This window comes from Siphateles boraxobius, unplaced genomic scaffold (assembly GCF_051911475.1).
Source record: "Siphateles boraxobius isolate OS27281-9 unplaced genomic scaffold, OSU_SipBor_1 19, whole genome shotgun sequence".
Taxonomy (NCBI): domain Eukaryota; kingdom Metazoa; phylum Chordata; class Actinopteri; order Cypriniformes; family Leuciscidae; genus Siphateles; species Siphateles boraxobius.
In genome coordinates, this window is record NW_027508799.1 from 2,095,689 (window position 1) to 2,217,584 (window position 121,896).

The following is a 121,896-nucleotide window of genomic DNA, read 5'->3' on the forward strand; positions in this document are numbered from 1 at the left end:
AATGCAGGCATCGATCCCGCTACCTCTCGCATGCTAAGCGAGCGCTCTACCATTTGAGCTAATTCCCCTCGATGATGGAGAGGAGGTGTCCATCGCTCTCAAAGACAAAGACGAGGCGCGATCACTGGCTACCTTTTAATTGTAGATCCGAGTTCAAATCTCGGTGGGACCTGCATTTGCCAGGAATGTGTGCAGTACCTCGTTCGAAAAAACATTTTCGGCAGCACTGAGCCGCAAGAGCTCATCTAGGTAGTGCCCCTTGAAGGGGGGCGTAAAAAGGATGGACAGCACTGGAGAATGCAGGCATCGATCCCACTACCTCTCGCTTGCGCCTACTGCTTCCTACCGATTGAGCCAAAGTAAGCCCAAAGTAAGCCCACGTGAGCCAATCGTGTTTCTCTGCTGTGGGTTACTTTTGACCAATCGCGTTCTCTCCTGTGGCTTACTTTTGACCAATCGTGTTTCTCTCCTGTGGCTTACTTTTGACCAATCGCCTTTCTCTCCTGTGGCTTACTTTTGACCAATCGCGTTTCTCTCCTGGCTCTGCTCCTGTGGCTTACTTTTGACCAATCGGCGACCGCTATTATTATCGTCATCTTTGCAATCTTTGCAACAGGTAAGTCTATTCTTCACGACTGTATAATCGATCATTATTCATTCATAAACAGTGTTTGTTTTTGGACAATTAAACATGTCAATAAAGGTAGCTAGCGTGTAATAGCACACGTTTTCTTCTGTACATGTGAACCTGCAACTTTACCATGTGTAAGGAGGAGGTCCTGGCTGAGGCCACTGCCTTTGTGAGGCAGAATGGAGGGAATCCTGGAGACCAGTTCCTGGTTCTGGCTCACTGCAAGATCCAGTTTGGGAAACACCAGGGTCAGAGGTTCCTGTGGCTGCTGGAGAACTCACTGGGGTATGCCTGCTATCTGGTCAGCAGCATTTTGGGGGAGGAGGAGAGGGACAACCCGCTGTCTGACAACAAACACCCGTTCCTCAGATACACCTTGAAGATCAGGGAGGTAGGCGAGGCTGTGGAGGTGTGTCATATAAAACAGGCCATGCTGCAGGAGGCCCAGAGGACAGGAGACTCTGGATGTCTGATGGTGGAGTTTGGGGATTGTAAGGGTAGGTCAATGAAGGAGGTGTATGAGGACCCAAGCAAGGAGGCCCAGGCTATTATCATCACCTACCTGAAGAAGGCAAAGGCCGGGCCTAACACCAATATGGCCCTTTTCAAAGCATACGTGCTGAAGAGGCAGGCTCCAGCCCACGTGCCCACCACCACTGTGGCCACTGCATCTGTCCTCACTGCTGCTGTGCCCACTGCCACTCTGTCTGTTCCTCCTCCACCTACTGCCACTAAGAACAGGCCACTGCTGGCGACCAATGTGAAGGCCCTGTTGGTGTGGGGGAAGCATTTATCTGCTTCACAGCTGGCACAAAAGATTTTGTCTCCAGCCAAACCCTGTAAGTGATTTGCAAGCTTTAAAATCATTACAGTATATATTATGCAGTATATATGTCTAACGAAAATACGTGTTCAACAGCTGCAGGACCACGTGTACCACCTGCGTCTGAGTCCGCAGCCCGGAGACAGCTCTTTACATGTGGTGAGTATCACTTAACGCATACAAGTGTGTTGGTGACATGTGCTTAGTGTTTTATGTTATTTTACAGACTCTGCTGCTACGGATTTTTTTGAGGAGGAAGATGACCTGGAGATGGCAACTGTAGCCTCACAAGCTGAGGAACAACTTCCTCAAGGTATGTAAATCTTAAACAATATTTTACAAACAATTTCAAATAAAACAAAACAGTATTTTTTAAATGACATATTATTTTATTTCACAACACAGAGGAATGGCACTTCTCAGGTGTCAATCTACATTCACTCTTTAAGTGAACATCCTCAAAGGAAAAAAGATAATTTAAAGGTGTATGTAAAAGTTTTTATTTTTTTTTATCGTAATCACTGACTAAAGCTCATTCTTGTCATCTCACACTTCCCCCACTCCCCTTGGAATAAGTGGCTGTTGTAGTGTTTGGTCTGCTTCGCTTCACACTTGGCTGATCCCATCTTTTTTTCTTCTTGTATTTCTTCTAATGGTGCTTGGATGAAAAACAGGATGATTTTCACTGCTTCCTTCCATCTTTTAATCATCATGTCATCTCTCTACTAATCATACATGCTTTGCAGTAAACCTTGTAATCGCAGTAGCTGTCCAGCAGAGCTGAGAAAGTCATGCAGTGAAAGTCTAAAACAATAAGATAATTTTGTTGTGTTTTTGTACGCTCCAGCCACTGCAGGCTCGAGAGGCCCTGCTCCTGCCCCGGCTCGTGCTACTGCCCCTGCTCCTGCCCCTTGTCCTGCTCCTCCAGCAATGTGGACCCCTGGCCAGGTGTCCCAGTCGCCTGCAGAGCTTCCTGTCCACTGGAAAGAGCAACTCCCATCTTTCCAGCAAGGCCTTCAACCCCTGTCCCTCTGCACCAGGACCACCCTCACTACAGCCACCCACAGGACTGCAGCGCCCTGCCCAGCCTCCTCTGCAGTCTCCTCCTCTGCGCCCTGCCCAGCCTCCTCTGCAGTCTCCTCCTCTGCGCCCTGCCCAGCCTCCTCTGCAGTCTCCTCCTCTGCGCCCTGCCCAGCCTCCTCTGCAGTCTCCTCCTCTGCGCCCTGTTCAGCCTCCTCTGCAGTCTCCTCCACAGCCTTCTGTCCAGCCAAGTGCTGCCTCTGCTCCTGCAACATCAACTGGGTCCAGTGTTGCAGACCAGGCTCCTGTAAGTAAGCTTCTCATTATTCGTATGCAGGTGCTGCAGCGTGATTTCCAATGACCACAACAAAAGAGGCCGCATTTCCTCTGTGCTGGAAACTTTGCACTGGCTACCTTTTAATTGTAGATTTAATAAAAAAATTGCGCTTTAAGCCATGCAAGCTGGAATGTTTGCGGCTCGGCAGCAGCAGGGAGGATGTATGTTTCGGCTCATTGGTATAGGGGTATGATTCTCGCTTAGGGTGCGAGAGGTCCCGGGTTCAAATCCTGGACGAGCCCATTATTAGGCTTTGCTTTTAATCTCTTCAGCCTGATTAGGGCAACCAGGATATTTATATCCCGGGTTTCGGCAGAGGAACCACGTCCGCCTCTTTTAGTCTACCTGATTCCACCTAGCCTCATCGCTATCTGCCTCTCAGGCAGCCAGCTATCAGGAAGTGTTGGTTCCATGGTGTAATGGTTAGCACTTTGGGCTTTGAATCCAGCGATCCAAGTTCCAATCTCGGTAGAACCTTTTTAGGTTCTTTGCGGAAGGGTGGGAAAAAGCAGAGGTGATGCGCAACTGCTGACGTGGCAGTGACATTGGCAATCTCAAACAGAGTCGGAATTGGGGAAACATGGGCTTAAAAAGCAAAGGCTTCATTTGCTCCTTGCTATCGTGCTTTTGGACTCAATGACTTAAATCTCTGCTGCTCATGGGAAAAGTTGACAAACGCCAAGGTTCCATGGTGTAATGGTTTGCACTCTTGGCTCTGAATCCAGCGATCCGAGTTCAAATCTCGGTGGGACCTGCTTTTGCCAGGAATGTGTGCAGTACCTCGTTCGAAAAACTTTTTCGGCAGCACTGAGCCGCAAGAGCTCATCTAGGTAGTGCCTCTTGAAGGGGGGCGTAAAAAGGATGGACAGCACTGGAGAATGCAGGCATCGATCCCGCTACCTCTCGCATGCTAAGCGAGCGCTCTACCATTTGAGCTAATTCCCCTCGATGATGGAGAGGAGGTGTCCATCGCTCTCAAAGACAAAGACGAGGCGCGATCACTGGCTACCTTTTAATTGTAGATCCGAGTTCAAATCTCGGTGGGACCTGCATTTGCCAGGAATGTGTGCAGTACCTCGTTCGAAAAAACATTTTCGGCAGCACTGAGCTGCAAGAGCTCATCTAGGTAGTGCCCCTTGAAGGGGGGCGTAAAAAGGATGGACAGCATTGGAGAATGCAGGCATCGATCCCACTACCTCTCGCTTGCGCCTACTGCTTCCTACCGATTGAGCCAAAGTAAGCCCAAAGTAAGCCCACGTGAGCCAATCGTGTTTCTCTGCTGTGGCTTACTTTTGACCAATCGCGTTCTCTCCTGTGGCTTACTTTTGACCAATCGTGTTTCTCTCCTGTGGCTTACTTTTGACCAATCGCCTTTCTCTCCTGTGGCTTACTTTTGACCAATCGCGTTTCTCTCCTGGCTCTGCTCCTGTGGCTTACTTTTGACCAATCGGCGACCGCTATTATTATCGTCATCTTTGCAATCTTTGCAACAGGTAAGTTTATTCTTCACGACTGTATAATCGATCATTATTCATTCATAAACAGTGTTTGTTTTTGGACAATTAAACATGCCAATAAAGCTAGCTAGCGTGTAATAGCACACGTTTTCTTCTGTACATGTGAACCTGCAACTTTACCATGATATACAGTAAAAAACATGCCACTACTGTCAAGATAATTAGCCGACCGCTAATTAAGCTATATCCTCCTTAAACCATTTTTTTGTTGTTGTTAATTTAGTATTTTTTTGTGTCATTCATTACATTATTATATACATTACTCCAGCCCACGTGCCCACCACCACTGTGCCCACTGCATCTGTCCTCACTGATGCTGTGCCCACTGCCACTGTGTCTGTTCCTCCTCCACCTACTGCCACTAAGAACAGGCCACTGCTGGCGACCAATGTGAAGGCCCTGTTGGCGCGGGGGAAGCATTTATTTGCTTCACAGCTGGCACAAAAGATTTTGTCTCCAGCCAAACCCTGTAAGTGGGTAAGTTTTTTTCTTTTTTCTCAAGCCACTGCAGGCTCGAGAGGCCCTGCCCCTGCCCCGGCTCGTGCTAATGCCCCTGCTCCTGCCCCTTATCCTGCTCCTCCAGCATTGTGGACCCCTGGCCAGGTGTACCAGTCGCCTGCAGAGCTTCCTGTCCACTGGAAAGAGCAACTCCCATCTTTCCAGCAAGGCCTTCAACCCCTGTCCCTCTGCACCAGGACCATCCTCACTACAGCCACCCACAGGACTGCAGCGCACTGCCCAGCCTCCTCTGCAGTCTCCTCCTCTGCGCCCTGGCCAGCCTCCTCTGCAGTCTCCTCCTCTGCGCCCTGCCCAGCCTCCTCTGCAGTCTCCTCCTCTGCGCCCTGCCCAGCCTCCTCTGCAGTCTCCTCCTCTGCGCCCTGCTCAGCCTCCTCTGCAGTCTCCTCCACAGCCTTCTGTCCAGCCAAGTGCTGCCTCTGCTCCTGCAACATCAACTGGGTCCAGTGTTGCAGACCAGGCTCCTGTAAGTAAGCTTCTCATTATTCGTGTGCAGGTCCTGCAGCGTGATTTCCAATGACCACAAAAAAAGAGGCCGCATTTCCTCTGTGCTGGAAACTTTGCACCGGCTACCTTTTAATTTTAGATTTAATCAAAAAATTGCGCTTTAAGCCATGGAAGCTGAAATGTTTCCGGCCCGGCAGCAGCAAGGAGGATGTATGTTTCGGCTCGTTGGTCTAGGGGTATGATTCTCGCTTAGGGTGCGAGAGGTCCCGGGTTCAAATCCCGGACGAGCCCATTATTAGGCTTTGCTTTTAATTTCTTCAGCCTGATTAGGGAAACCAGGATATTTATATCCCGGGTTTCGGCAGAGGAACCACGTCCACCTCTTTTAGTCTACCTGATTCCACCTAGCCTCATCACTATCTGCCTCTCAGACAGCCAGCTATCAGGAAGTGTTAGTTCCATGGTGTAATGGTTAGCACTTTGGGCTTTGATTCCAGCGATCCAAGTTCCAATCTCGGTAGAACCTTTTCAGGTTCTTTGCGGAAGGGTGGGAAAAAACAGAGGTGATGCGCAACTGCTGACGTGGCAGTGAAATTGGCACTCTCAAACAGAGTCGGAATTGGGGAAACATGGGCTTAAAGAGCAAAGGCTTCATTTGCTCCTTCCTATCGTGCTTTTGGACTCAATGACTTAAATCTCTTCTGCTCATGGGAAAAGTTGACACACGCCAAGGTTCCACGGTGTAATGGTTAGCACTCTGGGCTCTGAATCCAGCGATCCGAGTTCAAATCTCGGTGGGACCTGCTTTTGCCAGGAATGTGTGCAGTACCTCGTTCGAAAAAACTTTTTCGGCAGCACTGAGCCGCAAGAGCTCATCTAGGTAGTGCCCCTTGAAGGGGGGCGTAAAAAGGATGGAAAGCACTGGAGAATGTAGGCATCGATCCCACTACCTCTCGCTTGCGCCTACTGCTTCCTACCGATTGAGCCAAAGTAAGCCCAAAGTAAGCCCACGTGAGCCAATCGTGTTTCTCTGCTGTGGGTTACTTTTGACCAATCGCGTTCTCTCCTGTGGCTTACTTTTGACCAATCGTGTTTCTCTCCTGTGGCTTACTTTTGACCAATCGCCTTTCTCTCCTGTGGCTTACTTTTGACCAATCGCGTTTCTCTCCTGTGGCTTACTTTTGACCAATCGGCGACCGCTATTATTAGGCAAGGCAAGGCAAGGCAAGTTTATTTATATAGCACATTTCATACACAATGGTAATTCAAAGTGCTTTACATAGAAGAAATTAAAATAATCAAAAGAAATCAGAATAATTAAAACAGTTTGGAATAAAAGATAAAGTACAGAAATAATCAAATGAAATCAGAATAATTAAAACATAAAATAAAATACAGTGCAAACAGTCGGACGAACAGTGGCACAGTGCTCATTCAGTAAATGCACAGTTAAACAGATGTGTTTTGAGTCTGGATTTGAATGTGACTACTGTAGGAGCACATCTGATCTCTTCTGGAAGCTGGTTCCAGCTGCGGCTGGCATAGTAGCTAAAAGCAGACTCGCCATGCTTAGAGTGAACCCTTGGTATTTCTAGCCGATGTGATCCTAATGATCTGAGTGATCTGTTGGGTTTATATTCACTGAGCATATCTGGAATGTATTGAGGTCCTAGGCCATTGAATGATTTATATACCAGTAATAATACTTTAAAATCAATCCTAAATGTAACTGGCAGCCAGTGTAAAGACCTGAGGACTGGTGTGATGTGTTCATATTTTCTGGTTCTGCTCAGAATCCTAGCAGCAGCGTTCTGTATGAGCTGCAACTGTCTTATGGTCTTTTTGGGAAGGCCAGTGAGAAGTCCATTACAATAATCCACCCTACTGGTGATGAAAGCATGCACAAGTTTTTCTAAGTCTTGACTGGAAACAAAGCATCTAATTCTTGCAATATTTTTCAGGTGATAATATGCTGATTTAGTTATTGCTTTGACATGACTACTGAAACTAAGGTCTGACTCTAGAGACACACCCAGATTCCTGACTTGATTTTTAGTTGTTTGACCCCTAGACTGAAGGTATGCTTTCACCTTGAGAACTTCATCTTTGTTTCCAAACGCAATGACTTCAGTTTTGTATTTGTTTAACTGAAGAAAGTTTTGGCACATCCAATTGTTTACTTCATCAATGCATTGGCAAAGGGAGTCAATGGGGCTGTAATCGTTAGGCGATAGGGATAAGTAGAGCTGTGTGTCGTCTGCATAGCTATGGTAAGCGATTTGGTTCTTTCTCATTATTTGGCTCATTGGGAGCATGTACAGGTTGAATAGGAGTGGCGCAAGAATTGAGCCTTGAGGGACTCCGCATGTCATGGATGTCCACTCAGACTTATGGTCTCCAATACTCACATAATAACCTCTGCCTCGTAAGTATGACCTGAACCATTTTAGGACTATCCCAGAAAGCCCGACCCAGTTTTCCAGCCTGTCAAGAAGTATTTTGTGATCGACAGTGTCAAATGCAGTACTGAGGTCGAGTAGTACCAGCACTGATAATTAGCCTGTATCAGTATTTAAGCGAATATCATTTATTATCTTTATGAGCGCGGTCTCTGTACTGTGGTGCGGTCGGAAACCAGAGTGAAAATGGTCAAAGTATCCATTCGAGCGTAAGAATTTGATCAGCTGATTGAAGACAACTTTTTCAATGATCTTGCCTATGAAAGGAAGATTTGATATCGGTCTATAGTTGTTTAATATGGTCTTATCCAGATTGCTCTTTTTCAGGAGGGGCTTGACGACAGCAGTTTTCAGGGAGGTCGGAAAACTCCCAGAGAGAAGTGAGGCATTTACCACTTCCAGGAGATCTGCTTCTAAGCTGTGTAACACATTTTTGAAAAAAGATGTGGGAAGTGCGTCAAGGGCGCAGGTTGATGTTTTTAGTTGCTGTACGGTTTCTTCCAAAATTTTGCCATCAATTTCTTCGAAATCAGACATAGTGGCTACTTTCTCGTGCTGTTGTCTGATCTGCCTGACCCCAGCGCAACTCAAGGATGAGCTAATCACCTTTCTGATATTATTGATTTTCTCAGAGAAGAAAGAAGTAAACTCACTGCACTTTCTCACTGAGAGCATTTCACTGGGAATCTGGCTTGGGGGGGTTGTCAGTCTCTCTACAGTAGCAAAAAGAGTGCGCGTGTTGTTTATATTGCTGTTTATAATATTCGAGAAAAAAGTCTGTCTAGCTTTGCTTAGTTCCTTATTGAAAGCATGGATGCTGTCTTTGTAGATGTTATAATGGACTACAAGTTTTGTCTTCCGCCACATGCGCTCTGCTTTTCTCCATTGTCTTTTCATATTTTGCACTGCTGTTGAGTTTCTCCAAGGTGCTTTTTGTCTGCCACTCTTCTTCCTGACTTTCACAGGAGCAATATCATCAATTACACTCTTAACTTTTGAGTTAAAAGAATCAAGGAGAAAATCAACAGAGTCAGCAGATATGCTTGGTGTTAAAGATATAGCCTTCATAAATAGTACACTAGTGTTCTCATTTAAGCATCTCTTCTTGACAGACACAGATCTAGCTTCAATGGCAGGAGAGATCAATATATCAAAGAAAATACAAAAATGATCAGACAGTGCTACATCCTTAATAACAATTGATGAAATGTTTAGACCCTTACTGATAAGTAAATCTAGAGTGTGTCCACGATTATGTGTGGGTCCATGTACATGCTGAGTCAGATCAAAAGTTTTTAAAACAGTTTTGATTTCTTTTGCCATATTGTTTTCCTCATTATCTATGTGAATGTTAAAATCTCCAGTAATGGCAAAGCAGTCAAACTCTGAGGAAATTGTTGATAAAAGTTCTGTTAAGTTCTCAGCAAAAGCTGGAGAGTATTTTGGAGGCCTGTAAACAATGATAAGTAAAATGCGTGGAGCACCTTTTAACACAATACCCAGATACTCGAAAGACGGGTAATTCCCAAATGATATTTGCTTACATTGATAGACATCTTTATAAAGAGCAGCTAAACCTCCGCCTCTTCTGACAGCTCTGCAGACACTCATACAAGTAAAGTTAGGAGGGGCTGTTTCATTGAGGACTGTTGCACTGCAACTTTCTTCTAGCCAAGTTTCATTTAGCAACATAAAATCCAGGTTGTATGTGGTTATTAAGTCGTTGACTAAAAGTGATTTATTTCTAAGTGAGCGGATGTTTAAAAGTGCTAACTTAACAGTCTTATTTTTTGTCCCCACAGCAATCTTGGTATGTCGTGTAATAGGCACCAGATTAGATGGGTTTGCTGTACGGCTTTTGAAGGCCTTAGACTTTCTATCATGTAATCGGACAGCAATAGAAAAAGATACAGGCACACTGGGTTCCCGCTTGTTCTGTAAACATTTGAGAAAGTTATTGTTATCATAGCGGGGACCCGACACATATCACTGAGAGCTGGTATCAGTTGTTTTTGGTTCACCTCGAGCCGCTGGAGGAGGGTGTGGGCCCTGGCGCTGTGGCAGAGGCCGAAGAGCTCTCACAGGAGGAGGGGGAGGGCGAGCTGGGCCCGCAGGCTTTGGTGGTTGTGGGGCCTGGCGTTTTTTGGTTGGTATCTGGGGGCTCGCAGCAAAAGAGTGGGATAGTCTAGTTCCAGCATGCACCAGTTGTTCCATTTTCTCTGAGAAGCACAGAAGTGGAGATGCTGGAGAGAGTGATAATGTTTCCGGTGAGAGGGATTTTTGCTCTGGTGTTATTGGAGGCTGTAATATGCTGTCCTGGTTTCCCTGGCTGTTTTCCAGAAAGTCGTCTATGGGTGCTGTATCTTGGAGCAGTGCTGGTATGTCACAGTCTGTCCGTGGTGAGCTCTGTGGGCAGGGCTCAGCTGAGATTGTGTCCGTGAGAGGTTGTTGTGGCTGAGTGGTGTTATCACTGTCCTTGTGTGATGTGTCAACCGCATGTCCATTCAGGTGCTGAAGTGAAATCCTGTGGTCATTCATACTGTATCCAGGTGTGTGTGTGCCATTCAGGTTGAGTGGATTGGCACACATTGCAGAAGGATGACGGAGGGAGAAGTAGATATTGTCCTTTAGCACTCTTGAACCAAGTTTGTTTGGGTGGTGGCCATCCTGTTGAAACAGTTGCCTCTGACTCCAGAAAAGATTGAAGTTATCAATAAAGTTCACTCCTTTTATATTGCAGGTTTTTTGCAGCCATGTATTAAGCCCAAGCAACCGTGAAAACCTGTTTGTTCCTCTTGCTGGGAGTGGTCCACTGATGAATGTTTGAACTTTCAGTCTTTTAAGTGTTTCAAAAAGTTCATTGAAATCCTTTTTAAGAAGTTCCGACTGCTCTTTATGAATATCATTCTTCCCCACATGAATGATGAGTCGATTTGCAGTCTTATGTTTCATCAGAATGTTCTGAAGTTCCCTGTTTACATCAGAAGTTGTTGCTTGTGGAAGGCAGCACGTTGCTGTATCCCTGCTATTAATGTTTCTGATTACGGAGTCGCCCACTATCAGAGTCCTGGGCTCGGCTGCAGTGTGAGCTGAGTGCCGCTGTCTGCTCGACCTTGAGCCCCAGTTAGCATCAGTGTTAGCTACTGGCTGATTCTGTCTGTGTGCGATCACATTCATCAAATTTGGGGATTCCTCATTCATTAATACTTCAAATCTGTTCTCAAGATGTATAGGCGGTGGTAGGAGACCAGTGTTTGCAGTCCCTGTCAGAGCCGTATCTGGGGTAGAGGATGCTACTGCAGTAATATGTGATGCTCATGACAATCTGATGTCTCGAGTGCCTTTGGGTCTCGCACCCTGTTTGTGCCATCGATTAGTAAAATGATCGGCTTGTTTCTCTACACTCAGTATGGCCTGTCGAGAAGCACTAGATTCATGGGACTCACCGGCTGAATGCTGAGGACGTCCATGACGAAGCTCTGTTGTGTGTTCCGTCTGGTTTGGTGGTCCCGCAATTAACTTTGTTTCAAGAATTGCAATCCTTTGTAAAAGTCTGTGGCAGTTGGAGCAGCAGGTAGATTCCAGAGGAGGCATTTTCTTATCCTTATGAATGTAGGCAGTTGTGTTTTCTCTTCCCCGGAATGTAAGCTTTCAGTGGGAGGCTGGTCGAATAAAATAATTCTGCTTTTTTTTGTAGTAATCCAAGCGTTTGAGCACTGTGCTGATTTGCTGAAGTTAAAATTAGGTGATAAAGGAGATAAATTATAGAAATATAAAAGCGATAGAGCAAAGCACGGAGCAGTAAGCGAGAGCGTCCGAACAGTAGCTGAGCAGGAAGTAGTCGTCATCAGTAGTAATTATCGTCATCTTTGCAACAGGTAAGTCTATTCTTCACGACTGTATAATCGATCATTATTTATTCATAAACAGTGTTTGTTTTTAGACAATTAAACATGCCAATAAAGCTAGCTAGCGTGTAATAGCACACGTTTTCTTCTGTACATGTGAACCTGCAACTTTACCATGATATACAGTAAAAAACATGCCACTACTGTCAAGATAATTAGCCGACCGCTAATTAAGCTATATCCTCCTTAAACCATTTTTTTTGTTGTTGTTAATTTAGTATTTTTTTGTGTCATTCATTACATTATTTTGAGCACAAGAAGATTTTTACTAAAACCTTTAAAAAAAAAGTTTAATTCATATATGTTATACTATACTATGTTATACACCAGTATACATATTTATGTTATCTTTTTAAATACTATGTTATACATATTTAAAAAGACATGAATAGGCAAAAACTGTCAGGATACAGGCACAGAGGCGGAGGTAAGTGAAAGCAAACGTGAGTTTATTTACAGTGATATATGTGCAGAGACAAAGTTCATGTGCAGGTGCGTTGACGATCACGTCGTGCAGAGGATCCCAGGTGAGCAGACCCTTCTTCAGAGAGTTGGACGTGGGTAGACAATGTCCAGTGATACGAATACTTTTCTGTTTCAGATCCAGGGAGGAACAGGGAGATCTCGGTGGACACGTGGAGCACTTGGATTCAAATGGCAGGACTCGGGAAACAGGGAACCAGACTGGAATACTGGAGACAGCAAGACAGGGAGACAAAGGTGAGTATATTCAGGGGTGAGTATAGTTACGTGATGGATCTTCGTTGGCAGACTTGGAAACTTCGGGAAATCGTGGGTAACGGTCTTCTCCTGTTGGAGGCTTGACAATGACTGGGGTGTGCGTGAGTGTTTTATAGGGCTGGGTAACGAGGTGACTGATTGTGAACAGGTGTGACTGGTTAATATTCCGGGGAGAGTGACCTTTGAGTGGTGGATGGGAATGAATCTGATTGATTCCTGAAACTACCCCCTCCTCCAGCGTCCGCGCCAGCGGACCTAGGACCCAGACGTCGTGGGGGTCTACCTCGAGGTCGAGGAGCAGGTTTGTCAGGGTGTTGTTCGTGGAAGGCAGTGAGTAGCATGGGATCAAGGATGTCCTTACGAGGTATCCAACACCTCTCTTCCGGTCCATAATTTTCCCAGTCAACCAGATACTCGAGTAGACCACCCCGACGTCGGGAGTCCAGGATCTCTCTTACAGCGAAGATGGATTCTGTTTCAATGGGGGGTACCGGAGGATTTTCATCTTGTGCTAGATCTGTAGAGGGGACTGGAACAGGTGAGTGATGGGGCTTCAGGAGGGAAACATGGAATGAGGGGTGGATGCGGTAGTGACTTGGCAGACGGAGCTGGTAGGTAACTGGATTGATTTGTCTTGTTATGGGAAACGGACCGATGTATCTTGGACTTAACTTGCGACAGGGTAGTCTCAACCGGATATCTTTTGTTGAGAGCCAAACCAATTGTCCAGGTTGGTATTCGGGGGTGTTGCTTCGGTGAGTGTCTGCAAAGTGACTGTGACGGTTTATGGCTTGTTGGAGGTGATGGTGAGCTTGGTTCCATATTCTCTCACTGTCCCGGAACCAGGCGTTAACTGCTGGGACTTCTGAGGGTTCCCCGGACCACGGGAACAGTGGAGGTTGGTAACCCAGAATGCATTGGAACGGAGTCAGGTTGGTGGAGGTTTGTCTAAGGGAATTTTGGGCATACTCTGCCCACACGAGGTAACGACTCCAGAGGTGCTGATTGGCATGGCAGAAAGTTCGGAGGAAACGGCTGACATCCTGGATTTTTCGTTCTGCCTGACCATTAGCCTGTGGGTGATACCCTGAAGTGAGACTTACGGTGACATTCATCAGTGCAAAGAAGGCTCGCCAAACTTTTGAAATGAATTGAGGCCCCCTATCTGATACAATGTCCTCTGGGAGGCCGAAATTCTGGAAGACATGTTCCATTAAAAGTTCTGCGGTTGCAAATGCTGTGGGTAAGTTTCTCAGGGGAATCAGCTTACACGCTTTCGAAAAGCGGTCGACGGCCACCAGGATGCAGGTGTTCTCTTCGGAGGGTGGAAGATCAGTCACAAAATCCACCCCAATGTGCGACCAGGGTCTTTGGGGAACGGGTAGAGGCATGAGTTTTCCTGCGGGCAAATGACGAGGGTTTTTGTTCATTGCACATAGGATGCACCCCTGGATGAATGATTTGACGTCTCGGAGCATGTTGGGCCACCAGTAGCAGTTTTGGAGAGTGGAGCAGGTTTTGGTGACTCCTGGGTGACCCGTACCAACGGAGGAGTGCGCTGAGGAGATAAGTGATATACGGAATTCATCGGGTACGTAGATTTTCCCAGCTGGGCATTCCGTAGGACTGGGTTGGTTTCGAGACAATTCCATCAGTTGTTCGTTTAAGTCCCACTGAATGGGATTGACAAAGATTTTCTCTGGCAAGATGTTCTCGGGTTCTTCATGGTGAGTTTCAGGAGCATGGAGACGAGACAGAGCATCCGCTCGGACGTTCTTGGAGCCTGGACGATAGGAGATCTGGAAGTGAAATCGAGTGAAGAAAAGCGCCCATCTAGCCTGGCGTGGATTGAGTCGTTTTGCTTCTTTCAGATACTGGAGGTTCTTATGGTCGGTGAGAACCAGGAACGGGTGTTTGGCGCCCTCCAACCAGTGTCGCCATTCTTCAAGCGCAAGTTTTACCGCCAGGAGTTCCCGATTGCCGATATCATAGTTTACTTCGGCGGGTGACAACTTGTGGGAGAAGAACGCACATGGCATAGGTTTGGGTGACAAATTGGAATACTGAGACAACACTGCTCCTACTCCAGTGGTGGAGGCATCGACTTCTACGATGAACATCTCTTCGGGATTAGGATGTCGGAGTAGAGGGGCAGTGGTGAAGGCGGTTTTCAAAGACTGGAATGCGTGGTCGGCTTCCTCAGTCCAGAGCAGCGTTTTTGGCTTTCCCTTTAGGAGTGACGTTAGAGGAGCTGTTAGCAGGCTGTACTGGTGAACGAACCTCCGATAAAAGTTGGCAAAGGCAAGGAATCTTTGCAATTCTTTTACCGTCTGTGGGGTTGGCCAGGAAGTGATCGCCTTGGTCTTGCGATCGTCCATCTGTACTCCTCTTTCACTGAGTTGATAGCCTAGGAATTCGACTGAAGTTTGGTGAAATGAGCATTTTTCTGCTTTTAGGAACAAAGAGAACTCACGTAGCCGTTGGAGGACTAAGGAGACGTGTCGTTGGTGTTCCACTGGATCCTTGGAATAGATTAAAATGTCATCGATGTAGATTATTACGAATCGGTTCAGATAATCTCGGAGTACCTCGTCCATAAAGCTTTGAAAGATGGAAGGAGCGTTGACCAGTCCATACGGCATAACCAAATATTCGTAGTGGCCAGCAGGGGTGATGAACGCGGTTTTCCATTCTTCGCCTTCTCGAATTCGGATGAGGTTATATGCGCTCCTCAAGTCCAGTTTAGTGAACATCTTGGCCTCACGCAGCTGCTCCAGTGAGGAAGGAACCAACGGTAGTGGATAGCTGAACTTCAAGGTTATTCTGTTCAGGGTTCGATAGTCGATACAAGGACGTAGTCCGCCATCCTTCTTAGGAACAAAGAAAAAGCTGGCAGCAGCAGGTGACGTGGAGGAACGGATATACCCCTGTTTCAGAGCCTCTTCAATGTACTGTTGCATGGCTTTCTGTTCGGGAATAGACAGGGAGTAGATTCGTCCCTTAGGAATGGGTTCTCCTGGAACAAGGTCGATCGCACAATCCCAAGCTCGATGAGGGGGTAATTTAGCAGCCTCGACAGGATTGAACACATCTGCAAACGAGGAATAACAGGTAGGTATGGAAACGGACAGACTCTCAGTGGGGCTTTCGATGGAGGTTGAGTTTACTGGGACAATGTTAGGTGCATCAACGATGGATGTGGTCGCCAACTCGGCAGTTCTGGATGCACACCTACACCCCCAGTTCAGGATCTTACCAGATGACCAGTTGATATTGGGTTGATGTCGAATAAGCCATGGGCGACCCAGAATTAGATCAGTCTGACTGTTCTCTAATATGAAAGGTTCAAAAAGTTCGTGATGTGTATTTTCGACACCCAGGATGATGGGTTTAATCTGAGCTGTGACATACCCCTTATTTATGGTTTCACCTGTCACTGCATGGATGGAGTATGGTCTGGCGGTGGCTGATTTCTCGAGCTGGAGTTTTTGGCAGAGCCGTCCGGAAATGAAGTTTCCTGCCGACCCGGAGTCCACTATGGCTGTGGCAGAAACATGGAAAGTCGTGGATTTTAAGATCACTGAAATAGTTAGTGGGGCTGATACCGAATCGGCCGTAAAGACAGAACTCACAAGCATTCTGGGGGGTCGAGTCGGACATGACTGACGAAAGTGTCCTCCCATTCCACAATACAGACATAACCTGAGTTCACGGCGCCGGGCACGTTCCGCTGGGGACCGTCGGTAAGTATCCAATTGCATCTTTTCTCCATCTGCTTCGGGCGGAGCTTCCGTGGGATACTGAGAATTACTAGTGGGTCGGCGATTTTCTAGATAACAGCCCTGAGATCGTTGATGCACACGGAGAGCTTGTTGGATAAATTTTTCAACACCCAGACTGTCATCATATATCGCCATTTGCAGACGGAGAGCAGGATTCAGACCACGTCGGTAAACAGAAATGAGCGCCTTCTCGTTCCACCCACTTGCAGAGGCTAAAGTGCGAAATTCCAACGAATACTCAGAAACCGATCTTCGACCTTGGTATAGTTGCAGTAGTTTGTCACTGGTGGAAGAATCATCAACTGGTCGTCCGAAAACTTCTTTAAAATGGTCTACAAACCCTTGTACCGATGAGGTTGTAGTGGACTCCTGTAACCACATGGTTTCAGCCCATCTCAAAGCAGCCCCGGATAACTGTTGGATGATAAAAGCGATTTTCGATCTTTCTGTGGGATATAACTGATTTTGCTGTTCCAGAGCGAGCGAACACTGAAGCAGAAACCCGTTGCAATACTCCGCCCGTCCGGAGAATGGCGCTGGACGTGATGCTTGGTTAGCGAAGCATATCATCGAAGAAGTGGAGTCTGCGGAAGTGCTGAGCGTAGACTGACCGGAATTTTGAACAGCGGCTGTAGACTGTACAGGGTTATCACCATGGCGGGTAGCTTCCATCGCGCTGTTTCACTTTTCTGTTCTGGTCAAGCCTTCTGTCAGGATACAGGCACAGAGGCGGAGGTAAGTGAAAGCAAACGTGAGTTTATTTACAGTGATATATGTGCAGAGACAAAGTTCATGTGCAGGTGCGTTGACGATCACGTCGTGCAGAGGATCCCAGGTGAGCAGACCCTTCTTCAGAGAGTTGGACGTGGGTAGACAATGTCCAGTGATACGAATACTTTTCTGTTTCAGATCCAGGGAGGAACAGGGAGATCTCGGTGGACACGTGGAGCACTTGGATTCAAATGGCAGGACTCGGGAAACAGGGAACCAGACTGGAATACTGGAGACAGCAAGACAGGGAGACAAAGGTGAGTATATTCAGGGGTGAGTATAGTTACGTGATGGATCTTCGTTGGCAGACTTGGAAACTTCGGGAAATCGTGGGTAACGGTCTTCTCCTGTTGGAGGCTTGACAATGACTGGGGTGTGCGTGAGTGTTTTATAGTGCTGGGTAACGAGGTGACTGATTGTGAACAGGTGTGACTGGTTAATATTCCGGGGAGAGTGACCTTTGAGTGGTGGATGGGAATGAATCTGATTGATTCCTGACAAAAACAAGTGTTTTTTTGTTTCAACAAATGATTCTCAACTATGTTATAAAAGATATACCAAAACGATTTGATATACCATTTTAAGTTTTAGATCTGTTTGATGATCATATTATTATGAATTGTCATAAACGCCTTTTTGTTATATTTGGTGTACCTTAGTAATCTCTGCCACAAAAGCTAAACAAAACAAAACGATTTAAGCATGGCATGATACCAGCAAGATTGTACCAAGAAGTGTTATTGATTTTCTTATTAAAAAGTTCATCACACTATTTACAATTTGTACACAAGGCAATTCAAAGTGATTCACAGTTGTATAAAAACAATAATGCTTATGCGCATAATAATAATAATCATTAATTATTATAATATTATAATAATTAATTACATAAAAAAGAAATGCTGTAGTAAAATACTTTCAGTTGGAATATGACAGCTATGTAACGTTCTGTTTATGCCTGTGTCCTTTCAGATTATGTATGCATACCCGGTTTTACGAAGAACCTCTGAGGGTCGACTCCTTATGGGGCCAACTGAGGAGGCCAATAGGAGGAAGATCGTGTTGGCAGGGAGGGCCAGGTGTAAGGAGGAGGTCCTGGCTGAGGCCACTGCCTTTGTGAGGCAGAATGGAGGGAATCCTGGAGACCAGTTCCTGGTTCTGGCTCACTGCAAGATCCAGTTTGGGAAACACCAGGGTCAGAGGTTCCTGTGGCTGCTGGAGAACTCACTGGGGTGTGCCTGCTATCTGGTCAGCAGCATTTTGGGGGAGGAGGAGAGGGACAACCCGCTGTCTGACAACAAACACCTGTTCCTCAGATACACCTCGAAGATCAGGGAGGTAGGCGAGGCTGTGGAGGTGTGTCATATAAAACAGGCCATGCTGCAGGAGGCCCAGAGGACAGGAGACTCTGGATGTCTGATGGTGGAGTTTGGGGATTTTAAGGGTAGGTCAATGAAGGAGGTGTATGAGGACCCAAGCAAGGAGGCCCAGGCTATTATCATCACCTACCTGAAGAAGGCAAAGGCCGGGCCTAACACCAATATGGCCCTTTTCAAAGCATACGTGCTGAAGAGGCAGGCTCCAGCCCACGTGCCCACCACCACTGTGCCCACTGCATCTGTCCTCACTGCTGCTGTGCCCACTGCCACTGTGTCTGTTCCTCCTCCACCTACTGCCACTAAGAACAGGCCACTGCTGGTGACCAATGTAAAGGCCCTGTTGGCGTGGGGGAAGCATTTATCTGCTTCACAGCTGGCACAAAAGATTTTGTCTCCAGCCAAACCCTGTAAGTGATTTGCAAGCTTTAAAATCATTACAGTATATATTATGCAGTATATATGTCTAACGAAAATACGTGTTCAACAGCTGCAGGACCACGTGTACCACCTGCGTCTGAGTCCGCAGCCCGGAGACAGCTCTTTACATGTGGTGAGTATCACTTAACGCATACAAGTGTGTTGGTGACATGTGCTTAGTGTTTTATGTTATTTTACAGACTCTGCTGCTACGGATTTTTTTGAGGAGGAAGATGACCTGGAGATGGCAACTGTAGCCTCGCAAGCTGAGGAACAACTTCCTCAAGGTATGTAAATCTTAAACAATATTTTACAAACAATTACAAATAAAACAAAACAGTATTTTTTAAATGACATATTATTTTATTTCACAACACAGAGGAATGGCACTTCTCAGGTGTCAATCTACATTCACTCTTTGAGTGAACATCCTCAAAGGAAAAAAGATAATTTAAAGGTGTATGTAAAAGGTTTTATTTCATTTTTTATCGTAATCACTGACTAAAGCTCATTCTTGTCATCTCACACTTCCCCCACTCCCCTTGGAATAAGTGGCTGTTGTAGTGTTTGGTCTGCTTCGCTTCACACTTGGCTGATCCCATCTTTTTTTCTTCTTGTATTTCTTCTAATGGTGCTTGGATGAAAAACAGGATGATTTTCACTGCTTCCTTCCATCTTTTAATCATCATGCCATCTCTCTACTAATCATACATGCTTTGCAGTAAACCTTGTAATCGCAGTAGCTGTCCAGCAGAGCTGAGAAAGTCATGCAGTGAAAGTCTAAAACAATAAGATAATTTTGTTGTGTTTTTTTACGCTCCAGCCACTGCAGGCTCGAGAGGCCCTGCTCCTGCCCCGGCTCGTGCTACTGCCCCTGCTCCTGCCCCTTGTCCTGCTCCTCCAGCAATGTGGACCCCTGGCCAGGTGTCCCAGTCGCCTGCAGAGCTTCCTGTCCACTGGAAAGAGCAACTCCCATCTTTCCAGCAAGGCCTTCAACCCCTGTCCCTCTGCACCAGGACCATCCTCACTACAGCCACCCACAGGACTGCAGCGCCCTGCCCAGCCTCCTCTGCAGTCTCCTCCTCTGCGACCTGCCCAGCCTCCTCTGCAGTCTCCTCCTCTGCGCCCTGCCCAGCCTCCTCTGCAGTCTCCTCCTCTGCGCCCTGCCCAGCCTCCTCTGCAGTCTCCTCTTCTGCGCCCTGCTCAGCCTCCTCTGCAGTCTCCTCCACAGCCTTCTGTCCAGCCAAGTGCTGCCTCTGCTCCTGCAACATCAACTGGGTCCAGTGTTACAGACCAGGCTCCTGTAAGTAAGCTTCTCATTATTCGTATGCAGGTGCTGCAGCGTGATTTCCAATGACCACAAAAAAAGAGGCCGCATTTCCTCTGTGCTGGAAACTTTGCACTGGCTACCTTTTAATTGTAGATTTAATAAAAAAATTGTGCTTTAAGCCATGCAAGCTGAAATGTTTGCGGCTCGGCAGCAGCAGGGAGGATGTATGTTTCGGCTCATTGGTAAAGGGGTATGATTCTCGCTTAGGTTGCGAGAGGTCCCGGGTTCAAATCCCGGACGAGCCCATTATTAGGCTTTGCTTTTAATCTCTTCAGCCTGATTAGGGCAACCAGGATATTTATATCCCGGGTTTCGGCAGAGGAACCATGTCCGCCTCTTTTAGTCTACCTGATTCCACCTAGCCTCATCGCTATCTGCCTCTCAGACAGCCAGCTATCAGGAAGTGTTGGTTCCATGGTGTAATGGTTAGCACTTTGGGCTTTGAATCCAGCGATCCAAGTTCCAATCTCGGTAGAACCTTTTTAGGTTCTTTGCGGAAGGGTGGGAAAAAGCAGAGGTGATGCGCAACTGCTGACGTGGCAGTGAAATTGGCAATCTCAAACAGAGTCGGAATTGGGGAAACATGGGCTTAAAAAGCAAAGGCTTCATTTGCTCCTTGCTATCGTGCTTTTGGACTCAATGACTTAAATCTCTGCTGCTCATGGGAAAAGTTGACACACGCCAAGGTTCCATGGTGTAATGGTTTGCACTCTTGGCTCTGAATCCAGCGATCCGAGTTCAAATCTCGGTGGGACCTGCTTTTGCCAGGAATGTGTGCAGTACCTCGTTCGAAAAAATTTTTTCGGCAGCACTGAGCCGCAAGAGCTCATCTAGGTAGTGCCTCTTGAAGGGGGGCGTAAAAAGGATGGACAGCACTGGAGAATGCAGGCATCGATCCCGCTACCTCTCGCATGCTAAGCGAGCGCTCTACCATTTGAGCTAATTCCCCTCGATGATGGAGAGGAGGTGTCCATCGCTCTCAAAGACAAAGACGAGGCGCGATCACTGGCTACCTTTTAATTGTAGATCCGAGTTCAAATCTCGGTGGGACCTGCATTTGCCAGGAATGTGTGCAGTACCTCGTTCGAAAAAACATTTTCGGCAGCACTGAGCCGCAAGAGCTCATCTAGGTAGTGCCCCTTGAAGGGGGGCGTAAAAAGGATGGACAGCACTGGAGAATGCAGGCATCGATCCCACTACCTCTCGCTTGCGCCTACTGCTTCCTACCGATTGAGCCAAAGTAAGCCCAAAGTAAGCCCACGTGAGCCAATCGTGTTTCTCTGCTGTGGGTTACTTTTGACCAATCGCGTTCTCTCCTGTGGCTTACTTTTGACCAATCGTGTTTCTCTCCTGTGGCTTACTTTTGACCAATCGCCTTTCTCTCCTGTGGCTTACTTTTGACCAATCGCGTTTCTCTCCTGGCTCTGCTCCTGTGGCTTACTTTTGACCAATCGGCGACCGCTATTATTATCGTCATCTTTGCAATCTTTGCAACAGGTAAGTCTATTCTTCACGACTGTATAATCGATCATTATTCATTCATAAACAGTGTTTGTTTTTGGACAATTAAACATGTCAATAAAGGTAGCTAGCGTGTAATAGCACACGTTTTCTTCTGTACATGTGAACCTGCAACTTTACCATGTGTAAGGAGGAGGTCCTGGCTGAGGCCACTGCCTTTGTGAGGCAGAATGGAGGGAATCCTGGAGACCAGTTCCTGGTTCTGGCTCACTGCAAGATCCAGTTTGGGAAACACCAGGGTCAGAGGTTCCTGTGGCTGCTGGAGAACTCACTGGGGTATGCCTGCTATCTGGTCAGCAGCATTTTGGGGGAGGAGGAGAGGGACAACCCGCTGTCTGACAACAAACACCCGTTCCTCAGATACACCTTGAAGATCAGGGAGGTAGGCGAGGCTGTGGAGGTGTGTCATATAAAACAGGCCATGCTGCAGGAGGCCCAGAGGACAGGAGACTCTGGATGTCTGATGGTGGAGTTTGGGGATTGTAAGGGTAGGTCAATGAAGGAGGTGTATGAGGACCCAAGCAAGGAGGCCCAGGCTATTATCATCACCTACCTGAAGAAGGCAAAGGCCGGGCCTAACACCAATATGGCCCTTTTCAAAGCATACGTGCTGAAGAGGCAGGCTCCAGCCCACGTGCCCACCACCACTGTGGCCACTGCATCTGTCCTCACTGCTGCTGTGCCCACTGCCACTCTGTCTGTTCCTCCTCCACCTACTGCCACTAAGAACAGGCCACTGCTGGCGACCAATGTGAAGGCCCTGTTGGTGTGGGGGAAGCATTTATCTGCTTCACAGCTGGCACAAAAGATTTTGTCTCCAGCCAAACCCTGTAAGTGATTTGCAAGCTTTAAAATCATTACAGTATATATTATGCAGTATATATGTCTAACGAAAATACGTGTTCAACAGCTGCAGGACCACGTGTACCACCTGCGTCTGAGTCCGCAGCCCGGAGACAGCTCTTTACATGTGGTGAGTATCACTTAACGCATACAAGTGTGTTGGTGACATGTGCTTAGTGTTTTATGTTATTTTACAGACTCTGCTGCTACGGATTTTTTTGAGGAGGAAGATGACCTGGAGATGGCAACTGTAGCCTCACAAGCTGAGGAACAACTTCCTCAAGGTATGTAAATCTTAAACAATATTTTACAAACAATTTCAAATAAAACAAAACAGTATTTTTTAAATGACATATTATTTTATTTCACAACACAGAGGAATGGCACTTCTCAGGTGTCAATCTACATTCACTCTTTAAGTGAACATCCTCAAAGGAAAAAAGATAATTTAAAGGTGTATGTAAAAGTTTTTATTTTTTTTTATCGTAATCACTGACTAAAGCTCATTCTTGTCATCTCACACTTCCCCCACTCCCCTTGGAATAAGTGGCTGTTGTAGTGTTTGGTCTGCTTCGCTTCACACTTGGCTGATCCCATCTTTTTTTCTTCTTGTATTTCTTCTAATGGTGCTTGGATGAAAAACAGGATGATTTTCACTGCTTCCTTCCATCTTTTAATCATCATGTCATCTCTCTACTAATCATACATGCTTTGCAGTAAACCTTGTAATCGCAGTAGCTGTCCAGCAGAGCTGAGAAAGTCATGCAGTGAAAGTCTAAAACAATAAGATAATTTTGTTGTGTTTTTGTACGCTCCAGCCACTGCAGGCTCGAGAGGCCCTGCTCCTGCCCCGGCTCGTGCTACTGCCCCTGCTCCTGCCCCTTGTCCTGCTCCTCCAGCAATGTGGACCCCTGGCCAGGTGTCCCAGTCGCCTGCAGAGCTTCCTGTCCACTGGAAAGAGCAACTCCCATCTTTCCAGCAAGGCCTTCAACCCCTGTCCCTCTGCACCAGGACCACCCTCACTACAGCCACCCACAGGACTGCAGCGCCCTGCCCAGCCTCCTCTGCAGTCTCCTCCTCTGCGCCCTGCCCAGCCTCCTCTGCAGTCTCCTCCTCTGCGCCCTGCCCAGCCTCCTCTGCAGTCTCCTCCTCTGCGCCCTGCCCAGCCTCCTCTGCAGTCTCCTCCTCTGCGCCCTGTTCAGCCTCCTCTGCAGTCTCCTCCACAGCCTTCTGTCCAGCCAAGTGCTGCCTCTGCTCCTGCAACATCAACTGGGTCCAGTGTTGCAGACCAGGCTCCTGTAAGTAAGCTTCTCATTATTCGTATGCAGGTGCTGCAGCGTGATTTCCAATGACCACAACAAAAGAGGCCGCATTTCCTCTGTGCTGGAAACTTTGCACTGGCTACCTTTTAATTGTAGATTTAATAAAAAAATTGCGCTTTAAGCCATGCAAGCTGGAATGTTTGCGGCTCGGCAGCAGCAGGGAGGATGTATGTTTCGGCTCATTGGTATAGGGGTATGATTCTCGCTTAGGGTGCGAGAGGTCCCGGGTTCAAATCCTGGACGAGCCCATTATTAGGCTTTGCTTTTAATCTCTTCAGCCTGATTAGGGCAACCAGGATATTTATATCCCGGGTTTCGGCAGAGGAACCACGTCCGCCTCTTTTAGTCTACCTGATTCCACCTAGCCTCATCGCTATCTGCCTCTCAGACAGCCAGCTATCAGGAAGTGTTGGTTCCATGGTGTAATGGTTAGCACTTTGGGCTTTGAATCCAGCGATCCAAGTTCCAATCTCGGTAGAACCTTTTTAGGTTCTTTGCGGAAGGGTGGGAAAAAGCAGAGGTGATGCGCAACTGCTGACGTGGCAGTGACATTGGCAATCTCAAACAGAGTCGGAATTGGGGAAACATGGGCTTAAAAAGCAAAGGCTTCATTTGCTCCTTGCTATCGTGCTTTTGGACTCAATGACTTAAATCTCTGCTGCTCATGGGAAAAGTTGACAAACGCCAAGGTTCCATGGTGTAATGGTTTGCACTCTTGGCTCTGAATCCAGCGATCCGAGTTCAAATCTCGGTGGGACCTGCTTTTGCCAGGAATGTGTGCAGTACCTCGTTCGAAAAACTTTTTCGGCAGCACTGAGCCGCAAGAGCTCATCTAGGTAGTGCCTCTTGAAGGGGGGCGTAAAAAGGATGGACAGCACTGGAGAATGCAGGCATCGATCCCGCTACCTCTCGCATGCTAAGCGAGCGCTCTACCATTTGAGCTAATTCCCCTCGATGATGGAGAGGAGGTGTCCATCGCTCTCAAAGACAAAGACGAGGCGCGATCACTGGCTACCTTTTAATTGTAGATCCGAGTTCAAATCTCGGTGGGACCTGCATTTGCCAGGAATGTGTGCAGTACCTCGTTCGAAAAAACATTTTCGGCAGCACTGAGCTGCAAGAGCTCATCTAGGTAGTGCCCCTTGAAGGGGGGCGTAAAAAGGATGGACAGCATTGGAGAATGCAGGCATCGATCCCACTACCTCTCGCTTGCGCCTACTGCTTCCTACCGATTGAGCCAAAGTAAGCCCAAAGTAAGCCCACGTGAGCCAATCGTGTTTCTCTGCTGTGGCTTACTTTTGACCAATCGCGTTCTCTCCTGTGGCTTACTTTTGACCAATCGTGTTTCTCTCCTGTGGCTTACTTTTGACCAATCGCCTTTCTCTCCTGTGGCTTACTTTTGACCAATCGCGTTTCTCTCCTGGCTCTGCTCCTGTGGCTTACTTTTGACCAATCGGCGACCGCTATTATTATCGTCATCTTTGCAATCTTTGCAACAGGTAAGTTTATTCTTCACGACTGTATAATCGATCATTATTCATTCATAAACAGTGTTTGTTTTTGGACAATTAAACATGCCAATAAAGCTAGCTAGCGTGTAATAGCACACGTTTTCTTCTGTACATGTGAACCTGCAACTTTACCATGATATACAGTAAAAAACATGCCACTACTGTCAAGATAATTAGCCGACCGCTAATTAAGCTATATCCTCCTTAAACCATTTTTTTGTTGTTGTTAATTTAGTATTTTTTTGTGTCATTCATTACATTATTATATACATTACTCCAGCCCACGTGCCCACCACCACTGTGCCCACTGCATCTGTCCTCACTGATGCTGTGCCCACTGCCACTGTGTCTGTTCCTCCTCCACCTACTGCCACTAAGAACAGGCCACTGCTGGCGACCAATGTGAAGGCCCTGTTGGCGCGGGGGAAGCATTTATTTGCTTCACAGCTGGCACAAAAGATTTTGTCTCCAGCCAAACCCTGTAAGTGGGTAAGTTTTTTTCTTTTTTCTCAAGCCACTGCAGGCTCGAGAGGCCCTGCCCCTGCCCCGGCTCGTGCTAATGCCCCTGCTCCTGCCCCTTATCCTGCTCCTCCAGCATTGTGGACCCCTGGCCAGGTGTACCAGTCGCCTGCAGAGCTTCCTGTCCACTGGAAAGAGCAACTCCCATCTTTCCAGCAAGGCCTTCAACCCCTGTCCCTCTGCACCAGGACCATCCTCACTACAGCCACCCACAGGACTGCAGCGCACTGCCCAGCCTCCTCTGCAGTCTCCTCCTCTGCGCCCTGCCCAGCCTCCTCTGCAGTCTCCTCCTCTGCGCCCTGCCCAGCCTCCTCTGCAGTCTCCTCCTCTGCGCCCTGCCCAGCCTCCTCTGCAGTCTCCTCCTCTGCGCCCTGCTCAGCCTCCTCTGCAGTCTCCTCCACAGCCTTCTGTCCAGCCAAGTGCTGCCTCTGCTCCTGCAACATCAACTGGGTCCAGTGTTGCAGACCAGGCTCCTGTAAGTAAGCTTCTCATTATTCGTGTGCAGGTCCTGCAGCGTGATTTCCAATGACCACAAAAAAAGAGGCCGCATTTCCTCTGTGCTGGAAACTTTGCACCGGCTACCTTTTAATTTTAGATTTAATCAAAAAATTGCGCTTTAAGCCATGGAAGCTGAAATGTTTCCGGCCCGGCAGCAGCAAGGAGGATGTATGTTTCGGCTCGTTGGTCTAGGGGTATGATTCTCGCTTAGGGTGCGAGAGGTCCCGGGTTCAAATCCCGGACGAGCCCATTATTAGGCTTTGCTTTTAATTTCTTCAGCCTGATTAGGGAAACCAGGATATTTATATCCCGGGTTTCGGCAGAGGAACCACGTCCACCTCTTTTAGTCTACCTGATTCCACCTAGCCTCATCACTATCTGCCTCTCAGACAGCCAGCTATCAGGAAGTGTTAGTTCCATGGTGTAATGGTTAGCACTTTGGGCTTTGATTCCAGCGATCCAAGTTCCAATCTCGGTAGATCCTTTTCAGGTTCTTTGCGGAAGGGTGGGAAAAAACAGAGGTGATGCGCAACTGCTGACGTGGCAGTGAAATTGGCACTCTCAAACAGAGTCGGAATTGGGGAAACATGGGCTTAAAGAGCAAAGGCTTCATTTGCTCCTTCCTATCGTGCTTTTGGACTCAATGACTTAAATCTCTTCTGCTCATGGGAAAAGTTGACACACGCCAAGGTTCCACGGTGTAATGGTTAGCACTCTGGGCTCTGAATCCAGCGATCCGAGTTCAAATCTCGGTGGGACCTGCTTTTGCCAGGAATGTGTGCAGTACCTCGTTCGAAAAAACTTTTTCGGCAGCACTGAGCCGCAAGAGCTCATCTAGGTAGTGCCCCTTGAAGGGGGGCGTAAAAAGGATGGAAAGCACTGGAGAATGTAGGCATCGATCCCACTACCTCTCGCTTGCGCCTACTGCTTCCTACCGATTGAGCCAAAGTAAGCCCAAAGTAAGCCCACGTGAGCCAATCGTGTTTCTCTGCTGTGGGTTACTTTTGACCAATCGCGTTCTCTCCTGTGGCTTACTTTTGACCAATCGTGTTTCTCTCCTGTGGCTTACTTTTGACCAATCGCCTTTCTCTCCTGTGGCTTACTTTTGACCAATCGCGTTTCTCTCCTGTGGCTTACTTTTGACCAATCGGCGACCGCTATTATTAGGCAAGGCAAGGCAAGGCAAGTTTATTTATATAGCACATTTCATACACAATGGTAATTCAAAGTGCTTTACATAGAAGAAATTAAAATAATCAAAAGAAATCAGAATAATTAAAACAGTTTGGAATAAAAGATAAAGTACAGAAATAATCAAATGAAATCAGAATAATTAAAACATAAAATAAAATACAGTGCAAACAGTCGGACGAACAGTGGCACAGTGCTCATTCAGTAAATGCACAGTTAAACAGATGTGTTTTGAGTCTGGATTTGAATGTGACTACTGTAGGAGCACATCTGATCTCTTCTGGAAGCTGGTTCCAGCTGCGGCTGGCATAGTAGCTAAAAGCAGACTCGCCATGCTTAGAGTGAACCCTTGGTATTTCTAGCCGATGTGATCCTAATGATCTGAGTGATCTGTTGGGTTTATATTCACTGAGCATATCTGGAATGTATTGAGGTCCTAGGCCATTGAATGATTTATATACCAGTAATAATACTTTAAAATCAATCCTAAATGTAACTGGCAGCCAGTGTAAAGACCTGAGGACTGGTGTGATGTGTTCATATTTTCTGGTTCTGCTCAGAATCCTAGCAGCAGCGTTCTGTATGAGCTGCAACTGTCTTATGGTCTTTTTGGGAAGGCCAGTGAGAAGTCCATTACAATAATCCACCCTACTGGTGATGAAAGCATGCACAAGTTTTTCTAAGTCTTGACTGGAAACAAAGCATCTAATTCTTGCAATATTTTTCAGGTGATAATATGCTGATTTAGTTATTGCTTTGACATGACTACTGAAACTAAGGTCTGACTCTAGAGACACACCCAGATTCCTGACTTGATTTTTAGTTGTTTGACCCCTAGACTGAAGGTATGCTTTCACCTTGAGAACTTCATCTTTGTTTCCAAACGCAATGACTTCAGTTTTGTATTTGTTTAACTGAAGAAAGTTTTGGCACATCCAATTGTTTACTTCATCAATGCATTGGCAAAGGGAGTCAATGGGGCTGTAATCGTTAGGCGATAGGGATAAGTAGAGCTGTGTGTCGTCTGCATAGCTATGGTAAGCGATTTGGTTCTTTCTCATTATTTGGCTCATTGGGAGCATGTACAGGTTGAATAGGAGTGGCGCAAGAATTGAGCCTTGAGGGACTCCGCATGTCATGGATGTCCACTCAGACTTATGGTCTCCAATACTCACATAATAACCTCTGCCTCGTAAGTATGACCTGAACCATTTTAGGACTATCCCAGAAAGCCCGACCCAGTTTTCCAGCCTGTCAAGAAGTATTTTGTGATCGACAGTGTCAAATGCAGTACTGAGGTCGAGTAGTACCAGCACTGATAATTAGCCTGTATCAGTATTTAAGCGAATATCATTTATTATCTTTATGAGCGCGGTCTCTGTACTGTGGTGCGGTCGGAAACCAGAGTGAAAATGGTCAAAGTATCCATTCGAGCGTAAGAATTTGATCAGCTGATTGAAGACAACTTTTTCAATGATCTTGCCTATGAAAGGAAGATTTGATATCGGTCTATAGTTGTTTAATATGGTCTTATCCAGATTGCTCTTTTTCAGGAGGGGCTTGACGACAGCAGTTTTCAGGGAGGTCGGAAAACTCCCAGAGAGAAGTGAGGCATTTACCACTTCCAGGAGATCTGCTTCTAAGCTGTGTAACACATTTTTGAAAAAAGATGTGGGAAGTGCGTCAAGGGCGCAGGTTGATGTTTTTAGTTGCTGTACGGTTTCTTCCAAAATTTTGCCATCAATTTCTTCGAAATCAGACATAGTGGCTACTTTCTCGTGCTGTTGTCTGATCTGCCTGACCCCAGCGCAACTCAAGGATGAGCTAATCACCTTTCTGATATTATTGATTTTCTCAGAGAAGAAAGAAGTAAACTCACTGCACTTTCTCACTGAGAGCATTTCACTGGGAATCTGGCTTGGGGGGGTTGTCAGTCTCTCTACAGTAGCAAAAAGAGTGCGCGTGTTGTTTATATTGCTGTTTATAATATTCGAGAAAAAAGTCTGTCTAGCTTTGCTTAGTTCCTTATTGAAAGCATGGATGCTGTCTTTGTAGATGTTATAATGGACTACAAGTTTTGTCTTCCGCCACATGCGCTCTGCTTTTCTCCATTGTCTTTTCATATTTTGCACTGCTGTTGAGTTTCTCCAAGGTGCTTTTTGTCTGCCACTCTTCTTCCTGACTTTCACAGGAGCAATATCATCAATTACACTCTTAACTTTTGAGTTAAAAGAATCAAGGAGAAAATCAACAGAGTCAGCAGATATGCTTGGTGTTAAAGATATAGCCTTCATAAATAGTACACTAGTGTTCTCATTTAAGCATCTCTTCTTGACAGACACAGATCTAGCTTCAATGGCAGGAGAGATCAATATATCAAAGAAAATACAAAAATGATCAGACAGTGCTACATCCTTAATAACAATTGATGAAATGTTTAGACCCTTACTGATAAGTAAATCTAGAGTGTGTCCACGATTATGTGTGGGTCCATATACATGCTGAGTCAGATCAAAAGTTTTTAAAACAGTTTTGATTTCTTTTGCCATATTGTTTTCTGCATTATCTATGTGAATGTTAAAATCTCCAGCAATGGCAAAGCAGTCAAACTCTGAGGAAATTGTTGATAACAGTTCTGTTAAGTTCTCAGCAAAAGCTGGAGAGTATTTTGGAGGCCTGTAAACAATGATAAGTAAATTGCGTGGAGCACCTTTTAACACAATACCCAGATACTCGAAAGACGGGTAATTCCCAAATGATATTTGCTTACATTGATAGACATCTTTATAAAGAGCAGCTAAACCTCCGCCTCTTCTGACAGCTCTGCAGACACTCATAAAAGTAAAGTTTGGAGGGGCTGTTTCATTGAGGACTGTTGCACTGCAACTTTCTTCTAGCCAAGTTTCATTTAGCAACATAAAATCCAGGTTGTATGTGGTTATTAAGTCGTTGACTAAAAGTGATTTATTTTTATGTGAGCGGATTTTTAAAAGTGCTAACTTAACAGTCTTACTTTTTGTCCCCACAGCAATCTTGGTATGTCGTGTAATAGGCACCAGATTAGATGGGTTTGCTGTACGGCTTTTGAAGGCCTTAGACTTTCTATCATGTAATCGAACAGCAATAGAAAAAGATACAGGCACACTGGGTTCCCGCTTGTTCTGTAAACATTTGAGAAAGTTATTGTTATCATAGCGGGGACCCGACACATATCACTGAGAGCTGGTATCAGTTGTTTTTGGTTCACCTCGAGCCGCTGGAGGAGGGTGTGGGCCCTGGCGCTGTGGCAGAGGCCGAAGAGCTCTCACAGGAGGAGGGGGAGGGCGGCTTTGGTGGCTTTGGTGGTTGTGGGGCCTGGCGTTTTTTGGTTGGTATCTGGGGGCTCGCAGCAAAAGAGTGGGATAGTATAGTTCCAGCATGCACCAGTTGTTCCATTTTCTCTGAGAAGCACAGAAGTGGAGATGCTGGAGAGAGTGGTAATGTTTCCGGTGAGAGGGATTTTTGCTCTGGTGTTATTGGAGGCTGTAATATGCTGTCCTGGTTTCCCTGGCTGTTTTCCAGAAAGTCGTCTATGGGTGCTGTATCTTGGAGCAGTGCTGGTATGTCACAGTCTGTCTGTGGTGAGCTCTGTGGGCAGGGCTCAGCTGAGATTGTGTCCGTGAGCAGAGGTTGTTGTGGCTGAGTGGTGTTATCACTGTCCTTGTGTGATGTGTCAACCGCATGTCCATTCAGGTGCTGAAATGAAATCCTGTGGTCATTCATACTGTATCCAGGTGTGTGTGTGCCATTCAGGTTGAGTGGATTGGCACACATTGCAGAAGGATGACGGAGGGAGAAGTAGATATTGTCCTTTAGCACTCTTGAACCAAGTTTGTTTGGGTGGTGGCCATCCTGTTGAAACAGTTGCCTCTGACTCCAGAAAAGATTGAATGAATATCATTCTTCCCCACATGAATGATGAGTCGATTTGCAGTCTTATGTTTCATCAGAATGTTCTGAAGTTCCCTGTTTACATCAGAAGTTGTTGCTTGTGGAAGGCAACACGTCGTTGTATCCCTGTTATTAATGCTTCTGATTACGGAGTCGCCCACTATCAGAGTCCTGGGCTCGGCTGCACTGTGAGCTGAGTGCCGCTGTCTGCTCGACCTTGAGCCCCAGTTAGCATCAGTGTTAGCTACTGGCTGATTCTGTCTGTGTGCGATCACATTCATCAAATTTGGGGATTCCTCATTCATTAATACTTCAAATCTGTTCTCAAGATGTATAGGCGGTGGTAGGAGACCAGTGTTTGCAGTCCTTGTCAGAGCCGTATCTGGGGTAGAGGATGCTACTGCAGTAATATGTGATGCTCGTGACAATCTGATGTCTCGAGTGCCTTTGGGTCTCGCACCCTGTTTGTGCCATCGATTAGTAAAACGATCGGCTTGTTTCTCTACACTCAGTATGGCCTGTCGAGAAGCACTAGATTCATGGGACTCACCGGCTGTATGCTGAGGACGTCCATGACGAAGCTCTGTTGTGTGTTCCGTCTGGTTTGGTGGTCCCGCAATTAACTTTGTTTCAAGAATTGCAATCCTTTGTAAAAGTCTGTGGCAGTTGGAGCAGCAAGTAGATTCCAGAGGAGGCATTTTCTTATCCTTATGAATGTAGGCAGTTGTGTTTTCTCTTCCCCGGAATGTAAGCTTTCAGTGGGAGGCTGGTCGAATAAAATAATTCTGCTTTTTTTTGTAGTAATCCAAGCGTTTGAGCACTGTGCTGATTTGCTGAAGTTAAAATTAGATGATAAAAGGAGATAAATTATAGAAATATAAAAGCGATAGAGCAAAGCGCGGAGCAGTAAGCGAGAGCGTCCGAACAGTAGCTGAGCAGGAAGTAGTCGTCATCAGTAGTAATTATCGTCATCTTTGCAACAGGTAAGTCTATTCTTCACGACTGTATAATCGATCATTATTTATTCATAAACAGTGTTTGTTTTTAGACAATTAAACATGCCAATAAAGCTAGCTAGCGTGTAATAGCACACGTTTTCTTCTGTACATGTGAACCTGCAACTTTACCATGATATACAGTAAAAAACATGCCACTACTGTCAAGATAATTAGCCGACCGCTAATTAAGCTATATCCTCCTTAAACCATTTTTTTGTTGTTGTTAATTTAGTATTTTTTTGTGTCATTCATTACATTATTTTGAGCACAAGAAGATTTTTACTAAAACCTTTAAAAAAAAAGTTTAATTCATATATGTTATACTATACTATGTTATACACCAGTATACATATTTATGTTATCTTTTTAAATACTATGTTATACATATTTAAAAAGACATGAATAGGCAAAAACAAGTGTTTTTTTGTTTCAACAAATGATTCTCAACTATGTTATAAAAGATATACCAAAACGATTTGATATACCATTTTAAGTTTTAGATCTGTTTGATGATCATATTATTATGAATTGTCATAAACGCCTTTATGTTATATTTGGTGTTTCTTAGTAATCTCTGCCACAAAAGCTAAACAAAACAAAACGATTTAAGCATGGCATGATACCAGCAAGATTGTACCAAGAAGTGTTATTGATTTTCTTATTAATAAGTTCATCACACTATTTACAATTTGTACACAAGGCAATTCAAAGTGATTCACAGTTGTATAAAAAACAATAATGCTTATGCTCATAATAATAATTATAATATTCATTAATTATTATAATATTATAATAATTAATTACATAAAAAAGAAATGCTGTAGTAAAATACTTTCAGTTGGAATATGACAGCTATGTAACGTTCTGTTTATGCCTGTGTCCTTTCAGATTATGTATGCATACCCGGTTTTACGAAGAACCTCTGAGGGTCGACTCCTTATGGGGCCAACTGACGAAGCCAATAGGAGGGAGATCGTGTTGGCAGGGAGGGCCAGGTGTAAGGAGGAGGTCCTGGCTGAGGCCACTGCCTTTGTGAGGCAGAATGGAGGGAATCCTGGAGACCAGTTCCTGGTTCTGGCTCAATGCAAGATCCAGTTTGGGAAACACCAGGGTCAGAGGTTCCTGTGGCTGCTGGAGAACTCACTGGGGTATGCCTGCTATCTGGTCAGCAGCATTTTGGGGGAGAAGGAGAGGGACAACCCGCTGTCGGACAACAAACACCTGTTCCTCAGATACACCTCGCAGATCAGGGAGGTAGGCGAGGCTGTGGAGGTGTATAATATAAAACAGGCCATGCTGCAGGAGGCCCAGAGGACAGGAGACTCTGGATGTCTGATGGTGGAGTTTGGGGATTTTAAGGGTAGGTCAATGAAGGAGGTGTATGAGGACCCAAGCAAGGAGGCCCAGGCTCTCATCACCTACCTGAAGAAGGCAAAGGCCAGGCCTAACACCAATATGGCCCTTTTCAAAGCATACGTGCTGAAGAGGCAGGCTCCAGCCCACGTGCCCACCACCACTGTGCCCACTGCATCTGTCCTCACTGCTGCTGTGCCCACTGCCACTGTGTCTGTTCCTCCTCCACCTAATGCCACTAAGAACAGGCCACTGCTGGCGACCAATGTGAAGGCCCTGTTGGCGCGGGGGAAGCATTTATTTGCTTCACAGCTGGCACAAAAGATTTTGGCTCCAGCCAAACCCTGTAAGTGATTTGCAAGCTTTAAAATCAATACAGTATTTATATTATGCAGTATATATGTCTAACGAAAATACGTGTTCAACAGCTGCAGGACCACGTGTACATCCTGCGTCTGAGTCCGCAGCCCGGAGACAGCTCTTTACATGTGGTGAGTATCACTTAACGCATACAAGTGTGTTGGTGACATGTGCTTAGTGTTTTATGTTATTTTACAGACTCTGCTGCTACGGATTTTTTTGAGGAGGAAGATGACCTGGAGATGGCAACTGTAGCCTCGCAAGCTGAGGAACAACTTCCTCAAGGTATGTAAATCTTAAACAATATTTTACAAACAATTACAAATAAAACAAAACAGTATTTTTTAAATGACATATTATTTTATTTCACAACACAGAGGAATGGCACTTCTCAGGTGTCAATCTACATTCACTCTTTGAGTGAACATCCTCAAAGGAAAAAAGATAATTTAAAGGTGTATGTAAAAGGTTTTATTTCATTTTTTATCGTAATCACTGACTAAAGCTCATTCTTGTCATCTCACACTTCCCCCCCTCCCCTTGGAATAAGTGGCTGTTGTAGTGTTTGGTCTGCTTCGCTTCACACTTGGCTGATCCCATCTTTTTTTCTTCTTGTATTTCTTCTAATGGTGCTTGGATGAAAAACAGGATGATTTTCACTGCTTCCTTCCATCTTTTCATCATCATGTCATCTCTCTACTAATCATACATGCTTTGCAGTAAACCTTGTAATCGCAGTAGCTGTCCAGCAGAGCTGAGAAAGTCATGCAGTGAAAGTCTAAAACAATAAGATAATTTTGTTGTGTTTTTTTACGCTCCAGCCACTGCAGGCTCGAGAGGCCCTGCTCCTGCCCCGGCTCGTGCTACTGCCCCTGCTCCTGCCCCTTATCCTGCTCCTCCAGCATTGTGGACCCCTGGCCAGGTGTCCCAGTCACCTGCAGAGCTTCCTGTCCACTGGAAAGAGCAACTCCCATCTTTCCAGCAAGGCCTTCAACCCCTGTCCCTCTGCACCAGGACCATCCTCACTACAGCCACCCACAGGACTGCAGCGCCCTGCCCAGCCTCCTCTGCAGTCTCCTCCTCTGCGCCCTGCCCAGCCTCCTCTGCAGTCTCCTCCTCTGCGCCCTGCCCAGCCTCCTCTGCAGTCTCCTCCTCTGCGCCCTGCCCAGCCTCCTCTGCAGTCTCCTCCTCTGCGCCCTGTTCAGCCTCCTCTGGAGTCTCCTCCACAGCCTTCTGTCCAGCCAAGTGCTGCCTCTGCTCCTGCAACATCAACTGGGTCCAGTGTTGCAGACCAGGCTCCTGTAAGTAAGCTTCTCATTATTCGTGTGCAGGTGCTGCAGCGTGATTTCCAATGACCACAAAAAAGAGGCCGCATTTCCTCTGTGCTGGAAACTTTGCACTGGCTACCTTTTAATTGTAGATTTAATCAAAAAATTGCGCTTTAAGCCATGCAAGCTGAAATGTTTGCGGCTCGGCAGCAGCAGGGAGGATGTATGTTTCGGCTCATTGGTATAGGGGTATGATTCTCGCTTAGGGTGCGAGAGGTCCCTGGTTCAAATCCCGGATGAGCCCATTATTAGGCTTTGCTTTTAATCTCTTCAGCCTGATTAGGGCAACCAGGATATTTATATCCCGGGTTTCGGCAGAGGAACCACGTCCGCCTCTTTTAGTCTACCTGATTCCACCTAGCCTCATCGCTATCTGCCTCTCAGACAGCCAGCTATCAGGAAGTGTTGGTTCCATGGTGTAATGGTAAGCACTTTGGGCTTTGAATCCAGCGATCCAAGTTCCAATCTCGGTAGAACCTTTTTAGGTTCTTTGCGGAAGGGTGGGAAAAAGCAGAGGTGATGCGCAACTGCTGACGTGGCAGTGAAATTGGCAATCTCAAACAGAGTCGGAATTGGGGAAACATGGGCTTAAAAAGCAAAGGCTTCATTTGCTCCTTGCTATCGTGCTTTTGGACTCAATGACTTAAATCTCTGCTGCTCATGGGAAAAGTTGACACACGCCAAGGTTCCATGGTGTAATGGTTTGCACTCTTGGCTCTGAATCCAGCGATCCGAGTTCAAATCTCGGTGGGACCTGCTTTTGCCAGGAATGTGTGCAGTACCTCGTTCGAAAAAACATTTTCGGCAGCACTGAGCCGGAAGAGCTCATCTAGGTAGTGCCTCTTGAAAGGGGGCGTAAAAAGGATGGACAGCACTGGAGAATGCAGGCATCGATCCCGCTACCTCTCGCATGCTAAGCGAGCGCTCTACCATTTGAGCTAATTCCCCTCGATGATGGAGAGGAGGTGTCCATCGCTCTCAAAGACAAAGACAAGGTGCGATCACTGGCTACCTTTTAATTGTAGATCCGAGTTCAAATCTCGGTGGGACCTGCATTTGCCAGGAATGTGTGCAGTACCTCGTTCGAAAAAACATTTTCAGCAGCACTGAGCCGTAAGAGCTCATCTAGGTAGTGCCCCTTGAAGGGGGGCGTAAAAAGGATGGACAGCACTGGAGAATGCAGGCATCGACCCAACTACCTCTCGCTTGCGCCTACTGCTTCCTACTGATTGAGCCAAAGTAAGCCCAAAGTAAGCCCACGTGAGCCAATCGTGTTTCTCTGCTGTGGCTTACTTTTGACCAATCGTGTTCTCTCCTGTGGCTTACTTTTGACCAATCGTTTTTCTCTCCTGTGGCTTACTTTTGACCAATCGCCTTTCTCTCCTGTGGCTTACTTTTGACCAATCGCGTTTCTCTCCTGGCTCTGCTCCTGTGGCTTACTTTTGACCAATCAGTGACCGCTATTATTATCGTCATCTTTGCAATCTTTGCAACAGGTAAGTCTATTCTTCACGACTGTATAATCGATCATTATTCATTCATAAACAGTGTTTGTTTTTGGACAATTAAACATGCCAATAAAGCTAGCTAGCGTGTAATAGCACACGTTTTATTCTGTACATGTGAACCTGCAACTTTACCATGATATACAGTAAAAAACATGCCACTACTGTCAAGATAATTAGCCGACCGCTAATTAAGCTATATCCTCCTTAAACCATTTTTTTGTTGTTGTTAATTTAGTATTTTTTGTGTCATTCATTACATTATTATATACATTACTCCAGCCCACGTGCCCACCACCACTGTGCCCACTGCATCTGTCCTCACTGATGCTGTGCCCACTGCCACTGTGTCTGTTCCTCCTCCACCTACTCCCACTAAGAACAGGCCACTGCTGGCGACCAATGTGTAGGCCCTGTTGGCGCGGGGGAAGCATTTATTTGCTTCACAGCTGGCACAAAAGATTTTGTCTCCAGCCAAACCCTGTAAGTGGGTAAGTTTTTTCTTTTTTCTCCAGCCACTGCAGGCTCGAGAGGCCCTGCTCCTGCCCCGGCTCGTGCTACTGCCCCTGCTCCTGCCCCTTATCCTGCTCCTCCAGCATTGTGGACCCCTGGCCAGGTGTCCCAGTCGCCTGCAGAGCTTCCTGTCCACTGGAAAGAGCAACTCCAATCTTTCCAGCAAGGCCTTCAACCCCTGTCCCTCTGCACCAGGACCATCCTCACTACAGCCACCCACAGGACTGCAGCGCCCTGCCCAGCCTCCTCTGCAGTCTCCTCCTCTGCGGCCTGCCCAGCCTCCTCTGCAGTCTCCTCCTCTGCGCCCTGCCCAGCCCCTCTGCAGTCTCCTCCTCTGCGCCCTGCTCAGCCTCCTCTGCAGTCTCCTCCACAGCCTTCTGTCCAGCCAAGTGCTGCCTCTGCTCCTGCAACATCAACTGGGTCCAGTGTTGCAGACCAGGCTCCTGTAAGTAAGCTTCTCATTATTCGTGTGCAGGTCCTGCAGCGTGATTTCCAATGATCACAAAAAAAGAGGCCGCATTTCCTCTGTGCTGGAAACTTTGCACTGGCTACCTTTTAATAGTAGATTTAATCAAAAAATTGCGCTTTAAGCCATGGAAGCTGAAATGTTTGCGGCCCGGCAGCAGCAGGGAGGATGTATGTTTCGGCTCGTTGGTCTAGGGGTATGATTCTCGCTTAGGGTGCGAGAGGTCCCGGGCTCAAATCCCAGACGAGCCCATTATTAGGCTTTGCTTTTAATCTCTTCAGCCTGATTAGGGCAACCAGGATATTTGTGAGAAATTGGGGATAAAATGTGCCAGAGAGAGGCCGGTTAGCTCAGTTGCTTAGAGCGTGGTGCTAATAACGCCAAGGTGGCGGGTTTTCATCCCCGTACGGGCCACTCATTTTCTCTCGGGGACCTTCGCTCTGCTCTTCTCGAAAATGACGGGCGGTCTCCCAGACATCCCTGCTGGCTAAACCATACAAGTATCTGGCCGAAATAGCTCAGTTGGGAGAGCGTTAGACTGAAGATCTAAAGGTCCCTGGTTCAATACCGGGTTTCGGCAGAGGAACCACGTCCGCCTCTTTTAGTCTACCTGATTCCACCTAGCCTCATCGCTATCTGCCTCTCAGACAGCCAGCTAGCAGAGTGTGTTGGTTCCATGGTGTAATGATTAGCACTCTGGGCTTTGAATCCAGAAATCTGAGTTCAAATCTCGGTGGAAACTTTTTAGGTTATTTGCGGAAGGGAGGGAAAAAACAGAGGTGATGCGCAACTGCTGACGTGGCGGTGAAATTGGCACTCTCAAACCGAGTCGGAATTGGGGAAACATGGGCTTAAAAAGCAAAGGCTTCATTTGCTCCTTGCTATCGTGCTTCTGGACTCAATGACTTAAATCCTTGCTATCGTGCTTCTGGACTCAATGACTTAAATCTCTGCTGCTCATGGGAAAAGTTGACACACGCCAAGGTTCCATCGTGTAATGGTTAGCACTCTGGGCTCTGAATCCAGCGATCCGAGTTCAAATCTCGGTGGGACCTGCTTTTGCCAGGAATGTGTGCAGTACCTCGTTCGAAAAAACTTTTTCGGCAGCACTGAGCCGCAAGAGCTCATCTAGGTAGTGCCCCTTGAAGTGGGGCGTAAAAAGGATGGACAGCACTGGAGAATGCAGGCATCGATCCCACTACCTCTCGCTTGCGCCTACTGCTTCCTACCGATTGAGCCAAAGTAAGCCCAAAGTAAGCCCACGTGAGCCAATTGTGTTTCTCTGCTGTGGCTTACTTTTGACCAATCGTGTTCTCTCCTGTGGCTTACTTTTGACCAATCGCCTTTCTCTCCTGTGGCTTACTTTTGACCAATCGCGTTTCTCTCCTGGCTCTGCTCCTGTGGCTTACTTTTGACCAATCGGCGACCGCTGTTATTATCGTCATCTTTGCAATCTTTGCAACAGGTAAGTCTATTCTTCACGACTCTATAATCGATCATTATTTATTCATAAACAGTGTTTGTTTTTAGACAATTAAACATGGCAATAAAGCCAGCTAGCGTGTAATAGCACACGTTTTCCTCTGTACATGTGAACCTGCAACTTTACCATGATATACAGTAAAAAAAATTGTCACTACTGTCAAGATAATTAGCCGACCGCTAATTAAGCTATATCCTCCTTTAACCATTTTTTGTTGTTGTTAATTTAGTATTTTTTGTGTCATTCATTACATTATTTTGAGCACAAGAAGATTTTTACTAAAACCTTTAAAAAAAAAGTTTAATTCATATATGTTATACTATACTATGTTATACACCAGTATACATATTTATGTTATCTTTTTAAATACTATGTTATACATATTTAAAAAGACATGAATAGGCAAAAACAAGTGTTTTTTTGTTTCAACAAATGATTCTCAACTATGTTATAAAAGATATACCAAAACGATTTGATATACCATTATAAGTTTTAGATCTGTTTGATGATCATATTATTATGAATTGTCATAAACGCCTTTATGTTATATTTGGTGTTTCTTAGTAATCTCTGCCACAAAAGCTAAACAAAACAAAACGATTTAAGCATGGCATGATACCAGCAAGATTGTACCAAGAAGTGTTATTTATTTTCTTATTAATTAGTTCATCACACTATTTACAATTTGTACACAAGGCAATTCAAAGTGATTCACAGTTGTATAAAAAACAATAATGCTTATGCTCATAATAATAATAATCATTAATTATTATAATATTATAATAATTAATTACATAAAAAAATGCTGTAGTAAAATACTTTCAGTTGGAATATGACAGCTATGTAACGTTCTGTTTATGCCTGTGTCCTTTCAGATTATGTATGCATACCCGGTTTTACGAAGAACCTCTGAGGGTCGACTCCTTATGGGGCCAACTGAGGAGGCCAATAGGAGGAAGATCGTGTTGGCAGGGAGGGCCAGGTGTAAAGAGGAGGTCTTGGCTGAGGCCACTGCCTTTGTGAGGCAGAATGGAGGGAATCCTGGAGACCAGTTCCTGGTTCTGGCTCACTGCAAGATCCAGTTTGGGAAACACCAGGGTCAGAGGTTCCTGTGGCTGCTGAAGAACTCACTGTGGTATGCCTGCTATCTGGTCAGCAGCATTTTGGGGGAGGAGGAGAGGGACAACCCGCTGTCGGACAACAAAAACAGAGGTGATGCGCAACTGCTGACGTGGCGGTAAAATTGGCACTCTCAAACCGAGTCGGAATTGGGGAAACATAGGGTGCTTCTCAATATCCCTCCTCGTCTCCTCGTTCCTCTGTCCTCCATCCTATGACCCGGAAACCGATCGAGCTCAGCCATCTTGAAGGACATCTCAATTATCTAATTGCACCGCGAGGAGGCGAGGATCGAGGAGTGAGGAGGCTTTCAGAGGAGTTCTGAGCGAGGATACACAGGTGTATCCTATGCGGAAGTGTTTTATTGACTAAACGTGACGCACGTATACATTCTCCTCCCCCTTCACATCGGTCACAATCTGTTTTAAAGTATACTTTACCTTTGCAGTTTATATAAACCACACATTACACATATTTCAACAGGGTATCTTGCTTTATTATTATTTATTATGAATTTCTTAAATAAACAAACTGCAACAACATGAGGGCAGATCCTTTGAGCGCTGCTTATGACGTTATGAAGTGACGCTCGAGTGATCAAGTATTCCAATGTATAAAAAAGCTTTCATTCGATTCCTCCATCCTCATTTTTGTCATTCATTACATTATTTTGAGCACAAGAAGATTTTGACTAAAACCTTTAAAAAAAAAAGTTTAATTCATATATGTTATACTATACTATGTTATACACCAGTATACATATTTATGTTATCTTTTTAAATACTATGTTATACATATTTAAAAAGACATGAATAGGCAAAAACAAGTGTTTTTTTGTTTCAACAAATGATTCTCAACTATGTTATAAAAGATATACCAAAACGATTTGATATACCATTTTAAGTTTTAGATCTGTTTGATGATCATATTATTATGAATTGTCATAAACGCCTTTATGTTATATTTGGTGTTTCTTAGTAATCTCTGCCACAAAAGCTAAACAAAACAAAACGATTTAAGCATGGCATGATACCAGCAAGATTGTACCAAGAAGTGTTATTTATTTTCTTATTAATTAGTTCATCACACTATTTACAATTTGTACACAAGGCAATTCAAAGTGATTCACAGTTGTATAAAAAACAATAATGCTTATGCTCATAATAATAATAATCATTAATTATTATAATATTATAATAATTAATTACATAAAAAAAATGCTGTAGTAAAATACTTTCAGTTGGAATATGACAGCTATGTAACGTTCTGTTTATGCCTGTGTCCTTTCAGATTATGTATGCATACCCGGTTTTACGAAGAACCTCTGAGGGTCGACTCCTTATGGGGCCAACTGAGGAGGCAAATAGGAGGAAGATCGTGTTGGCAGGGAGGGCCAGGTGTAAAGAGGAGGTCTTGGCTGAGGCCACTGCCTTTGTGAGGCAGAATGGAGGGAATCCTGGAGACCAGTTCCTGGTTCTGTCTCACTGCAAGATCCAGTTTGGAAAACACCAGGGTCAGAGGTTCCTCAGGCTGCTGAAGAACTCACTGTGGTATGCCTGCTATCTGGTCAGCAGCATTTTGGGGGAGGAGGAGAGGGACAACCCGCTGTCGGACAACAAACACCTGTTCCTCAGATACACCTCGCAGATCAGGGAGGTAGGCGAGGCTGTAGAGGTGTATCAGAAAAAAACAGGCCATGCTGCAGGATGCCCACAGGACAGGAGACTCTTGGTGTCTGATGGTGGAGTTTGGGGATTTTAAGGGTAGGTCAATAAAGGAGGTGTATGAGGACCCAAGCAAGGAGGCCCAGGCTCTCATCACCATCTTTCCAGCAAGGCTTTCAACCCCTGTCCCTCTGCACCAAGACCATCCTCACTACAGCCACCCACAGGACTGCAGCGCCCTGCCCAGCCTCCTCTGCAGTCTCCTCCTCTGCGGCCTGCCCAGCCTCCTCTGCAGTCTCCTCCTCTGCGCCCTGCCCAGCCCCTCTGCAGTCTCCTCCTCTGCGCCCTGCTCAGCCTCCTCTGCAGTCTCCTCCACAGCCTTCTGTCCAGCCAAGTGCTGCCTCTGCTCCTGCAACATCAACTGGGTCCAGTGTTGCAGACCAGGCTCCTGTAAGTAAGCTTCTCATTAATGCGTGTGCAGGTCCTGCAGCGTGATTTCCAATGACCACAAAAAAAGAGGCCGCATTTCCTCTGTGCTGGAAACTTTGCACTGGCTACCTTTTAATAGTAGATTTAAACAAAAAATTGCGCTTTAAGCCATGGAAGCTGAAATGTTTGCGGCCCGGCAGCAGCAGGGAGGATATATGTTTCGGATCGTTGGTCTAGGGGTATGATTCTCGCTTAGGGTGCGAGAGGTCCGGGGTTCAAATCCCAGACGAGCCCATTATTAGGCTTTGCTTTTAATCTCTTTAGCCTGATTAGGGCAACCAGGATATTTGTGAGAAATTGGGGATAAAATGTGCCAGAGAGAGGCCGGTTAGCTCAGTTGCTTAGAGCGTGGTGCTAATAACGCCAAGGTGGCGGGTTTTCATCCCCGTACGGGCCACTCATTTTCTCTCTGGGACCTTCGCTCTGCTCTTCTCGAAAATGACGGGCGGTCTCCCAGACATCCCTGCTGGCTAAACCATACAAGTATCTGGCCGAAATAGCTCAGTTGTGAGAGCGTTAGACTGAAGATCTAAAGGTCCCTGGTTCAATACCGGGTTTCGGCAGAGGAACCAGGTCCGCCTCTTTTAGTCTACCTGATTCCACCTAGCCTCATCGCTATCTGCCTCTCAGACAGCCAGCTAGCAGAGTGTGTTGGTTCCATGGTGTAATGATTAGCACTCTGGGCTTTGAATCCAGAAATCTGAGTTCAAATCTCGGTGGAACCTTTTTAGGTTCTTTGCGGAAGGGAGGGAAAAAACAGAAGTGATGCGCAACTGCTGACGTGGCGGTGAAATTGGCACTCTCAAACCGAGTCGGAATTGGGGAAACATGGGCTTAAAAAGCAAAGTCTTCATTTGCTCCTTGCTATCGTGCTTCTGGACTCAATGACTTAAATCTGTGGCTTACTTTTGACCAATCGGCGACCGCTATTATTATCGTCATCTTTGCAATCTTTCCAACAGGTAAGTCTATTCTTCACGACTGTATAATCGATCATTATTCATTCATAAACAGTGTTTGTTTTTGGACAATTAAACATGCCAATAAAGCTAGCTAGCGTGTAATAGCACACGTTTTATTCTGTACATGTGAACCTGCAACTTTACCATGATATACAGTAAAAAACATGCCACTACTGTCAAGATAATTAGCCGACCGCTAATTAAGCTATATCCTCCTTAAACCATTTTTTGTTGTTGTTAATTTAGTATTTTTTTGTGTCATTCATTACATTATTATATACATTACTCCAGCCCACGTGCCCACCACCACTGTGCCCACTGCATCTGTCCTCACTGATGCTGTGCCCACTGCCACTGTGTCTGTTCCTCCTCCACCTACTGCCACTAAGAACAGGCCACTGCTGGCGACCAATGTGTAGGCCCTGTTGGCGCGGGGGAAGCATTTATTTGCTTCACAGCTGGCACAAAAGATTTTGTCTCCAGCCAAACCCTGTAAGTGGGTAAGTTTTTTCTTTTTTCTCCAGCCACTGCAGGCTCCAGAGGCCCTGCTCCTGCCCCGGCTCGTGCTACTGCCCTTGCTCCTGCCCCTTATCCTGCTCCTCCAGCATTGTGGACCCCTGGCCAGGTGTCCCAGTCGCCTGCAGAGCTTCCTGTCCACTGGAAAGAGCAACTCCAATCTTTCCAGCAAGGCCTTCAACCCCTGTCCCTCTGCACCAGGACCATCCTCACTACAGCCACCCACAGGACTGCAGCGCCCTGCCCAGCCTCCTCTGCAGTCTCCTCCTCTGCGGCCTGCCCAGCCTCCTCTGCAGTCTCCTCCTCTGCGCCCTGCCCAGCCCCTCTGCAGTCTCCTCCTCTGCGCCCTGCTCAGCCTCCTCTGCAGTCTCCTCCACAGCCTTCTGTCCAGCCAAGTGCTGCCTCTGCTCCTGCAACATCAACTGGGTCCAGTGTTGCAGACCAGGCTCCTGTAAGTAAGCTTCTCATTATTCGTGTGCAGGTCCTGCAGCGTGATTTCCAATGACCACAAAAAAAGAGGCCGCTTTTCCTCTGTGCTGGAAACTTTGCACTGGGTACCTTTTAATAGTAGATTTAATCAAAAAATTGCGCTTTAAGCCATGGAAGCTGAAATGTTTGCGGCCCGGCAGCAGCAGGGAGGATGTATGTTTCGGCTCGTTGGTCTAGGGGTATGATTCTCGCTTAGGGTGCGAGAGGTCCCGGGTTCAAATCCCAGACGAGCCCATTATTAGGCTTTGCTTTTAATCTCTTCAGCCTGATTAGGGCAACCAGGATATTTGTGAGAAATTGGGGATAAAATGTGCCAGAGAGAGGCCGGTTAGCTCAGTTGCTTAGAGCGTGGTGCTAATAACGCCAAGGTGGCGGGTTTTCATCCCCGTACGGGCCACTCATTTTCTCTCTGGGACCTTCGCTCTGCTCTTCTCGAAAATGACAGGCGGTCTCCCAGACATCCCTGCTGGCTAAACCATACAAGTATCTGGCCGAAATAGCTCAGTTGGGAGAGCGTTAGACTGAAGATCTAAAGGTCCCTGGTTCAATACCGGGTTTCTGCAGAGGAACCACGTCCGCCTCTTTTAGTCTACCTGATTCCACCTAGCCTCATCGCTATCTCCCTCTCAGACAGCCAGCTAGCAGAGTGTGTTGGTTCCATGGTGTAATGATTAGCACTCTGGGCTTTGAATCCAGAAATCCGAGTTCAAATCTCGGTGGAACCTTTTTAGGTTCTTTGCGGAAGGGAGGGAAGAAACAGAGGTGATGCGCAACTGCTGACGTGGCGGTGAAATTGGCACTCTCAAACTGAGTCGGAATTGGGGAAACATGGGCTTAAAAAGCAAAGGCTTCATTTGCTCCTTGCTATCGTGCTTCTGGACTCAATGACTTAAATCCTTGCTATCGTGCTTCTGGACTCAATGACTTAAATCTCTGCTGCTCATGGGAAAAGTTGACACACGCCAAGGTTCCATGGTGTAATGGTTAGCACTCTGGGCTCTGAATCCAGCGATCCGAGTTCAAATCTCGGTGGGACCTGCTTTTGCCAGGAATGTGTGCAGTACCTCGTTCGAAAAAACTTTTTCGGCAGCACTGAGCCGCAAGAGCTCATCTAGGTAGTGCCCCTTGAAGTGGGGCGTAAAAAGGATGGACAGCACTGGAGAATGCAGGCATCGATCCCACTACCTCTCGCTTGCGCCTACTGCTTCCTACCGATTGAGCCAAAGTAAGCCCAAAGTAAGCCCACGTGAGCCAATTGTGTTTCTCTGCTGTGGCTTACTTTTGACCAATCGCGTTCTCTCCTGTGGCTTACTTTTGACCAATCGTGTTTCTCTCCTGTGGCTTACTTTTGACCAATCGCCTTTCTCTCCTGTGGCTTACTTTTGACCAATCGCGTTTCTCTCCTGGCTCTGCTCCTGTGGCTTACTTTTGACCAATCGGCGACCACTGTTATTATCGTCATCTTTGCAATCTTTGCAACAGGTAAGTCTATTCTTCACGACTCTATAATCGATCATTATTTATTCATAAACAGTGTTTGTTTTTAGACAATTAAACATGGCAATAAAGCCAGCTAGCGTGTAATAGCACACGTTTTCTTCTGTACATGTGAACCTGCAACTTTACCATGATATACAGTAAAAAACATGTCACTACTGTCAAGATAATTAGCCGACCGCTAATTAAGCTATATCCTCCTTAAACCATTTTTTTGTTGTTGTTAATTTAGTATTTTTTGTGTCATTCATTACATTATTTTGAGCACAAGATTTTTACTAAAACCTTTTAAAAAAAAAGTTTAATTCATATATGTTATACTATACTATGTTATACACCAGTATACATATTTATGTTATCTTTTTAAATACTATGTTATACATATTTAAAAAGACATGAATAGACAAAAACAAGTGTTTTTTTGTTTCAACAAATGATTCTCAACTATGTTATAAAAGATATACCAAAACGATTTGATATACCATTTTAAGTTTTAGATCTGTTTGATGATCATAGTATTATGAATTGTCATAAACGCCTTTATGTTATATTTGGTGTTTCTTAGTAATCTCTGCCACAAAAGCTAAACAAAACAAAACGATTTAAGCATGGCATGATACCAGCAAGATTGTACCAAGAAGTGTTATTTATTTTCTTATTAATAAGTTCATCACACTATTTACAATTTGTACACAAGGCAATTCAAAGTGATTCACAGTTGTATAAAAAACAATAATGCTTATGCTCATAATAATAATAATCATTAATTATTATAATATTATAATAATTAATTACATAAAAAAAATGCTGTAGTAAAATACTTTCAGTTGGAATATGACAGCTATGTAACGTTCTGTTTATGCCTGTGTCCTTTCAGATTATGTATGCATACCCGGTTTTACGAAGAACCTCTGAGGGTCGACTCCTTATGGGGCCAACTGAGGAGGCCAATAGGAGGAAGATCGTGTTGGCAGGGAGGGCCAGGTGTAAAGAGGAGGTCCTGGCTGAGGCCACTGCCTTTGTGAGGCAGAATGGAGGGAATCCTGGAGACCAGTTCCTGGTTCTGGCTCACTGTAAGATCCAGTTTGGGAAACACCAGGGTCAGAGGTTCCTGTGGCTGCTGGAGAACTCACTGGGGTATGCCTGCTATCTGGTCAGCAGCGTTTTGGGGGAGGAGGAGAGGGACAACCCGCTGTCGGACAACAAACACCTGTTCCTCAGATACACCTCGCAGATCAGGGAGGTAGGCGAGGCTGTAGAGGTGTATCAGAAAAAAACAGGTCATGCTCCAGGAGGCCCAGAGGACAGGAGACTCTGGATGTCTGATGGTGGAGTTTGGGGATTTTAAGGGTAGGTCAATGAAGGAGGTGTATGAGGACCCAAGCAAGGAGGCCCAGGCTCTCATCACCTACCTGAAGAAGGCAAAGGCCAGGCCTAACACCAATATGGCCCTTTTCAAAGCATACGTGCTGAAGAGGCAGGCTCTAGCCCACGTGCCCACCACCACTGTGCCCACTGCATCTGTCCTCACTGCTGCTGTGCCCACTGCCACTGTGACTGTTCCTCCTCCACCTACTGCCACTAAGAACAGGCCACTGCTGGCGACCAATGTGAAGGCCCTGTTGGCGCGGGGGAAGCATTTATTTGCTTCACAGCTGGCACAAAAGATTTTGTCTCCAGCCAAACCCTGTAAGTGGGTAAGTTTTTTCTTTTTTCTCCAGCCACTGCAGGCTCGAGAGGCCCTGCTCCTGCCCCGGCTCGTGCTACTGCCCCTGCTCCTGCCCCTTATCCTGCTCCTCCAGCATTGTGGACCCCTGGCCAGGTGTACCAGTCGCCTGCAGAGCTTCCTGTCCACTGGAAAGAGCAACTCCCATCTTTCCAGCAAGGCCTTCAACCCCTGTCCCTCTGCACCAGGACCATCCTCACTACAGCCACCCACAGGCCTGCAGCGCCCTGCCCAGCCTCCTCTGCAGTCTCCTCCTCTGCGCCCTTCCCAGCCTCCTCTGCAGTCTCCTCCTCTGCGCCCTGCCCAGCCTCCTCTGCAGTCTCCTCCTCTGCGCCCTGCCCAGTCTCCTCTGCAGTCTCCTCCTCTGCGCCCTGTTCAGCCTCCTCTGCAGTATCCTCCACAGCCTTCTGTCCAGCCAAGTGCTGCCTCTGCTCCTGCAACATCAACTGGGTCCAGTGTTGCAGACCAGGCTCCTGTAAGTAAGCTTCTCATTATTCGTGTGCAGGTGCTGCAGCGTGATTTCCAATGACCACAAAAAAAGAGGCCGCATTTCCTCTGTGTTGGAAACTTTGCACTGGCTACCTTTTAATTGTAGATTTAATCAAAAAATTGCGCTTTAAGCCATGCAAGCTGAAATGGCTCGGCAGCAGCAGGGAGGATGTATGTTTCGGCTCATTGGTATAGGGGTATGATTCTCGCTTAGGGTGCGAGAGGTCCCGGGTTCAAATCCCAGACGAGCCCATTATTAGGCTTTGCTTTTAATCTCTTCAGCCTGATTAGGGCAACCAGGATATTTATATCCCGGGTTTCGGCAGAGGAACCACGTCCGCCTCTTTTAGTCTACCTGATTCCACCTAGCCTCATCGCTATCTGCCTCTCAGACAGCCAGCTATCAGGAAGTGTTGGTTCCATGGTGTAATGGTTAGCACTTTGGGCTTTGAATCCAGCGATCCAAGTTCCAATCTCGGTAGAACCATTTCAGGTTATTTGCGGAAGGGTGGGAAAAAACAGAGGTGATGCGCAACTCCTGACGTGAAAGTGAAATTGGCACTCTCAAACAGAGTCGGAATTGGGGAAACATGGGCTTAAAAAGCAAAGGCTTCATTTGCTCCTTGCTATCGTGCTTTTGGACTCAATGACTTAAATCTCTGCTGCTCATGGGAAAAGTTGACACACGCCAAGGTTCCACGGTGTAATGGTTTGCACTCTGGGCTCTGAATCCAGCGATCCGAGTTCAAATCTCGGTGGGACCTGCTTTTGCCAGGAATGTGTGCAGTACCTCGTTCGAAAAAACTTTTTCGGCAGCACTGAGCCGCAAGAGCTCATCTAGGTAGTGCCCCTTGAAGGGGGGCGTAAAAAGGATGGACAGCACTGGAGAATGCAGGCATCGATCCCGCTACCTCTCGCTTGCGCTTGCTGCTTCCTACCGATTGAGCTAAAGTAAGCCCAAAGTAAGCCCACGTGAGCCAATCGCGTTTCTCTGCTGTGGCTTACTTTTGACTGTGGCTTACTTTTGACCAATCGCGTTTCTCTGCTGTGGCTTACTTTTGACCAATCGCGTTTATCTCCTGTGGCTTACTTTTGACCAATCGCGTTTCTCTCCTGTGGCTTACTTTTGACCAATCGTGTTTCTCTTCTGTGACGTACTTTTGACCAATCAGCGGCTCCTATTATTGTCATCTTTGCAACAGGTAAGGCTATTCTTCATTACTGTATAATCGTTTAATATTTATTCATATACATTGTGTATTTTTGGAAAATTAGACATGCCAATATAGCTAGCTAGCGTGTATATTACAGGTTTACTTCAGTACCTGTGAACCTGTAACTTTTCCCATGATAAAATACAGAAAAGAAAACATGTAGCTACTGTTAAGTTAATTAGCCGGCCGCTAATTAAGCTATATCCTCCTGAGACCAAAAAAATTTTAGTTAATAATTTAGTATTTTGTGTGTCATTACATTGTTTAGAGCATAAGAAAGTTTTTTGCAAAAACGTTTATTTTTATTTTTATAATGTTCATATAGGTTATACTATGTCTTCTGTATAGGACACTACTAGGACTCATTTTTTTATTATTATTTTATTTAAAAAGACGTGATCTAAAAAAAACCATTGTTTTTGCCTATTCATGTCTTTAAATAAAATAATAATAAAAAATGAGTCCTAGTGTCCTCTACAGAAGACATAGTATAATCTATATGAACATTATAAAAAAAAAAACACGTTTTTGCAAAAAACTTTCTTATGCTCTAAACAATGTAATGACACACATAATACTAAATTAACTAAACTTTTTTTGGTCTCAGGAGGATATAGCTTAATTATATCAGTGTTTTATATCCTGAAATTGTTTAGGTTTCAGGATTTTATATACCAAACTTTGTATGAAGATGATTCCCAACTATGTTATAAAAGATAACAGAATGATTTGATATAGACTTCCATTTTGCTTTATGCAATATGTGTGTAAAATGGCCATAAGCGGGTTTTCCCATTTTATACAATGTATCTATGTATCTAATTTGCATATTAATGTATTATTGGGGCAACATGTAATGAAAAAAGAAGTGTAATAATGGGAGTTAGTAGTAATTGCCAAGATTTTCATAATAATATCTAATATTTCATATAATTTCTTTCCATATTGTCACCCAAAATGCCTGAAAAACATGATTTAAGTCCTGCTGTGTAGTTTGCTAAATTATTGTAACACACTTAACATACAGGTATCTTTTAGATTGACAGAGGTAATAGTCTCTTTCTGATTTTCATTTCAGAAAATGTACGCATACCCCGTTTTTCGTCGCCAGTCAGCAACATCAAACCGTCTCCTCATGGCGCCATCGGCGGAGGCGAAGCAACTTCAAAATGTGGTGTCTGGAAGGGCCAAATCGAAGGAGGAGGTGCTGGCAGAGGCAAGTACTTTTGTCTGCACAAACGGTGGAGATCCCAGTGACCAGTTTTTAGTACTGGCTCACTGCAAACTTCAGTTTCGGATGTACCAGGGTCAGAGATTTAGATGGCTCCTGGAAAACTCTCTGGGGTACGCAGTGTATTTGGTGCTCAGCATTTCCAGTGAGAAAGCGCAGACAACCCCCCTGTCAGAAAATAAACAACTGTTCCTACAGTACACTTCTCATATTAGAGAGATGGCAGAAGAAGTAGAGAAGTATAAGAGGAAGCAGGAAATGCAAGCAGAAGCCCGGGCAACTGGAGACCAGGGCTGCTTGATGGTGGAGTTTGGTGACTTTCAGGGCCGGTCCATGAAGGATGTTTATGATGACCAGAGCAATGAGGCCGAATCCCTCATCAGGTACTTGGTTAAGGCAGATGCCAGGCCCAACACTAACATGGCCATTTTCAAGGCGTATGTCCTGAAAAGACGGGCTTCTGATATGGGCACCAGTGTACATCAGCCTGCACGTCCACCTGCAGCCTCCAGTACCTCTGCACGTCCACCTGCAACCTCTAGTGCCTCTGCACGTCCACCTACAGCCATCCAAACTGGTTTACAGCAGACCGCCACTGTGAAAGCACTGTTGGCGCGTGGCAAACATTTGTCACCTTCACAGCTGGCAAAAAAACTAATGTCACCAGTTAAACCCTGTTAGTAGGAGTGTAAATATAGAATTTTCCCTACAGCAGTTCTACATGTATTCATTTATCGTCATGGCAAACTTGTCCACTTGTTGTTTCCAGATCCATTACTGCAGTCCACTTTACCTCCTCCGGCAGCAGAACCCCAAGCCAAACATTTGGTCCAAAAGCAGCTTTTCGCTACTGGTAAGTAAGCAACATCTTACATATGTTTGTCTCCATGTATTGATCACAGTAATAGTTTTAACATTTGTGCTCCAGGCACTTCCATTCCCACTGCTGAAGATGATGATGAGGAGCTGGTATTTGCTGCATCACAATGTGAAGCACAGCTAAATACAGGTGTGGCATATGACACAAATGCAAATATTATAAGAATGTTTTGTGGAAACCCACTGAGAATCATTATTTTTGAAAATAAATAAACATTTTAAAATATTTTTTGTTTACAATACAGAATTATGTGACATCATGCCTCAAGCGGGAGGCATTCTTTGAGTGCACTTCTTCCAAACCTTAAGGATGTCCAAAGGTGTCAGTGTATTTATTTGCGTTTCCGAACTTACCTTTTGCTAAACAATCACTGGATAATTTTTTCACACCGCTTGCTCTTCTCACTCACTCAACCTGAGCAGACAGGATGGTGGAGATTCATTGTTCTAATAATTAGAGGAACAGTTTTTCCTTATTGTGTCTGTGCGCATGCTTCATGTCTGTGAATACTTTTTACTCATACTTTTTTTTACTGAATTCATCACGACTCATTTTCCTTCTTTCATTCCATCTAATCCTCATTCTCAAAGAGCTATATTGATCCCATATTCCTTACATCAATAAAGTGTACACTGTGTTCTTTGCTTCTTGACACTAATACCATTTTCTTCACTGTTATTCCTAAATATAATCATAATTATTATTAATACTTGTTTAAAATTACTGCTTCGCCGGCTGTTTGTGGACTGCATTTATGGCATATTACTATCAAATAACAGTCATCCTTATATTGTTTATGTTACTGTTCACTCAGAGGCCTGTGCCGGTCCGTCTCCATCAGCGGAAACAGCACAGACACCAGCTCTTCCTCATCATCAGCCACCAGCTGAGCTTCCTAGTCACTGGAGAGATCATCTTCCACCTTTCCAGCATGAGTGGATCCGGAACACACTGTTTAAGGCCAACATGCGAACCGAAAAGCCAGAAATAGTGTCCCAGCTGAAGCTTTGGTGGTATCCTCCTCAGCCCCCTTTAATAAACACCCAGCCACCCGCCTCACCTGACCTCTTCTTCTGTCGGCCCATTTTCTTATGGATGCCGCTAAAGATGTGGTTGTTTCCTCTTGTCTGCGTTCGCCCAGACTGTGGTAAGCACAGACTTACAGCGGCAGGACTTTACCGTACCGTGCGCAAGGTCTTGGACATTGATGGGTGGTATGACCTTGCCACTGAGTATCTGGAGTGCAAACGCTGCAAAAAGAAGTATCCAGCTTGGAATGAGGACATCTTAGGACAGCTGGATATGGGCCACCGCAGTCAGTTTCCAGCTTTGCTGACATACAGGTAATTCATAATGACAATCATTCATTATCAGGCGCTTTTATTTGTGTTATTTTTTCCAACCAAAGCATTTGCATGATTATACTGTTGTTTCTTTAGATACTCATGTGACAACCGGGTGGTGAGGATGATGAGGGAGAGGACACTGGGCAACAGTGTGACTCAGCTCTACAAGAAGCTGATGGAACAACACAGTGAGGCATGGACACAGCGTGTCCTGCAGTACCTGACTGCCTGTGAACCATTCACAAGGTCCTCCCTTGTGCAGCCTCCTGTGTTTGCTGAGCCTCCCCTTTTACCTGCCCTTCCTAAACCTAAGTGGAACTAGGGGGCGCGGCACGGCTGCTGACCCTGTGCTTCTCCGTTCGTTTGTTTGTTGTTTGTGAATTTTTGGCGTTAATCGTGTTGTAAACTTTTGTTGTGTTCACGTCCTTGAGTTAAGCAACATGGAAATGGATTACTTGCGCGCAGTGGTGATCTTTTTTATCCTATATGCTGTCGTTAGAGAGAACTTTGCCCTAGCCGGGAACAATGAAGGAAGTGAACGAACGTCGCCACTGATTACATACTCGAGGGAATTTCTTCTTGCCCTAAGGAATAAAGCTGTGTCTGTGGACTTAAATCACGTATCATCAACCCCTCATGGAAAAGCCCAAGGTAGGAAAACGAAAAAAAGAGGCTCGAGGGGGGGCGTTCGTAACAGGTTGAGAAGGCGAGGAAACAGACACCCGCTTCCCATCATAACTCTGTCAAACGTCAGATCATTAAATAATAAACTGGATGAGATCACAACACTTCTCCGGTTTGATGAGGATTTTCGGAGGAGTAATTTGCTCTGCTTCACAGAGACATGGCTTCACGAGGACAGCACTTGCATTGATATGGAGGGATTTACAGTTATAAGAGCAGATCGTGATAAGGTGTCATCTCAAAAATCCACCGGGGGAGGACTCTGTATGTTTATTGACAGCGCTTGGGCTTCACAATTCAAAGTACTCAAGAGAGTGTGCACTAGAGACTATGAGCTGCTGTCTGTATCTATCAGGCCGTTTTACCTTCCGCGGGAGTTTGGGCAAATCACCATTATTCTTGTTTATGTCCCAGGGCCTAATAACAAAGAAGCTGCGGAAATAATAACCGACAGCTTCAATGCTGCTCTCTCCCGATCAGCAGATCAGCCGGTGTTTATTTTGGGGGATTTCAACACATGTCAGCTGTCACCTCATCTACCCACTCTGCAGCAGTATGTCACCACGCCCACTCGCTCCACTCGCATACTGGATCAGTGCTTCGGTAACATCCCAGACGCATATAAGGCAGTGAGTCGCCCTCCTCTTGGTAAGTCCGATCACAATGTCATTCATCTCCTTCCAACATACAGACAGAAAGTCAGGCGTGAAAAACCACTCCTGAAAACTGTACGTCAATGGACTGAGGATGGGGAGGAGGAGCTAAGAGATTGTTTTGACTCTACAGATTGGCGCATGTTTTTTGACGCATGCTCTGATCATCACGAATTGACAGACACAATCACATGCTATATCAAGTTCTGTGAAGAAACTGTTATCACTTCCAAGATAGTTCAAGTGTTTAGTAATAACAAGCCATGGCTCTCAAAGGATCTTAAAATGTGTCTGAATGAGAAAAGGGCTGCATTTTTGAGAGGAGAAGCTGACTTAGTAAAGGAGAAAGAGAAGGATTTCAAGCGTAAAGCTTTTACAGCAAAAATAGATTTTAAGAATAAGGTTGAGCAAAGATTTTGTACAGGCAATGCAAAACAAGCATGGGAGGGATTAAATACAATAATGGGTAGGGAAAGAAAAAAACTAAGTGTAAACGTGGCAGATTGTGGTAAATTTGTTAATGATTAAACATTTTCTATGGAAGATACGATGTGAGAGACCCAAAAATAGGGTGCAATATTACCTGTGATCAGATTGGTAGTTATGAACATATACAGCTTTCTGAAGAAGAAGTAGCCATGTGTCTCTCTAAAATCAGACCAAACAAAGCCCCTGGGCCTGATGGCCTCCAAGGAAGGGTGCTAAAGGTATGCTCTCAACAGCTTAAAGGGGTTCTTACTCAGCTGTTCCAAATTTTGCTGAATTGTGGTGTTTTTCCAAACGTATGGAAGAAGTCCACAATAATACCTGTGCCTAAGGTCTCTAGGGCTACAGACCTTGGAGACTTTAGACCGGTGGCACTCACTCCACTCTTAGCCAAGTGTATGGAGAGAGTGGTCAGCACCCATCTTATGGCTTCTGTTGGGAATCAACTTGACCCCCTTCAATTTGCCTATAGGTCACACAGGGGCACAGAGGACGCAACTCTTACTCTTGTAAATCAAATAGCTAAACATCTGCAACAACCAAAATCACTTGCTCGGGTTCTTTTTATTGATTTTACATCTGCTTTTAATACTATGCAAATTGATATTCTTTTAGAACAACTTCATAGGATGAATGTGAATGGTGGGCTCATTCACTGGATTAGAAGTTTATTAACTGACTGCCCTCAGAGAGTCTTAATGAATGGGGTCTACTCAGATGAGCTTGTCATAAATACTGGAGCACCACAAGGCTGCGTGTTGTCACCTCTGTTGTTTTCAATCTATATAAATGACATGACTGTGCACAGCACCAATGTTAGTTTACTTAAGTATGCTGATGACATGGCCTTGGTAGGACTTCTCACAGAAAATAATGCAGCACATGAGGAAGCTTATTTTAGCCAAGTCACTTTACTGCAGGACTGGTGTCAGACTGTTAAACTGGAAATTAATGTGACTAAAACAAAAGAACTTATAATACGAACGAAACCAAGAGGGGCCAGTAACATCACCCCTGTTGTACTTAACAGCCGGCCTGTGGAAGTAGTGGAAAATTTTAAGTACTTGGGTACAATCATTGATTGCACTTTAAGTTTTAATGTTAACTCAGAGAGTATTTTTAAGAGAGCTAACCAGCGATTGTTTTTAATTAGAAAGCTGAGGAGCTTCAAGGTCAGTCAACACATTCTTGAGATGGCATATAGGGGTCTGGTAGAAAGCATTTTACAGTTCAATATAACAGCTTGGTATGGCAATCTGAATGTGAAAGACAAAAACAAGCTTTCCAAAATTGTTAATATTGCAGGGAAGGTGATTGGCAAGTCACAAAGGCAGCTTGGGGATGTGTATGATAGGGCGGTACTCAGGAAGGCCAGACAGATATCAGCAGACACCCTACACCCACTCAACTCAGAGTTTGAGTTGCTCCCATCTGGCCGTAGATTCAGGGTCCCAAGGGCGAGCCGGAACATTTATAAGAGATCCTTTATTCCCCATGCCATACAGGAACTTAATTTAAACTGAAAGCGTCTTTGTGTTTTATATAACTTCTAATCGGCTGCGCTGCTTTCCATTTTCTGTTGTTGTATGTTGACGGTGGTAGTGTCATACTTTTAAACTGTGTGTATTTTGTCATTTTAACTGTTGTGTCACTGATTCATATATGTTTGGAGAAGTCAAAGACAAATTTCCACCAAGGTGGACAATAAAGTCTAATTATAATAATAATAATAATAAGTGGCTGTTAGCTGTGTACGCCAGGGATGTTCTGGGGCGACTGGACGAGGTCAAGGCCAAAATAACATCTGTATTTGGCTCGGTTCTCAAGATGGACTCCACAAAAAAGGTATCACAGCCCTGTTTATATCCAGAAATTGTCCAGATATGGATATGTGTGTGTGTGTGTACATAATGCACAGTTATGAGTTTTTATTTTGTTTTGTTTTTAAAAATCTTTTTTTTCTTCAATAGGTCACAAAAAAACTTGCCGGTGCTGCTTCAGGAACAGCTGCCTGGTGCACAAATGTTGGTAACGAACACGGCCAAGTCCTTGTCTCTGTCCTAACAGCCGCCGAGGGACATGCACTGGACCCCATGGCAGCTGGCCTAATGAAACGCTACCGAGAGGCAGGAGAGGCATCCCCAAAGGTGATGTACGTGGACAGAGATTGCTGCAGTCAACACGGCCAGTCTCAGGTGAAGGCCATGTTTTCGGAGTGGGATGAGCTTGAAGTGCGCCTGGACATCTGGCATTTCATGCGGCGATTTGCTGCAGGTGTCACGACAGAGGCTCATCCGCTCTATGGGATCTTCATGGCACGTCTATCCATGTCCATATTCCAGTGGGATTCAGAGGATGTGGCTGCTCTTCGCCGTGCAAAGGAGGGTGAGCTGGCAGCAAAGAAGACTGGCTACATCTCAGAAAAGGCGGTCAGTGCTCGCATTAACCGGAGGGAGTTGGCACTGCACTGCCGGAGGAGGACCAGGGGGGAGGAGGAGACCACCATATTGATTGGGTCACTGATTGATCAGTTTGACAGTGCGGACGGGAAGGATACTCTTGGAGTTCTCTTCTGAACCATGAACGGATCCAGCAGATATGGAAAGAACAGCGGAAGCATGTACAGTGTATCCAAGACCCAGAGCACTTTCCGCTCTACATAAAGAAGGGGACACTGAAGAAAGGCGGTGTGGAGCTGTGCTGCTACAGGTGTGCTCGAGGCTCTACCTCCTTGGAGTCATTCCACCTCCACCTGAACCGTTTTATTCCAGGTATTACATACATATGGATTAGTAATTTACTGTAAAAAAATATAAGCACTGTAACTGCTTCCATTACGTTAAATTAATGTCACATTAATAAATGTCACACTTTTACAGTTCTTTTCTGATGTCATAAAAGCATTGACAAAGCTGTCTTGCCTCACAAATCACTAATAACTCTGGTTATAATGACAATAATTTTTTTATGTAATTACATAACTCTATTACATGTAACCAGCTACTTCATAGCACCTCATGTGTAGTAAATATATTGTACATATGTGACATATAAAACCCTTTTTTTTTTTTTTTTTTACTTTTAGGAACCAGTGCCAGTGATGCGCATTTTCAAGCCTATCTCCTTGAGGGCTTGATGCGTTGGAATGATGACCGGATGGAAGATGCCATAAAAGGAGCGTCCTCCATCCGGTCATATGGCAGTGCCATGAGAGAGGTTGTGGACCAGCTTAGCAAGACAGTCTTTGGGAAGCCCTGGGATGAGCGCTATCGCCCTCCTGGAGCATATACAGGCAAGACATTCATTAATTTGTTATTTTGTAATATTCTACTAAGTATCAATTTAGCCTTAAATGTACTAGACAAAATATTAAGACATATTTTTTCCCCTTTTATTCTCGTAGGTGAATTGCTAGGAATAGAGTACCTTTACAGCCAGACTGGCAAAACACTGACTCCAGTGCTCCAGAACCCAGAGGATGAAGACAGGCTGGTGGAGGAAATTGATGACCAAGACCTGCAAGATGAGGGGTTTGAGGAAGAGATCACGGAGGACATCACAGTTCCAGTGCTGTACGAGAATGACCCCTGCCATGATCTCGCAAACAGCCCCTCATCTTTGCCTCAGCCTCAGTCCCCAGCATCACTGGCTGATGTATCAATGGCTGACGTGTCACTGGCTGAGCCATCCACATCAACTAGAGAAGGACACCAACTTGCCCCTGCCCCTTCAGTGTTGTCACAGCCATCTGACACTGGAAGCAGTTTCTCCGACGAGGCTCAGGTAAAACACTTTAAGGGCTTTATTTAATTTCAATCTCGTTTTATTCCACATATATTAACATTAATCTGAATTTACTAGGGAGCAGTCATTGGGCCCGATGGCATTGCTGGGTGGGACAAGGTCCAGGATATGGCAGGTTACCTGGTTGTTCTTCGTGAGGCTCCTTACCTCACTGACCTGCAGGTGACAGAGGCCATTCAGCTGTGGACAGCTCTCCATGACATAGACAAACAGCGGGTCAACTATCAGCCTCGACATCAGCCTCAGCTGACACATGGACGCTTTAAGGAACCAAAGCGGTCCGGAGTCACACCGGGTGTGGAGAGTGTAAAACGGTGTCTGATTGGACATCCCGGGGGACCAGCACAGTGGCCCAGCACCAGCCGCTTGGTTGAGGCCATTTGTACAAAGCTGTGTGCATTAAACAAGTCGCCGACCAAGAAGGCTGGAGTTTGCCGCCCCAGGTGGTCTAAAATCCTCTCGGATTACCACCACATCCGAGAGCTGGTGCTTAACAATCACAGGCTGATGGATGAAACAATGATCCAGCTGTTTGAGCTAAACCAGAAGACACTCATTCAGTGGTAAGCAAGGCACATTATTTTCTTCAAATTAACTGAATACTTTTTTAAACATATATATAATACATGTAATTTATTTTCAGGTTTCAACGGCAGCAGAAAAAACAGGAAATGAGTGTCCTCGCTCAGGGACTGACTCCACCTGACCCAATTGCTGTGGCTGATACGCAGCTTCCTCCACCGAGGGAAAAATTGGATGAAGCGGCATCGACCTCACGCCCAAAACATACATTTACCCTTCCGCCAAATCGAGAAGGACAGGCTCCTCTTCTGCGACCAGGTCGACGGCCTGCTGCTGCCACCACCATGGTGTGCCCCATTGCAAATGCCCCCACAGCATCAGGAGTTGTGCAGCCCATTTCAGCACCTGGGTCATTGTCACTAGTCCTTAACCCAGACATGACCGTGTCAATGGTGATTCCACCTTCTGGTGCTTCAACATCCGGTGCAGGCCCAGCCCGTTACACCCAGAGGAACAGGCGCCGGCGGGCCCAGGAGACGGAAAGCGGAGTCCATAAGAGGAAGTATGTGCGAGGGGTAACCTTTAACATGTGCAGCAAATGTGGGCAGCCCAAAACCAAAGAGTTTGGCCATAGCCGATATGGTAATGCCACATTTTGCTTGCGTGCCTCAAATGGAAAATCTTTAGATGACTGGTTGGCAGAACAGCGCCAGCAAAATACAAGCCAAACTCCACCTCCTCAATAAACAATTTGCTTTTTTCCTGTATATATTTTGTATATATTACTGTACATGGTTCCACCCAGTCTTTCATATTGTCCTATATATATATATATATATATATATATATATATGTATATTTGTGTGTTTGTGTCTGTGTACTCATTTCATTATTTGTGTGTATTCATTTTAATATTTGTTTTTTTTACATTTAAAGTGTCATTTAAATATTTGTGTATTCATTTTAATAAAACATTTTAAGTGCCATTGAAATATTTGTGTGTATTCATTTTAATAAAACATTTAAAGTGTCTTAAAGTAATCTAATAAATCATATCTCTCAAATCATATCCCTCACAAAAAACACACATATTTCAAGAAACATTTTTATTCATTTTATTCAATCATAAACAACATGTAATAAGCATTTTTTTTAAAATAATATACACAAAAAAAACATTTAATAAAATATTTGAAGTGTCTTAAAACAAATCTGATAAATCATGTCAATCAAATCATATCCCTCCATTTTTATTCATTTTATTAAATAATCAACAACATGTAATGTGCAATATTTAAAAATAATAATAATACACACAAAAAAATATAAATCAATATAATGATGTCATAGATAAATGAAGACGCAGGCGCAGTTGATCACACGCAGAACACGGGTTCGAATCCAGCCCGCGGAGGGTGACTTGTTTTAAATGTGACTAAAATATAGCCCTAATAATGTTGCAGGGGAAATTTGTGGGCAAATTCTAGTTTTTCGCGTCTTTTTGGCTTGTGTGCGGGGGCGCAAAGATTGGGCCCCTTCTTTTGCGCAGCGAGCGCTCTACCATTTGAGCTAATTCCCCTCGATGATGGAGAAGAGGTGTCCTTCGCTCTCAAAGACAAAGACGAGGCGCGATCCCTAGCACGTGTGCAGGTGCTGCAGCGTGATTTCCAATGACCACAAAAAAGAGGCCGCATTTCCTCTGTGCTGGCAACTTTGCACTGGCTACCTTTTAATTGTAGATTTAATTAAAATATTGCGCTTTAAGCCATGCAAGCTTTAATGTTTTCGGCCCGGCAGCAGCAGGGAGGACGTATGTTTAGGCTCGTTGGTCTAGGGGTATGATTCTCTCTTAGGGTGCGAGAGGTCCCGGGTTCAAATGCCGGACGAGCCCATTATCAGGCTTTGCTTTTAATCTCTTCAGCCTGATTAGGGCAACCAGGATATTTATGAGAAATTGGGGATAAAATGAGCCAGAGAGAGGCCGGTTAGCTCAGTTGGTTAGAGCGCGGTGCTTGTAGTGCCATTGTCAAGGGTTCGATCCCCGTACGGGCAACTCATTTTCTCTCTGGGACCTTCGCTCTGCTCTTCTCGAAAATGACTGGCGGTCTCCCAGACATGACTGCTGGCTAAACCGCACAAGTACCTGGCCGTACCTCTCTTAGTCGAGGCGGTCTATTGACCAAACGCCAGCTCTTATCTACCTGATTCCACCTAGCCTCATCGTTATCTGCCTCTCAGACAGCCAGCTATCAGGGTGTGTTTGTTCCATGGTGTAATGGTTAGCACTCTGGGCTTTGAATCCAGCGATCCGAGTTCAAATCTCGGTGGGACCATCATTTGCCAGGAATGTGTGCAGTACCTCGTTCGAAAAAACATTTTCGGCAGCACTGAGTCGCAAGAGCTCATCTAGGTAGTGCCCCTTGAAGGGGGGCGTAAAAAGGATGTACAGCACTGGAGAATGCAGGCATCGATCCCGCTACCTCTCGCATGCTAAGCGAGCACTCTACCATTTGAGCTAATTCCCCTCGATGATGGAGAAGAGGTGTCCATCGCTCTCAAAGACAAAGACGAGGCGCGATCCCTAGCACGTGTGCAGGTGCTGCAGCGTGATTTCCAATGACCACAAAAAAGAGGCCTCATTTCCTCTGTGCTGGCAACTTTGCACTGGCTACCTTTTAATTTAATTTAATCAAAAAATTGCGCTTTGACTCCAGCGATCCGAGTTCAAATCTCGGTGGAACCTTTTTAGGTTCTTTGTGGAAGGGAGGGAAAAAACAGAGGTGATGCGCAACTGCTGACGTGGCGGTGAAATTGGCACTCTCAAACCGAGTCGGAATCGGGGAAACATGGGCTTAAAAAGCAAAGGCTTCATTTGCTCCTTGCTATCGTGCTTCTGGACTCAATGACTTAAATCTCTGCTGCTCATGGGAAAATTTGACACACGCCAAGGTTTCATGGTGTAATGGTTAGCACTCTGGGCTCTGAATCCAGCGATCCGAGTTCAAATCTCGGTGGGACCTGCTTTTCCAGGAATGTGTGCAGTACCTCGTTCAAAAAAACTTTTTCGGCAGCACTGAGCCGCAAGAGCTCATCTAGGTAGTGCCCCTTGAAGGGGGGGGCGTAAAAAGGATGGACAGCCTTGGAGAATGCAGGCATCGATCCCACTACCTCTCGCTTGCGCTTGCTGCTTCCTACCGATTGAGCTAAAGTAAGCCCAAAGTAAGCCCACGTGAGCCAATCGCGTTTCTCTGCTGTGGCTTACTTTTGACCAATCGCGTTTCTCTCCTGTGGCTTACTTTTGACCAATCGCGTTTCTCTCCTGTGGCTTACTTTTGACCAATCGCGTTTCTCTCCTGTGGCTTACTTTTGACCAATCGCGTTTCTCTCCCATGGCTTACTTTTGACCAATCGTGTTTCTCTTCTGTGACGTACTTTTGACCAATCAGCGGCTCCTATTATTGTCATCTTTGCAACAGGTAAGGCTATTCTTCATTACTGTATAATCGTTTAATATTTATTCATATACATTGTGTATTTTTGGAAAATTAGACATGCCAAAATAGCTAGCTAGCGTGTATATTACAGGTTTACTTCAGTACCTGTGAACCTGTAACTCTTCCCATGATAAAATACAGAAAAGAAAACATGTAGCTACTGTTAAGTTAATTAGCCGGCCGCTAATTAAGCTATATCCTCCTGAGACCAAAAAAAGTTTAGTTAATAATTTAGTATTTTGTGTGTCATTACATTGTTTAGAGCATAAGAAAGTTTTTTGCAAAAACGTTTTTTTTTTTTTTATAATGTTCATATAGGTTATACTATGTCTTCTGTATAGGACACTACTAGGACTCATTTTTTATTATTATTTTATTTAAAAAGACGTGATCTAAAAAAAAAACATTGTTTTTGCCTATTCATGTCTTTAAATAAAATAATAATAAAAAATGAGTCCTAGTGTCCTCTACAGAAGACATAGTATAACCTATATGAACATTATTAAAAAAAATAAACCTTTTTGCAAAAAACTTTCTTATGCTCTAAACAATGTAATGACACACATAATACTAAATTAACTACACTTTTTTTGGTCTCAGGAGGATATAGCTTAATTATATCAGTGTTTTATATCCTGAAATTGTTTAGGTTTCAGGATTTTATATACCAAACTTTGTATGAAGATGATTCCCAACTATGTTATAAAAGATAACAGAATGATTTGATATAGACTTCCATTTTGCTTTATGCAATATGTGTGTAAAATGGCCATAAGCGGGTTTTCCCATTTTATACAATGTATCTATGTATCTAATTTGCATATTAATGTATTCTTGGGACAACATGTAATGAAAAAAGAAGTGTAATAATGGGAGTTAGTAGTAATTGCCAAGATTTTCATAATAATATCTAATATTTCATATAATTTCTTTCCATATTGTCACCCAAAATGCCTGAAAAACATGATTTAAGTCCTGCTGTGTAGTTTGCTAAATTATTGTATCACACTTAACATACAGGTATCTTTTAGATTGACACAGGTAATAGTCTCTTTCTGATTTTCATTTCAGAAAATGTACGCATACCCCGTTTTTCGTCGCCAGTCAGCAACATCAAACCGTCTCCTCATGGCGCCATCGGCGGAGGCGAAGCAACTTCAAAATGTGGTGTCTGGAAGGGCCAAATCGAAGGAGGAGGTGCTGGCAGAGGCAAGTACTTTTGTCTGCACAAACGGTGGAGATCCCAGTGACCAGTTTTTAGTACTGGCTCACTGCAAACTTCAGTTTGGGATGTACCAGGGTCAGAGATTTAGATGGCTCCTGGAAAACTCTCTGGGGTACGCAGTGTATTTGGTGCTCAGCATTTCCAGTGAGAAAGCGCAGACAACCCCCCTGTCAGAAAATAAACAACTGTTCCTACAGTACACTTCTAATATTAGAGAGATGGCAGAAGAAGTAGAGAAGTATAAGAGGAAGCAGGAAATGCAAGCAGAAGCCCGGGCAACTGGAGACCAGGGCTGCTTGATGGTGGAGTTTGGTGACTTTCAGGGCCGGTCCATGAAGGATGTTTATGAAGACCAGAGCAATGAGGCCGAATCCCTCATCAGGTACTTGGTTAAGGCAGATGCCAGGCCCAACACTAACATGGCCATTTTCAAGGCGTATGTCCTGAAAAGACGGGCTTCTGATATGGGCACCAGTGTACATCAGCCTGCACGTCCACCTGCAGCCTCCAGTACCTCTGCACGTCCACCTGCAACCTCTAGTGCCTCTGCACGTCCACCTACAGCCATCCAAACTGGTTTACAGCAGACCACCACTGTGAAAGCACTGTTGGCGCGTGGCAAACATTTGTCACCTTCACAGCTGGCAAAAAAACTAATGTCACCAGTTAAACCCTGTGAGTAGGAGTGTAAATATAGAATTTTCCCTACAGCAGTTCTACATGTATTCATTTATCGTCATGGCAAACTTGTCCACTTGTTGTTTCCAGATCCATTACTGCAGTCCACTTTACCTCCTCCGGCAGCAGAACCCCCAGCCAAACATTTGGTCCGAAAGCAGCTTTTCGCTACTGGTAAGTAAGCAAGATCTTACATATGTTTGTCTCCATGTATTGATCACAGTAATAGTTTTAACATTTGTGCTCCAGGCACTTCCATTCCCACTGCTGAAGATGATGATGAGGAGCTGGTATTTGCTGCATCACAATGTGAAGCACAGCTAAATACAGGTGTGGCATATGACACAAATGCAAATATTATAAGAATGTTTTGTGGAAACCCACTGAGAATCATTATTTTTGAAAATAAATAAACATTTTAAAATATTTTTTGTTTACAATACAGAATTATGTGACATCATGCCTCAAGCGGGAGGCATTCTTTGAGTGCACTTCTTCCAAACCTTAAGGATGTCCAAAGGTGTCAGTGTATTTATTTGCGTTTCCGAACTTACCTGTTGCTAAACAATCACTGGATAACTTTTTCACACCGCTTGCTCTTCTCACTCACTCAACCTGAGCAGACAGGATGGTGGAGATTCATTGTTCTAATAATTAGAGGAACCGTTTTTCCTTATTGTGTCTGTGTGCATGCTTCATGTCTGTGGGCATCATACTTTTTTTTACTGAATTCATCACGACTCATTTTCCTTCTTTCATTCCATCTAATCCTCATTCTCAAAGAGCTATATTGATCCCATATTCCTTACATCAATAAAGTGTACACTGTGTTCTTTGCTTCTTGACACTAATACCATTTTCTTCACTGTTATTCCTAAATATAATCATAATTATTATTAATACTTGTTTAAAATTACTGCTTCGCCGGCTGTTTGTGGACTGCATTTATGGCATATTACTATCAAATAACAGTCATCCTTATATTGTTTATGTTACTGTTCACTCAGAGGCCTGTGCCGGTCCGTCTCCATCAGCGGAAACAGCACAGACACCAGCTCTTCCTCATCATCAGCCACCAGCTGAGCTTCCTAGTCACTGGAGAGATCATCTTCCACCTTTCCAGCATGAGTGGATCCGGAACACACTGTTTAAGGCCAACATGCGAACCGAAAAGCCAGAAATAGTGTCCCAGCTGAAGCTTTGGTGGTATCCTCCTCAGCCCCCTTTAATAAACACCCAGCCACCCGCCTCACCTGACCTCTTCTTCTGTCGGCCCATTTTCTTATGGATGCCGCTAAAGATGTGGTTGTTTCCTCTTGTCTGCGTTCGCCCAGACTGTGGTAAGCACAGACTTACAGCGGCAGGACTTTACCGTACCGTGCGCAAGGTCTTGGACATTGATGGGTGGTATGACCTTGCCACTGAGTATCTGGAGTGCAAACGCTGCAAAAAGAAGTATCCAGCTTGGAATGAGGACATCTTAGGACAGCTGGATATGGGCCACCGCAGTCAGTTTCCAGCTTTGCTGACATACAGGTAATTCATAATGACAATCATTCATTATCAGGAGCTTTTATTTGTGTTATTTTTTCCAACCAAAGCATTTGCATGATTATACTGTTGTTTCTTTAGATACTCATGTAACAACCGGGTGGTGAGGATGATGAGGGAGAGGACACTGGGCAACAGTGTGACTCAGCTCTACAAGAAGCTGATGGAACAACACAGTGAGGCATGGACACAGCGTGTCCTGCAGTACCTGACTGCCTGTGAACCATTCACAAGGTCCTCCCTTGTGCAGCCTCCTGTGTTTGCTGAGCCTCCACTTTTACCTGCCCTTCCTAAACCTTAGTGGCTGTTAGCTGTGTACGCCAGGGATGTTCTGGGGCGACTGGACGAGGTCAAGGCCAAAATAACATTTGTATTTGGCTGTGTTCTCAAGATGGACTCCACAAAAAAGGTATCACAGCCCTGTTTATATCCAGAAATTGTCCAGATATGGATATGTGTGTGTGTACATAATGCACAGTTATGAGTTTTTATTTTGTTTTGTTTTTAAAAATCTTTTTTTTCTTCAATAGGTCACAAAAAAGCTTGCCGGTGCTGCTTCAGGAACAGCTGCCTGGTGCACAAATGTTGGTAACGAACACGGCCAAGTCCTTGTCTCTGTCCTAACAGCCGCCGAGGGAGATGCACTGGACCCCATGGCAGCTGGCCTAATGAAACGCTACCGAGAGGCAGGAGAGGCATCCCCAAAGGTGATGTACGTGGACAGAGATTGCTGCAGTCAGCACGGCCAGTCTCAGGTGAAGGCCATGTTTTCGGAGTGGGATGAGCTTGAAGTGCGCCTGGACATCTGGCATTTCATGCGGCGATTTGCTGCAGGTGTCACGACAGAGGCTCATCCGCTCTATGGGATCTTCATGGCACGTCTATCCATGTCCATATTCCAGTGGGATTCAGAGGATGTGGCTGCTCTTCGCCGTGCAAAGGAGGGTGAGCTGGCAGCAAAGAAGACTGGCTACATCTCAGAAAAGGCGGTCAGTGCTCGCATTAACCGGAGGGAGTTGGCACTGCACTGCCGGAGGAGGACCAGGGGGGAGGAGGAGACCACCATATTAATTGGGTCACTGATTGATCAGTTTGACAGTGCGGACGGGAAGGATACTCTGGGAGTTCCACTTCTGAACCATGAACGGATCCAGCAGATATGGAAAGAACAGCGGAAGCATGTACAGTGTATCCAAGACCCAGAGCACTTTCCGATCTACATAAAGAAGGGGACACTGAAGAAAGGCGGTGTGGAGCTGTGCTGCTACAGGTGTGCTCGAGGCTCTACCTCCTTGGAGTCATTCCACCTCCACCTGAACCGTTTTATTCCAGGTATTACATACATATGGATTAGTAATTTTTCTGTAAAAAAATATAAGCACTGTAACTGCTTCCATTACGTTAAATTAATGTCACATTAATAAATGTCACACTTTTACAGTTCTTTTCTGATGTCATAAAAGCATTGACAAAGCTGTCTTGCCTCACAAATCACTAATAACTCTGGTTATAATGACAATAATTTTTTTATGTAATTACATAACTCTATTACATGTAACCAGCTACTTCATAGCACCTCATGTGTAGTAAATATATTGTACATATGTGACATATAAAACCCTTTTTTCTTTTTTTTTTTTTTTTTACTTTTAGGAACCAGTGCCAGTGATGCGCATTTTCAAGCCTATCTCCTTGAGGGCTTGATGCGTTGGAATGATCACCGGATGGAAGATGCCATAAAAGGAGCGTCCTCCATCCGGTCATATGGCAGTGCCATGAGAGAGGTTGTGGACCAGCTTAGCAAGACAGTCTTTGGGAAGCCCTGGGATGAGCGCTATCGCCCTCCTGGAGCATATACAGGCAAGACATTCATTAATTTGTTATTTTGTAATACTCTACTAAGTATCAATTTAGCCTTAAATGTACTAGACAATATATTAAGACATTTTTTTCCCCTTTTATTCTCGTAGGTGAATTGCTAGGAATAGAGTACCTTTACAGCCAGACTGGCAAAACACTGACTCCAGTGCTCCAGAACCCAGAGGATGAAGACAGGCTGGTGGAGGAAATTGATGACCAAGACCTGCAAGATGAGGGGTTTGAGGAAGAGATCACGGAGGACATCACAGTTCCAGTGCTGTACGAGAATGACCCCTGCCATGATCTCGCAAACAGCCCCTTTGCCTCAGCCTCAGTCCCCAGCATCACTGGCTGATGTATCAATGGCTGACGTGTCACTGGCTGAGCCATCCACATCAACTAGAGAAGGACACCAACTTGCCCCTGCCCCTTCAGTGTTGTCACAGCCATCTGACACTGGAAGCAGTTTCTCCGACGAGGCTCAGGTAAAACACTTTAAGGGCTTTATTTAATTTCAATCTCGTTTTATTCCACATATATTAACATTAATCTGAATTTACTAGGGAGCAGTCATTGGGCTCGATGGCATTGCTGGGTGGGACAAGGTCCAGGATATGGCAGGTTACCTGGTTGGTCTTCGTGAGGCTCCTTACCTCACTGACCTGCAGGTGACAGAGGCCATTCAGCTGTGGACAGCTCTCCATGACATAGACAAACAGCGGGTCAACTATCAGCCTCGACATCAGCCTCAGCTGACACATGGACGCTTTAAGGCACCAAAGCGGTCCGGAGTCACAACGGGTGTGGAGATTGTAAAACGGTGTCTGATTGGACATCCCGGGGGACCAGCACAGTGGCCCAGCACCAGCCGCTTGGTTGAGGCCATTTGTACAAAGCTGTGTGCTTTACACAAGTCGGCGACCAAGAAGGCTGGAGTTTGCCGCCCCAGGTGGTCTAAAATGCTCTCGGATTACCACCACATCCGAGAGCTGTTGCTTAACAATCGCAGGCTGATGGATGAAACAATGATCCAGCTGTTTGAGCTAAACCAGAAGACACTCATTCAGTGGTAAGCAAGGCACATTATTTTCTTCAAATTAACTGAATACTTTTTTAAACATATATATAATACATGTAATTTATTTTCAGGTTTCAACGGCAGCAGAAAAAACAGGAAATGAGTGTCCTCGCTCAGGGACTGACTCCACCTGACCCAATTGCTGTGGCTGATACGCAGCTTCCTCCACCGAGGGAAAAATTGGATGAAGCGGCATCGACCTCACGCCCAAAACATACATTTACCCTTCCGCCAAATTGAGAAGGACAGGCTCCTCTTCTGCGACCAGGTCGACGGCCTGCTGCTGCCACCACCATGGTGTGCCCCATTGCACCTGCCCCCACAGCATCAGGAGTTGTGCAGCCCATTTCAGCACCTGGGTCATTGTCACTAGTCTTTAACCCAGACATGACCGTGTCAATGGTGATTCCACCTTCTGGTGCTTCAACATCCGGTGCAGGCCCAGCTCCACCTGATTCTGTGTCTGCTGCTCCTGTTTCCCGTTACACCCAGAGGAACAGGCGCCGGCGGGCCCAGGAGACGGAAAGCGGAGTCCATAAGAGGAAGTATGTGCGAGGGGTAACCTTTAACATGTGCAGCAAATGTGGGCAGCCCAAAACCAAAGAGTTTGGCCATAGCCGATATGGTAATGCCACATTTTGCTTGCGTGCCTCAAATGGAAAATCTTTAGATGACTGGTTGGCAGAACAGCGCCAGCAAAATACAAGCCAAACTTCACCTCCTCAATAAACAATTTGCTTTTTTCCTGTATATATTTTGTATATATTACTGTACATGGTTCCACCCAGTCTTTCATATTGTCCTATATACATATATATATATATATATATATATATATATATATATATATATATATATATATGTGTGTGTTTGTGTCTGTGTACTCATTTCATTATTTGTGTGTATTCATTTTAATATTTGTTTTTTTACATTTAAAGTGTCATTTAAATATTTGTGTATTCATTTTAATAAAACATTTTAAGTGTCATTGAAATATTTGTGTGTATTCATTTTAATAAAACATTTAAAGTGTCTTAAAGTAATCTAATAAATCATATCAATCAAATCATATCCCTCACAAAAAACACACATATTTGAAGAAACATTTGTATTCATTTTATTCAATCATAAACAACATGTAATATGCAATTTTTAAAAAATAATATACACAAAAAAAACATTTAATAAAACATTTGAAGTGTCTTAAAACAAATCTGATAAATCATGTCAATCAAATCATATCCCTCCATTTTTATTCATTTTATTAAATAATCAACTACATGTAATGTGCAATATTTAAAAATAATAATAATACACACAACAAAAATATAAATCAATATAATGATGTCATAGATAAATGAAGACGCAGGCGCAGTTGATCACACGCAGAACACGGGTTCGAATCCAGCCCGCGGAGGGTGACTTGTTTCAAATGTGACTAAAACTCCTTCATAACGCACAGGAATATAGCCCTAATAATGTTGCAGGGGAAATTTGTGGGCAAATTCTCGTTTTTCGCGTCTTTTTGGCTTGTGTGCGGGGGCGCAAAGATTGGGCCCCTTCTTTTGCGCAGCAAGCGCTCTACCATTTGAGCTAATTCCCCTCGATGATGGAGAGAAGGTGTCCATCGCTCTCAAAGACAAAGACGAGGCGCGATCCCTAGCACGTGTGCAGGTGCTGCAGCGTGATTTCCAATGACCACAAAAAAACAGGACGCATTTCCTCTCTGCTGGCAACTTTGCACTGGCTACCTTTTAATTGTAGATTTAATCAAAAAATTGCGCTTTGAATCCAGCGATCCGAGTTCAAATCTCGGTGGAACCTTTTTAGGTTCTTTGCGGAAGGGAGGGAAAAAACAGAGGTGATGCGCAACTGCTGACGTGGCGGTGAAATTGGCACTCTCAATTCCGAGTCGGAATTGGGGAAACATGGGCTTAAAAAGCAAAGGCTTCATCTGCTTCTTGCTATCGTGCTTCTGGACTCAATGACTTAAATCCTTGCTATCGTGCTTCTGGACTCAATGACTTAAATCCTGCTGCTCATGGGAAAAGTTGACACACGCCAAGGTTCCATGGTGTAATGGTTAGCACTCTGGGCTCTGAATCCAGCGATCCGAGTTCAAATCTCGGTGGGACCTGCTTTTGCCAGGAATGTGTGCAGTACCTCGTTTGAAAAAACTTTTTCGGCAGCACTGAGCCGCAAGAGCTCATCTAGGTAGTCCCCCTTGAAGGGGGCGTAAAAAGGATGGACAGCACTGGAGAATGCAGGCATCGATCCCACTACCTCTCGCTTGCGCCTACTGCTTCCTACCGATTGAGCCAAAGTAAGCCCACGTGAGCCAATCGTGTTTCTCTGCTGTGGCTTACTTTTGACCAATCGCGTTCTCTCCTGTGGCTTACTTTTGACCAATCGTGTTTCTCTCCTGTGGCTTACTTTTGACCAATCGCCTTTCTCTCCTGTGGCTTACTTTTGACCAATCGCGTTTCTCTCCTGGCTCTGCTCCTGTGGCTTACTTTTGACCAATCGGCGACCGCTATTATTAGGCAAGGCAAGGCAAGGCAAGTTTATTTATATAGCACATTTCATACACAATGGTAATTCAAAGTGCTTTACATAGAAGAAATTAAAATAATCAAAAGAAATCAGAATAATTAAAACAGTTTGGAATAAAAGATAAAATACAGAAATAATCAAATGAAATCAGAATAATTAAAACATAAAATAAAATACAGTGCAAACAGTCGGACGAACAGTGGCACAGTGCTCATTCAGTAAATGCACAGTTAAACAGATGTGTTTTGAGTCTGGATTTGAATGTGACTACTGTAGGAGCACATCTGATCTCTTCTGGAAGCTGGTTCCAGCTGCGGCTGGCATAGTAGCTAAAAGCAGACTCGCCATGCTTAGAGTGAACCCTTGGTATTTCTAGCCGATGTGATCCTAATGATCTGAGTGATCTGTTGGGTTTATATTCACTGAGCATATCTGCAATGTATTGAGGTCCTAGGCCATTGAATGATTTATATACCAGTAATAATACTTTAAAATCAATCCTAAATGTAACTGGCAGCCAGTGTAAAGACCTGAGGACTGGTGTGATGTGTTCATATTTTCTGGTTCTGCTCAGAATCCTAGCAGCAGCGTTCTGTATGAGCTGCAACTGTCTTATGGTCTTTTTGGGAAGGCCAGTGAGAAGTCCATTACAATAATCCACCCTACTGGTGATGAAAGCATGCACAAGTTTTTCTAAGTCTTGACTGGAAACAAAGCATCTAATTCTTGCAATATTTTTCAGTTGATAATATGCTGATTTAGTTATTGCTTTGACATGACTACTGAAACTAAGGTCTGACTCTAGAGACACACCCAGATTCCTGACTAAATTTTTAGTTGTTTGACCCCTAGACTGAAGGTATGCGTTCACCTTGAGAACTTCATCTTTGTTTCCAAACGCAATGACTTCAGTTTTGTCTTTGTTTAACTGAAGAAAGTTTTGGCACATCCAATTGTTTACTTCATCAATGCATTGGCAAAGGGAGTCAATGGGGCTGTAATCGTTAGGTGATAGGGATAAGTAGAGCTGTGTGTCGTCTGCATAGCTATGGTAAGCAATTTGGTTCTTTCTCATTATTTGGCTCATTGGGAGCATGTACAGGTTGAATAGGAGTGGCGCAAGAATTGAGCCTTGAGGGACTCCACATGTCATGGATGTCCACTCAGACTTATGGTCTCCTATACTCACATAATAACCTCTGCCTCCTAAGTATGACCTGAACCATTTTAGGACTATCCCAGAAAGCCCGACCCAGTTTTCCAGCCTGTCAAGAAGTATTTTGTGATCGACAGTGTCAAATGCAGCACTGAGGTCGAGTAGTACCAGCACTGATAATTTGCCTGTATCAGTATTTAAGCGAATATCATTTATTATCTTTATGAGCGCGGCCTCTGTACTGTGGTGCGGTCGGAAACCAGATTGAAAATGGTCAAAAAATGGTATCCATTCGAGCTTAAGAATTTGTTCAGCTGATTGAAGACAACTTTTTCAATGATCTTGCCTATGAAAGGAAGATTTGATATCGGTCTATAGTTGTTTAATATGGTCTTATCCAGATTGCTCTTTTTCAGGAGGGGCTTGACGACAGCAGTTTTCAGGGAGGTCGGAAAACTCCCAGAGAGAAGTGAGGCATTTACCACTTCCAGGAGATCTGCTTCTAAGCTGTGTAACACATTTTTGAAAAAAGATGTGGGAAGTGCGTCAAGGGCGCAGGTTGATGTTTTTAGTTGCTGTACGGTTTCTTCCAAAATTTTGCCATCAATTTCTTCGAAATCAGACATAGTGGCTACTTTCTCGTGCTGTTGTCTGATCTGCCTGACCCCAGCGCAACTCAAGGATGAGCTGATCACCTTTCTGATATTATTGATTTTCTCAGAGAAGAAAGAAGTAAACTCACTGCACTTTCTCACTGAGAGCATTTCACTGGGGAATCTGGCTTGGGGGGGTTGTCAGTCTCTCTACAGTAGCAAAAAGAGTGCGCGTGTTGTTTATATTGCTGTTTATAATATTCGAGAAAAAAGTCTGTCTAGCTTTGCTTAGTTCCTTATTGAAAGCATGGATGCTGTCTTTGTAGATGTTATAATGGACTACAAGTTTTGTCTTCCGCCACATGCGCTCTGCTTTTCTGCATTGTCTTTTCATATTTTGCACTGCTGTTGAGTTTCTCCAAGGTGCTTTTTGTCTGCCACTCTTCTTCCTGACTTTCACAGGAGCAATATCATCAATTACACTCTTAACTTTTGAGTTAAAAGAATCAAGGAGAAAATCAACAGAGTCAGCAGATATGCTTGGTGTTAAAGATATAGCCTTCATAAATAGTACACTAGTGTTCTCATTTAAGCATCTCTTCTTGACAGACACAGATCTAGCTTCAATGGCAGGAGAGATCAATATATCAAAGAAAATACAAAAATGATCAGACAGTGCTACATCCTTAATAACAATTGATGAAATGTTTAGACCCTTACTGATAAGTAAATCTAGAGTGTGTCCACGATTATGTGTGGGTCCATGTACATGCTGAGTCAGATCAAAAGTTTTTTAAACAGTTTTGATTTCTTTTGCCATATTGTTTTCTGCATTTTCTATGTGAATGTTAAAATCTCCAGCAATGGCAAAGCAGTCAAACTCTGAGGAAATTGTTGATAACAGTTCTGTTAAGTTCTCAGCAAAAGCTGGAGAGTATTTTGGAGGCCTGTAAACAATGATAAGTAAATTGCGTGGAGCACCTTTTAACACAATACCCAGATACTCGAAAGACGGGTAATTCCCAAATGATATTTGCTTACATTGATAGACATCTTTATAAAGAGCAGCTAAACCTCCGCCTCTTCTGACAGCTCTACAGACACTCATAAAAGTAAAGTTAGGAGGGGCTGTTTCATTGAGGACTGTTGCACTGCAACTTTCTTCTAGCCAAGTTTCATTTAGCAACATAAAATCCAGGTTGTATGTGGTTATTAAGTCGTTGACTAAAAGTGATTTATTTTTAAGTGAGCGGATGGTTAAAAGTGCTAACTTAACAGTCTTACTTTTTGTCCCCACAGCAATCTTGGTATGTCGTGTAATAGGCACCAGATTAGATGGGTTTGCTGTACGGCTTTTGAAGGCCTTAGACTTTCTATCATGTAATCGAACAGCAATAGAAAAAGATACAGGCACACTGGGTTCCCGCTTGTTCTGTAAACATTTGAGAAAGTTATTGTTATCATAGCGGGGACCTGACACATATCACTGAGAGCTGGTATCAGTTGTTTTTGGTTCACCTCGAGCCGCTGGAGGAGGGTGTGGGCCCTGGCGCTGTGGCAGAGGCCGAAGAGCTCTCACAGGAGGAGGGGGAGGGCGAGCTGGGCCCGCAGGCTTTGGTGGTTGTGGGGCCTGGCGTTTTTTGGTTGGTATCTGGGGGCTCGCAGCAAAAGAGTGGGATAGTCTAGTTCCAGCATGCACCAGTTGTTCCATTTTCTCTGAGAAGCACAGAAGTGGAGATGCTGGAGAGAGTGGTAATGTTTCCGGTGAGAGGGATTTTTGCTCTGGTGTTATTGGAGGCTGTAATATGCTGTCCTGGTTTCCCTGGCTGTTTTCCAGAAAGTCGTCTATGGGTGCTGTATCTTGGAGCAGTGCTGGTATGTCACAGTCTGTCTGTGGTGAGCTCTGTGGGCAGGGCTCAGCTGAGATTGTGTCCGTGAGCAGAGGTTGTTGTGGCTGAGTGGTGTTATCACTGTCCTTGTGTGATGTGTCAACCGCATGTCCATTCAGGTGCTGAAATGAAATCCTGTGGTCATTCATACTGTATCCAGGTGTGTGTGTGCCATTCAGGTTGAGTGGATTGGCACACATTGCAGAAGGATGACGGAGGGAGAAGTAGATATTGTCCTTTAGCACTCTTGAACCATAAATGGCCATAAGCGGGTTTTCCCATTTTATACAATGTATCTATGTATCTAATTTGCATATTAATGTATTCTTGGGGCAACATGTAATGAAAAAAGTAGTGTAATAATGGGAGTTAGTAGTAATTGCCAAGATTTTCATAATAATATCTAATATTTCATATAATTTCTTTCCATATTGTCACCCAAAATGCCTGAAAAACATGATTTAAGTCCTGCTGTGTAGTTTGCTAAATTATTGTAACACACTTAACATACAGGTATCTTTTAGATTGACAGAGGTAATAGTCTCTTTCTGATTTTCATTTCAGAAAATGTACGCATACCCCGTTTTTCGTCGCCAGTCAGCAACATCAAACCGTCTCCTCATGGCGCCATCGGCGGAGGCGAAGCAACTTCAAAATGTGGTGTCTGGAAGGGCCAAATCGAAGGAGGAGGTGCTGGCAGAGGCAAGTACTTTTGTCTGCACAAACGGTGGAGATCCCAGTGACCAGTTTTTAGTACTGGCTCACTGCAAACTTCAGTTTGGGATGTACCAGGGTCAGAGATTTAGATGGCTCCTGGAAAACTCTCTGGGGTACGCAGTGTATTTGGTGCTCAGCATTTCCAGTGAGAAAGCGCAGACAACCCCCCTGTCAGAAAATAAACAACTGTTCCTACAGTACACTTCTCATATTAGAGAGATGGCAGAAGAAGTAGAGAAGTATAAGAGGAAGCAGGAAATGCAAGCAGAAGCCCGGGCAACTGGAGACCAGGGCTGCTTGATGGTGGAGTTTGGTGACTTTCAGGGCCGGTCCATGAAGGATGTTTATGAAGACCAGAGCAATGAGGCCGAATCCCTCATCAGGTACTTGGTTAAGGCAGATGCCAGGCCCAACACTAACATGGCCATTTTCAAGGCGTATGTCCTGAAAAGACGGGCTTCTGATATGGGCACCAGTGTACATCAGCCTGCACGTCCACCTGCAGCCTCCAGTACCTCTGCACGTCCACCTGCAACCTCTAGTGCCTCTGCACGTCCACCTACAGCCATCCAAACTGGTTTACAGCAGACCGCCACTGTGAAAGCACTGTTGGCGCGTGGCAAACATTTGTCACCTTCACAGCTGGCAAAAAATCTAATGTCACCAGTTAAACCCTGTGAGTAGGAGTGTAAATATAGAATTTTCCCTACAGCAGTTCTACATGTATTCATTTATCGTCATGGCAAACTTGTCCACTTGTTGTTTCCAGATCCATTACTGCAGTCCACTTTACCTCCTCCGGCAGCAGAACCCCCAGCCAAACATTTGGTCCGAAAGCAGCTTTTCGCTACTGGTAAGTAAGCAACATCTTACATATGTTTGTCTCCATGTATTGATCACAGTAATAGTTTTAACATTTTTGCTCCAGGCACTTCCATTCCCACTGCTGAAGATGATGATGAGGAGCTGGTATTTGCTGCATCACAATGTGAAGCACAGCTAAATACAGGTGTGGCATATGACACAAATGCAAATATTATACGAATGTTTTGTGGAAACCCACTGAGAATCATTATTTTTGAAAATAAATAAACATTTTTAAACATTTTTTGTTTACAATACAGAATTATGTGACATCATGCCTCAAGCGGGAGGCATTCTTTGAGTGCACTTCTTCCAAACCTTAAGGATGTCCAAAGGTGTCAGTGTATTTATTTGCGTTTCCGAACTTACCTGTTGCTAAACAATCACTGGATAACTTTTTCACACCGCTTGCTCTTCTCACTCACTCAACCTGAGCAGACAGGATGGTGGAGATTCATTGTTCTAATAATTAGAGGAACAGTTTTTCCTTATTGTGTCTGTGTGCATGCTTCATGTCTGTGGGCATCATACTTTTTTTTACTGAATTCATCACGACTCATTTTCCTTCTTTCATTCCATCTAATCCTCATTCTTAAAGAGCTATATTGATCCCATATTCCTTACATCAATAAAGTGTACACTGTGTTCTTTGCTTCTTGACACTAATACCATTTTCTTCACTGTTATTCCTAAATATAATCATAATTATTATTAATACTTGTTTAAAATTACTGCTTCGCCGGCTGTTTGTGGACTGAATTTATGGCATATTACTATCAAATAACAGTCATCCTTATATTGTTTATGTTACTGTTCACTCAGAGGCCTGTGCCGGTCCGTCTCCATCAGCGGAAACAGCACAGACACCAGCTCTTCCTCATCATCAGCCACCAGCTGAGCTTCCTAGTCACTGGAGAGATCATCTTCCACCTTTCCAGCATGAGTGGATCCGGAACACACTGTTTAAGGCCAACATGCGAACCGGAAAGCCAGAAATAGTGTCCCAGCTGAAGCTTTGGTGGTATCCTCCTCAGCCCCCTTTAATAAACACCCAGCCACCCGCCTCACCTGACCTCTTCTTCTGTCGGCCCATTTTCTTATGGATGCCGCTAAAGATGTGGTTGTTTCCTCTTGTCTGCGTTCGCCCAGACTGTGGTAAGCACAGACTTACAGCGGCAGGACTTTACCGTACCGTGCGCAAGGTCTTGGATATTGATGGGTGGTATGACCTTGCCACTGAGTATCTGGAGTGCAAACGCTGCAAAAAGAAGTATCCAGCTTGGAATGAGGACATCTTAGGACAGCTGGATATGGGCCACCGCAGTCAGCTTTGCTGACATACAGGTAATTCATAATGACAATCATTCATTATCAGGCGCTTTTATTTGTGTTATTTTTTCCAACCAAAGCATTTGCATGATTATACTGTTGTTTCTTTAGATACTCATGTGACAACCGGGTGGTGAGGATGATGAGGGAGAGGACACTGGGCAACAGTGTGACTCAGCTCTACAAGAAGCTGATGGAACAACACAGTGAGGCATGGACACAGCGTGTCCTGCAGTACCTGACTGCCTGTGAACCATTCACAAGGTCCTCCCTTGTGCAGCCTCCTGTGTTTGCTGAGCCTCCCCTTTTACCTGCCCTTCCTAAACCTAAGTGGAACTAGGGGGCGCGGCACGGCTGCTGACCCTGTGCTTCTCCGTTCGTTTGTTTGTTGTTTGTGAATTTTTGGCGTTAATCGTGTTGTAAACTTTTGTTTTGTTCACGTCCTTGAGTTAAGCAACATGGAAATGGATTACTTGCGCGCAGTGGTGATCTTTTTTATCCTATATGCTGTCGTTAGAGAGAACTTTGCCCTAGCCGGGAACAATGAAGGAAGTGAACGAACGTCGCCACTGATTAAATACTCGAGGGAATTTCTTCTTGCCCTAAGGAATAAAGCTGTGTCTGTGGACTTAAATCACGTATCATCAACCCCTCATGGAAAAGCCCAAGGTAGGAAAACGAAAAAAAGAGGCTCGAGGGGGGGCGTTCGTAACAGGTTGAGAAGGCGAGGAAACAGACACCCGCTTCCCATCATAACTCTGTCAAACGTCAGATCATTAAATAATAAACTGGATGAGATCACAACACGTCTCCGGTTTGATGAGGATTTTCGGAGGAGTAATTTGCTCTGCTTCACAGAGACATGGCTTCACGAGGACAGCACTTGCATTGATATGGAGGGATTTACAGTTATAAGAGCAGATCGTGATAAGGTGTCATCTCAAAAATCCATCGGGGGAGGACTCTGTATGTTTATTGACAGCGCTTGGGCTTCACAATTCAAAGTACTCAAGAGAGTGTGCACTAGAGACTATGAGCTGCTGTCTGTATCTATCAGGCCGTTTTACCTTCCGCGGGAGTTTGGGCAAATCACCATTATTCTTGTTTATGTCCCAGGGCCTAATAACAAAGAAGCTGCGGAAATAATAACCGACAGCTTCAATGCTGCTCTCTCCCGATCAGCAGATCAGCCAGTGTTTATTTTGGGGGATTTCAACACATGTCAGCTGTCACCTCATCTACCCACTCTGCAGCAGTATGTCACCACGCCCACTCGCTCCACTCGCATACTGGATCAGTGCTTCGGTAACATCCCAGACGCATATAAGGCAGTGAGTCGCCCTCCTCTTGGTAAGTCCGATCACAATGTCATTCATCTCCTTCCAACATACAGACAGAAAGTCAGGCGTGAAAAACCACTCCTGAAAACTGTACGTCAATGGACTGAGGATGGGGAGGAGGAGCTCAGAGATTGTTTTGACTCTACAGATTGGCGCATGTTTTTTGACGCATGCTCTGATCATCACGAATTGACAGACACAATCACATGCTATATCAAGTTCTGTGAAGAAACTGTTATCACTTCCAAGATAGTTCAAGTGTTTAGTAATAACAAGCCATGGCTCTCAAAGGATCTTAAAATGTGTCTGAATGAGAAAAGGGCTGCATTTTTGAGAGGAGAAGCTGACTTAGTAAAGGAGAAAGAGAAGGATTTCAAGCGTAAAGCTTTTACAGCAAAAATAGATTTTAAGAATAAGGTTGAGCAAAGATTTTGTACAGGCAATGCAAAACAAGCATGGGAGGGATTAAATACAATAATGGGTAGGGAAAGAAAAAAACAAAGTGTAAACGTGGCAGATTGTGGCAAATTTGTTAATGATTTAAACATTTTCTATGGAAGATACGATGTGAGAGACCCAAAAATAGGGTGCAATATTACCTGTGATCAGATTGGTAGTTATGAACATATACAGCTTTCTGAAGAAGAAGTAGCCATGTGTCTCTCTAAAATCAGACCAAACAAAGCCCCTGGGCCTGATGGCCTCCAAGGAAGGGTGCTAAAGGTATGCTCTCAACAGCTTAAAGGGGTTCTTACTCAGCTGTTCCAAATTTTGCTGAATTGTGGTGTTTTTCCAAACGTATGGAAGAAGTCCACAATAATACCTGTGCCTAAGGTCTCTAGGGCTACAGACCTTGGAGACTTTAGACCGGTGGCACTCACTCCACTCTTAGCCAAGTGTATGGAGAGAGTGGTCAGCACCCATCTTATGGCTTCTGTTGGGAATCAACTTGACCCCCTTCAATTTGCCTATAGGTCACACAGGGGCACAGAGGACGCAACTCTTACTCTTGTAAATCAAATAGCTAAACATCTGCAACAACCAAAATCACTTGCTCGGGTTCTTTTTATTGATTTTACATCTGCTTTTAATACTATGCAAATTGATATTCTTTTAGAACAACTTCATAGGATGAATGTGAATGGTGGGCTCATTCACTGGATTAGAAGTTTCTTAACTGACCGCCCTCAGAGAGTCTTAATGAATGGGGTCTACTCAGATGAGCTTGTCATAAATACTGGAGCACCACAAGGCTGCGTGTTGTCACCTCTGTTGTTTTCAATCTATATAAATGACATGACTGTGCACAGCACCAATGTTAGTTTACTTAAGTATGCTGATGACATGGCCTTGGTAGGACTTCTCACAGAAAATAATGCAGCACATGAGGAAGCTTATTTTAGCCAAGTCACTTTACTGCAGGACTGGTGTCAGACTGTTAAACTGGAAATTAATGTGACTAAAACAAAAGAACTTATAATACGAACGAAACCAAGAGGGCCCAGTAACATCACCCCTGTTGTACTTAACAGCCGGCCTGTGGAAGTAGTGGAACATTTTAAGTACTTGGGTACAATCATTGATTGCACTTTAAGTTTTAATGTTAACTCAGAGAGTATTTTTAAGAGAGCTAACCAGCGATTGTTTTTAATTAGAAAGCTGAGGAGCTTCAAGGTCAGTCAACACATTCTTGAGATATATATGGGTATATATGGGCATATATGGGTCTGGTAGAAAGCATTTTACAGTTCAATATAACAGCTTGGTATGGCAATCTGAATGTGAAAGACAAAAACAAGCTTTCCAAAATTGTTAATATTGCAGGGAAGGTGATTGGCAAGTCACAAAGGCAGCTTGGGGATGTGTATGATAGGGCGGTACTCAGGAAGGCCAGACAGATATCAGCAGACACCCTACACCCACTCAACTCAGAGTTTGAGTTGCTCCCATCTGGCCGTAGATTCAGGGTCCCAAGGGCGAGCCGGAACATTTATAAGAGATCCTTTATTCCCCATGCCATACAGGAACTTAATTTAAACTGAAAGCGTCTTTGTGTTTTATATAACTTCTAATCGGCTGCGCTGCTTTCCATTTTCTGTTGTTGTATGTTGACGGTGGTAGTGTCATACTTTTAAACTGTGTGTATTTTGTCATTTTAACTGTTGTGTCACTGATGCATATATGTTTGGAGAAGTCAAAGACAAATTTCCACCAAGGTGGACAATAAAGTCTAACAATAATAATATTAATAATAAGTGGCTGTTAGCTGTGTACGCCAGGGATGTTCTGGGGCGACTGGACGAGGTCAAGGCCAAAATAACATCTGTATTTGGCTGTGTTCTCAAGATGGACTCCACAAAAAAGGTATCACAGCCCTGTTTATATCCAGAAATTGTCCAGATATGGATATGTGTGTGTGTGTACATAATGCACAGTTATGAGTTTTTATTTTGTTTTGTTTTTAAAAATCTTTTTTTTCTTCAATAGGTCACAAAAAAACTTGCCGGTGCTGCTTCAGGAACAGCTGCCTGGTGCACAAATGTTGGTAACGAACACGGCCAAGTCCATGTCTCTGTCCTAACAGCCGCCGAGGGACATGCACTGGACCCCATGGCAGCTGGCCTAATGAAACGCTACCGAGAGGCAGGAGAGGCATCCCCAAAGGTGATGTACGTGGACAGAGATCAGCACGGCCAGTCTCAGGTGAAGGCCATGTTTTCGGAGTGGGATGAGCTTGAAGTGCGCCTGGACATCTGGCATTTCATGCGGCGATTTGCTGCAGGTGTCACGACAGAGGCTCATCCGCTCTATGGGATCTTCATGGCACGTCTATCCATGTCCATATTCCAGTGGGATTCAGAGGATGTGGCTGCTCTTCGCCGTGCAAAGGAGGGTGAGCTGGCAGCAAAGAAGACTGGCTACATCTCAGAAAAGGCGGTCAGTGCTCGCATTAACCGGAGGGAGTTGGCACTGCACTGCCGGAGGAGGACCAGGGGGGAGGAGGAGACCACCATATTGATTGGGTCACTGATTGATCAGTTTGACAGTGTGGACGGGAAGGATACTCTGGGAGTTCCACTTCTGAACCATGAACGGATCCAGCAGATATGGAAAGAACAGCGGAAGCATGTACAGTGTATCCAAGACCCAGAGCACTTTCCGCTCTACATAAAGAAGGGGACACTGAAGAAAGGCGGTGTGGAGCTGTGCTGCTACAGGTGTGCTCGAGGCTCTACCTCCTTGGAGTCATTCCACCTCCACCTGAACCGTTTTATTCCAGGTATTACATACATATGGATTAGTAATTTTTCTGTAAAAAAATATAAGCACTGTAACTGCTTCCATTACGTTAAATTAATGTCACATTAATAAATGTCACACTTTTACAGTTCTTTTCTGATGTCATAAAACCATTGACAAAGCTGTCTTGCCTCACAAATCACTAATAACTCTGGTTATAATGACAATAATTTTTTTATGTAATTACATAACTCTATTACATGTAACCAGCTACTTCATAGCACCTCATGTGTAGTAAATATATTGTACATATGTGACATATAAAACCCTTTTTTTTTTTTTTTTTTTACTTTTAGGAACCAGTGCCAGTGATGCGCATTTTCAAGCCTATCTCCTTGAGGGCTTGATGCGTTGGAATGATGACCGGATGGAAGATGCCATAAAAGGAGCGTCCTCCATCCGGTCATATGGCAGTGCCATGAGAGAGGTTGTGGACCAGCTTAGCAAGACAGTCTTTGGGAAGCCCTGGGATGAGCGCTATCGCCCTCCTGGAGCATATACAGGCAAGACATTCATTAATTTGTTATTTTGTAATACTCTACTAAGTATAAATTTAGCCTTAAATGTACTAGACAAAATATTAAGACATATTTTTTCCCCTTTTATTCTCGTAGGTGAATTGCTAGGAATAGAGTACCTTTACAGCCAGACTGGCAAAACACTGACTCCAGTGCTCCAGAACCCAGAGGATGAAGACAGGCTGGTGGAGGAAATTGATGACCAAGACCTGCAAGATGAGGGGTTTGAGGAAGAGATCACGGAGGACATCACAGTTCCAGTGCTGTACGAGAATGACCCCTGCCATGATCTCGCAAACAGCCCCTCATCTTTGCCTCAGCCTCAGTCCCCAGCATCACTGGCTGATGTATCAATGGCTGACGTGTCACTGGCTGAGCCATCCACATCAACTAGAGAAGGACACCAACTTGCCCCTGCCCCTTCAGTGTTGTCACAGCCATCTGACACTGGAAGCAGTTTCTCCGACGAGGCTCAGGTAAAACACTTTAAGGGCTTTATTTAATTTCAATCTCGTTTTATTCCACATATATTAACATTAATCTGAATTTACTAGGGAGCAGTCATTGGGCCCGATGGCATTGCTGGGTGGGACAAGGTCCAGGATATGGCAGGTTACCTGGTTGTTCTTCGTGAGGCTCCTTACCTCACTGACCTGCAGGTGACAGAGGCCATTCAGCTGTGGACAGCTCTCCATGACATAGACAAACAGCGGGTCAACTATCACCCTCGACATCAGCCTCAGCTGACACATGGATGCTTTAAGGCACCAAAGCGGTCCGGAGTCACACCGGGTGTGGAGAGTGTAAAACGGTGTCTGATTGGACATCCCGGGGGACCAGCACAGTGGCCCAGCACCAGCCGCTTGGTTGAGGCCATTTGTACAAAGCTGTGTGCTTTACACAAGTCGCCGACCAAGAAGGCTGGAGTTTGCCGCCCCAGGTGGTCTAAAATACTCTCGGATTACCACCACATCCGAGAGCTGGTGCTTAACAATCACAGGCTGATGGATGAAACAATGATCCAGCTGTTTGAGCTAAACCAGAAGACACTCATTCAGTGGTAAGCAAGGCACATTATTTTCTTCAAATTAACTGAATACTTTTTTAAACATATATATAATACATGTAATTTATTTTCAGGTTTCAACGGCAGCAGAAAAAACAGGAAATGAGTGTCCTCGCTCAGGGACTGACTCCACCTGACCCAATTGCTGTGGCTGATACGCAGCTTCCTCCACCGAGGGAAAAATTGGATGAAGCGGCATCGACCTCACGCCCAAAACATACATTTACCCTTCCGCCAAATTGAGAAGGACAGGCTCCTCTTCTGCGACCAGGTCGACGGCCTGCTGCTGCCACCACCATGGTGTGCCCCATTGCACCTGCCCCCACAGCATCAGGAGTTGTGCAGCCCATTTCAGCACCTGGGTCATTGTCACTAGTCTTTAACCCAGACATGACCGTGTCAATGGTGATTCCACCTTCTGGTGCTTCAACATCCGGTGCAGGCCCAGCCCGTTACACCCAGAGGAACAGGCGCCGGCGGGCCCAGGAGACGGAAAGCGGAGTCCATAAGAGGAAGTATGTGCGAGGGGTAACCTTTAACATGTGCAGCAAATGTGGTCAGCCCAAAACCAAAGAGTTTGGCCATAGCCGATATGGTAATGCCACATTTTGCTTGCGTGCCTCAAATGGAAAATCTTTAGATGACTGGTTGGCAGAACAGCGCCAGCAAAATACAAGCCAAACTCCACCTCCTCAATAAACAATTTGCTTTTTTCCTGTATATATTTTGTATATATTACTGTACATGGTTCCACCCAGTCTTTCATATTGTCCTATATATATATATATATATATATATATATATATATATATATATATATATATATATGTGTGTGTTTGTGTCTGTGTACTCATTTCATTATTTGTGTGTATTCATTTTAATATTTGTTTTTTTACATTTAAAGTGTCATTTAAATATTTGTGTATTCATTTTAATAAAACATTTTAAGTGCCATTGAAATATTTGTGTGTATTCATTTTAATAAAACATTTAAAGTGTCTTAAAGTAATCTAATAAATCATATCTCTCAAATCATATCCCTCACAAAAAACACACATATTTGAAGAAACATTTTTATTCATTTTATTCAATCATAAACAACATGTAATATGCATTTTTTTTAAAATAATATACACAAAAACAAACATTTAATAAAATATTTGAAGTGTCTTAAAACAAATCTGATAAATCATGTCAATCAAATCATATCCCTCCATTTTTATTCATTTTATTAAATAATCAACAACATGTAATGTGCAATATTTAAAAATAATAATAATACACACAAAAAAATATAAATCAATATAATGATGTCATAGATAAATGAAGACGCAGGCGCAGTTGATCACACGCAGAACACGGGTTCGAATCCAGCCCGCGGAGGGTGACTTGTTTCAAATGTGACTAAAATATAGCCCTAATAATGTTGCAGGGGAAATTTGTGGGCAAATTCTTGTTTTTCGCGTCTTTTTGGCTTGTGTGCGGGGGCGCAAAGATTGGGCCCCTTCTTTTGCGCAGCGAGCGCTCTACCACTTGAGCTAATTCCCCTCGATGATGGAGAAGAGGTGTCCATCGCTCTCAAAGACAAAGACGAGGCGCAATCCCTAGCACGTGTGCAGGTGCTGCAGCGTGATTTCCAATGACCACAAAAAAGAGGCCGCATTTCCTCTGTGCTGGCAACTTTGCACTGGCTACCTTTTAATTGTAGATTTAATTAAAATATTGCGCTTTAAGCCCTGCAAGCTTTAATGTTTTCGGCCCGGCAGCAGCAGGGAGGACGTATGTTTAGGCTCGTTGGTCTAGGGGTATGATTCTCTCTTAGGGTGCGAGAGGTCCCGGGTTCAAATGCCGGACGAGCCCATTATCAGGCTTTGCTTTTAATCTCTTCAGCCTGATTAGGGCAACCAAATTGCCCAAATTTATCCCAAATTGGGGATAAAATGAGCCAGAGAGAGGCCGGTTAGCTCAGTTGGTTAGAGCGCGGTGCTTATAGTGCCAAGGTCAAGGGTTCGATCCCCGTACGGGCAACTCATTTTCTCTCTGGGACCTTCGCTCTGCTCTTCTCGAAAATGACTGGCGGTCTCCCAGACATGACTGCTGGCTAAACCGCACAAGTACCTGGCCGAATTAGCTCAGTTGGGAGAGCGTTAGACTGAAGATCTAAAGGTCCCTGGTTCAATCCCGGGTTTCGGCAGAGGAACCACGTCCGCCTCTCTTAGTCGAGGCGGTCTATTGACCAAACGCCAGCTCTTATCTACCTGATTCCACCTAGCCTCATCGTTATCTGCCTCTCAGACAGCCAGCTATCAGGGTGTGTTTGTTCCATGGTGTAATGGTTAGCACTCTGGGCTTTGAAATCTCGGTGGGACCATCATTTGCCAGGAATGTGTGCAGTACCTCGTTCGAAAAAACATTTTCTGCAGCACTGAGTCGCAAGAGCTCATCTAGGTAGTGCCCCTTGAAGGGGGGCGTAAAAAGGATGTACAGCACTGGAGAATGCAGGCATCGATCCCGCTACCTCTCGCATGATAAGCGAGCGCTCTACCATTTGAGCTAATTCCCCTCGATGATGGAGAGAAGGTGTCCATCGCTCTCAAAGACAAAGACGAGGCGCGATCCCTAGCACGTGTGCAGGTGCTGCAGCGTGATTTCCAATGACCACAAAAAAACAGGCCGCATTTTCTCTGTGCTGGCAACTTTGCACTGGCTACCTTTTAATTTAATTTAATCAAAAAATTGCGCTTTGACTCCAGCGATCCGAGTTCAAATCTCGGTGGAACCTTTTTAGGTTCTTTGTGGAAGGGAGGGAAAAAACAGAGGTGATGCGCAACTGCTGACGTGGCGGTGAAATTGGCACTCTCAAACCGAGTCGGAATCGGGGAAACATGGGCTTAAAAAGCAAAGGCTTCATTTGCTCCTTGCTATCGTGCTTCTGGACTCAATGACTTAAATCTCTGCTGCTCATGGGAAAAGTTGACACACGCCAAGGTTCCATGGTGTAATGGTTAGCAGTCTGGGCTCTGAATCCAGCGATCCGAGTTCAAATCTCGGTGGGACCTGCTTTTCCAGGAATGTGTGCAGTACCTCGTTCAAAAAAACTTTTTCGGCAGCACTGAGCCGCAAGAGCTCATCTAGGTAGTGCCCCTTGAAGGGGGGGCGTAAAAAGGATGGACAGCCCTGGAGAAAGCAGGCATCGATCCCACTACCTCTCGCATGCTAAGCAAGCGCTCTACCATTTGAGCTAATTCCCCTCCATGATGGAGAAAAGGTGTCCATCGCTCTCAAAGACAAAGACGAGGCGCGATCCCTAGCACGTGTGCAGGTGCTGCAGCGTGATTTCCAATGACCACAAAAAAACAGGACGCATTTCCTCTCTGCTGGCAACTTTGCACTGGATACCTTTTAATTGTAGATTTAATCAAAAAATTGCGCTTTGACTCCAGCGATCCAAGTTCCAATCTCGGTAGAACCTTTTCAGGTTCTTTGCGGAAGGGAGGGAAAAAACAGAGGTGATGCGCAACTGCTGACGTGGCGGTGAAATTGGCACTCTCAAACCGAGTCGGAATTGGGGAAACATGGGCTTAAAAAGCAAAGGCTTCATCTGCTTTTTCCTATCGTGCTTCTGTACTCAATGACTTAAATCCTTGCTATCGTGCTTCTGGACTCAATGACTTAAATCCTGCTGCTCATGGGAAAAGTTGACACACGCCAAGGTTCCATGGTGTAATGGTTAGCACTCTGGGCTCTGAATCCAGCGATCCGAGTTCAAATCTCGGTGGGACCTGCTTTTGCCAGGAATGTGTGCAGTACCTCGTTTGAAAAAACTTTTTCGGCAGCACTGAGCCGCAAGAGCTCATCTAGGTAGTGCCCCTTGAAGGGGGGCGTAAAAAGGATGGACAGCACTGGAGAATGCAGGCATCGATCCCACTACCTCTCGCTTGCGCCTACTGCTTCCTACCGATTGAGCCAAAGTAAGCCCAAAGTAAGCCCACGTGAGCCAATCGTGTTTCTCTGCTGTGGCTTACTTTTGACCAATCGCGTTCTCTCCTGTGGCTTACTTTTGACCAATCGTGTTTCTCTCCTGTGGCTTACTTTTGACCAATCGCCTTTCTCTCCTGTGGCTTACTTTTGACCAATCGCGTTTCTCTCCTGTGGCTTACTTTTGACCAATCGGCGACCGCTATTATTAGGCAAGGCAAGGCAAGGCAAGTTTATTTATATAGCACATTTCATACACAATGGTAATTCAAAGTGCTTTACATAGAAGAAATTAAAATAATCAAAAGAAATCAGAATAATTAAAACAGTTTGGAATAAAAGATAAAATACAGAAATAATCAAATGAAATCAGAATAATTAAAACATAAAATAAAATACAGTGCAAACAGTCGGACAAACAGTGGCACAGTGCTCATTCAGTAAATGCACAGTTAAACAGATGTGTTTTGAGTCTGGATTTGAATGTGACTACTGTAGGAGCACATCTGATCTCTTCTGGAAGCTGGTTCCAGCTGCGGCTGGCATAGTAGCTAAAAACAGACTCGCCATGCTTAGAGTGAACCCTTGGTATTTCTAGCCGATGTGATCCAAATGATCTGAGTGATCTGTTGGGTTTATATTCACTGAGCATATCCTAGGCCATTGAATGATTTATATACCAGTAATAATACTTTAAAATCAATCCTAAATGTAACTGGCAGCCAGTGTAAAGACCTGAGGACTGGTGTGATGTGTTCATATTTTCTGGTTCTGCTCAGAATCCTAGCAGCAGCGTTCTGTATGAGCTGCAACTGTCTTATGGTCTTTTTGGGAAGGCCAGTGAGAAGTCCATTACAATAATCCACCCTACTGGTGATGAAAGCATGCACAAGTTTTTCTAAGTCTTGACTGGAAACAAAGCATCTAATTCTTGCAATATTTTTCAGGTGATAATATGCTGATTTAGTTATTGCTTTGACATGACTACTGAAACTAAGGTCTGACTCTAGAGACACACCCAGATTCCTGACTTGATTTTTAGTTGTTTGACCCCTAGACTGAAGGTATGCGTTCACCTTGAGAACTTCATCTTTGTTTCCAAACGCAATGACTTCAGTTTTGTCTTTGTTTAACTGAAGAAAGTTTTGGCACATCCAATTGTTTACTTCATCAATGCATTGGCAAAGGGAGTCAATGGGGCTGTAATCGTTAGGCGATAGGGATAAGTAGAGCTGTGTGTCGTCTGCATAGCTATGGTAAGCGATTTGGTTCTTTCTCATTATTTGGCTCATTGGGAGCATGTACAGGTTTAATAGGAGTGGCGCAAGAATTGAGCCTTGAGGGACTCCGCATGTCATGGATGTCCACTCAGACTTATGGTCTCCTATACTCACATAATAACCTCTGCCTCCTAAGTATGACCTGAACCATTTTAGGACTATCCCAGAAAGCCCGACCCAGTTTTCCAGCCTGTCAAGAAGTATTTTGTGATCGACAGTGTCAAATGCAGCACTGAGGTCGAGTAGTACCAGCACTGATAATTTGCCTGTATCAGTATTTAAGCGAATATCATTTATTATCTTTATGAGCGCGGCCTCTGTACTGTGGTGCGGTCGGAAACCAGATTGAAAATGGTCAAAGTATCCATTCGAGCTTAAGAATTTGTTCAGCTGATTGAAGACAACTTTTTCAATGATCTTGCCTATGAAAGGAAGATTTGATATCGGTCTATAGTTGTTTAATATGGTCTTATCCAGATTGCTCTTTTTCAGGAGGGGCTTGACGACAGCAGTTTTCAGGGAGGTCGGAAAACTCCCAGAGAGAAGTGAGGCATTTACCACTTCCAGGAGATCTGCTTCTAAGCTGTGTAACACATTTTTGAAAAAAGATGTGGGAAGTGCGTCAAGGGCGCAGGTTGATGTTATTAGTTGCTGTACGGTTTCTTCCAAAATTTTGCCATCAATTTCTTCGAAATCAGACATAGTGGCTACTTTCTCGTGCTGTTGTCTGATCTGCCTGACCCCAGCGCAACTCAAGGATGAGCTGATCACCTTTCTGATATTATTGATTTTCTCAGAGAAGAAAGAAGTAAACTCACTGCACTTTCTCACTGAGAGCATTTCACTGGGAATCTGGCTTGGGGGGGTTGTCGGTCTCTCTACAGTAGCAAAAAGAGTGCGCGTGTTGTTTATATTGCTGTTTATAATATTCGAGAAAAAGTCTGTCTAGCTTTGCTTAGTTCCTTATTGAAAGCATGGATGCTGTCTTTGTAGATGTTATAATGGACTACAAGTTTTGTCTTCCGCCACATGCGCTCTGCTTTTCTGCATTGTCTTTTCATATTTTGCACTCCTGTTGAGTTTCTCCAAGGTGCTTTTTGTCTGCCACTCTTCTTCCTGCCTTTCACAGGAGCAATATCATCAATTACACTCTTAACTTTTGAGTTAAAAGAATCAAGGAGAAAATCAACAGAGTCAGCAGATATGCTTGGTGTTAAAGATATAGCCTTCATAAATAGTACACTAGTGTTCTCATTTAAGCATCTCTTCTTGACAGACACAGATCTAGCTTCAATGGCAGGAGAGATCAATATATCAAAGAAAATACAAAAATGATCAGACAGTGCTACATCCTTAATAACAATTGATGAAATGTTTAGACCCTTACTGATAAGTAAATCTAGAGTGTGTCCACGATTATGTGTGGGTCCATGTACATGCTGAGTCAGATCAAAAGTTTTTAAAACAGTTTTGATTTCTTTTGCCATATTGTTTTCTGCATTATCTATGTGAATGTTAAAATCTCCAGCAATGGCAAAGCAGTCAAACTCTGAGGAAATTGTTGATAACAGTTCTGTTAAGTTCTCAGCAAAAGCTGGAGAGTATTTTGGAGGCCTGTAAACAATGATAAGTAAAATGCGTGGAGCACCTTTTAACACAATACCCAGATACTCGAAAGACGGGTAATTCCCAAATGATATTTGCTTACATTGATAGACATCTTTATAAAGAGCAGCTAAACCTCCGCCTCTTCTGACAGCTCTGCAGACACTCATACAAGTAAAGTTAGGAGGGGCTGTTTCATTGAGGACTGTTGCACTGCAACTTTCTTCTAGCCAAGTTTCATTTAGCAACATAAAATCCAGGTTGTATGTGGTTATTAAGTCGTTGACTAAAAGTGATTTATTTTTAAGTGAGCGGATGTTTAAAAGTGCTAACTTAACAGTCTTACTTTTTGTCCCCACAGCAATCTTGGTATATCGTGTAATAGGCACCAGATTAGATGGGTTTGCTGTACGGCTTTTGAAGGCCTTAGACTTTCTATCATGTAATCGAACAGCAATAGAAAAAGATACAGGCACACTGGGTTCCCGCTTCTTCTGTAAACATTTGAGAAAGTTATTGTTATCATAGCGGGGACCCGACACATATCACTGAGAGCTGGTATCAGTTGTTTTTGGTTCACCTCGAGCCGCTGGAGGAGGGTGTGGGCCCTGGCACTGTGGCAGAGGCCGAAGAGCTCTCACAGGAGGAGGGGGAGGAGGAGGGGGAGGGGGAGGGGGAGGGCGAGCTGGGCCCGCAGGCTTTGGTGGTTGTGGGGCCTGGCGTTTTTTGGTTGGTATCTGGGGGCTCGCAGCAAAAGAGTGGGATAGTCTAGTTCCAGCATGCACCAGTTGTTCCATTTTCTCTGAGAAGCACAGAAGTGGAGATGCTGGAGAGAGTGATAATGTTTCCGGTGAGAGGGATTTTTGCTCTGGTGTTATTGGAGGCTTTAATATGCTGTCCTGGTTTCCCTGGCTGTTTTCCAGAAAGTCGTCTATGGGTGCTGTATCTTGGAGCAGTGCTGGTATGTCACAGTCTGTCTGTGGTGAGCTCTGTGGGCAGGGCTCAGCTGAGATTGTGTCCGTGAGCAGAGGTTGTTGTGGCTGAGTGGTGTTATCACTGTCCTTGTGTGATGTGTCAACCGCATGTCCATGCAGGTGCTGAAGTGAAATCCTGTGGTCATTCATACTGTATCCAGGTGTGTGTGTGCCATTCAGGTTGAGTGGATTGGCACACATTGCAGAAGGATGACGGAGGGAGAAGTAGATATTGTCCTTTAGCACTCTTGAACCAAGTTTGTTTGGGTGGTGGCCATCCTGTTGAAACAGTTGCCTCTGACTCCAGAAAAGATTGAAGTTGTCAATAAAGTTCACTCCTTTTATATTGCAGGTTTTTTGCAGCCATGTATTAAGCCCAAGCAACCGTGAAAACCTGTTTGTTCCTCTTGCTGGGAGTGGTCCACTGATGAATGTTTGAACTTTCAGTCTTTTAAGTGTTTCAAAAAGTTCATTGAAATCCTTTTTAAGAAGTTCCGACTGCTCTTTATGAATATCATTCTTCCCCACATGAATGATGAGTCGATTTGCAGTCTTATGTTTCATCAGAATGTTCTGAAGTTCCCTGTTTACATCAGAAGTTGTTGCTTGTGGAAGGCAGCACGTTGTTGTATCCCTGCTATTAATGTTTCTGATTACGGAGTCGCCCACTATCAGAGTCCTGGGCTCGGCTGCACTGTGAGCTGAGTGCCGCTGTCTGCTCGACCTTGAGCCCCAGTTAGCATCAGTGTTAGCTACTGGCTGATTCTATCTGTGTGCGATCACATTCATCAAATTTGGGGATTCCTCATTCATTAATACTTCAAATCTGTTCTCAAGATGTATAGGCGGTGGTAGGAGACCAGTGTTTGCAGTCCTTGTCAGAGCCGTATCTGGGGTAGAGGATGCTACTGCAGTAATATGTAATGCTCGTGACAATCTGATGTCTCGAGTGCCTTTGGGTCTCGCACCCTGTTTGTGCCATCGATTAGTAAAACGATCGGCTTGTTTCTCTACACTCAGTATGGCCTGTCGAGAAGCACTAGATTCATGGGACTCACCGGCTGTATGCTGAGGACGTCCCTGACGAAGCTCTGTTGTGTGTTCCGTCTGGTTTGGTGGTCCCGCAATTAACTTTGTTTCAAGAATTGCAATCCTTTGTAAAAGTCTGTGGCAGTTGGAACAGCAGGTAGATTCCAGAGGAGGCATTTTCTTATCCTTATGAATGTAGGCAGTTGTGTTTTCTCTTCCCCGGAATGTAAGCTTTCAGTGGGAGGCTGGTCGAATAAAATAATTCTGCTTTTTTTTGTAGTAATCCAAGCGTTTGAGCACTGTGCTGATTTGCTGAAGTTAAAATTAGGTGATAAAAGGAGATAAATTATAGAAATATAAAAGCGATAGAGCAAAGCGCGGAGCAGTAAGCGAGAGCGTCCGAACAGTAGCTGAGCAGGAAGTTGTCGTCATCAGTAGTAATTATCGTCATCTTTGCAACAGGTAAGTCTATTCTTCACGACTGTATAATCGATCATTATTTATTCATAAACAGTGTTTGTTTTTAGACAATTAAACATGCCAATAAAGCTAGCTGGCGTGTAATAGCACACGTTTTCTTCTGTACATGTGAACCTGCAACTTTACCATGATATACAGTAAAAAACATGCCACTACTGTCAAGATAATTAGCCGACCGCTAATTAAGCTATATCCTCCTTAAACCATTTTTTTTGTTGTTGTTAATTTAGTATTTTTTTGTGTCATTCATTACATTATTTTGAGCACAAGAAGATTTTTACTAAAACCTTTTAAAAAAAAGTTTAATTCATATATGTTATACTATACTATGTTATACACCAGTATACATATTTATGTTATCTTTTTAAATACTATGTTATACATATTTAAAAAGACATGAATAGGCAAAAACAAGTGTTTTTTTGTTTCAACAAATGATTCTCAACTATGTTATAAAAGATATACCAAAACGATTTGATATACCATTTTAAGTTTTAGATCTGTTTGATGATCATATTATTATGAATTGTCATAAACGCCTTTATGTTATATTTGGTGTTTCTTAGTAATCTCTGCCACAAAAGCTAAACAAAACAAAACGATTTAAGCATGGCATGATACCAGCAAGATTGTACCAAGAAGTGTTATTGATTTTCTTATTAATAAGTTCATCACACTATTTACAATTTGTACACAAGGCAATTCAAAGTGATTCACAGTTGTATAAAAACAATAATGCTTATGCTCATAATAATAATAATCATTAATTATTATAATATTATAATAATTAATTACATAAAAAATAAATGCTGTAGTAAAATACTTTCAGTTGGAATATGACAGCTATGTAACGTTCTGTTTATGCCTGTGTCCTTTCAGATTATGTATGCGTACCCGGTTTTACGAAGAACCTCTGAGGGTCGACTCCTTATGGGGCCAACTGAGGAGGCCAATAGGAGGAAGATCGTGTTGGCAGGGAGGGCCAGGTGTAAGGAGCAGGTCCTGGCTGAGGCCACTGCCTTTGTGAGGCAGAATGGAGGGAATCCTGGAGACCAGTTCCTGGTTCTGGCTCACTGCAAGATCCAGTTTGGGAAACACCAGGGTCAGAGGTTCCTGTGGCTGCTGGAGAACTCACTGGGGTATGCCTGCTATCTGGTCAGCAGCATTTTGGGGGAGGAGGAGAGGGACAACCCGCTGTCTGACAACAAACACCTGTTCCTCAGATACACCTCGCAGATCAGGGAGGTAGGCGAGGCTGTGGAGGTGTGTCATATAAAACAGGCCATGCTGCAGGAGGCCCAGAGGACAGGAGACTCTGGATGTCTGATGGTGGAGTTTGGGGATTTTAAGGGTAGGTCAATGAAGGAGGTGTATGAGGACCCAAACAAGGAGGCCCAGGCTATTATCATCACCTACCTGAAGAAGGCAAAGGCCGGGCCTAACACCAATATGGCCCTTTTCAAAGCATACGTGCTGAAGAGGCAGGCTCCAGCCCACGTGCCCACCACCACTGTGCCCACTGCATCTGTCCTCACTGCTGCTGTGCCCACTGCCACTGTGTCTGTTCCTCCTCCACCTACTGCCACTAAGAACAGGCCACTGCTGGCGACCAATGTGAAGGCCCTGTTGGTGTGGGGGAAGCATTTATCTGCTTCACAACTGGCACAAAAGATTTTGTCTCCAGCCAAACCCTGTAAGTGATTTGCAAGCTTTAAAATCATTACAGTATATATTATGCAGTATATATGTCTAACGAAAATACGTGTTCAACAGCTGCAGGACCACGTGTACCACCTGCGTCTGAGTCCGCAGCCCGGAGACAGCTCTTTACATGTGGTGAGTATCACTTAACGCATACAAGTGTGTTGGTGACATGTGCTTAGTGTTTTATGTTATTTTACAGACTCTGCTGCTACGGATTTTTTTGAGGAGGAAGATGACCTGGAGATGGCAACTGTAGCCTCGCAAGCTGAGGAACAACTTCCTCAAGGTATGTAAATCTTAAACAATATTTTACAAACAATTACAAATAAAACAAAACAGTATTTTTTAAATGACATATTATTTTATTTCACAACACAGAGGAATGGCACTTCTCAGGTGTCAATCTACATTCACTCTTTGAGTGAACATCCTCAAAGGAAAAAAGATAATTTAAAGGTGTATGTAAAAGGTTTTGTTTCATTTTTTATCGTAATCACTGACTAAAGCTCATTCTTGTCATCTCACACTTCCCCCACTCCCCTTGGAATAAGTGGCTGTTGTAGTGTTTGGTCTGCTTCGCTTCACACTTGGCTGATCCCATCTTTTTTTCTTCTTGTATTTCTTCTAATGGTGCTTGGATGAAAAACAGGATGATTTTCACTGCTTCCTTCCATCTTTTCATCATCATGTCATCTCTCTACTAATCATACATGCTTTGCAGTAAACCTTGTAATCGCAGTAGCTGTCCAGCAGAGCTGAGAAAGTCATCCAGTGAAAGTCTAAAACAATAAGATAATTTTGTTGTGTTTTTTTACGCTCCAGCCACTGCAGGCTCGAGAGGCCCTGCTCCTGCCCCGGCTCGTGCTACTGCCCCTGCTCCTGCCCCTTATCCTGCTCCTCCAGCATTGTGGACCCCTGGCCAGGTGTCCCAGTCGCCTGCAGAGCTTCCTGTCCACTGGAAAGAGCAACTCCCATCTTTCCAGCAAGGCCTTCAACCCCTGTCCCTCTGCACCAGGACCATCCTCACTACAGCCACTCACAGGACTGAAGCGCCCTGCCCAGCCTCCTCTGCAGTCTCCTCCTCTGCGCCCTGCCCAGCCTCCTCTGCAGTCTCCTCCTCTGCGCCCTGCCCAGCCTCCTCTTCAGTCTCCTCCTCTGCGCCCTGCCCAGCCTCCTCTGCAGTCTCCTCCTCTGCGCCCTGTTCAGCCTCCTCTGCAGTCTCCTCCACAGCCTTCTGTCCAGCCAAGTGCTGCCTCTGCTCCTGCAACATCAACTGGGTCCAGTGTTGCAGACCAGGCTCCTGTAAGTAAGCTTCTCATTATTCGTGTGCAGGTGCTGCAGCGTGATTTCCAATGACCACAAAAAAAGAGGCCGCATTTCCTCTGTGCTGGAAACTTTGCACTGGCTACCTTTTAATTGTAGATTTAATCAAAAAATTGCGCTTTAAGCCATGCAAGCTGAAATGTTTGCGGCTCGGCAGCAGCAGGGAGGATGTATGTTTCGCTCATTGGTATAGGGGTATGATTCTCGCTTAGGGTGCGAGAGGTCCCTGGTTCAAATCCCGGATGAGCCCATTATTAGGCTTTGCTTTTAATCTCTTCAGCCTGATTAGGGCAACCAGGATATTTATATCCCGGGTTTCGGCAGAGGAACCACGTCCGCCTCTTTTAGTCTACCTGATTCCACCTAGCCTCATCGGTATCTGCCTCTCAGACAGCCAGCTATCAGGAAGTGTTGGTTCCATGGTGTAATGGTTAGCACTTTGGGCTTTGAATCCAGCGATCCAAGTTCCAATCTCGGTAGAACCTTTTTAGGTTCTTTGATGAAGGGTGGGAAAAAGCAGAGGTGATGCGCAACTGCTGACGTGGCAGTGAAATTGGCAATCTCAAACAGAGTCGGAATTGGGGAAACATGGGCTTAAAAAGCAAAGGCTTCATTTGCTCCTTGCTATCGTGCTTTTGGACTCAATGACTTAAATCTCTGCTGCTCATGGGAAAAGTTGACACACGCCAAGGTTCCATTGTGTAATGGTTTGCACTCTTGGCTCTGAATCCAGCGATCCGAGTTCAAATCTCGGTGGGACCTGCTTTTGCCAGGAATGTGTGCAGTACCTCGTTCGAAAAAACTTTTTCGGCAGCACTGAGCCGGAAGAGCTCATCTAGGTAGTGCCTCTTGAAAGGGGGCGTATAAAGGATGGACAGCACTGGAGAATGCAGGCATCGATCCCGCTACCTCTCGCATGCTAAGCGAGCGCTCTACCATTTGAGCTAATTCCCCTCGATGATGGAGAGGAGGTGTCCATCGCTCTCAAAGACAAAGACGAGGTGCGATCACTGGCTACCTTTTAATTGTAGATCCGAGTTCAAATCTCGGTGGGACCTGCTTTTGCCAGGAATGTGTGCAGTACCTCGTTCGAAAAAACTTTTTCGGCAGCACTGAGCCGCAAGAGCTCATCTAGGTAGTGCCCCTTGAAGTGGGGCGTAAAAAGGATGGACAGCACTGGAGAATGCAGGCATCGATCCTACTACCTCTCGCTTGCGCCTACTGCTTCCTACCGATTGAGCCAAAGTAAGCCCAAAGTAAGCCCACGTGAGCCAATTGTGTTTCTCTGCTGTGGCTTACTTTTGACCAATCGTGTTCTCTCCTGTGGCTTACTTTTGACCAATCGTGTTTCTCTCCTGTGGCTTACTTTTGACCAATCGCCTTTCTCTCCTGTGGCTTACTTTTGACCAATCGCGTTTCTCTCCTGGCTCTGCTCCTGTGGCTTACTTTTGACCAATCGGCGACCGCTGTTATTATCGTCATCTTTGCAATCTTTGCAACAGGTAAGTCTATTCTTCACGACTCTATAATCGATCATTATTTATTCATAAACAGTGTTTGTTTTTAGACAATTAAACATGGCAATAAAGCCAGCTAGCGTGTAATAGCACACATTTTCTTCTGTACATGTGAACCTGCAACTTTACCATGATATACAGTAAAAAAAATTGTCACTACTGTCAAGATAATTAGCCGACCGCTAATTAAGCTATATCCTCCTTAAACCATTTTTTTGTTGTTGTTAATTTAGTATTTTTTGTGTCATTCATTACATTATTTTGAGCACAAGAAGATTTTTACTAAAACCTTTAAAAAAAAAAGTTTAATTCATATATGTTATACTATACTATGTTATACACCAGTATACATATTTATGTTATCTTTTTAAATACTATGTTATACATATTTAAAAAGACATGAATAGGCAAAAACAAGTGTTTTTTTGTTTCAACAAATGATTCTCAACTATGTTATAAAAGATATACCAAAACGATTTGATATACCATTTTAAGTTTTAGATCTGTTTGATGATCATATTATTATGAATTGTCATAAACGCCTTTATGTTATATTTGGTGTTTCTTAGTAATCTCTGCCACAAAAGCTAAACAAAACAAAACGATTTAAGCATGGCATGATACCAGCAAGATTGTACCAAGAAGTGTTATTTATTTTCTTATTAATTAGTTCATCACACTATTTACAAATTGTACACAAGGCAATTCAAAGTGATTCACAGTTGTATAAAAAACAATAATGCTTATGCTCATAATAATAATAATCATTAATTATTATAATATTATAATAATTAATTACATAAAAAAAATGCTGTAGTAAAATACTTTCAGTTGGAATATGACAGCTATGTAACGTTCTGTTTATGCCTGTGTCCTTTCAGATTATTTATGCATACCCGGTTTTACGAAGAACCTCTGAGGGTCGACTCCTTATGGGGCCAACTGAGGAGGCCAATAGGAGGAAGATCGTGTTGGCAGGGAGGGCCAGGTATAAAGAGGAGGTCTTGGCTGAGGCAACTGCCTTTGTGAGGCAGAATGGAGGGAATCCTGGAGACCAGTTCCTGGTTCTGGCTCACTGCAAGATCCAGTTTGGGAAACACCAGGGTCAGAGGTTCCTCAGGCTGCTGAAGAACTCACTGTGGTATGCCTGCTATCTGGTCAGCAGCATTTTGGGGGAGGAGGAGAGGGACAACCCGCTGTCGGACAACAAACACCTGTTCCTCAGATACACCTCGCAGATCAGGGAGGTAGGCGAGGCTGTAGAGGTGTATCAGAAAAAAACAGGCCATGCTGCAGGATGCCCACAGGACAGGAGACTCTTGGTGTCTGATGGTGGAGTTTGGGGATTTTAAGGGTAGGTCAATAAAGGAGGTGTATGAGGACCCAAGCAAGGAGGCCCAGGCTCTCATCACCTACCTGAAGAAGGCAAAGGCCGGGCCTAACACCAATATACCCCTTTTCAAAGCATACGTGCTGAAGAGGCAGGCTCCAGCCCACGTGCCCACCGCCACTGTGCCCACTGCATCTGTCCTCACTGCTGCTGTGCCCACTGCCACTGTGTCTGTTCCTCCTCCACCTACTGCCACTAAGAACAGCCCACTGCTGGCGACCAATGTGAAGGCCCTGTTGGCGCGGGGGAAGCATTTATTTGCTTCACAGCTGGCACAAAAGATTTTGTCTCCAGCCAAACCCTGTAAGTGGGTACGTTTTTTCTTTTTTCTCCAGCCACTGCAGGCTCCAGAGGCCCTGCTCCTGCCCCGGCTCGTGCTACTGCCCCTGCTCCTGCCCCTTATCCTGCTCCTCCAGCATTGTGGACCCCTGGCCAGGTGTCCCAGTCGCCTGCAGAGCTTCCTGTCCACTGGAAAGAGCAACTCCCATCTTTCCAGCAAGGCTTTCAACCCCTGTCCCTCTGCACCAAGACCATCCTCACTACAGCCACCCACAGGACTGCAGCGCCCTGCCCAGCCTCCTCTGCAGTCTCCTCCTCTGCACCCTGCCCAGCCTCCTCTGCAGTCTCCTCCTCTGCGCCCTGCCCAGCCTCCTCTGCAGTCTCCTCCTCTGCGCCCTGCCCAGCCTCCTCTGCAGTCTCCTCCTCTGCGCCCTGCTCAGCCTCCTCTGCAGTCTCCTCCACAGCCTTCTGTCCAGCCAAGTGCTGCCTCTGCTCCTGCAACATCAACTGAGTCCAGTGTTGCAGACCAGGCTCCTGTAAGTAAGCTTCTCATTATTCGTGTGCAGGTCCTGCAGCGTGATTTCCAATGACCACAAAAAAAGAGGCCCCATTTCCTCTGTGCTGGAAACTTTGCACTGGCTACCTTTTAATTGTTGATTTAATCAAAAAATTGCGCTTTAAGCCATGGAAGCTGAAATGTTTGCGGCCCGACAGCAGCAGGGAGGATGTATATTTCGGCTCTTTGGTCTAGGGGTATGATTCTCGCTTAGGGTGCGAGAGGTCCCGGGTTCAAATCCCGGACGAGCCCATTATTAGGCTTTGCTGTTAATCTCTTCAGCCTGATTAGGGCAACCAGGATATCTCTGAGCAATTGGGGATAAAATGTGCCAGAGAGAGGCCGGTTAGCTCAGTTGGTTAGAGCGTGGTGCTAATAACGCCAAGGTCGCGGGTTCGATCCCCGTACGGGCCACTGATTTTCTCTCTGTGACCTTCGCTCTGCTCTGCTCTTCTCGAAAATGACGATCGGTCTCCCATACATGCATGCTGGCTAAACCGCACAAGTACCTGGCCGAAATAGCTCAGTTGGGAGAGCGTAAGACTGAAGATTTAAAGGTCCCTGGTTCAATCCCGGGTTTCGGCAGAGGAACAACCTCGCCTCTTTTAGTCTACCTGATTCCACCTCTCAGACAGCCAGTTAGCAGGGTGTTTTGGTTCCATGGTGTAATAGTTAGCACTCTGGGCTTTGAATCCAGCGATTCGAGTTAAAATCTCGGTGTAACCTTTTTAGGATCTTTGCGGAAGGGAGGGGAAAAACAGAGGTGATGCGCAAACTGCTGACGTGGCGGTGAAATTGGCACTCTCAAACCGAGTCGGAATTGGGGAAACATGGGCTTAAAAAGCAAAGGCTTCTTTTGCTCCTTGCTATCGCGCTTCTGGACTGAATGACTTACATCTCTGCACCACATGGGAAAAGTTGACACATGCCGAGGTTCCATGGTGTAAGGGTTCGCACTCTGGGCTCTGAATCCAGTGATCCGAATTCAAATCTCGGTGGGACCTTCATTTGCCAGGCTAAACAGCACAAGTACCTGGCCGAAATAGCTCAGTTGGGAGAGTGTTAGACTGAAGATCTAAAGGTCCCTGGTTCAATCTCGGGTTTCGGCAGAGGAACCACGCCCGCCTCCTTTAGGCTACCTGATTCCACCTAGCCTCATTGCTATCTGCCTCTCAGACAGACAGCTGGGAGGGTGTGTTGGTTCCGTGGTGTAATGGTTAGCACTCTGGGCTTTGAATCCAGCGATCCGAGTTCAAATCTCGGTAGAACCTTTTTAGGTTCTTCGCGGAAGGGAGGGAAAAAACAGAGGTGATGCGCAACTGCTGACGTGGCGGTGAAATTGGCACTCTCAAACCGAGTCGGAATTGGGGAAACATAGGGTGCTTCTCAATATCCCTCCTCGTCTCCTCGTTCCTCTGTCCTCCATCCTATGACCCGGAAACCGATCGAGCTCAGCCATCTTGAAGGACATCTCAATTATCTAATTGCACCGCGAGGAGGCGAGGATCGAGGAGTGAGGAGGCTTTCAGAGGAGTCATGAGCGAGGATACACAGGTGTATCCTATGCGGAAGTGTTTTATTGACTAAACGTGACGCACGTATACATTCTCCTCCCCCTTCACATCAGTCACAATCTGTTTTAAAGTATACTTTACCTTTGCAGTTTATATAAACCACACATTACACATATTTCAACAGGGTATCTTGCTTTATTATTATTTATTATGAATTTCTTAAATAAACAAACTGCAACAACATGAGGGCAGATCCTTTGAGCGCTGCTGATGACGCTATGAAGTGACGCTCGAGTGATCAAGTATTCCAATGTATAAAAAAGCTTTCATTCGATTCCTCCATCCTCATTTTTGTCATTCATTACATTATTTTGAGCACAAGAAGATTTTTACTAAAACCTTTAAAAAAAAAAGTTTAATTCATATATGTTATACTATACTATGTTATACACCAGTATACATATTTATGTTATCTTTTTAAATACTATGTTATACATATTTAAAAAGACATGAATAGGCAAAAACAAGTGTTTTTTTGTTTCAACAAATGATTCTCAACTATGTTATAAAAGATATACCAAAACGATTTGATATTCCATTTTAAGTTTTAGATCTGTTTGATGATCATATTATTATGAATTGTCATAAACGCCTTTATGTTATATTTGGTGTTTCTTAGTAATCTCTGCCACAAAAGCTAAACAAAACAAAACGATTTAAGCATGGCATGATACCAGCAAGATTGTACCAAGAAGTGTTATTTATTTTCTTATTAATTAGTTCATCACACTATTTACAATTTGTACACAAGGCAATTCAAAGTGATTCACAGTTGTATAAAAAACAATAATGCTTATGCTCATAATAATAATAATCATTAATTATTATAATATTATAATAATTAATTACATTAAAAAAATGCTGTAGTAAAATACTTTCAGTTGGAATATGACAGCTATGTAACGTTCTGTTTATGCCTGTGTCCTTTCAGATTATGTATGCATACCCGGTTTTACGAAGAACCTCTGAGGGTCGACTCCTTATGGGGCCAACTGAGGAGGCCAATAGGAGGAAGATCGTGTTGGCAGGGAGGGCCAGGTGTAAAGAGGAGGTCCTGGCTGAGGCCACTGCCTTTGTGAGGCAGAATGGAGGGAATCCTGGAGACCAGTTCCTGGTTCTGGCTCACTGCAAGATCCAGTTTGGGAAACACCAGGGTCAGAGGTTCCTGTGGCTGCTGAAGAACTCACTGTGGTATGCCTGCTATCTGGTCAGCAGCGTTTTGGGGGAGGAGGAGAGGGACAACCCGCTGTCGGACAACAAACACCTGTTCCTCAGATACACCTCGCAGATCAGGGAGGTAGGCGAGGCTGTAGAGGTGTATCAGAAAAAAACAGGTCATGCTGCAGGAGGCCCAGAGGACAGGAGACTCTGGATGTCTGATGGTGGAGTTTGGGGATTTTAAGGGTAGGTCAATGAAGGAGGTGTATGAGGACCCAAGCAAGGAGGCCCAGGCTCTCATCACCTACCTGAAGAAGGCAAAGGCCAGGCCTAACACCAATATGGCCCTTTTCAAAGCATACGTGCTGAAGAGGCAGGCTCTAGCCCACGTGCCCACCACCACTGTGCCCACTGCATCTGTCCTCACTGCTGCTGTGCCCACTGCCACTGTGTCTGTTCCTCCTCCACCTACTGCCACTAAGAACAGCCCACTGCTGGCGACCAATGTGAAGGCCCTGTTGGCGTGGGGGAAGCATTTATCTGCTTCACAGCTGGCACAAAAGATTTTGTCTCCAGCCAAACCCTGTAAGTGATTTGCAAGCTTTAAAATCATTACAGTATATATTATGCAGTATATATGTCTAACGAAAATACGTGTTCAACAGCTGCAGGACCAAGTGTACCACCTGCGTCTGAGTCCGCAGCCCGGAGACAGCTCTTTACATGTGGTGAGTATCACTTAACGCATACAAGTGTGTTGGTGACATGTGCTTAGTGTTTTATGTTATTTTACAGACTCTGCTGCTACGGATTTTTTTGAGGAGGAAGATGACCTGGAGATGGCAACTGTAGCCTCGCAAGCTGAGGAACAACTTCCTCAAGGTATGTAAATCTTAAACAATATTTTACAAACAATTACAAATAAAACAAAACAGTATTTTTTAAATGACATATTATTTTATTTCACAACACAGAGGAATGGCACTTCTCAGGTGTCAATCTACATTCACTCTTTGAGTGAACATCCTCAAAGGAAAAAAGATAATTTAAAGGTGTATGTAAAAGGTTTTATTTCATTTTTTATCGTAATCATTGACTAAAGCTCATTCTTGTCATCTCAAACTTCCCCCACTCCCCTTGGAATAAGTGGCTGTTGTAGTGTTTGGTCTGCTTCGCTTCACACTTGGCTGATCCCATCTTTTTTTTCTTCTTGTATTTCTTCTAATGGTGCTTGGATGAAAAACAGGATGATTTTCACTGCTTCCTTCCATCTTTTCATCATCTTGTCATCTCTCTACTAATTATACATGCTTTGCAGTAAACCTTGTAATCGCAGTAGCTGTCCAGCAGAGCTGAGAAAGTCATGCAGTGAAAGTCTAAAACAATAAGATAATTTTGTTGTGTTTTTTTACGCTCCAGCCACTGCAGGCTCGAGAGGCCCTGCTCCTGCCCCGGCTCGTGCTACTGCCCCTGCTCCTGCCCCTTATCCTGCTCCTCCAGCATTGTGGACCCCTGGCCAGGTGTCCCAGTCGCCTGCAGAGCTTCCTGTCCACTGGAAAGAGCAACTTCCATCTTTCCAGCAAGGCCTTCAACCCCTGTCCCTCTGCACCAGGACCATCCTCACTACAGCCACCCACAGGACTGCAGCGCCCTGCCCAGCCTCCTCTGCAGTCTCCTCCTCTGCGCCCTGCCCAGCCTCCTCTGCAGTCTCCTCCTCTGCGCCCTGCCCAGCCTCCTCTGCAGTCTCCTCCTCTGCGCCCTGCCCAGCCTCCTCTGCAGTCTCCTCCTCTGCGCCCTGTTCAGCCTCCTCTGCAGTCTCCTCCACAGCCTTCTGTCCAGCCAAGTGCTGCCTCTGCTCCTGCAACATCAACTGGGTCCAGTGTTGCAGACCAGGCTCCTGTATCTAAGCTTCTCATTATTCGTGTGCAGGTGCTGCAGCGTGATTTCCAATGACGTCCACGTCCGCCTCTTTTAGTCTACCTGATTCCACCTAGCCTCATCGCTATCTGCTTCTCAGACAGCCAGCTATCAGGAAGTGTTGGTTCCATGGTGTAATGGTTAGCACTTTGGGCTTTGAATCCAGCGATCCAAGTTCCAATCTCGGTAGAACCTTTTTAGGTTCTTTGCGGAAGGGTGGGAAAAAGCAGAGGTGATGCGCAACTGCTGACGTGGCGGTGAAATCTCTGTGCTGAAAACTTTGCACAAACTTTGCACTGGCTACCTTTTAATTGTTGATTTAATCAAAAAATTGCGCTTTAAGCCATGGAAGCTGAAATGTTTGCGGCCCGACAGCAGCAGGGAGGATGTATATTTCGGCTCGTTGGTCTAGGGGTATGATTCTCGCTTAGGGTGCGAGAGGTCCCGGGTTCAAATCCCGGACGAGCCCATTATTAGGCTTTGCTGTTAATCTCTTCAGCCTGATTAGGGCAACCAGGATATCTCTGAGCAATTGGGGATAAAATGTGCCAGAGAGAGGCCGGTTAGCTCAGTTGGTTAGAGCGTGGTGCTAATAACGCCAAGGTCGCGGGTTCGATCCCCGTACGGGCCACTCATTTTCTCTCTGTGACCTTCGCTCTGCTCTTCTCGAAAATGACGGGCGGTCTCCCATACATCCATGCTGGCTAAACCCCACAAGTACCTGGCCGAAATAGCTCAATTGGGAGAGCGTTAGACTGAAGATTTAAAGGTCCCTGGTTCAATCCCGGGTTTCGGCAGAGGAACAACCTCCGCCTCTTTTAGTCTACCTGATTCCACCTCTCAGACAGCCAGTTAGCAGGGTGTTTTGGTTCCATGGTGTAATAGTTAGCACTCTGGGCTTTGAATCCAGCGATCCGAGTTAAAATCTCGGTGGAACCTTTTTAGGATCTTTGCGGAAGGGAGGGGAAAAACAGAGGTGATGCGCAACTGCTGACGTGGCGGTGAAATTGGCACTCTCAAACCGAGTCGGAATTGGGGAAACATGGGCTTAAAAAGCAAAGGCTTCTTTTGCTCCTTGCTATCGCGCTTCTGGACTGAATGACTTACATCTCTGCACCACATGGGAAAAGTTGACACACGCCAAGGTTCCATGGTGTAAGGGTTCGCACTCTGGGCTCTGAATCCAGTGATCCGAATTCAAATCTCGGTGGGACCTTCATATGCCAGGCTAAACAGCACAAGTACCTGGCCGAAATAGCTCAGTTGGGAGAGTGTTAGACTGAAGATCTAAAGGTCCCTGGTTCAATCTCGGATTTCGGCAGAGGAACCACGCCCGCCTCCTTTAGGCTACCTGATTCCACCTAGCCTCATCGCTATCTGCCTCTCAGACAGACAGATGGGAGGGTGTGTTGGTTCCATGGTGTAATGGTTAGCACTCTGGGCTTTGAATCCAGCGATCCGAGTTCAAATCTCGGTAGAACCTTTTTAGGTTCTTCGCGGAAGGGAGGGAAAAAACAGAGGTGATGCGCAACTGCTGACGTGGCGGTGAAATTGGCACTCTCAAACCGAGTCGGAATTGGGGAAACATAGGGTGCTTCTCAATATCCCTCCTCGTCTCCTCGTTCCTCTGTCCTCCATCCTATGACCCGGAAACCGATCGAGCCCAGCCATCTTGAAGGACATCTCAATTCTCTAATTGCACCGCGAGGAGGCGAGGATTGAGGAGTGAGGAGGCTTTCAGAGGAGTCATGAGCGAGGATACACAGGTGTATCCTATGCGGAAGTGTTTTATTGACTAAACGTGACGCACGTATACATTCTCCTCCCCCTTCACATCGGTCACAATCTGTTTTAAAGTATACTTTACCTTTGCAGTTTATATAAACCACACATTATTATACTATGTTATAAAAGATATACCAAAACAATTTGATATACCATTTTAAGTTTTAGATCTGTTTGATGATCATATTATTATGAATTGTCATAAACGCCTTTATGTTATATTTGGTGTTTCTTAGTAATCTCTGCCACAAAAGCTAAACAAAACAAAACGATTGAAGCATGGCATGATACCAGCAAGATTGTACCAAGAAGTGTTATTTATTTTCTTATTAATTAGTTCATCACACTATTTACAAATTGTACACAAGGCAATTCAAAGTGATTCACAGTTGTATAAAAAACAATAATGCTTATGCTCATAATAATAATAATCATTAATTATTATAATATTATAATAATTAATTACATAAAAAAAATGCTGTAGTAAAATACTTTCAGTTGGAATATGACAGCTATGTAACGTTCTATTTATGCCTGTGTCCTTTCAGATTATGTATGCATACCCGGTTTTACGAAGAACCTCTGAGGGTCGACTTCTTATGGGGCCAACTGAGGAGGCCAATAGGAGGAAGATCGTGTTGGCAGGGAGGGCCAGGTGTAAAGAGGAGGTCTTGGCTGAGGCCACTGCCTTTGTGAGGCAGAATGGAGGGAATCCTGGAGACCAGTTCCTGGTTCTGGCTCACTGCAAGATCCAGTTTGGGAAACACCAGGGTCAGAGGTTCCTGTGGCTGCTGAAGAACTCACTGTGGTATGCCTGCTATCTGGTCAGCAGCATTTTGGGGGAGGAGGAGAGGGACAACCCGCTGTCGGACAACAAACACCTGTTCCTCAGATACACCTCGCAGATCAGGGAGGTAGGCGAGGCTGTAGAGGTTTATCAGAAAAAAACAGACCATGCTGCAGGATGCCCACAGGACAGGAGACTCTTGGTGTCTGATGGTGGAGTTTGGGGATTTTAAGGGTAGGTCAATAAAGGAGGTGTATGAGGACCCAAGCAAGGAGGCCCAGGCTCTCATCACCTACCTGAAGAAGGCAAAGGCCGGGCCTAACACCAATATGGCCCTTTTCAAAGCATACGTGCTGAAGAGGCAGGCTCCAGCCCACGTGCCCACCGCCACTGTGCCCACTGCATCTGTCCTCACTGCTGCTGTGCCCACTGCCACTGTGTCTGTTCCTCCTCCACCTACTGCCACTAAGAACAGCCCACTGCTGGCGACCAATGTGAAGGCCCTGTTGGCGCGGGGGAAGCATTTATTTGCTTCACAGCTGGCACAAAAGATTTTGTCTCCAGCCAAACCCTGTAAGTGGGTAAGTTTTTTCTTTTTTCTCCAGCCACTGCAGGCTCGAGAGGCCCTGCTCCTGCCCCGGCTCGTGCTACTGCCCCTGCTCCTGCCCCTTATCCTGCTCCTCCAGCATTGTGGACCCCTGGCCAGGTGTCCCAGTCGCCTGCAGAGCTTCCTGTCCACTGGAAAGAGCAACTCCCATCTTTCCAGCAAGGCTTTCAACCCCTGTCCCTCTGCACCAAGACCATCCTCACTACAGCCACCCACAGGACTGCAGCGCCCTGCCCAGCCTCCTCTGCAGTCTCCTCCTCTGCACCCTGCCCAGCCTCCTCTGCAGTCTCCTCCTCTGCGCCCTGCCCAGCCTCCTCTGCAGTCTCCTCCTCTGCGCCCTGCCCAGCCTCCTCTGCAGTCTCCTCCTCTGCACCCTGCTCAGCCTCCTCTGCAGTCTCCTCCACAGCCTTCTGTCCAGCCAAGTGCTGCCTCTGCTCCTGCAACATAAACTGGGTCCAGTGTTGCAGACCAGGCTCCTGTAAGTAAGCTTCTCATTATTCGTGTGCAGGTGCTGCAGCGTGATTTCCAATGACCAGAAAAAAAGTGGCCGCATTTCCTCTGTGCCCGAAACTTTGCACTGGCTACCTTTTAATTGTAGATTTAATGAAAAAATTCCGCTTTAAGCCATGCAAGCTGAAATGTTTGCGGCCCGGCAGCAGCAGGGAGGATGTATGTTTCGGCTCATTGGTATAGGGGTATGATTCTCGCTTAGGGTGCGAGAGGTCCCGGGTTCAAATCCCGGACGAGCCCATTATTAGGCTTTGCTTTTAATCTCTTCAGCCTGATTAGGGCAACCAGGATATTTATATCCCGGGTTTCGGCAGAGGAACCACGTCCGCCTCTTTTAGTCTACCTGATTCCACTTAGCCTCATCGCTATCTGCCTCTCAGACAGCCAGCTATCAGGAAGTGTTGGTTCCATGGTGTAATGGTTAGCACTTTGGGCTTTGAATCCAGCGATCCAAGTTCCAATCTTGGTAGAACCTTTTCAGGTTCTTTGCGGAAGGGTGGGAAAAAACAGAGGTGATGCGCAACTGCTGACGTGGCAGTGAAATTGGCACTCTCAAACAGAGTCGGAATTGGGGAAACATGGGCTTAAAAAGCAAAGGCTTCATTTGCTCCTTGCTATCGTGCTTTTGGACTCAATGACTTAAATCTCTGCTGCTCATGGGAAAAGTTGACACACGCCAAGGTTCCACGGTGTAATGGTTTGCACTCTGGGCTCTGAATCCAGCGATCCGAGTTCAAATCTCGGTGGGACCTGCTTTTGCCAGGAATGTGTGCAGTACCTCGTTCGAAAAAACTTTTTCGGCAGCACTGAGCCGCAAGAGCTCATCTAGGTAGTGCCCCTTGAAGGGGGGCGTAAAAAGGATGGACAGCACTGGAGAATGCAGGCATCGATCCCGCTATCTCTCGCATACTAAGCGAGCGCTCTACCATTTGAGTTACTTCCCCTCGATGATGGAGAAGAGGTGTCCATCGCTCTCAAAGACAAAGACGAGGCGCGATCCCTAGCACGTGTGCAGGTGCTGCAGCGTGATTTCCAATGACCACAAAAAAGAGGCCGCATTTCCTCTGTGCTGGCAACTTTGCACTGGCTACCTTTTAATTGTAGATTTAATTAAAATATTGCCCTTTAAGCCATGCAAGCTGCAATGTTTTCGGCCCGGCAGCAGCAGGGAGGACGTATGTTTGGGCTCGTTGGTCTAGGGGTATGATTCTCGCTTAAGGTGCGAGAGGTCCCGGGTTCTAATCCCGGACGAGCCCATTATCAGGCTTTGCTTTTAATCTCTTCAGCCTGATTAGGGCAACCAGGATATCTCTGAGAAATTGGGGATAAAATGAGCCAGAGAGAGGCCGGTTAGCTCAGTTGGTTAGAGCGTGGTGCTAATAGTGCCAAGGTCAAGGGTTCGATCCCCGTACGGGCAACTCATTTTCTCTCTGGGACCTTCGCTCTGCTCTTCTCGAAAATGACTGGCGGTCTCCCAGACATGGCTGCTGGCTAAACCGCACAAGTAGCTGGCCGAAATAGCTCAGTTGGGAGAGCGTTAGACTGAAGATCTAAAGGTCCCTGGTTCAATCCCGGGTTTCGGCAGAGGAACCACGTCCGGCTCTCTGAGTCGAGGCGGTCTATTGACCAAACGCCAGCTCTTATCTACCTGATTCCACCTAGCCTCATCGCTATCTGCCTCTCAGAGAGCCAGCTATCAGGGTGTGTTTGTTCCATGGTGTAATGGTTAGCACTCTGGGCTTTGAATCCAGCGATCCGAGTTCAAATCTCGGTGGGACCTGCTTTTCCAGGAATGTGTGCAGTACCTCGTTCAAAAAAACTTTTTCGGCAGCACTGAGCCGCAAGAGCTCATCTAGGTAGTGCCCCTTGAAGGGGGGGCGTAAAAAGGATGGATAGCCCTGGAGAATGCAGGCATCGATCCTGCTACCTCTCGCATGCAAAGCAAGCACTCTACCATTTGAGCTAATTCCCCTCGATGATGGAGAGAAGGTGTCCATCGCTCTCAAAGACAAAGACGATGCGCGATCCCTAGCACGTGTGCAGGTGCTGCAGCGTGATTTCCAATGACCACAAAAAAACAGGACGCATTTCCTCTCTGCTGGCAACTTTGCACTGGCTACCTTTTAATTGTAGATTTAATCAAAAAATTGCGCTTTGAATCCAGCGATCCGAGTTCAAATCTCGGTGGAACCTTTTTAGGTTCTTTGCGGAAGGGAGGGAAAAAACAGAGGTGATGCGCAACTGCTGACGTGGCGGTGAAATTGGCACTCTCAAACCGAGTCGGAATTGGGGAAACATGGGCTTAAAAAGCAAAGGCTTCATTTGCTCCTTGCTATCGTGCTTCTGGACTCAATGACTTAAATCCTTGCTATCGTGCTTCTGGACTCAATGACTTAAATCCTGCTGCTCATGGGAAAAGTTGACACACGCCAAGGTTCCAGGGTGTAATGGTTAGCACTCTGGGCTCTGAAACCAGCGATCCGAGTTCAAATCTCGGTGGGACCTGCTTTTGCCAGGAATGTGTGCAGTACCTCGTTCGAAAAAACTTTTTCGGCAGCACTGAGCCGCAAGAGCTCATCTAGGTAGTGCCCCTTGAAGGGGGGCGTAAAAAGGATGGACAGCACTGGAGAATGCAGGCATCGATCCCACTACCTCTCGCTTGCGCCTACTGCTTCCTACCGATTGAGCCAAAGTAAGCCCAAAGTAAGCCCACGTGAGCCAATCGTGTTTCTCTGCTGTGGCTTACTTTTGACCAATCGCGTTCTCTCCTGTGGCTTACTTTTGACCAATCGTGTTTCTCTCCTGTGGCTTACTTTTGACCAATCGTGTTTCTCTCCTGTGGCTTACTTTTGACCAATCGCCTTTCTCTCCTGTGGCTTACTTTTGACCAATCGCGTTTCTCTCCTGGCTCTGCTCCTGTGGCTTACTTTTGACCAATCGGCGACCGCTATTATTAGGCAAGGCAAGGCAAGGCAAGTTTATTTATATAGCACATTTCATACACAATGGTAATTCAAAATGCTTTACATAGAAGAAATTAAAATTATCAAAAGAAATCAGAATAATTAAAACAGTTTGGAATAAAAGATAAAATACAGAAATAATCAAATGAAATCAGAATAATTAAAACAGTTTGGAATAAAAGATAAAATACAGAAATAATCAAATGAAATCAGAATAATTAAAACATAAAATAAAATACAGTGCAAACAGTCGGACGAACAGTGGCACAGTGCTCATTCAGTAAATGCACAGTTAAACAGATGTGTTTTGAGTCTGGATTTGAATGTGACTACTGTAGGAGCACATCTGATCTCTTCTGGAAGCTGGTTCCAGCTGCGGCTGGCATAGTAGCTAAAAGCAGACTCGCCATGCTTAGAGTGAACCCTTGGTATTTCTAGCCGATGTGATCCTAATGATCTGAGTGATCTGTTGGGTTTATATTCACTGAGCATATCTGCAATGTATTGAGGTCCTAGGCCATTGAATGATTTATATACCAGTAATAATACTTTAAAATCAATCCTAAATGTAACTGGCAGCCAGTGTAAAGACCTGAGGACTGGTGTGATGTGTTCATATTTTCTGGTTCTGCTCAGAATCCTAGCAGCAGCGTTCTGTATGAGCTGCAACTGTCTTATGGTCTTTTTGGGAAGGCCAGTGAGAAGTCCATAACAATAATCCACCCTACTGGTGATGAAAGCATGCACAAGTTTTTCTAAGTCTTGACTGGAAACAAAGCATCTAATTCTTGCAATATTTTTCAGGTGATAATATGCTGATTTAGTTATTGCTTTGACATGACTACTGAAACTAAGGTCTGACTCTAGAGACACACCCAGATTCCTGACTTGATTTTTAGTTGTTTGACCCCTAGACTGAAGGTATGCGTTCACCTTGAGAACTTCATCTTTGTTTCCAAACGCAATGACTTCAGTTTTTTCTTTGTTTAACTGAAGAAAGTTTTGGCTCATCCAATTGTTTACTTCATCAATGCATTGGCAAAGGGAGTCAATGGGGCTGTAATCTATAGGCGATAGGGATAAGTAGAGCTGTGTGTCGTCTGCATAGCTATGGTAAGCGATTTGGTTCTTTCTCATTATTTGGCTCATTGGGAGCATGTACAGGTTGAATAGGAGTGGCGCAAGAATTGAGCCATGAGGGACTCCGCATGTCATGGATGTCCACTCAGACTTATGGTCTCCTATACTCACATAATAACCTCTGCCTCCTAAGTATGACCTGAACCATTTTAGGACTATCCCAGAAAGCCCGACCCAGTTTTCCAGCCTGTGAAGAAGTATTTTGTGATCGACAGTGTCAAATGCAGTACTGAGGTCGAGTAGTACCAGCACTGATAATTAGCGTGTATCAGTATTTAAGCGAATATCATGTATTATCTTTATGAGCGCGGTCTCTGTACTGTGGTGCGGTCGGAAACCAGATTGAAAATGGTCAAAGTATCCATTCGAGCTTAAGAATTTGTTCAGCTGATTGAAGACAACTTTTTCAATGATCTTGCCTATGAAAGGAAGATTTGATATCGGTCTATAGTTGTTTAATATGGTCTTATCCAGATTGCTCTTTTTCAGGAGGGGCTTGACGACAGCAGTTTTCAGGGAGGTCGGAAAACTCCCAGAGAGAAGTGAGGCATTTACCACTTCCAGGAGATCTGCTTCTAAGCTGTGTAACACATTTTTGAAAAAAGATGTGGGAAGTGCGTCAAGGGCGCAGGTTGATGTTTTTAGTTGCTGTACGGTTTCTTCCAAAATTTTGCCATCAATTTCTTCGAAATCAGACATGGTGGCTACTTTCTCGTGCTGTTGTCTGATCTGCCTGACCCCAGCGCAACTCAAGGATGAGCTGATCACCTTTCTGATATTATTGATTTTCTCAGAGAAGAAAGAAGTAAACTCACTGCACTTTCTCACTGAGAGCATTTCACTGGGAATCTGGCTTGGGGGGGGGGGGGGGGTTGTCAGTCTCTCTACAGTAGCAAAAAGAGTGTGCGTGTTGTTTATATTGCTGTTTATAATATTCGAGAAAAAAGTCTGTCTAGCTTTGCTTAGTTCCTTATTGAAAGCATGGATGCTGTCTTTGTAGATGTTATAATGGACTACAAGTTTTGTCTTCCGCCACATGCGCTCTGCTTTTCTGCATTGTCTTTTCAGATTTTGCACTGCTGTTGAGTTTCTCCAAGGTGCTTTTTGTCTGCCACTCTTCTTCCTGACTTTCACAGGAGCAATATCATCAATTACACTCTTAACTTTTGAGTTAAAAGAATCAAGGAGAAAATCAACAGAGTCAGCAGATATGCTTGGTGTTAAAGATATAGCCTTCATAAATAGTACACTAGTGTTCTCATTTAAGCATCTCTTCTTGACAGACACAGATCTAGCTTCAATGGCAGGAGAGATCAATATATCAAAGAAAATACAAAAATGATCAGACAGTGCTACATCCTTAATAACAATTGATGAAATGTTTAGACCCTTACTGATAAGTAAATCTAGAGTGTGTCCACGATTATGTGTGGGTCCATGTACATGCTGAGTCAGATCAAAAGTTTTTAAAACAGTTTTGATTTCTTTTGCCATATTGTTTTCTGCATTATCTATGTGAATGTTAAAATCTCCAGCAATGGCAAAGCAGTCAAACTCTGAGGAAATTGTTGATAACAGTTCTGTTAAGTTCTCAGCAAAAGCTGGAGAGTATTTTGGAGGCCTGTAAACAATGATAAGTAAAATGCGTGGAGCACCTTTTAACACAATACCCAGATACTCGAAAGACGGGTAATTCCCAAATGATATTTGCTTACATTGATAGACATCTTTATAAAGAGCAGCTAAACCTCCGCCTCTTCTGACAGCTCTACAGACACTCATAAAAGTAAAGTTAGGAGGGGCTGTTTCATTGAGGACTGTTGCACTGCAACTTTCTTCTAGCCAAGTTTCATTTAGCAACATAAAATCCAGGTTGTATGTGGTTATTAAGTCGTTGACTAAAAGTGATTTATTTTTAAGTGAGCGGATGTTTAAAAGTGCTAACTTAACAGTCTTACTTTTTGTCCCCACAGCAATCTTGGTATATCGTGTAATAGGCACCAGATTAGATGGGTTTGCTGTACGGCTTTTGAAGGCCTTAGACTTTCTATCATGTAATCGAACAGCAATAGAAAAAGATACAGGCACACTGGGTTCCCGCTTCTTCTGTAAACATTTGAGAAAGTTATTGTTATCATAGCGGGGACCCGACACATATCACTGAGAGCTGGTATCAGTTGTTTTTGGTTCACCTCGAGCCGCTGGAGGAGGGTGTGGGCCCTGGCGCTGTGGCAGAGGCCGAAGAGCTCTCACAGGAGGAGGGGGAGGGCGAGCTGGGCCCGCAGGCTTTGGTGGTTGTGGGGCCTGGCGTTTTTTGGTTGGTATCTGGGGGCTCGCAGCAAAAGAGTGGGATAGTCTAGTTCCAGCATGCACCAGTTGTTCCATTTTCTCTGAGAAGCACAGAAGTGGAGATGCTGGAGAGAGTGATAATGTTTCCGGTGAGAGGGATTTTTGCTCTGGTGTTATTGGAGGCTGTAATATGCTGTCCTGGTTTCCCTGGCTGTTTTCCAGAAAGTCGTCTATGGGTGCTGTATCTTGGAGCAGTGCTGGTATGTCACAGTCTGTCTGTGGTGAGCTCTGTGGGCAGGGCTCAGCTGAGATTGTGTCCGTGAGAAGAGGTTGTTGTGGCTGAGTGGTGTTATCACTGTCCTTGTGTGATGTGTCAACCGCATGTCCATTCAGGTGCTGAAGTGAAATCCTGTGGTCATTCATACTGTATCCAGGTGTGTGTGTGCCATTCAGGTTGAGTGGATTGGCACACATTGCAGAAGGATGACGGAGGGAGAAGTAGATATTGTCCTTTAGCACTCTTGAACCAAGTTTGTTTTGGTGGTGGCCATCCTGTTGAAACAGTTGCCTCTGACTCCAGAAAAGATTGAAGTTGTCAATAAAGTTCACTCCTTTTATATTGCAGGTTTTTTGCAGCCATGTATTAAGCCCAAGCAACCGTGAAAACCTGTTTGTTCCTCTTGCTGGGAGTGGTCCACTGATGAATGTTTGAACTTTCAGTCTTTTAAGTGTTTCAAAAAGTTCATTGAAATCCTTTTTAAGAAGTTCCGACTGCTCTTTATGAATATCATTCTTCCCCACATGAATGATGAGTCGATTTGCAGTCTTATGTTTCATCAGAATGTTCTGAAGTTCCCTGTTTACATCAGAAGTTGTTGCTTGTGGAAGGCAGCACGTTGTTGTATCCCTGCTATTAATGTTTCTGATTACGGAGTCGCCCACTATCAGAGTCCTGGGCTCGGCTGCACTGTGAGCTGAGTGCCGCTGTCTGCTCGACCTTGAGCCCCAGTTAGCATCAGTGTTAGCTACTGGCTGATTCTGTCTGTGTGCGATCACATTCATCAAATTTGGGGATTCCTCATTCATTAATACTTCAAATCTGTTCTCAAGATGTATAGGCGGTGGTAGGAGACCAGTGTTTGCAGTCCTTGTCAGAGCCGTATCTGGGGTAGAGGATGCTACTGCAGTAATATGTGATGCTCGTGACAATCTGATGTCTCGAGTGCCTTTGGGTCTCGCACCCTGTTTGTGCCATCGATTAGTAAAACGATCGGCTTGTTTCTCTACACTCAGTATGGCCTGTCGAGAAGCACTAGATTCATGGGACTCACCGGCTGTATGCTGAGGACGTCCATGACGAAACTCTGTTGTGTGTTCCGTCTGGTTTGGTGGTCCCGCAATTAACTTTGTTTCAAGAATTGCAATCCTTTGTAAAAGTCTGTGGCAGTTGGAGCAGCAAGTAGATTCCAGAGGAGGCATTTTCTTATCCTTATGAATGTAGGCAGTTGTGTTTTCTCTTTCCCGGAATGTAAGCTTTCAGTGGGAGGCTGGTCGAATAAAATAATTCTGCTTTTTTTTTGTAGTAATCCAAGCGTTGAGCACTGTGCTGATTTGCTGAAGTTAAAATTAGGTGAGAAAAGGAGATAAAATATAGAAATATAAAAACGATAGAGCAAAGCGCGGAGCAGTAAGCGAGAGCGTCCGAACAGTAGCTGAGCAGGAAGTAGTCGTCATCAGTAGTAATTATCGTCATCTTTGCAACAGGTAAGTCTATTCTTCACGACTGTATAATCGATCATTATTTATTAATAAACAGTGTTTGTTTTTAGACAATTAAACATGCCAATAAAGCTAGCTAGCGTGTAATAGCACACGTTTTCTTCTGTACATGTGAACCTGCAACTTTACCATGATACATGATACATGGCATGATACCAGCAAGATTGTACCAAGGATTGTTATTAATTTTCTTATTAATAAGTTCATCACACTATTTACAATTTGTACACAAGGCAATTCAAAGTGATTCACAGTTGTATAAAAACAATAATGCTTATGCTCATAATAATAATAATCATTAATTATTATAATATTATAATAATTAATTACATAAAAAAGAAATGCTGTAGTAAAATACTTTCAGTTGGAATATGACAGCTATGTAACGTTCTGTTTATGCCTGTGTCCTTTCAGATTATGTATGCATACCCGGTTTTACGAAGAACCTCTGATGGTCGACTCCTTATGGGGCCAACTGAGGAGGCCAATAGGAGGAAGATCGTGTTGGCAGGGAGGGCTAGGTGTAAGGAGGAGGTCCTGGCTGAGGCCACTGCCTTTGTGAGGCAGAATGGAGGGAATCCTGGAGACCAGTTCCTGGTTCTGGCTCAATGCAAGATCCAGTTTGGGAAACACCAGGGTCAGAGGTTCCTGTGGCTGCTGGAGAACTCACTGGGGTATGCCTGCTATCTGGTCAGCAGCGTTTTGGGGGAGGAGGAGAGGGACAACCCGCTGTCGGACAACAAACACCTGTTCCTCAGATACACCTCGCAGATCAGGGAGGTAGGCGAGGCTGTGGAGGTGTATCATATAAAACAAGCCATGCTGCAGGAGGCCCAGAGGACAGGAGACTCTGGATGTCTGATGGTGGAGTTTGGGGATTTTAAGGGTAGGTCAATGAAGGAGGTGTATGAGGACCCAAGCAAGGAGGCCCAGGCTCTCATCACCTACCTGAAGAAGGCAAAGGCCAGGCCTAACACCAATATGGCCCTTTTCAAAGCATACGTGCTGAAGAGGCAGGCTCCAGCCCACGTGCCCACCACCACTGTGCCCACTGCATCTGTCCTCACTGCTGCTGTGCCCACTGCCACTGTGTCTGTTCCTCCTCCACCTACTGCCACTAAGAACAGGCCACTGCTGGCGACCAATGTGAAGGCCCTGTTGGCGCGGGGGAAGCATTTATTTGCTTCACAGCTGGCACAAAAGATTTTGGCTCCAGCCAAACCCTGTAAGTGATTTGCAAGCTTTAAAATCATTACAGTATATATATTATGCAGTATATATGTCTAACGAAAATACGTGTTCAACAGCTGCAGGACCACGTGTACATCCTGCGTCTGAGTCCGCAGCCCGGAGACAGCTCTTTACATGTGGTGAGTATCACTTAACGCATACAAGTGTGTTGGTGACATGTGCTTAGTGTTTTATGTTATTTTACAGACTCTGCTGCTACGGATTTTTTTGAGGAGGAAGATGACCTGGAGATGGCAACTGTAGCCTCGCAAGCTGAGGAACAACTTCCTCAAGGTATGTAAATCTTAAACAATATTTTACAAACAATTACAAATAAAACAAAACAGTATTTTTTAAATGACATATTATTTTATTTCACAACACAGAGGAATGGCACTTCTCAGGTGTCAATCTACATTCACTCTTTGAGTGAACATCCTCAAAGGAAAAAAGATAATTTAAAGGTGTATGTAAAAGGTTTTATTTATTTTTTTATCGTAATCACTGACTAAAGCTCATTCTTGTCATCTCACACTTCCCCCACTCCCCTTGGAATAAGTGGCTGTTGTAGTGTTTGGTCTGCTTCGCTTCACACTTGGCTGATCCCATCTTTTTTTCTTCTTGTATTTCTTCTAATGGTGCTTGGATGAAAAACAGGATGATTTTCACTGCTTCCTTCCATCTTTTCATCATCATGTCATCTCTCTACTAATCATACATGCTTTGCAGTAAACCTTGTAATCGCAGTAGCTGTCCAGCAGAGCTGAGAAAGTCATGCAGTGAAAGTCTAAAACAATAAGATAATTTTGTTGTGTTTTTTTACGCTCCAGCCACTGCAGGCTCGAGAGGCCCTGCTCCTGCCCCGGCTCGTGCTACTGCCCCTGCTCCTCCAGCATTGTGGACCCCTGGCCAGGTGTCCCAGTCGCCTGCAGAGCTTCCTGTCCACTGGAAAGAGCAACTCCCATCTTTCCAGCAAGGCCTTCAACCCCTGTCCCTCTGCACCAGGACCATCCTCACTACAGCCACCCACAGGACTGCAGCGCCCTGCCCAGCCTCCTCTGCAGTCTCCTCCTCTGCGCCCTGCCCAGCCTCCTCTGCAGTCTCCTCCTCTGCGCCCTGCCCAGCCTCCTCTGCCGTCTCCTCCTCTGCGCCCTGCTCAGTCTCCTCTGCAGTCTCCTCCACAGCCTTCTGTCCAGCCAAGTGCTGCCTCTGCTCCTGCAACATCAACTGGGTCCAGTGCAGACCAGGCTCCTGTAAGTAAGCTTCTCATTATTCGTGTGCAGGTGCTGCAGCGTGATTTCCAATGACCACAAAAAAAGAGGCCGCATTTCCTCTGTGCTGGAAACTTTGCACTGGCTACCTTTTAATTGTAGATTTAATCAAAAAATTTAGCTTTAAGCCATGCAAGCTGAAATGTTTGCGGCCCGGCAGCAGCAGGAACGATGTATGTTTCGGCTCGTTGGTCTAAGGGTATGATTCTCGCTTAGGGTGCGAGAGGTCCCGGGTTCAAATCCCGGACGAGCCCATTATTAGGCTTTTCTTTTAATCTCTTCGGCCTGATTAGGGCAACCAGGATATTTCTGAGAAATTGGGGATAAAATGTGCCAGAGAGAGGCCGGTTAGCTCAGTTACTTAGAGCGTGGTGCTAATAACGCCAAGGTCGCGGGTTAGATCCCCGTACGGGCCACTCATTTTCTCTCTGGGACCTTCGCTCGGCTCTTCTCGAAAATGATGGGCGGTCTCCCAGACATGGCTGCTGGCTAAACCATACAAGTACCTGGCCGAAATAGCTCAGATGGGAGACCGTTTGACTGAAGATCTGAAGGTCCCTGGTTCAATCCCAGGTTTCGGCAGAGGAACCACGTCCGCCTCTTTTAGTCTACCTGATTCCACCTAGCCTCATCGCTATCTGCCTCTCAGACAGCCAGCTAACAGAGTGTGTTGGTTCCATGGTGTAATGGTTAGCACTCTGGGCTTTGAATCCAGCGATCCGAGTTCAAATCTCGGTGGAATCTTTTTAGGTTCTTTGCGGAAGGGAGGGAAAAAACAGAGGTGATGCGCAACTGCTGACATGGCAGTGAAATTGACACTCTCAAACCGAGTCGGAATTGGGGAAACATGGGCTTAAAAAGCAAATTCTTCATTTGCTCCTTGCTATCTTCCTTCTGGACTCAATTGCTGCGTTCCAAACCGCATACTTCCCTACTATATAGTATGGGAAAAAGAGTAGGCGAGCAAAAAAGTACGTTCGAATCCTCAGTATTCATAAAAGAGTAGGCGAGAATTACCTGGTTGACGTACTAATTATCGCGAGATTTGGACGATAGTGCGTTCCAATATGCCTACTTTCCTACTATATAGTAGGCGAAAACAGTACGTGAAAGAAGCAGTAAGTTCGAAACATCAGTATTCCTAAAAGAGTAGGCGAGAATATCCCGGATGATCTCCTGCTTTCGCCCAGACATTTGAGTGCTTTTCAGCTTGTACTCATCTATCCCAGGAGGCCACGCGAGAGCATACGTCATTATCAAACATCACGGAGATCAGCGACGCCGGGGGTTTTCAAATGTGAGTAAACACGGTTCCTTATGTGTTAAACTACAATAGAGTAGACGTTTTAACTGTTGAAGGTGTAAAGTAATTAGACAGTATAGTATAGTTGTGATTTTGCTGTAAAAACATGTTTTGTATAGCTAGCTAACAGGGGAGCTCTAAGCACACGTAACGTCTCTAAAGTGGATTTACATAACCATATACATCTTAAACACGCTTATTTAAAATGTCTATTTACATCTGAAAGGAAAATATTGTAAGTATTGACATATTGCAGATGAGCACATCACAACATGAAAAAGACATCTGAGTGATGTATGTGTGGCATTATCATAGGATAGGATAACGTTAATTCACTGTTGTCAACACTGTTGACATTAGACTAATGTGCTGTAAATAAGGTAAATAAACAAATCTATAAAGTAACTAAACATGTTTTTATTCAGACTGGTGTGAGCACTGAGGATGAGGAGCCCAGAGCTGAATCCTGGAAACGGTGCCATGGATGAGACTGTCATAAGATCTCTCCATCTGCCCTTATCGCCTCAGATTGTGATGCGCAGCGCAGCAACAAGCTCCGGCACGAAGGCACGGTCACCTCTGGTGAATTCATCAGAATAAAGCAGCAGAATGGGAACCGCTGTGTTGAGATGGCAGTAGGATGTGGGCTTCAGCGCCCAAATACATGCTTGTAGTTTGAATAAAGATTTGTTTCATGTGCATGCATTTGTTTATTGTGTGATGGTTACTTTTATTTGTTCTTTTACTCATTTACTCATGTTTCTTATTGTTGTCAGTATATAAAATATAATTATTTAATGCATGCATTAATTCATTGCTTGACTGACAATTGAGATGTTCACGTGTATTCATCCATAACTCATATGACAAAACAAATTACATTTTGCTTGTTTTATTAAATTATATCATTTTTAGTATATAAAAAAAGTAATATAATTAAGTATTGGTCAGCATTTAATATTATTTTGTTTAAGTTTTGGGGTGGGCTAACAATGCAATTCATTCTGAGGTAATATTAATTTTTTATGAGTATAAAGTTTATACATTTTTCGAGTATAAAGTCAACA

The 121,896-nt window shown here is 44.9% G+C and overlaps 32 non-coding genes across 32 annotated transcripts; all 32 read left to right on the forward strand.

Moving 5' to 3' along the window:
• Positions 1–5,510: 5,510 nt before the first annotated feature.
• On the forward strand, positions 5,511–5,582 carry trnap-agg (transfer RNA proline (anticodon AGG)). Its single transcript has one exon. It is a non-coding gene; the product is annotated as a tRNA-Pro (tRNA).
• Positions 5,583–6,022: 440 nt separating this feature from the next.
• Positions 6,023–6,094, forward strand: trnaq-cug (transfer RNA glutamine (anticodon CUG)). The gene has a single exon. It is a non-coding gene; the product is annotated as a tRNA-Gln (tRNA).
• A 20,375-nt stretch (positions 6,095–26,469) lies between these two features.
• On the forward strand, positions 26,470–26,541 carry trnap-agg (transfer RNA proline (anticodon AGG)). Its single transcript has one exon. It is a non-coding gene; the product is annotated as a tRNA-Pro (tRNA).
• Positions 26,542–26,981: 440 nt separating this feature from the next.
• trnaq-cug (transfer RNA glutamine (anticodon CUG)) lies at positions 26,982–27,053 on the forward strand. Its single transcript has one exon. It is a non-coding gene; the product is annotated as a tRNA-Gln (tRNA).
• Positions 27,054–38,443: 11,390 nt separating this feature from the next.
• Positions 38,444–38,516, forward strand: trnaf-gaa (transfer RNA phenylalanine (anticodon GAA)). The gene has a single exon. It is a non-coding gene; the product is annotated as a tRNA-Phe (tRNA).
• A 403-nt stretch (positions 38,517–38,919) lies between these two features.
• On the forward strand, positions 38,920–38,991 carry trnaq-cug (transfer RNA glutamine (anticodon CUG)). Its single transcript has one exon. It is a non-coding gene; the product is annotated as a tRNA-Gln (tRNA).
• Positions 38,992–43,181: 4,190 nt separating this feature from the next.
• On the forward strand, positions 43,182–43,254 carry trnaf-gaa (transfer RNA phenylalanine (anticodon GAA)). Its single transcript has one exon. It is a non-coding gene; the product is annotated as a tRNA-Phe (tRNA).
• Positions 43,255–44,820: 1,566 nt separating this feature from the next.
• Positions 44,821–44,892, forward strand: trnap-agg (transfer RNA proline (anticodon AGG)). Its single transcript has one exon. It is a non-coding gene; the product is annotated as a tRNA-Pro (tRNA).
• Positions 44,893–45,148: 256 nt separating this feature from the next.
• On the forward strand, positions 45,149–45,221 carry trnaf-gaa (transfer RNA phenylalanine (anticodon GAA)). The gene has a single exon. It is a non-coding gene; the product is annotated as a tRNA-Phe (tRNA).
• Positions 45,222–45,311: 90 nt separating this feature from the next.
• Positions 45,312–45,383, forward strand: trnaq-uug (transfer RNA glutamine (anticodon UUG)). Its single transcript has one exon. It is a non-coding gene; the product is annotated as a tRNA-Gln (tRNA).
• A 241-nt stretch (positions 45,384–45,624) lies between these two features.
• Positions 45,625–45,696, forward strand: trnaq-cug (transfer RNA glutamine (anticodon CUG)). Its single transcript has one exon. It is a non-coding gene; the product is annotated as a tRNA-Gln (tRNA).
• Positions 45,697–61,451: 15,755 nt separating this feature from the next.
• Positions 61,452–61,523, forward strand: trnaq-uug (transfer RNA glutamine (anticodon UUG)). Its single transcript has one exon. It is a non-coding gene; the product is annotated as a tRNA-Gln (tRNA).
• A 615-nt stretch (positions 61,524–62,138) lies between these two features.
• Positions 62,139–62,210, forward strand: trnaq-cug (transfer RNA glutamine (anticodon CUG)). Its single transcript has one exon. It is a non-coding gene; the product is annotated as a tRNA-Gln (tRNA).
• Positions 62,211–71,141: 8,931 nt separating this feature from the next.
• trnaq-cug (transfer RNA glutamine (anticodon CUG)) lies at positions 71,142–71,213 on the forward strand. The gene has a single exon. It is a non-coding gene; the product is annotated as a tRNA-Gln (tRNA).
• A 15,309-nt stretch (positions 71,214–86,522) lies between these two features.
• On the forward strand, positions 86,523–86,595 carry trnaf-gaa (transfer RNA phenylalanine (anticodon GAA)). Its single transcript has one exon. It is a non-coding gene; the product is annotated as a tRNA-Phe (tRNA).
• Positions 86,596–87,388: 793 nt separating this feature from the next.
• Positions 87,389–87,460, forward strand: trnaq-cug (transfer RNA glutamine (anticodon CUG)). The gene has a single exon. It is a non-coding gene; the product is annotated as a tRNA-Gln (tRNA).
• Positions 87,461–88,113: 653 nt separating this feature from the next.
• On the forward strand, positions 88,114–88,185 carry trnaq-cug (transfer RNA glutamine (anticodon CUG)). The gene has a single exon. It is a non-coding gene; the product is annotated as a tRNA-Gln (tRNA).
• Positions 88,186–100,696: 12,511 nt separating this feature from the next.
• trnap-agg (transfer RNA proline (anticodon AGG)) lies at positions 100,697–100,768 on the forward strand. Its single transcript has one exon. It is a non-coding gene; the product is annotated as a tRNA-Pro (tRNA).
• Positions 100,769–100,856: 88 nt separating this feature from the next.
• trnai-aau (transfer RNA isoleucine (anticodon AAU)) lies at positions 100,857–100,930 on the forward strand. The gene has a single exon. It is a non-coding gene; the product is annotated as a tRNA-Ile (tRNA).
• Positions 100,931–101,028: 98 nt separating this feature from the next.
• trnaf-gaa (transfer RNA phenylalanine (anticodon GAA)) lies at positions 101,029–101,101 on the forward strand. The gene has a single exon. It is a non-coding gene; the product is annotated as a tRNA-Phe (tRNA).
• A 451-nt stretch (positions 101,102–101,552) lies between these two features.
• trnaf-gaa (transfer RNA phenylalanine (anticodon GAA)) lies at positions 101,553–101,625 on the forward strand. Its single transcript has one exon. It is a non-coding gene; the product is annotated as a tRNA-Phe (tRNA).
• A 90-nt stretch (positions 101,626–101,715) lies between these two features.
• On the forward strand, positions 101,716–101,787 carry trnaq-uug (transfer RNA glutamine (anticodon UUG)). The gene has a single exon. It is a non-coding gene; the product is annotated as a tRNA-Gln (tRNA).
• Positions 101,788–105,562: 3,775 nt separating this feature from the next.
• Positions 105,563–105,634, forward strand: trnap-agg (transfer RNA proline (anticodon AGG)). Its single transcript has one exon. It is a non-coding gene; the product is annotated as a tRNA-Pro (tRNA).
• Positions 105,635–105,722: 88 nt separating this feature from the next.
• Positions 105,723–105,796, forward strand: trnai-aau (transfer RNA isoleucine (anticodon AAU)). The gene has a single exon. It is a non-coding gene; the product is annotated as a tRNA-Ile (tRNA).
• Positions 105,797–105,889: 93 nt separating this feature from the next.
• trnaf-gaa (transfer RNA phenylalanine (anticodon GAA)) lies at positions 105,890–105,962 on the forward strand. Its single transcript has one exon. It is a non-coding gene; the product is annotated as a tRNA-Phe (tRNA).
• Positions 105,963–106,576: 614 nt separating this feature from the next.
• trnaq-uug (transfer RNA glutamine (anticodon UUG)) lies at positions 106,577–106,648 on the forward strand. Its single transcript has one exon. It is a non-coding gene; the product is annotated as a tRNA-Gln (tRNA).
• A 3,390-nt stretch (positions 106,649–110,038) lies between these two features.
• On the forward strand, positions 110,039–110,110 carry trnal-aag (transfer RNA leucine (anticodon AAG)). Its single transcript has one exon. It is a non-coding gene; the product is annotated as a tRNA-Leu (tRNA).
• Positions 110,111–110,365: 255 nt separating this feature from the next.
• trnaf-gaa (transfer RNA phenylalanine (anticodon GAA)) lies at positions 110,366–110,438 on the forward strand. The gene has a single exon. It is a non-coding gene; the product is annotated as a tRNA-Phe (tRNA).
• A 124-nt stretch (positions 110,439–110,562) lies between these two features.
• Positions 110,563–110,634, forward strand: trnaq-uug (transfer RNA glutamine (anticodon UUG)). Its single transcript has one exon. It is a non-coding gene; the product is annotated as a tRNA-Gln (tRNA).
• A 9,074-nt stretch (positions 110,635–119,708) lies between these two features.
• On the forward strand, positions 119,709–119,780 carry trnap-agg (transfer RNA proline (anticodon AGG)). Its single transcript has one exon. It is a non-coding gene; the product is annotated as a tRNA-Pro (tRNA).
• Positions 119,781–119,868: 88 nt separating this feature from the next.
• Positions 119,869–119,942, forward strand: trnai-aau (transfer RNA isoleucine (anticodon AAU)). The gene has a single exon. It is a non-coding gene; the product is annotated as a tRNA-Ile (tRNA).
• Positions 119,943–120,198: 256 nt separating this feature from the next.
• On the forward strand, positions 120,199–120,270 carry trnaq-uug (transfer RNA glutamine (anticodon UUG)). Its single transcript has one exon. It is a non-coding gene; the product is annotated as a tRNA-Gln (tRNA).
• The last annotated feature ends 1,626 nt before the right edge of the window (positions 120,271–121,896 follow it).